Source organism: Gambusia affinis, linkage group LG14, assembly GCF_019740435.1.
Source record: "Gambusia affinis linkage group LG14, SWU_Gaff_1.0, whole genome shotgun sequence".
NCBI lineage: Eukaryota > Metazoa > Chordata > Actinopteri > Cyprinodontiformes > Poeciliidae > Gambusia > Gambusia affinis.
Window position 1 is genome coordinate 26,407,126 of NC_057881.1, and position 120,964 is coordinate 26,528,089.

General features: G+C 38.9%; 6 protein-coding genes across 10 annotated transcripts; 3 read left to right on the plus strand and 3 right to left on the minus strand.

Moving 5' to 3' along the window:
• Positions 1-3,884: 3,884 nt before the first annotated feature.
• On the plus strand, positions 3,885-8,318 carry ssr2 (signal sequence receptor, beta). Its single transcript, XM_044139134.1, has 6 exons — positions 3,885-3,995; positions 4,354-4,515; positions 6,437-6,535; positions 7,060-7,168; positions 7,256-7,333; positions 7,451-8,318. Exons 2-6 carry the CDS (start codon positions 4,355-4,357, stop codon positions 7,559-7,561), a joined length of 558 nt encoding a protein of 185 aa, XP_043995069.1. The 5' UTR covers positions 3,885-3,995; position 4,354; the 3' UTR covers positions 7,562-8,318.
• A 3,942-nt stretch (positions 8,319-12,260) lies between these two features.
• Positions 12,261-29,850, minus strand: si:dkey-240h12.4 (death-associated protein kinase 2). Of its 2 annotated transcripts, none has more exons than XM_044139135.1 (12): positions 29,223-29,850; positions 23,453-23,547; positions 20,983-21,204; positions 20,727-20,865; positions 20,516-20,645; positions 18,997-19,045; positions 18,794-18,820; positions 17,328-17,480; positions 16,400-16,445; positions 16,211-16,300; positions 15,164-15,250; positions 12,261-12,786 (listed from the first exon to the last, which is right to left on the minus strand). In XM_044139135.1, the coding sequence occupies exons 2-12, from the start codon at positions 23,512-23,514 to the stop codon at positions 12,706-12,708; spliced, it is 1,086 nt and encodes a 361-aa protein (XP_043995070.1). In that variant the 5' UTR covers positions 23,515-23,547; positions 29,223-29,850; the 3' UTR covers positions 12,261-12,705. The 2 variants fall into 2 exon arrangements, with proteins under 2 accessions (XP_043995070.1, XP_043995071.1); XM_044139136.1 differs by lacking the exon at positions 29,223-29,850 and adding an exon at positions 26,072-26,139.
• A 1,441-nt stretch (positions 29,851-31,291) lies between these two features.
• On the minus strand, positions 31,292-34,778 carry agr2 (anterior gradient 2). The gene is made up of 8 exons (XM_044139137.1): positions 34,712-34,778; positions 34,115-34,232; positions 33,945-34,008; positions 33,817-33,869; positions 33,649-33,725; positions 33,302-33,365; positions 31,638-31,721; positions 31,292-31,552 (listed from the first exon to the last, which is right to left on the minus strand). The coding sequence occupies exons 2-8, from the start codon at positions 34,221-34,223 to the stop codon at positions 31,503-31,505; spliced, it is 501 nt and encodes a 166-aa protein (XP_043995072.1). The 5' UTR covers positions 34,224-34,232; positions 34,712-34,778; the 3' UTR covers positions 31,292-31,502.
• Positions 34,779-38,019: 3,241 nt separating this feature from the next.
• ppp1r10 (protein phosphatase 1, regulatory subunit 10) lies at positions 38,020-48,176 on the minus strand. Its single transcript, XM_044139138.1, has 18 exons — positions 47,875-48,176; positions 44,317-44,425; positions 44,134-44,220; positions 43,768-43,903; positions 43,627-43,678; positions 43,463-43,552; positions 43,266-43,394; positions 43,066-43,171; positions 42,855-42,958; positions 42,630-42,760; positions 41,589-41,748; positions 41,210-41,353; positions 40,820-41,066; positions 40,652-40,727; positions 40,354-40,560; positions 40,026-40,149; positions 39,596-39,955; positions 38,020-39,456 (listed from the first exon to the last, which is right to left on the minus strand). Exons 2-18 carry the CDS (start codon positions 44,421-44,423, stop codon positions 39,299-39,301), a joined length of 2,418 nt encoding a protein of 805 aa, XP_043995073.1. The 5' UTR covers positions 44,424-44,425; positions 47,875-48,176; the 3' UTR covers positions 38,020-39,298.
• A 5,241-nt stretch (positions 48,177-53,417) lies between these two features.
• Positions 53,418-58,736, plus strand: mrps18b (mitochondrial ribosomal protein S18B). Its single transcript, XM_044139139.1, has 7 exons — positions 53,418-54,248; positions 54,321-54,483; positions 56,255-56,352; positions 56,431-56,499; positions 57,127-57,193; positions 57,269-57,328; positions 58,439-58,736. Exons 1-7 carry the CDS (start codon positions 54,168-54,170, stop codon positions 58,636-58,638), a joined length of 738 nt encoding a protein of 245 aa, XP_043995074.1. The 5' UTR covers positions 53,418-54,167; the 3' UTR covers positions 58,639-58,736.
• A 12,145-nt stretch (positions 58,737-70,881) lies between these two features.
• On the plus strand, positions 70,882-113,397 carry LOC122843971. 4 transcript variants are annotated; one of them, XM_044139140.1, is made up of 10 exons: positions 70,882-71,075; positions 76,324-76,445; positions 76,609-76,722; positions 76,876-76,932; positions 77,505-77,642; positions 81,109-81,156; positions 81,360-81,473; positions 92,616-92,714; positions 110,945-111,013; positions 112,429-113,397. In XM_044139140.1, exons 2-10 carry the CDS (start codon positions 76,359-76,361, stop codon positions 112,534-112,536), a joined length of 834 nt encoding a protein of 277 aa, XP_043995075.1. In that variant the 5' UTR covers positions 70,882-71,075; positions 76,324-76,358; the 3' UTR covers positions 112,537-113,397. The 4 variants fall into 4 exon arrangements, with proteins under 4 accessions (XP_043995075.1, XP_043995076.1, XP_043995077.1 ...); XM_044139141.1 differs by lacking the exon at positions 81,109-81,156 and having other exon boundaries at positions 70,885-71,075; XM_044139142.1 differs by lacking the exon at positions 110,945-111,013 and having other exon boundaries at positions 70,894-71,075; positions 112,429-113,396.
• Positions 113,398-120,964: the final 7,567 nt, after the last annotated feature.

Sequence of the window (120,964 nt, forward strand, 5' to 3'; positions counted from 1 at the left end):
AACTTTGTCATCCATCTTGTTTGGATCTGTCTTTGGCTCACCAGACTGCGACTGAGTTCTCCAGAAAATACAAGACAAAAAAAAAGTGTCTGAGCTCAAACAAGAAAAGATTTGTTTTGTGTGAGCAGTCACAGCACTGGTTTCAGAATACACTTCTTCCTGATTCTATGCTGTTTTCACACCAGTAGCATGTGCTTCTGGAGAAAGCAGTGGAAGAAAGATGTCTAGATGAAAAGATGAAAGTGATTTCACAAGAAAGATCCACAACCTTTAACGAAGGTCTTGTTTACCGTCCACAATAACTTGTGAGCTATTGCAGCACAACATCAATCAGAGGATCACATTTGTGCTTCTGATGGGCAAAGCTTCCATCTGTTTTTTGTTTTTTTTCTTTTTCAGCTCAATTCAGTGTAAAACGTCTAGTTAAGTAGTCTTAAAAGATTTCTACGGAAACCCAGAAGATTCTATCAAGTTATTGACTTGCAGCATTGGGTGAGCACATAGCAACAATTGCTTGCATTCTGTCATTGATTTTGCAGCAATTCCTCATACCGAGCATGTATGATGCAACAGTGGAGAGGAAAAACTTCCCCTTTAACAGAAAGAAACCTCTAGCAGAAGCAGAACCAGGCTCAGTACAAGAATCCATCTGCTATGACCGACGGGTTTGAGAAGACAGAGCAAATGCACAAGAAGAGACAAATGAAGTGATGCAGGATTACTTTGATGTTCATGAAAGTGAAAAGTTAACAGCAGGAGAGGGAGAACGATCAGATGATGGCAGCATTATCTCAGCCGTTGATATCCTCCAGGACGATATCACAGCCAAATGAAGTGCCAGACCAAGTGTAGCTTCTGTGGAGAGGAAGATAACTGAAAGAAAACAAAAAGTTAACAGGTGAAATAACAGCAAACAATGCAAACTGGAGAAGAGTAGAAGAAGAGAGTGAGAAAAAGTTTGGTTTAATCTATTAGAATTTGTTCTGTAATAGATTAAACCTATGGAAGCATAACCACATAGGATTACCTGAGCCAGTCTAACTACAAGCTTTATCAAAAAGGAACGTTTTAAGTCTGGTTATTGAAAGAAAATCTCCAGTGGAATACTGAGTGATGGAGAAACGGTACAAAGAACAGTACTTTTACAAAGAACTGTAAAAGTACAAATAAGCAGACAAAAATGTGATCTAGTGAAAGCAAAGGTACCACATCAACATTTTACTTGAGTAAAAGAAAGTAGGAACTTGCTTTTAAAAATACTGTTGAATGTATGCCATGGTCTAGAAATATGAATACGTGTGCCTGTATGTATATTTTTTAATAAATCAATAGTATGCAAATTTAATGAACAATGCTGCAAATAATTCGTTTTTATTGTGTTTACCTTCTGTGACACAGTTCACACTACTTGTGATTCTGTGCATCAGAATTTCAGGGATGACCTGCAATGTCGCTAAGCAAAATAAGAAAGAGTAATGATTATAGCTCTGGAAGTTTTTATTTACAAAACCAATATGTTACTTTAACTGCAGTGAGCACATTCAGGTAAATGTGGTCTGCCTGAGAAAGGGACGTTAGACACAACTAACCACAGAATAGGCATTGATCATTTCCACCAATATTTCAACTCCACTTTGTCACCAACTCCACAGATGGTCACACCCAATTGTAGAATGAAAAAAAGTTTGAAAAACATTTAAAGTTTCTGACACCATTTTTAAAACTGAGAGTTGTTTTTTCAAGCAGTTAACTCAAATAAGTCATTGATAACTTTCCAATTATTGAACACATAAAAAAGTCACAACTTGACATGAATGTGACATGTAGCGCAACACATTATATAAATGGAGTGAAGTAGAAATTGCAGCTATTTAATGTAAAATGTAGTGAAGTAAAAGGTGAAAGTACCCACAATTAAATCCACTGAAGTAAAGTAAAGATACATGAAAATTGTACGTAGGTATATTAACAGAGTACTTGTACTTTACTACATCCCACTACTGGGAATACACCATACTATGAGTAAGATTAAATATTACGTTCATCAACTTAATGATTTCACTTCATATCAGTTACAGCAAAAAACGTTTTACAGTTTAGCTGTTACATTTTACAGTAACATAGATTTTAAAAACCCAGGCAAACAAAACCCCACAGTTACCTTTTCAAATTACGAAAGTTTTTTTTCTTCTTCTCCCTCTTCACCTGGTCCCTTGCTGTGACATCAACATTAAATTGGAAGTTACAGATATAGGAAGTGGGGCACCCTGGAAGACAGGTGAGTAAGTTCACAACGAAGTAAAATGCACAAATTCCCACTTCTAAACAATAAATTGTTGACCTAGCAAAACTTGTCAGAGTTGATTCACACCATACAGTAATGTTGAGTAATGTGTAAAAGTGTAAAACGTAAACAAACCTGGACTGCAAAATGTTTGCAGTCTAAAGAATAAAGATGAGGTATGGCTATAGCATGAGCACAGAAACTGACTGAAAGACATCAAAGTTGGTCATTGTTAAGAAGCTACTGAACTGCTGAACCAGAACTCTTCAGTAGTTTGCTGATGAATGGAAGGTTGGTAATTGGTTTGTTTGATGGCACACTATAAGCTGTAACAACCTAAAGTGTTAAAAGGTTGTTACACTGGGACTGATCAAATAAGTATCAACACAGTGTGGAGAAGGTCAAAGTCATCACATAAAGAAGAAGATATGGAAAGTGTGCATGTGGGAAAAAAATATGCTTAATAAGACCTATGTGGGGGGAATTTCACATACTCACTGTATCTGCTGCCTAGAGTCCTACAAAAGAGGCTGTCTAAAGATCAACAGCGATTACAATATTTGATGTAATCTCATGATCCAGTGGTCTGAAATAAAATCCTTCACTCTTCTACTGAAGTCTTGGTTCCAGAGCCTTCTATCTGTACATCAGCATGTTGAACACATTCAGTAATCCTATACCACATTGGTCTGTAGTTTTCCAATAGCAACTTCTGCACATTATTCTCTTTCAGCCACTGTTTCTAAATTATGGCACAAGACATTGATAAGATGGATGAGTTCACTCTTTGAATCAGTGACCGGCAAAACTTCTTTCAGAAAAGTATTATGTAAGCAAATATTTATTTAGCCCTTCAACTCATACATTAATGAGAAGAGTTTGAAATAAACATTGCAAGTGGCCAACAGCTTGGTGCGTGGGAGCTCAGAGCAGAAAGCAGGTTGAAACAGAAAGGTATGTCTTTATTTCTTACTCTCTTCAACATGGAGCCTTTAAAATCACAAAATAAAATCTGAATATTTTTCTATAAAAACCCTGGTGTTTTGAGCGTTAAGCCTAAGATGTGATACTCCCAAGATATTCTACCTACCTGTAGGTTCTCAGACAAAACCTTTCTTTTAAACAAAAGTTTAAACTTAAGTTTCAATTTAAATAACACATCATTTGTATTGAGAGCCACTACAATGAATTAATGTTTATATGAAATTTTATTAAGTGGAGCTATTTAGAGCCTTAAATTTTTGTAAAAGTGTAGCAGAGATTAGGTCACTGGCACTGAATCAAACTCATAGGTAACATTTTAATTGCAGCTGAGTATATGGGTCTCAACAGTTTGCCTCCTGAGAAAAAAAGCATGTTTGATGTGCATTGCAACTAGTGATTTTTGGTCCTGCAGTTTGAAGACATTCTAAACTTTTTAAACCACATTTTACGTTACATTTTGCTGTAACTTTGCCGACCCCCCAAAATTGTTCTTAAGAAATTCCCCTGTTTATGGTCCCTCCCAATAATGAGATGGAGTTTACTTCCTTGGATTAGTTCAGGAAACATAATTGCAATTCCAATTCGCTTGCGCATTTCCACCGCCTGAACAGTAGAGGCGCTGCAGCCTACCCTGGTAACTTCCTTTATTAAGGAACACGTCATGTACTGAGCTCTCAGTCTGTGCCACGCACGCTACTTCGCTTCTGCTGGAAGGAAAACACTCACGGTAACAGTCTATCTTTAAGTTGTTTTGTAGATTGGGAACTAAAATGTTTATTAAACTAAATCTGTATTTGGCAATATAATTAGTTTATTTAAAGAATGGGGGTTTAATGCTTGTGGTTGTTACCACACTGGTTGGTACACGTAAGCGTTTCACTTTGATGTTTAAGACGTCTAACATAAGATATAGATTCTGCTGTTTTGTCTGAAAATATAGCAGCATCCATTTTTTTTATCAAATATTCCAGCTGCTCGTTTTCCATTTTTTCCTTGAGCAAACTGTTTAACAGTCATTCTAGTCTGTTGTTTTTAAGCTACCCTGATGTTTCAATAGAAACTGTATTGACTGTAACTTGCTCCAGGATGACCATGATGCTGCGTGTGTGTGTGCTGCTGGTGGTTCTCGCGCTGACTGCCGGAGAGGAGGGTGCACGACTTTTGGCATCCAAGTCCCTGCTAAACCGCTACGCTGTGGAGGGCCGAGACCTCACCCTGCAGTACAACATCTACAATGTGGGCTCCAGGTCAGTGCCTGGTTATTGCTAGACATAAAACCGCTCTGCGGTGAAGCCCCCAGCTTTGACTCTTCTCTCTTTATTAAGGTTAATTAAAATACCCAAGTAGGCCTCCAAAACAATCAGCTAGTCCTAGAACAAACCAGGGCTGAACAATGATTGAAGAACCACTGCTTGAAGAAAGTATCCTCTAAAAACTGTCCGTATGTTTGGGAGTTGATTTTGAGTCCATGTTCAGCATAAAAAGGTCCAACTAGCTCATCTTTGATAATACAGGCCCATAGCAGTACCCTGCCTCCACCTTGCAGTAGGTAGTCTGACCTACTAGACTACCTACTGTAAGGTAGGTAGTCTACCTTTTAGGCATTTTAAACAATGCCTAAATGGGCATTGTTTAAAAGCCCATTTAGGGACAAGTGCTGCGAATGTGAATTAGCTGTTTTAAGGACTATGGGACTGCTGTTCTGTTCAGTTTGTCTGTGTCTGTGTGTCTGTCCCTATCAAATAAACTTAAGTTAATAAATATCTTTGCAATTTCGATAGTGCTGCTTCGCTCTGAAAGTCTTTTTACAATTTTGGACTTTTCAGAGTCACTTAAATTTCTTTTTTGGGTAAGAAGCTGCCTAATAATTATTCACACATAGGCCCTCATTAAACAAATACACATCATCTGATATATTTATATTCAATAACTATTCAAGTTTATGCAGCTTGGAGTTGGAAAATACGAATGAAAATGATGATATGGTCAAAACTAAAACTTTCCTAATAATTGTGCTCAGTCTATATGAAGAAACCAGAAATGTTTTGATGTAGACGTGTCAGCAGAAACTATTGGTGAGAAACAAAGCTTTTCTAATGTAAAGCTTTCAGTAAATGGTTTTTAGACAACTTTAATATTTTAATATTAAATGTGCAAGAATTATTATTGATTTCTTATGTTTGAGTCGATATAAAATCAACACAAATGTGCATGTAGATTACCATTTATATGATGATTCCTAACGTTGATTCAATATAAAATAAAATAAAATGTGCATGTAGATCCAAATTTAGTATAATGGTTGAATCAAGAGTGATTCAACCAGTTATGGTTAAAAACCCAACATTGATTCAACATGCAAGTCACTGGACACTTTATGTATAATTTAAATGTCAGGTATGACGGCCTGCTTTACCACATTGCAGCGTTGATTCATTCATATTTTGCTATCTGGGAAAAGTCTAAAGTAAATAATCAGACAGGTAAGACAAACATGATGGTAAAGAAATAGCTTAGACAAATAAAATAACTGGACTGTGGAACTCTGGAAACCCAGAAGTAGGGGACAAAGAAGCACAGACATGCAGCCAAGGAACCAAGGACCGGAGACGAACTCGGGTCAGCCGTGTATTTTATTACGGAGAGTTACTCATTAAAACTTGTTTTTATTTAGAGCCTTACATATTTTGCAGGGTGTTAAAGCAGAGACACTGACCACAGGAACCTATGAACAAACCAAACTCGTATCTAAACATTAAAATTTTAGTTTAACTTCTACGGGGCTCAACAGTTTGTTTAATGAGGAAAATAACACACGTTTGTGTTTTATCACTTACTGGTCATTATTGGTCCTGCAGAGTGAACACTTTTATAAATCTTTCATATAAGAGATATGGAACTAACAAGGGATGTTATTGTAATCATATTACTATTGTGACTGTTAAATACATCTTAGCCATGACATTTCAAGGTCCTTATCAGCTCTGATAAGGTGCTAACTTCACATTTAACATGAAGTTAGCATGTAGCAGTAAAGGTTCACAGATTTCACTGAACCTTTACTGCCCCCAACCCCTAAAGATGCTCTTAAGAAATCTCCTGGTTTATTGTCCCCCAATAATGAAATGGGATTTCCTCCTTTGTGTGTCCTTCGTTCTGTCTCCTTAGTGCTGCCCTGGAGGTGGAACTTTCTGATGATTCTTTTCCTCCTGAAGACTTTGGAATTGTGTCGGGAATGTTGAATGTTAAATGGGACAGGATTGCACCGTATCCTTGAACTGAAATGCTGTTTGTTGCTGCAGTTTTCAAATTGTACAGATATTTATATTTAATCATAATCCTGTGATTTTATGCGTTTTAGAAACACTGGGACTTGTGGAATAGCAGTTTGATATTGTTTTTGGTGGTAATAATCTGATGTAATCACCCACATAAAACTTAGATGTTTGAAAAAGATGTTGAAATGCTTTGCTTGGTTTTACGGCATATGGAATGTGCTTTTACACCAGTGACATTTTGATGTGAGTTTAATGATTATGATTATCACCAGGTGTAACAGATACATTCAAGAAAAGGAAGCATGTCTTCCTTCAGAATACGTTTGTAACCGAGTGGTTTTCTGCCATTGATTCTTCACCATGAGTAAACTACAGAAGACAGCATTACCATGCAGAAAAAATGTTTGCTTTTTTTTTTTTATCTGTCCTTACAGGCGTCAGAGAGGTTTGTGGTGTAAATCACATGAATGTTCTCTTCATTATGTCAGTTTTCAATTTAACTACAGAAATCAGAGCTAGCAACGTGTCTCATACGGTGGTGTTACGCCCCCTAAAGGCAGGGTACTTTAACTTCACCTCAGCTTCTGTCAGCTACGTAGCCCAGGAAGGAGGACAAGTTGTGGTAAGATCAGATCTCTTTGTGGTGTTGTATGGTTAAAAAAGCTAATTTGAATATGAGTTTTATTTAGTTGGTTGTTTATTTTTGAAGGTGGGTTACACCAGTGCCCCTGGCCAGGGGGGCATCTTGGCCCAGAGGGAGTTTGACCGGCGTTTCTCTCCTCACTATGTAAGCTGAACTGGAATTCTTTCCTTGTTAGAAAATATACTAGTCATTTTACTTCTTTGCAATTTTATGCAACATATTTTGTTTGTATTTAACATGTTTGATTTGTGCTTCTGTTAGCTGGACTGGGCTGCCTTTGGTGTGATGACTCTGCCTTCTATTGGAATCCCTCTGCTTCTCTGGTACTCCAGTAAGAGGAAATATGACTCGCCAAAAGCCAAGAAGAACTGAGGACCAGTTCCTGGTTTTGAGGGATAGAGTGTCGGGACCCGGCCCATACCTAAACGAAAAGTGGAAATGGACAGTACCAAGGAAAATAACAGCAGAACATCAGAATAAGAAGCCTAGGAAGTAAAGGGGGGAGTGGAAATGAACAAATTTCCAAAAAACAGCACATCTGTGGTTGCTACTTTTCCAGCTATGTAAAATCGTGTATTGTCAATTTTTGTAATCTGAATTTAATGTAAAAATTCCAGAATGTTCAGTTACAGATATTTGTTTTTTCTTCTAATGGCGCCTGCTTGTTTCTGTTCATCAGCTTCAAAATAAGATTCAGTTCCAATCTGAAAATAAGATTCAGTTTGACCTTCATAATGTTCAGATGGCTGAGTTGTTGGCTTGCTTTGTCCAGGCTTACAGCAGTATAAAAAGTTCTTTATTGAGCAAAGGTTTTTTTATTTGGAATATTTTTAACCAGTATGGTGAGTTTGGTTTACTACACTGTCCACTATTGAGAGGATCTTCAAAAATGTCCCCAGGACAAGATGAGGTTTTCAGTTTTATCAGCATTCTGCTGTTATCTTCATTATGAACAATTCTAGGTAAATACAATCTGATGTGAAATTTCTTTTTCTAGTTTTGGAAAAGAAGTAAAACTGAATTGTCAACATTAAGATCTTCATGACGTTCCCACCATGCAAGGGAGGAAATGCTTTTGAACTATGAATACAGAAATACATTGACATGTTTATAGCATTCACAATTTTCACTTCTGCTGGTTATTCTCATAGTTTCATGATTTGGATCAAAATGAACTGAAGGGTTGTAAATAAACAAGCATGTAAAATAGTAGTTCTTGCAGTACAGGAACATAAAACATGAACATTGAACCAAAACTACAACTGTAAGTGTATGTGCAGGTTTTATGACATGAGTGAATTTGCCCTCCCTAAACACACACACACACACCTTCTTCAAATCTAACAATTCCTGTCAAACGTTTGCAGTCATCTTTTCAAATATATTAAAGTTTTCAGAGGTCATCAATATCTTCAGAGCAAAAGCAGCACAAGCAAAACTTTTGCTGCAGAAACATAGCTGAGGTGATTAACAACAAATTGTGTGTGGCTGGTTGAGCTTTCATGACCTCTGGAAACATTAATGTCTTTAAACCGATAGAACGAACAAGTTTATCCTCCACAAATGTTTGACTACAATTTTGTTAGATTAGAAGGAGGTGGAGAAACCAGCTGCACTGAGGGGTTTGTGTGGCAGTGATTGGGATGGACAGGTGGTAAATCACTCTTCACAACACGAGTTCAGACTCGCCAAGCAGAAGCTGCAGGTCCAGACACAGAAAGAAAGAGCCTAGATAATGTGTTCTAGTCTCTGTGCACTGTAGAATTGCAGTCTGTAAAATACCAGCAGCATTATTGGGCAGCTTTGGAGTGTACTGAAGCCTAATGAGGCTAAAGAACACAGGGCAATTCAGACTGGCAAAACACGTCTTGTTGTTTTGTTGTTCTTTTGTTGTTGCAGATTTTGTGAGGTTTTTAATGCTCCAACGCTTTAATGATCTCCGGGTAAGGGCCAGAGCATTGCACTGGGTTGGAGTGAATGAGCAGAAGATTGAATGTAGTTTTCTTTTTTAAGTTGCATTTATCTAGGAAAAAAAATTATTCACCTAAAACGCAACTGAATTCAGCTGCAGTTGTAAGTTTTGACTCTTGGAGGAGCCATTTCTTCTTTTTTTATTTTGCTCTTTCAGAAGATTGTTCTTTACAAATAATTTAGCACGATATTTGCATAAATACAGATAAGACTCACTTTGCGTTTGTTGCTATTTTTATCCCATTTCTATAAACTACTTACTGCTCACATCTTGTGTTCAGAAACACAAGATGTGAAGCAGTGTGGTGCGGTGTAACCCTCAGTGGTCGGGCCGGCTCCTGCTGCTGCTTGCTTCATTAATCCTTGATCAGGAGGAGGGATTGCTGCAAAGTCAATATACTGAGTCAATATGTTTGTTTATTAATATCCCCATTAGCATGAGCAGCATGCTGCAACAACTATTCTTCCCAGGGTCAGTTGAATTATAGATTACATTTTCCAAAAATCATAATACAAATGAAGCATTAAAATAACACATTCTATTTTCAATCAGTTTTAAAGAGAGACAGACTTTAAGATGAGATGTTTTAGATTCCTTTTACATTAAAAAATTCCTTCATTTAAAGTGTACTCTACATGTATGATACTTGTACATAAAGCATATGTGTGTTCAATAACATCTACTTTCATATGCAAACATGCATAAACATCTTTTAAAATAAATTATTTTAATAGTAGATTTTCTGCTGTATGTCCATCCATCCATCTTCTGCTTATCTGGAGTCAGGTCGCAGCATAAGTAAGGAGGCTCAGACTTCCCTCTTTCCAGCTGCTGTACTGCTTAACCCTCCTGAGATGCTGGATGGCAAACCATGCTGGAATTGAACCCACAACTACTTGATTACAGTATGACTGCTCCCCCCACCCATGCTGATGTGGGAGCATGACTGTCGAGGGATTTTATTGAAAAATGTAAACTGTCTAACATGTTGGGGCCTGAGCGACGCCTCCAGGCTCACCTAGTCCTCCTGCCTTTACAGGACACACACATTCATGTCTGCACATGCTGAATGCAAACAGTATACTGCTGTTTGCATTCAGCAAACACTGCTGTATGCTGAAAATCTTGCAGTAGGAGAATATAATTTGAATGTTTTATTCTTAATGTTCTTGACAATCAGAAAGTTGTGCATTTGATTTCAGCTTCCTCTGCTGCCGCATACTGCTGTGGTGTTAGGCAAGGCATTAATCACAAGTTGCCTACTGATTCCTGTATGAACTTGTGTGATTGGGTGAATGTTGCTTAATGTGCTTCGAGTAGTCAGTAGGACTAGAAATGAGTGATTTAGCAGGATTTACAATATTTGAAGATGTTAGTTGCCCTCTTTTGTAAGTTGTTTACTTTAGGCATTTAAAAGCTGCAGCACAGCAGCTCTCCAAAACTGGGCTGGATGCATGGCCTTTTGCAGACTTCATATTTGCATACTTCCTGACTGATTACGTTATATAAATAAACTATATGTATATATCTATATAATCTATATCTATATAAATAAACAGAGAAACAAATCTACATTTAATAATTAAATTTATATTAATAAAAAAATCTGTATTTTCCCAAAATAAAGTCACTACACTTACAACTTGCAAGTAAAGGGTCTGAGACATGCATATATTTTATTTCTTCTTGACATTGATGTCATTTCAGAATAATTATTTGTTAAAGCAGAGTCCCATTCCAAAGGCTCATAAAAATCTATCACTTATTGTTAATACCCATAATGTCTCATTTATGGTTATAAATGAAACATTATTTATAATGTCTTATTATAAAGCGTTCAAGATGCTACCTTATCCTTTTTGCTGACAGTGACAGATATTTAATCTCAACAGCAGTTTCGAAATAAAAGACTCAACACATTAATTTCTCGTCTTCCATAAACTCACTGATACTGCTGACATGTTTCAGCAGCTTTGGCATCATAAACCATAGACCTTCTTGTTATGGGCAGGGTTATGTCTTGTCATACTGCTTCGACTAATAATTAATCAGCAGCTGGTGCTTCACTCTATAACTGGATCAACATTCTAGACAAATACATTTAAAATAATGTCTGAAAAAGTTTAAGTTGTGTAGAGGGAGGTAAATAATAAAGCAACTACAGTAGTAGGAAGGAATTAGATGGAGTTCTTCATAATCCATATTTTCTGGTTATTGGTCACCAAAACCATGCAGTAGCTCTTCGAGATGTTCATGGAGATCATGAGATGCTCAGGCAGCCGAGGTGAGTCATCTCTGGGTCTGTGACAGTTCCAGTACCAGATGGCCTGTGTTGGCAGCTTGGTTGGCCATCATCGGTGTCTGTTGGATGCCTCCTCCTCCCATGTGTTTCTTTAGTACTTATCAGTCTATGCAAGTAACCACATACAAATTGAGTTCCCTATCAATTTTACCTGTTTGTTTCTACTCATTAAAGACAAAATTTAGACAGTAATCAGATTCTCTTACAAGTTGGTGGCCAGTGTTATGATTAAGCTTTCTACTCTCTGTGTTTTTGACAGACTGCAGTATTTCTGTGAAAATATTTCTCTGTTGCATTCATCTGCTGCTCTGGCAGCTCAACCATTTCTTTCTCTTCTTGAATTTTTTCAATCGTCGTTCCTTTTTAAAGGGAAGAAATCACTAATTTTGGCTTTTGATGTTCCCCCTGCACCTATTTATCTAGAGGATTATTCTACCTTGATGATACGACTTGTTGGCCTCAGTGAAAATCCCTTTAGGAATATAATATAGTGCAAACACATCCATTCAAGATGAAACCTCTCATACACAAGTAAAAAAACAATGTGGGGCGTGCTGTGGTGGCGTAGGGGATAGCGCGCCCCACGTTTGGAGGCCTTCAGTCCTCGACGCGGCGGTCGCGGCTTTGATTCCCGGACCCGGCCGACATTTGCCGCATGTCTTCCCCCCTTTTCTTCCCCCTTTCCTGTCAGCCTACTTTCGAATAAGGGACACTAGAGCCAACAAAAGACCCCTGGCAGGGGGGAAAAAAATGCAATTCAATAATTTTAAGAAATTCCTTGATTCATGAATAAACCATGAACTTAATTGTTTTTAATAAACAACGCACAGACAAGCAGATATTGGTGATGCTGTTCAGGCAGGTGAAAGTGGAGATCCAGATCACTTTGTGTTAAAGGCTGGGTACAACATTAAACTACAACATTAAAAAAACACCAAACATTAAAAACATTAAATCTTTCACAAACAGTAGTACAAAATGAGTTTGAGCTTCATTGAAGACATACTATAGTTAAAGATTTTTAAGGCACATTATATTGACACATATGTTGCAAATCCACTGAAATGCATTAAAACAAAGACAAAAAAGTGTTTCAGAAACAAAAAGGCTCCGGCTTGGATGCCATTAGAACCAGTGAGTCCAGTTCATTTGGGAGGCTCGATTTACTTGATCGGAGCAACAAAGTGTTTAACCTCAGGAATCCATTAGAGCAGGATGGACTCACAACACGTCTGAACAGTTCTATGAACTGCTGCTGAGTCTGCGGCGCAGCAGAGAGGCAGGCTTGCTCTCTGTTTCCTCTGTGTCACTTTCACATTGTCTCTGCAGAAAAATAACCATTTTATAATATTGTTAGGAACACTGACAGAAGACACACTTTACAAGCACACATGAAAATTTTTAGTCCAAATGATCTCCTTTGTTAAATTTTTTAGATCATTGCATTTTCTGGAATTTTTTGTTCAATGTCGGTTCCTGTCAACTAAAATAAACCCAAAGCCAGTGTAACAAGCAAAATTCCAGAGAAAACACATAATGGTACAGCTAAAAATCTATATGTATAGCCAGTGTTGGGTAAGTTACTTTAAAAATGTAATCCGTTACAGTTACAAGTTACCTTGTTTAAAATGTAATTGTAGTGTAACTTTTTTTATTACTTTTAAAAAGTAATGTAACTAATTACTTTTGATTAAAAAATATAAACAAAAACCTTTATGTAAATATGTAATGATATTTTTATTGTTTGAGCTTTTATCGCCGCTTCCGCCACGGAAATTGCTTGTCTCTATCACAGCCGCAATGCCACTCTGATGTTCCATCCTGTGCTGGTGGAAGACACCCTTTCAAAGTGGGGTGTCTGCAGGAGAGGAATCGGACACAGGGCTCTTCGTGGAGGGGAGACTTTAGCGCCTTTTATTTCATCCACAGGCAATAAACAGACTGTCAGGATTTAACAATTTTCCCTTTACAAAACAATCAAACCTCATCAAAACAAGATGCAATCTGCAGCCAACTGGCACACTGAACACCATACCAACGCAATGTATATTTTACAATTCCGAGATGTTGAGCTGCTGCTTACCTACAGGCAGTAAACACACTGTAAGGAACATCTCGAATTGTGATAATACCAGCAATTACATAAAACAATAGTACCTCTTCTGTAACATTTATGCACTGCTTTTGTTACATTTACATCTGTGAATATAAAAAATATTTGATGCATGACATCTATTCTTTCCCATGAGACATTGTATTTTCCCGGACATGTCCTACTTTTCAGACCTAAATGTCCGGGGAATTTAAAATCGTCTGGATTTTGGTCAACTGCTCCAGTTGAGAAGAGTCTGAGAAAATCTTACATGCCTGGTGCTGGCATCTCTTCTTGTGGACCTCCTGTGATTGCCTGTCAGCAATTTCCTCTCAGCTTAGTGCTCTTTTAAGGTTCCCACTCAGTTCTCAAAAATTAAATGTTGAACATGGGTCAATACTCATTAAAATCTCAAAGTAATCAAAAAGTAATCAAAAGTAATTAGTTACATTACTTTTTAAAAGTAATAAAAAAAGTTACACTACAATTACATTTTAAACAAGGTAACTTGTAACTGTAACGGATTACATTTTTAAAGTAACTTACCCAACACTGCATATTTCGCAAAGGTTTTTGTTTATATTTTAAAAAAAAATGTAACTAAACTTGTAATTCTTAATATTTTCGGAAGTAACTGTAACTGGATTACATATTTTCTCATTGTAACTGTAACGAATTACAGTTACTCTTATTTTGTAATTAAATTACGTAACGTCGTTACATGTAATCCGTTACTACCCAACACTGTGTATAGCACAGTGACCAGAAGGTAATCTAGCCCCAAGCAATACATGACCTTGACCAATGACCTAGTAAGGGAGCAGAACTGAGATAGAGCTGATGTTGGTGTTTCCTCAGCTGACGAAGCTTTAATGTGTTTATTCCTAAATAATTCTTATTTGACTTGTGTCACTAAAAGCCTGAAAGACCCAGTCAGATTTTCTCTCTAAAATAATCTTCATTATGATGCTGAGAGAAGATGATTTTACACTACATGGGCCACTCAAGTCACCCAGCCCAAGTCCTCCTAGCTCCACCTCAGGGCTTGACTTCGAGTCACACTCAATATTTCTTGTCATCCAAACATGAGTCAATAAAATGTCAGAGCTTGAATCACAGCTCTGTGTGTGTGGGCTGCATGGGAAAATAATCACACTGTGAAAGTCTGAATTCTGGTTGAAACTCTACTTTAACTCTACTTTAACATAAATGAAGTTTTATATCATACATTTTCTGGATTTTTTATGTTGAAAGTCGGTTCAATTAAAATTAAACTAGTATAAATGAGAAAAACCAGCTGAAGGATTGTATTGTAGTTTCTAATAAAATAAAGTGTTTTTTCTTTCTTTTGGACTGAATGCATTTACAATACCAAGAAGAGATTAAATAATTATTTCCTCTAACATTTTTGACACACCTTGAAATATTATAATAAAATGTTTTTACTGTATAACAAAAATAAAAAGGGACAAGAAAGGAAATAATCTGTAACAACTTGCTAATGTCACATCACTGGAATTTGATCAGTTTGTAGTTTAGAAATAGTCAACAAAGCTGTTAACAGACTGATTAGTGGAATCAAACTTTAGAATAGGTTTTAATTCCCACCTGCAGTGGATCTGGATTGGAGCTGCTTGTACGTGGTAGCCTCAGACTGACCAGCCGGTTACACATCAACACCATGCTGTAGGACATCTGAAGAACGGATACAACTTAGACTTAAAGCATGTTTGAAAATCATGTACAGCATATTGTATTAGTTGCATTGTATTATATAAAATATTCTTTTTTTTTTAATTGTTTGGTTTGCAAATCAGAAACTTATTCAGCATTAGGTAGGTGGTCCTAAAGATAATATTTTTCCATTATGCTATGCTTATTGGTCCCAATATGCCTGAACTATGTGAAAACAGCAACTCTGTAATTAGGTTGAACAGTTTTACCCAGGATTGTGTGGTTTGGTGTTCCTGCATTATTATTAAAAGGTTAATAATAACCTTTTGTTATTATGCATGTTTTCATTTTGTTAGTCTGTCATTGTGCCATACACCTCCTATAGTTTGAGTACTTAAAGTATGTCTGAAGGAGAGAAAAGTTGGCAAAGTTGCAGATCCAGAGATGAAATTAAGAAGCACAAAAGACAATGCTGCTCAGATATTTCCCACATGAAATTATAAGCATCAACCAGTGCTAAGACAACACCTTTCACCGTTCTCCTGAAACTTAGCTCAACTGAACGCTGTAAACCACACTGACCCATAACCACACTGCAGAAATGTAGTAGCTCAGCTCAGCCCCAGAAACAAATGCGCCCCGTTCCCTTCGTTGTTGGCCACACCTTTAAATAAATACCCTGAAAACTCTTAGTTTTGCTTCCCTCACATACTTTACAGTGTAGAAAATAAAAAAAAAAATTCAGTGTTCAAACTTCCAGTTTTGGTTCTGTGATTATTTCAAGAAAAGACTTCTTAGTGAGAACTGTAGCATTACAGTAATAAGATAGCAGGGACTGTTTATCTGTCATACTGACTGTTAAAAAGGCTCAGGAGCTAGGCCTAATCATGCTGTATTCTCTTTATTTTATTGTAGAAAACACTCGAGGGGAGAGGGGGGATCTTTAAAGATTAACATTTCACCGTAGATCTTCAAACACACCTTCCATTTCCTTTTGGCGTTAAATTTCTTAAAGCTCCTCATATTGATTGAGGATCGGTTCCTTTTGTCCACCTGTACGCGAGTGATGGGCTACAACAGATCAACAGATATGTCAATGACTGGGAACTCCCAAAGTCGTCATTTTAATACAGTAAATATGCCATCTGAGAAAGAAAGAGTTGCTGCAACCTTTATCCATGGATGTACAAGACATTCTTCAGCTGTCATTCTTTCACTGCAACATACAATAACATAAAATCATGATTAGATAGAGGGATGAAAGGTGTTTTCAACAATTGCCCTGATCTCCACTATATTAAAATGTGCTACAGCTCTTAAGTGCTGAAATTAATGTAGCAAGTAAATATTGTATATGCATTATACATACATTTTCCAAAACCACTGTATCTGGGTGTTGATGGCATTTAATTTGTCTTTTAATGATTAATGTGAGCCCTTCAGAGTGGACTAATAATATAACATTCAACTAATTGGAATGAAACACAATTTGGAGCTTCACGGAAAAACGTTTTATTTGAACTCTCTTCTTGGTGAAGACATGGTGTTTAAAAAAGGGATTAGGCTGGTGGTCAGTTTCTGTTTGAATGCAGTTAACTTGATTGATATTTTTCTGCCATTATTTATCTGATGAATAGAACAAAGGAGTTCAAACTGTACAATTTCTTTGTGCTTCTTTTTGACCTTCTTGTGTAGCAATACTATTTCCACTGCTTATCATGATCATAATAATCATTATTATTATTATTAATATAGCTTGTAAACTGGCTGCATGTGCAAGCCATCCATTGTTATCCTCAAATGCAGGTTTATGTATTACATTCATTAAAAAGTAAAAGTCAAAAACCAACTAAAAGCTGATAAGGAGTAATAATGAATGACAAAATTCAAACAAACTGTATGGTTGTACAAGAGGTCTAATTTAAAATATCATTCAAAACATGGAATCCATCAAACTAATGGGAACATTTAAATGAACCTTTGAATTTGATTTCTGTTAAGGATTTAAAACTAGAGTTCCAGATTATTTACATTGTTACTGCTGTTAAAGTTTAGTTTTATGCATGCACAAGATGGATACTGTACCTATGTTACATACTTGGGGTTTTTTATCAAAAGTTTCATGATGAAATCTTTGGCCATGGAGCTGGTCATGCTGAAGTAATGCTTATTAAACTGATAATTGGTAGCAATGACGTTCTTCAGAGTCTCTTCATCAGTCTCACCTTGGAATGGAGACAAACCACTCAATCTAAGGAGAGAAAGCACAGGATTAGAGAGACTACATTGTGTGCAGATCCCAGTTCATTCATTCAAAGTGTTTCTGCCTTTTCATTTAAGTGGATCTTCTTTGGTCACATGATGTAATTTACAAGGCTTGAATCTCAGAGTAAAGATTGGACCAATTTCTTTTTGAAGGAAAACGAGTCAATAACTTAAGATCAGAGTCAGTAAGGTTCATCATTTTGTCTATTGTCCAGTAAAGGATACCTGAGCTGGTGTGCATATACATAGTTTTATTGCATTTTACTAAGTTGTTTATTTTTGTGACTAATGGTGTTCCATACCCAGCTCATTGAGTTAGTTCTTGTGTTTCTTTATTAGTACACTGCTCTCCATTTTTATCCTAAGGTTATTCTCTTTTATGGTTGAGTATGGTTCTGTTCACAAAATAACTTATAGATTCATCAGATCCATTTGATTTGTTAAAACCAGATGGTGTGTGTTTATGAATCCCTTGTCCCTCAGGTCTAGTTTGGTCCTTCCCTAACAGTTATAAGCCAGTCAGTTTAATTTCCTCATCAGATCCTTCCATTGTCTACTTCCTGACCTCACTTCCTGTTGCCTCAGTTGCATATCATTATTGTTCTGTTTGCTTCATGTACCACTATTATAAGTTCTTCCTTACTAATCATGGGACAGCTGTTTTTATGTCTGCACTTGGGCCGACTGCACCTCAGAACATTTTACTCTTGTTGGTTCATTACTTGACCATTTTAAGGACTTGTTAACCTTAATTAACTCTGAGCTATAAATCATTGTGACACACCCAGCCTGACACATCTAAACTTAAGAGATAAATCTTTCATAATCATTGACCCATTTTGATGTCTTTTCCCTTTTTTACATGCTCCTATCTAGCAGTTTAAAGGAGAAACCCAAAAGATTTACTTTTACAACTGTAGCATTACAGTAATATGATAAAGTAATAAGATAAAGTTTTTGTAACCCACGACTTCTTTTAACTTCACACTTGTGGCCCTTGTTGAACTTGGACACCTCTGCTTTATGCATTTTCTCCTGTCCAGCTATTATTGACTAAAAGCCACTAGTGCCATTAAAACCTTTAAAAACATAAAGACCAGGCAATCCTATTTAAGCCATGAATTAAAGTTAAATCTAATGATATGGAGACATCAACAGACAACAGAATAATCTCTGATCAGATTGAAATAAGTTTTCACAGAGTGCCTTGTGCCATGAAACAAAGATGGAATACAAGTAGCAATGCATTGTACAGTATTCATGTCTTACAAGTGAGCCAATAGAATGATATCAACTCACAGTATATAGGTAATTACGCCAATGCTCCTGAAGAGAAGAGAAACACAAGATGCAGTCAATAGTTTGGCGTTCAGTTACTTCACAATAAGTAACTGAGCAGTATGGCTAAACCTTTTCACAACTGTATTTAAAATGTAAAAAACATCCAGGTTTACACAAGCAGAAGGACAATACTGAAAAGTCATTCAGTGTTGAATTCTCACCACATGTCTGCTGCTGTGCTGAGAGGCTCGTCGCCAATCATCTCAGGCGCTAAAACATAAAGAGAATCTCAGTTAAACTGGTGAATATTAAAGTCTGAAAACTAATTTTTATGCATCAAGAAGACTGAAAGACCTCATGTGTTCACTAAACCTTTTGTGGAGAGTTTTAATTATGATAGACTTATTTGATTCTTCTTTTTTGTGCTTGTTTCTTTTTTTTTTTTTGTAATATATGTAGTCTGGTGGTAAAATGAATGTTCCACTATGGTGTACAATAAACATCCATTCTTTATTTTCTCAATCTGTTAGTATGATAGTTATCTGGTTTTCCTGCTGCTCCAGTGCAGAGTGCTCTGTGCTCTCTTGCAAGTTGCTACTTGTACATTTTATACAAACATCTAAATGGGGGGGGTTTCTTCCTTTTTTCAATGTGTATGTTTAGAAATTATTTAGAAAGCAGCATGCAAAAAAGAAAAGAAACAAAAACTGATCCTGTGAAGCTCAGTCTGGGGCTAAAACAAACAGCAACTGGATTAATTTGAACTGTAATAAATTAGTCTTCAAATTGAGTTTTACTGTCTAAGTTGAGCTGAAGTAAAATGAGTTTATGTCATCAAATTAAGGGAATGAATGTGATTAAATGTAATTAATTGTTTCATGTGGCTGGATGTGAATTTTCTGTGCTTTTATTTAACTCAGTCACAATTTTTACAATTCTACATAATATCCCTGACTGATGTTATTAAACATAATGGAATAAATTAAAGTCTAAAACAATTAGTAGGAAACAAAATTAATTTCAGAAATCAAACACTGGGCCAAAAGCAATACTTCTAAAGTCTTCCATAAAAATTGCTTAACCAGTGATACTACTGGTGTGCTATTTGCAGTCTGGTAAATGACCTGTACTTGTATAGCACTTCATTTAGTCCAGAGATACTTCACAATGCATTTAGTCATCCATCCATTCACACGCTCATGATGACAAGCTACACTATAAGCACAACTGTTCTGGGGCCAAGCGCCACCACTAGGCCCTTTGACCAAATCCAGAGCAGAGTTTCCCCAGAGTATTATAAGCCTGGCGGGCTGTCCAGACTGCATACGTCTCTCTTGCGCTCAGCATTTCATCAGCAGAGCAGAATAATTCCTGACAGAAGGTTTAGAGTTGATGCATAGAACAGGTATGAAGTTGAGAGTGCACCAATCACACTGCTGATTGGCCGCCTAGCTCGCTGTCATGGCTACAGCCCTGAAGTTTGCTTCTCACTCAAACTGGACAACTTAGAAAGTGTACATACAGAAAAGAGGGCAGTCTGAAAGAGGAGAGGTTGCCATGCACCAGAGCTACCTGTTGGGGCCTCTGACCACCAACAGCAGCCAAGGTGGATAATGTGTCTTGCCAAAGGACACAATGCCAGAGGTGGTCAGAGTAGAAATTGAAAAGGGTCAAAGTCTTTCCACCATCACCACCATTCTGTAATCATCATTGCATAAAATCTTTTTTTATTGTCCTTACCAATGTACTGGGGAGTGCCACTTGTGCTTCTGTACTCCTCTCCTTGGCAAAAATGGTGAGCCAAGCCAAAGTCAATGAGCTTAATGTTGGGGTGCGGGGAACCTTTGTCTGACAGCATGATGTTTTCAGGCTAAATTTGGAGTAGAACAAATTTTTGTTATTTGACATTGTAGTGAAAAGTTGTTTATTCGAAAGGTCATATTGATGTTACCTTTAAGTCGAAATGGGCAATGTTATTCTTGTGCATGAACTTCAGTCCTTCCAGGATTTGCTTTAGAAACTCAATGGCCTCACATTCCAATAGGTTCTCCTTCTCAGCAATGAAGTCAAACAACTCTCCTCCACTAACACTAAAATGTTAAAATGTTAAACAGAAGACTCTGGCTATATATATACATATATATATATAGTAGTATTTATTTCTGTTTTAAATTAAACTTTTAAACAATTGACAGAAAAACACTTACAGCTCCAGGATGAGCACCACCTCTGATCGACTCTCAAAGACGTCTTTGAGGGCCACAATATTTGGGTGGTGTAATATTTGTAGTATCTCCACCTCTCGCTCCACGCTGGTCCTGTCCAGACCCAGACGGCTGCAGGCCGTTTTTCGAATCTTTAGGAACTTGCCAGCCCAGTGAGTCCTTGATGTCCTCTCACAGACTTTTCGAACCTGACCAAAATGCCCACTAAATGGGCCAAGAATACATTTAACAATCCAATCATAAAGACCCTATCTACAGGTTCTGGATTCAATGCAGCTTTGACAGTTCTGATACTAATCTATTGTGCTGTGAAAGAAAATCACTTAGCTCATATTACTATGTTGTATTGTATTTTTAAATGTACCTGCTAATGTTATACCTGCAGTGATCAACTGAGTATGAATGTGGCTGAACTGCAGCAGGATGCTAAAGCTCTCCCATACTTCACCCAAAACCCAACAACACATGGTCACCTGTTTGTGAGACTTTCATATAAGCACACACCTTTCACAAACAGCACAAACACCCCTCCCACTTCACTATACGTCAAGTCCCTGTTAGTGTTCCCAAAAGTGTTCATGTCACCTGGAGATACAAAAATCTGCAAAATATTAACATTGCTCCTTGAGTGCATTGGCAAAAAAAACACACCAACAATTTTCTGACCAATCCAATCCAGAGCTCTGAGCGAGATAGTTCCACCTGATCTGGTGTCAAGAAGGGGAGAAGAATGCCTCTCAATGAAAAAGATGATGCAAATTTCAACTATATCAATAAGAGTCGATTTTGATACTTCAGGTGATGTATTTTAAAGCCTCAGCGCACACAGGTATGCAAATCAGAAAGAAGGGTGACAATGGAAATTAAATTAAGTACAAAAATCTTATGCAAAAGATTTTAAAATCAATACAATGTTCAGTTGAACATTTCACAACTCAAGTCATTTTACACAGTCCAAATTGAGAGGGCTGTCATTGCCATTATTAGCTCTTTATAATTTCCTCATATTCTTTGGCTGGCACTATCCTGACCATTGCCTACCTGCTCAATTCAAATCTCGCTTCTCTGGGCTTTCTTCCTTTCACTTGGTTTCCTCTGGTAGAATTTCAACCAGACCAATCAGCAGACAGAAGGAAAAGTTGTGAACAATGAAGATGGTTTTCTGTGTTGTTTTAGAATTGTAGCCTATCAGTTTCAGCGATGCCAGTTTAGGAAGTGAACAAAGTCTTTCAGTCCATGTTGGCCACAATTCCAAATATTGAATTAACATGAAGAGCCGCGATCAGCTCATCTCTCTTCGCAGTGGAGGATGGTTGTTTACAGTGCTGGCAAATCCCAAATTTCATTAAACTGCCACATTACATACGTCACTGCCAAATGTTGGTGATTGAGTAAACTTTCAAACTTCAACAGTTTCCTTTCGTCCAGGAAGTAATCATTTCCCAATAGACAAGAGTCCAGACCTTCTATGTATAGTACAGTAGTACAGCAGGATAAAGATTGGTTTATAGGCTGACATAAACTATCTGTAATTGGACAATAATTTAAAGGACTGAGAATCAAAGAAAATTTCTGGTCTTCTGAAATATATGATGATGAAAATGGTTTACCTGGGAGTTATAAATGAATTAAGAGATTGGTGGTCTACTTGATAAATGAGCAGGATCCAGGAATTATGTAATAACAATTTTTCAGTATGATAAATTCATGTCTTTATAAAGGCCACAAAACCAGCTACTTTTTCCTGTTACCACATTATTTATGAGTTTAAGGTTCATTGACCTTTACCCAAACTTTCGGTATCTTAACAAAAGGGGAAATGTAACTGCAGGGCAGTTTGATCAGAATTAGATGGTAGGAAAAAACACAACTAAATCTGAACTCCAAGGTGTGACTTTCTGATCACACCACATGGCATTCAACTTAATGCCATTCTGGACTTTGTGGAAGAATATCAGTTTTGACTGAAAAACACAGAAAGACCAGACTTTTATAGACCAAAGATGAATGCTGACATGCTCCAGTTTCTAGGAGAATGTCCTTTGAGATCAAACTGAAGCTTTTAGGAAAATCGTAATGATCCAATGTATACAGAAGAAAAATGAGTTTAGCTCCAGGAAGCAATCATTTCCTGGAACAAAACAAAACAACAGTTTTAGAACTACAGACGTGAGATGTGAGTTTATTTTAGACTTTGTAACTGTAGTGCTTTCAAAGTCAAATCAAAATCAAGTTTACTCCTTTTTTCTGCATATTTATAATGAATTTCTGCTCAAACATTAAAAGAAATGCAGTTAATCACCAAGTTGCACAAGCTCGTTCATTTCACATAAATTAAACCAATCTCTAAAGGCCCAGATTGTTCCTAATACTTGATGCACATTGATGCATACTGACTGCTTGTCAGTAAATCTACCAAACATTAAAACACACACAGTGTGTGTAACATTACCTGCCCAAAACTTCCTCAATCTCATAGAAGTCTTCCACATTCTCAGGCTTGAACAGGGCCATGTTGATTTGCTTCACATGGATCTTCTTTGTCCACTGCAGAAAGTAAAACAGTCCATTTTAGGTTTGTAGTGATCCAAACCTAATACTGGTTTGGATCACTAACAAAAATATTATGTTGTTCACTAAATCATGCACTGTACAGTGTCAACTCCACAATTTACACCATGACCTATAAATCAGCCAGCCTCAGCCCCAATTTCATTCATTTTGGAAGATCGTTGATATTTGAAGCCGATCTTATAAAAGGAGTAAAAATCCTCTTCTGCTCTGCTGTGAGAGGTTTGAATGACAGACTGACCCACCAAGTCAAGTCAGGTTTATTTGTCCTGCACATTTCAGCAAGAAGGAAGTTCAAAGTGCTTTACACCATAAAAACACAAAAATACAAAGTCATAGAGCAGAGTCAACAACAGAAGGATCACAATTTGTCAAGTGCCATGGTTACACATCAGAATGTTTATTAATGTTTAATTTATTATGTTTCAAATGCAACTCTGAGCAGATGTGTTTTTAGTCGAGATTTAAAGGAACTCAGTGTTTCAGTTGTTTTCTAGAAGTTTGCTCCAAATTTGTGGTGCATAGAAGCTGAATCCTGCTTCTCCATGTTTGGTTCTGGTTCTGATGCAGAGCAGGCCAGTATGGGGGAAATTTTCTGCCATAATCCAAGAGCACACATTTTCAGTCTGAAAGCAAGATTTTATATCTTTTGCTCTCAAAATTTTTAATACTTTGGCTTACATTTTTTATTTTGAAAGCAGGACTTAATGTCTTTCTTCTCAAAACTTGTAATGATTGTACTCAAAACTTCTGCTCACATTCATATTTAGTCTCTGCTCGAACTCTCTGCTCACTTTTGGAAACACCTTTTGGCACAGTCGCCTGGCAGCCTATCAGCCAGTAGAATGAAAGTGTTGTACTGGGTGAGTTTGTTTCCTTCTAGCGGGTGTGCCTGTGTAAGTACTATCAATTGTTTGCAACCTGATTCACCCACTGGATGTAGGGAGAAACAACAACGTCAGCTTTCTGCTCCGTAGTAAACATCCGCCAGCAGTGTGCTACTGATTCCTAACAAATATCCATCTTAGGCAGGATTTTGTTCATTCAACCAACTCTCTACATGTCAACATGTTAGAGAGGTGCAGTTGAAGGCCAGGTAGTAATGGTGGATCAACAGTTGGGGGAGCAAAGTACAAAGACCGTATCAGAAACCCCAGAAGAGGTATATAATGAAGACACAGTAATGGAGGCTTTAGAAGAGGAGCAAGTTGGAGAGCCTGAGGAGGAAACCCCAGGAGAGGAGCTCAGCAAGGCTGCAGAACCAGGAAATAGAATGTCAGATGTGTGAACAAAGAAGAGCAGAAATACATGATCTGTTACAGGAGAAAAGGGAGCTTAGGTCAGAGCTGAATAAAAAAAAAGCTGGACAATTTTTTTTAAGGATGACACAAAAAGTCCAATATTAACACAAAAAGTCCAATATTAACACAAAAAGTCCAATATTATGCTGGACTTCCTTGTTTAGCCTCCTTGTTTGTTATTATTGTTTAACACTGTTAGGCCTTTTCTAACACAAAATCTTTTGCCATTTCAAATGGTTCCACTAACACTAATGTTTGTTGCCATGTTTTCAATGTGTCACATAAAACTCTAAAGAGGCATTGTTTACAAATAACAATGCCTCCTCAGTTTTTGGAAACATTTGGAAAGCATGTAGCAATTATTATTGATTGTTTCAAAATAGGCACAGAAAGACCCTCAAATATAAAAGCATGAACACAATCCTTCTCCCGGTGCAAAGGTAGACACACTATAAATTACCTTATTGGATATAACACCAAATGGGTTGATTTCTTTTGTTTCTAAGTGATGAGATGGAGGTGCATCAGACAAGCATATAACAGAAAACTGTGGCCTTCTCTCAAATGTATTACCTGGGGTCATTGTATTATTCACAAAGGCTTTGACAAAGCTTTAATATTAAAGATAATGTGGGAATGATGTTTGCTGAGGCTTTGAGACCTCTCTAAAGCAGGGGTCTCAAACTCCAAACTTCCAGTCGCTGTCCTGCAGTTTTTAGATGTGCCACAGGTACAAAACACTGGAATGAAATGGCTTAATGACCTCCTCCTTGTGTAGATCAGTTCTCCACATCCTTGCTAATGACCTAATTATTCTATTCAGGTGTGGTGCAGCAGAGGCACATCTAAAAGTTGCAAGACAGCGGCCTTGGAGGACTGGAGTTTGAGACCCCTGGTCTAAAGGGAGATGTCAAATTTATGCTGAAGATGTTGAAGCACACGAACTCTAGCACCCCTTAAAATTCATGTGGAAAGAGTGAGTGGTTGCATGAGAAACAAATACAAAATGCTACACAGAACTACTTTTGGTTTTTAGTTCTTCTTATTAATTCTAACTTATTTCTTGTCTCTTTTATGCTTTGTTATTTGTTTAATTATGTTTCTTAGATCTAGTTATTCTTTAGTATTAGATTTATTTTCCAGTCCTCTGTTTACTCTCCCTCACCACTGTGTCACTTTCTCTCTTCACACCTGCATACCTTTAGCTCATCAGCTCAGGTCTTTTGTTCCAGCATTCACCCTCACAGTATTTCTCCTGCTCACACCCATTGCTGGTTCCTCTTCTTCTTCTGTGTATGGAGTGACAAACTCAGAGGACATAAACTTCAGTGGAGGACTCTACAAGCCTCCAATAACAAAACGGACTGGCAGTCTTCAGTGGAGGATCTTTCACAGCGGCATTGCAACAAACTCGTTTTTATCAGTCATCAGTCTTGGGGTTTTGCTGTTCTCATTTTTGCAGTTTGAGAGTGTGCCTCATGGTTTTACAGATTGTGTACAGCTGACTGTTTTTTAAATTTTTTAAGGAAAATTTTTAGCTTTTTTGGCGTAGTTTTTACCAATTCTGTTTTTATCAACGGTGTACATTACAGTCAGGTGTGACTGTAATGTACAGTCATACATTACAGTGTGACTGTACTGTGTTTCAAATCCCAAATTTTGAATTTACTGACTGCAGAAGCAAAAATGGCTATTTATTTAATTTGAATGGACAAAATGGCTCTATGGAAGTGTAATATCAAGGCGAGGCTCAGGTTGGAGTTTTGCTTCCACAGAGCCACTGGGGATTTGGAGGATTTTTTTTACAACTGTGGGGCTTTATTAAGAGTGTTTTGTGCACCATTTCAAATCAGGGAGAGCTACAATATAACAAGTTGCTAATGTCAATATTTTTTTATTAAGAATGTCCTGATTATGTATTTAACAGTGTCTTATTAAATTATTGTACAAATAAATGTTAAAATAAAGAAAACCCCACTTCTTCTTCTTTAGATTTATTGATGGTTGGCAAAGAACGCAACACCACCGGTAAGGAGTGTGAAGCACATAAAAAAATACATATTGTCCTATTACACAACTTACACAGTTTCAATAAATCAAATATAGTCTGATACCTTCTGCTTCCTGAATCTTTTTGAAATAAATCAACAATGTCAAATTTCATTTTCACATCACTGAGGTTCATTGCTGGTTCCTTCTGCTAGAACCTGTTAAATCCCATTGCTTCCCTGGTTCCTGTAATTGTTTTGTTCTGCTTTTGCTCCCCGTGTTCTCTGTGTGGTCCTGGTGATTTTTGGAAGTTTTGTTCATCATTTTTATTAAACATTCATCATCAAGGAAAGACTGCTGCCACTCCTGCATTTGAGTCCTACTTTTAGACCACACATTATGACATTGTGAGTGTGAGGAGGTGACATTTCTGGGCAACATTGTGTATGTGTGTGTGCAATGTGTTTGCAGATGAAACCTGCATGTGTTCATATGAAACTCCAATGTTGTACTGATATGTAAAATGCAGATTGGGGAAACAATAATTTCTGCACTTCTTGTGTTGAAATGTTTGTAGAGTTGCTAGTACTGTAAATGTAGATGGTAAAAAAAATTGTATTTGTTGCACTCATTTTGAATTGAAATATTTGTGCAGTTGAATAGTAAGAAAGTGGCTTGGTGGTTGAATAATAACATGGAAATGGCTTTTTTCTCTCATTTAATAAATTCATGTAACATGCAAACATGTCATGAATTGGAGCCTATTTTTAAGTAAACCAAATTTTTTGTATTTATTTGCATTAAAAAAAATACAAAAATATTTCAACCTGTGATCCAGGAAATACGCTTCTGGGATTTAGGTTGAAGTCATGTTTCATATGACCTAATAACAATATCAGATTATTTAATATTTTAGTTTTAGTGGCAATGAAAGACTCTCTGATAAGACGTCCGTAGATATCCCCAGTGAACATCCAGGGTTTGGATTGTGGCGGAGCATCTCTACCTCAACAACAAACTGTTGTACAGGAAGTACAAAGTTTTTGTACTTCTGAGGAGACTCAGGTCTCAGTGTGTTCAAGAAACTGTTAAAAACATTTGACACTGTAGTGGCATCTCAAGTGTTTTATGCTGTGGTTTGCTGGGGGTGTGGTAACACCAAGAGGGACAGAAAGAGTGAGTGAGGGAAGCCAGCTCAGTCTCAGCTAACATATGCTCTGCACAAGAGCAGGGAAAAAGAAGCACCAGTGGTGCAAATTGCAATAAACTGTACAATTATGAGGCTGAGGAATGGCAGAATACCAACTAGGATTTAGTTTTGGCTTTTTTTGTTTAAATAACGGTCTTCTAATTGTTTCACGAACCAAGCGCCTGAAAATCCCTGCCTGTGTCCTCTATTGTGTTGTCTATAGCTTTTGAAAAATACAAAGAAAGTCATGCCAAAAACGGAATTGCAGTAAGAAATTACTTCCTCATTAGGTGAGTTAGGTCAGCAAACACTGAGCTATATTTCCCTTTCTACATGTAATGATCTGAGTGAGGTAAGGGATGTTTCACTCACACAGAATTTATGATAATTTATTATTGTCCTTTAAAGTTTGTACTTGAACAGTTGTGTTTTTGGTTACAAGTCAGGGGCCCAAAAATTATATTTGTTCTATAATTTGAAGTACAGGACAATATAAACACCTTCGTTATTTTTCAGCTGTACAAACAACTGTCCAGTAATGTGGAGTTTTTCCATTTTTGTCAATTTTCTGTTCTATAAAAAAGCCAGCTGCCCTTGTATCATGTGGAAGTTTTTTAAGGTGATATTTTTCTTTGAACAAAAACATTTATTCAATAAGAAATGAGAACAAGTCATATTCAGTAACTATGGCAAAACTTGCCATTGTCCCCTGGAACTTGGAGTCCCCCCAATAAACTCCAGCAGGTTGTAGGACAGTTGCAGCCCCACTGGACCCACTGGACCCACTGGACCGCGGTCCAAACAAATGGAAGTCAGAACTATTACTCTTTGATAGAGTAAATAATCTAATTGGTCAAAAAATTGATTGCTCAATAAAACACATACAACCTGGATGGCAACCAATTTACCCTTAAATAGGCTACTTATTAAAAGAGTAGTCATAATGTTTTTTGTTGGGGGTTTTTTTTAACTCTACGTGTTATGCGCTTCCGTCCCCAGTTCAAACCCTCTGAGTGTTTTCCCACCCCACCCGCAGTGGAATGTCAGAACAAAATTAATGTGAGAAATAGGAGCAGTTTTGTTCCTCCGTTTCAAACAGGCCGTGGGCAACATCGCAGGAACTAAATGTATAATAAATAAAGCAAAGGCATATTGATAATAATAGTACTCACAGTCTCAGCCCCCCGTTGTTCCTGCTCCAATGTTCCGCTGAAAGGACTACAATCCCATGTATGACGGGAAGCTCCCACCCAGCTGCGCGGCGGAGATCGGTGCTGGTCCCGAACCGGAGCGGAGCTGCGAGCTGACTGTAGTGTGCAGGAGGAATGCGGAAAACGCCACTCTTCTTTTCGGCTTTAGTGGCTCTTCATAAACGACGCACTGCTGCATTAGCTCCACCAGTTGGTAGTAAAGGGCTGTGGATCCAGAAAATCCTGTTAGAGAAACCCGTCTACATCAGTTTCCCGTAGTGACATGTTTATGTTGCCTTGAAATATCAATTCCTCGTTTCTTGCAGAAACAGAATCTCACACAGAGAATTCGAAAAAAAATCTACCCATCAATTCATTCAGTGGATAAAAATCCCATCTGAGCAAATAATTGCATTCAAGAAAATTCCCTATTGCTAAGAATCTGTCAATCCTCCCGGCGTCACAAGCTGCACCCCGCACCCCACAACCCCCACCCCGGAGGGACAACACTCTGTCTTTCTACGTTTCACAACACACTTGCAATCTATCTATCTATCTATCTATCTATCTATCTATCTATCTATCTATCTATCTATCTATCTATCTATCTATCTATCTATCTATCTATCTATCTATCTATCTATCTATCTATCTATCTATCTATCTATCTATCTATCTATCTATCTATCTATCTATCTATCTATCTATCTATCTATCTAACAAGAGAGAAAATTAAGTTAGTGGTTAGCATCAGTCCAGCAGCTTCTGCCCCTAAACAAAAATACAACTAAATCTAAACAAACTACAGAGCAACGGTTACCAATATGATATGACAGTTCAAAGAATTGTTAAGGTTTTTAAAATTAAACAAAGTTCAAATGCAGAACATTACAGTTTTTCTCAGTCGCTTTGCCTTGGTGCATTTCTCAAACCATTCTGCTAAACAGTGAGAGTGTTTTTCAAAACCATTCATACAAACAGCAAAATGCCTGCAAACACCAGTTCATCAAAATCCCACATAATTGTATCAGTGAACCTCAGAATGATAAGTTCTTGTTTCATTGTGTGTGGGTGAAGCAGACAAATTGACTAGTCATGTTTTCAATATAACAGTGTAATATTGGTGTAGCTTTGGAGGGATGATAAAACAATACTTGTCTTGTTAACAAGTATGATTTGTAATTGTGGGAGATCAATAGACTGGACAAGATTCACATTTCTGATTTCACTGAAAGTTGATGACAGACCATGTCAAAAATAAAAGATAACACTACAGAGCACAAGAAAAAAATTAAAATAGAAATGTGGACATGAGACAGTCCTCTGAACATTCAGTGCTGTCAGAATTACTATACTTTCCTTCTCCATGGTGAGAAAAATTCCTCAATAAGGTTGAAGAGCGAGGAACAGAATGAGAGGAAGTCCATCAGAATCCTGTTATGGGTCACAAACCAAATCTTGATGATGGACTGATGGAAACTGGCTGATGTCCTCAGCCTCTTCTGACTCTTTTGTTTTCCTCCCAACTATTTCTTCCTCAGCCTCACTCCTCTTCCTTTTTCTCTCTCTGGCTGTTGGCCTCATCTAAATCTTCGTCCTTCCATTGTAAGAAATGTAAAATTGTGTTGTGCTCTGGCTATATTGACCATTTGATTTCCAACTGATGGTTCATGAGATGCACCTTCAATCTATTTCAGAAAACTGATTGATCGATGGTTGATCTATCTATCTGTAATAGATATTCTAACATGAGAGGATATACAGGATCTAATGCTCATGTATAGGAGAAAGTCAGGATTCACATCAGAGCAATTTACCAATTCAGGTCAGATTTTAAAAAAAAAGTCTAATGGAAACATAGAAATATGCTTGATACATTATGACAACTTGTTCAATACTTGTGCATGTTAGGGCTAATATGACAAAATTATGTTTACATGTTTTAAAGGTTGAAACTATTTAAGGGAGACCCTCGTAATTCATGTAATCCCACTAGGGGGAGACCAAAGGGCTGCCTAAGGACACCATGAACACTGCTGAAGCACAGCAAATAAGACACATTTTTTTGTTTTAATGTGTTGTATTGACAAACATATTACAGTATATTTGATTCATGTCAACCTAAATCAAATATATGTCCAGACGATTAGCTTCACAAATTGTAAGAATCAGTACATTTTATTTAGGATGAAAATCATGAAGGTTAGTGGTAAACAGAGTTTTATCTGATGAGTGGTGACAGACTGGGTGGAGTCCAGGTCCTCACAGTTCACTCTTCAGGAGCTTCTTAGCTGTCTGCATGTTGCTTATCACTGAGGGAGAAACAAGAAGCAATGATTTTGTGCATTTCAGCTGAATACACACAGCCTGAAGGTCACACACATGTGCAGCACTTACAGAGGCTGATGTCACCCGTTTCATAGGCGTACATGCGGTTAGAGTAGCGTCCATTGATGTCAGCCCTCACGGTCATGGAGGGGTCTGTGGAGAGACGAATCCTGAACTTGTCAAGAACTGTGGTCATCTACTTTGAAGAGATGTCTACCCTTACAAAAACATCCCATGAAAATCACATGTGACTTTCACATGTGATCACATCTGGTTCACACAAATTTTTACATGTGAATTATGTGAATCACACATTTCCACATGTGATCACATGTGATTTTTGGTGGATTATGTGATCACGTGATTTTCATGGGATTTTTTTGTAAGGGTACTAAGCATCCTGGATTATGTGTAGGAATACAAAATTATTTGTCACTTATTCAAAAGGCAATTTGGTGACAAACTTTGTTTATCGCCTCTGCCTGTAAGTATATGGTGTAGGATTTGGAAAATTAACATCTTTCTGTGTACTAACAAAAAACAGAGTGGAAAAAAAAAACAATACTTTGCTGAATGTGAATTTTACAGTATAACTTTTACTTTGGTATTCATACAAATTCATATAAAGCAGAGTGTCTGCCTTTAAACCAGCTGGCTGCAGTTTTTATCCCTAGAACGTTAACAAACACTGAGAAGGTAAATGATGAGCTGTGTATGAGCGTGAGTGCTTCCACTATGGATAAATAAGTAAATACATAAATGTTTCATATATAGTATGCTTGTTTCTGATATTTGCAACTTAACTAGTTTGTATACTTGTACAGATTATTTTATCATTAGTGAATGATGGTAATGAGTTCACAGCAAAACAGATATCTTCTGCTTCTCTCCCTTAAACTTAAGTCTGTCCTGACAGATCAGAATTAAACTTTTGGCCTCATAATTCTACTAAGAAGGTAGCAAATTCAAATGTTTTAAACTTCTAAACCACTGCAACGCAGAGGGAACTGGACCAGTGAAAGGTTTCCACAGAGATTTCCAGTTTACTGATTGTGTGTGTTAGGATAATTTTATTATCATTGTTACATTAGTAGTGTTATTAGTTAATTTATTGGTTCATCTATAGGTTAATTGTGAACATGTGTGTGAGACAGAGCTAACCTTTCTTTAACCCTTAAAATGGTCTTCTGAGAGTTTCCTTAGTCGTAAACCTGTGTTTGATCTCTGTGTCCCCCTACGAAGTTTCCTTAGTCATAAAACTCTTTTGTTATGTTAGTTCCTGGGGGCTCCTAATCTTATCAGCACCAGCCCCGTTTGTTCTTGTTTTTGTGTTAATAAAAGGCAAGTTCTACTGCAGAGTTTCAGAACACATGGTGAACTGTTCGGAGAAGCAGTTCTCTGTCTTCTCCTTCTGCAGAAGCTTGTTTAAAACTCATAACGTTGTATGTAGTTCTTTTAAACAAAAATACCTAACAGTGTGTAAACTGGTTAAATGGTTTTTTCATTCTTCCACCTTTAACTTCTTTAAAGTTAAACTACAGTTTAGTCAACCAAAGGAAACACTGCGTATAATCATCCTTAAACAGTTCCCACATGGATTGGATTATTAAACCATATAAATCTTTAGAGAATTATACTGGCAACAAATACATAAAGTTTTAGCCTTCAGTCTACAGAATTAAACCTGTTAATTATGTAAAAAATAATAATAAATCCAAATGCAAAGCACTTACCAACAAAAAGGATCCGTGGAACATATTGTCCATCAGGGGACAGATGCTTGTCTGTGGTTTCATACTGGAAGGAAGAAATGGGGCATGTTTGAGTTTTTCCAGACTAAAACTGCTTGTCTGAACATCAGCATCTGTTCAGCTAAAACACTTCAATGTATGTATGTGATACTTCAAAAAACATAAATAAAAAATTGAGAAAGACAAACAAATGAAATCTGTCAGAAAACTGAATGATAACTGAATGGGTTGTAGTTGAAAACAACCCAAGTATGAAGAATGAGCCATTATGCAAATTTAAAACACACTGGTTTCCAGGGAAACCTGACTTGATAAATTGTGCAACTTACCATGAGATTGAGAACGATGAAATCCTCATCAAGAGTTTTCTGGATCTCATTGTTTTCAGAGAAAACCTTCTTCAGTGCTGCAGCAGGACATGGAACAGAAGCAGAGGCACAAGATGAAGGAACACATGACCGACATGCTTCCCAACCACTAAAAACCCAGAGCCTTACCTTGGCTGTGTGGACAGTCCTCAAGGTGAAATATGACCATCAGAGGCTTGTTCCTGAAAAGCAGCACATTTCATTTACTTCTCTCTTCAAGAAGCTCTGTGGTCATCTGCATTTCAACTGTTTCTTACCTTGACCTTGACCAGTAGAGAGCCTCCTCATATGTCTGAGCCCAGATCAGCTGGTCGCCCCATCCTGGAAATGTGCAACAATATTAAAAATTGTAACAATCTAGTTGGTCCCAGCATCTGTCACCATCCATATTCATTCAGTCATGCAGTGTCAGCTGGCTGTTACAGACCTCTCGACAGAGTCTGTGGGATCCTCTTGCCAGTCTTTGGGATGTATTTGGCAATGGTGGAGGAAACAACCGCCAACACCAAAACAGCAGAAAGCACAGCCTTCACCATCCTTGAGGACTATTTTAAAGATAAGAGTAAATAAAAAGAATACATGAAAATAAACCATAAATTTTGAAAAATCACAAACTAAAAAGAAAAACATTTGTAGATTTATATAACCATCACACTCCAACAACCTACCTCTGTTTCCATCCCCTGCTGGAACAGTTTTGTTCATTTTAAATAACATTTTTGCTATTTTTACACACCTCTTATTTGCACAGTTTATAAATTATAAACAGTTTATAAATCTTAATTTAATAAGATTAAATGTTATGCTCTTCAATCTTCTTTTTTGATGCACAAATGTGCATGCACATTTTGCACCTTTTTTAAGTTAGTCTTCGACAAAGGAAATTTGTTTTTTCCAACAGGTTCTTTTTATGTAAGAGAAACAATATTTTCTACATAAACTAAAACTGTCAGAGACTAGTGTGGAGGTAAAGTGTCTGTAGGTGTCTGTAGTTCCTTCAGGTGAATTCTCCATAAAGACTTACCTTTGTTGTTTGTGACTGGTCGGACTAAATCTCAGTGATCTTCTGCATGCTAAAGCTCACTTGTTCCCTTTTTAAGCACCTGTTCCCTGAGGATCCGCCCACTTCTTTCTCTCCACAGCTGGAATTCCCTGGAATGCCTCAAAAGTTTGCAAACTGAACTCTGTTGGAAAAGTTGTATCTGAAATTTCTGCGCATTTTCTTATAGAATAACTGATGTTAAAGTACGACTCTAAACATTGATTAGTTTTACAACTAGGTACAAAATGTAAATGATTTAAGCCAGTGTTTTTTCAGAACACCACAGATAGTTTCTGGAAAGGATTTTTCCACATATTGAACAGGATTGTTCTGTTATTTAATCTTATTATCTTGCTCCCATGTCATTCAGTGTATTGTTGGGTCACAGGAAGAGCTTGGCTCAAATCCAAGGACAGGTCAGCATCCTGAGCTGAATGATGAGGGATTTACTGCACATCATAACATAAAGTTAGAATGATCAGCCATCTTGTTGTAACTCAATGTGTAGTAACCACATTTAGTAACCACATTCATGAAAATATTTCCATCAGACATGAAAAATGCCACATTTCTTCAATGCTGATTCAGCTTAGTTAATCTTCTTCCAGGTCCATGACTGTTTTTGGGAAAGAGGAGGAGTTCAACACCATCCTAATGATGAGTCAGCACTGGAAGACTCAGTCACAACTGGTTTTATGTGATTTGCCCGATACACAAAGGTGCAACTCAGTACATATTTGCTGCAATACATAGACTGTTGATTTGTCAGGGAAGACGGATGCAGACACGTCAACCTAGACAAACAAGAATCTCAAAGTTTTAGGTTGACGCAATTCATTTTCTTGCCTACATGCAATATATCTACATCCACAATTTTATAAAAGTTTGAATTTCTTTATTTTTTCCATTGTGCCAGTTTCCTTCTGCCATCGCTATCAGGGGTGTCTTTACAAAGCCTGTAAAGAGGTAGCTCAATGCCTCCATTGTTCTGTCCTAGGCAGGAGTGAGTCTCTGGACATCCAATCCTCCTTTTACCCTCTCCATCAACTCTTTCCTTCTATTTCCAGTTTGCCAGTGACTGTTTCTACACTCAGTCTGAACCCCTGCTTCTCATTTTCTCTCCACCATAAATCATACCATGCCATAAAAGCACATCCTGCTCACTGTTTAGTTTAGCAATGAAGCTGTTTTGCTGTGCTGTTTCCAAACCAAGGTCAAATCCAGTAAAAAAATAAAAATAAATAAAAAGTTAGGCTGAGTATTGTAGATAGAGCTTTCCAAAAATAAAGGCTCAGTTCTAGATGTGTTGACTGAATTCACAAATTTACTGAAAGAAGGAAGAGTAAAGCTTTAAGAATGCCCAGTAAATTTTCTGTTATTTCAGTGAGTACTGCAAGAAATACGGTCACCCATAAGTGATAAGTATTCAGTTTATTCGTATCTAAATTGGTAGGAAAGAAAACAGATTGAAGCATTTTAAATTTTTGGTGAAACGTTAGCATAATGATTGTACCATGCCTCTTGCCCAGCTTGTCATCAAGTACATGAGCTTTGTATCTTCAAGGCCTTCTTTGTTCAAGAAAAACGAGCAAGTGTTCTGATGGACCTGTTCACCAACTGAGGACTAAAACAAACAAATTCTGTCAACAGTCACCTGTAACAGGATGCGGAAGCTGATTAGTGCTGAGGTGTCCTAACTCTTGCTTTCTGTCCGTTTTATTGTATGTTTTAGGAGTACAGTGGTCAATATTTGCTCTCATGGGCTTGGTTAAGATATCTCCCATTAACGTTTCATATTTATCAGCTACACTCAGCCCCGCCTTGTAAAGACGGATCTGATGTTGCTTGTGTATGTGTGTGTGTGTGTGTGAGCATGCACACACACACACACACACACACATAAAATACACACAGTAACTTGTTCCCAAAAATCTCAGGAGTCTCCAGGGTTTAAGAAGCAGAGTTCTTTCATTTTTTCTCACTATCTGAAGTTAAATCAGACCAAACATTTCTTAATTTAGGTGGGTTACAATTACCAAAATTATTTCTGTAATTACCAGAAAACTTAGTGAGAACATTTCTTATAGCTATTTTCTAAAGATTTTTGACAGTATTATAGTATTTATATTCTATTTTTTTATTCAGTCCAGAATATCAAGACTGAATAGAATTCATGTGTGTATGATCTATTATTGTGGCATAATATGAAGTAATTTGACTGAGTCTGGTGATTTTTGGATATATGGTGCTACTGTAGATATTTTTGTTTAACTTAGCAGTCAATAGTACAGTCTCCACAGATACAATCTTGTGAAAACATTTGGAATATATAGTTTCCATGCACTGTTTCAATCTGTCCACAATAAATTCTGGAGTCCTATATACTATATTGCCTAAAGTGTTTGCGTCCCCATTCAAATTATCAGAATCAGGTGTTCCAATCACTTTCATGGCCACAAATGTATAAAATGAAGCACCTAGGTATGCAGAGTTTTTACAAACATTTGTGAAAAATGGGTCACTGTGAGGAGCATGTGTGGAACTGTGCAACAAACCCACTTGTGAAATTTCCTCACTCCTAAATATTCCACAGTCAACTGTCAGCTGTGTTATAATAAAATGGAAGTGTTTGGGAAAGTCAGCAACTCAGCCATGAAGTGCTAGGCCATGTAAACAGACAGAGCAGGGTCAGTGGATGCTGAAGCGCATAGGTCATCAACTTTCTGCAGAGTCAATCACTACAGACCTCCAAACTTCATGTGGCCTTCAGATTAGCTCAAGAACAGTGCTTAGAGATCTTCATGGAATGGGTTTCCCTGGTGACCAACTGCATCCAAGCCAAACATCACCAAGTTACATACAAAGCATCGGATGCAGTGGTATAAAGTGGACTCTAAAACTGTGGAGCCGCGTTCTTTGGAATGGCGAATCATGCTTCTCCATCTGTCAACAGTCACTTGTAACAGGATGCGGAAGCTGATTAGTGCTGAGGTGATGGATGAGTCTGGGTTTGGCGGTTGCCATGAGAACGGTACTTGTCTGACTGCATTGTGCCAAGTGTAAAGTTTGGTGGAGGGGGGATCATGGTGTGGGGTTGTTTTTCGGGAGCTGGACTGGGCCCCTTAGTTCCAGTGAAAGGAACTCTGAATACTTCAACATTCCAAGACATTTTAAATAATTCCATGCTCCCAAATTTGTGGGAAAGTTTGGAAATTAAATATGGTAAGTTTTATCTTTGTAAAAGTTAAAACCCATAAATACAAACAAAAAGATGGACACCACCATGTTTCTAGTTTTAACAGTCTATAATCTGAGGTTAAATGTAAAAACAAATAATAAATCATTGGTCAGAGTTAGATATTACTTCATTTCACATTTCATGTCTGCAAAATAACTGAAAAAGAACACACGCACACATTTATATATATAAATATATAAATGTTACATGTATATATATAAATATATAAATGTTACATTTATATATATAAATATATAAATGTTACATTTATATATACATTTATATATATAAATGTGTGCTATATTTATACACACACACATACACACGCATATATATGTGTGTGTGTATGTATGTGTGTGTGGTGTGTGTTCTGTATTCATACAGAGATTTTGTTCTAACAATAGAAATGAAGACATTTCACACAGGTTCGAAGGCCAAGACTGTATCAAAAAATAAACAAAAAAGTTTGGAGGGAGCAACGTTTAACATTACATTCTCAAAGTCCCACAAGAGACAAAAAAAAAATCATTGTTTTCACAGAAAACACTTGTTATACGTGACCCACAGATGGATACATCATCTCTAACACTGACAACACAAACCCTTTCTGGGTTCACATGAGAGTACACAAGTTACAGGCAGTAGCTCAACAATAATGACCACAGTTATGCCAAGATTGTCACTTTAGACCCACAAATACAGGCGAGTCCATCATGCATGCAGAAAATGTCCATGTAGCACACTGCTCAGCTTTTTTAGCATCTGCTAGCATTTCATATTAGCGACAGAAAAAATAAAAATTGAAAAAAGCTGGACCTGCTTTGTTGAATTAGAAAAAAATGTATAGCTGCTCAGCTGAGCCCAGTACAAACAGACTGCGTTCTGTTTAACGAACCTTCATCAGTGAACATCCTTGGTCAAAACTACACTGGGGATGGTATTAACTGAAAAAATCTTACAGCAGCATAATATTTGGCACAAGCTCCAAAGCCAATTTAAGAGGGATGTTTTGTTCTAAAAGAAATTCTGAAAAAATATTTTGGTCAATGATATTCACACCATGAAGTACAGAGGAGAACGATTCTATAAATACCTGCAGTAACTCAAAGATTGTGGTCAGGTCTTGTCCCAGTGTCAAAGATCAAGAAAAACAATAAAACAAAATCACAACAAATACACTCGCGTCCCATCTCTGATCATGTTTCACAAATTCTGTTTGCTGTAGTCTCTCAAAGCGTCTGTCTGCAGAAGCAGATCTCATTGATTTATCAGCATAACTGCAGTCAGTCTGTCGCTGTGGTTGTAGAAGACATGGGAAGCGACGGTGTCCCCTAGTGGCCATGCTGTGGGTGCTGGTTGTGTTGGTTAGGAGGGTAGTTGGGTGGTAGAGGTGGGCCATTCACACCAGGGTGGTAGAAAGCACAGTTGCTTTCATATCTGCAACTTCCTTTCATCATGAAGTGACGACATACTGGCCTTTTGGACATATCTGTGACAAGGAAAGACCGTTACATAGTGACATAAGCTGGTTAAGCAATTCTGGATGGTTTAAAACTCTCCACTTCAATCTGTATATTGAATAGGAAGATATAATATCATCTCAGAATGTGTGATTTTAGCTCACGTACCATTCATGTTGTTGTGTCCTCCTCTGGGCCCTCCACGGCCCCTGCCTCTGAAACCCAGATCTCCACCACGACCCCGGCCTCCTCGGTGGAAATGTCCTCCTCTGTGTGGTCCTCCTCTCATGGAGTCCTCTCCCCAGTAGTTCCCGTTCTCTCCTCTGCCCTGTCCAGGCCGGGGCCCCATCATGCGAGGGCCTCCAGGGTTGTTGAAGGGCGGCCCATGGTTGTGAGGTGGAGGGGGATGGTTGAATCGAGGACCCCCAGGTGAGCTGTTGGGTGGGTAACCACCATTCATGGGCCCTTGCATGTGCATGTTGGTCATGTTGTTCATGCCTGGGCCGTGTCCCAGCAGCCCCAGGTTGACTGAGCAGGAAGAAGACATTAGTGTGTGTTCTGGAGGGAAGATGCAGGGTGGATCAGGACATGTGTTTACCTGGAGGTGGTCCTCCCTGCGTTTGGATCTGGTTCTGCTGCAGGGAACCCAGCAGCTGCTTGATCTTATCGGAGAAGTCTGGCTGCTTTATCAGCTCTTCAGTAGATTGACCACCAGAAGCTCCCTGATGACACAAAACAGGTATTAGCTTAGCTGAACAAGGTGTGTGTGTGTGTGTGTGTGTGTGTGTGTGTGTGTGTGTGTGTGTGTGTGTGTGTGTGTGTGTGTGTGTGTGTGTGTGTGTGTGTGTGTGTGTGTGTGTGTATTCTTTGAGAGCACTAGAAACCGTGCTTAAAAGGAGTATCTGTTGCTAAGATCCCATCAGTACCATGATGGATGAGAGCAGCTCCTGCACATTGACCACCGGAGCTGTAGGGTTGCTTGTGGTGCTGGAGGCCTGGGGGCTGCGGGCACTGCTGCTCAGGTTGACCATGAGGTTGGCCAGGACCGGTGGCAGCTTGGAGCTCTCACTCTGGGCCTGCTGGGAGGCGGCGTCTGCAGGCTCACCATAGTCCTCATCCATCATAGACGAATCCTGTAGGGTAGGGAACAACACATACACAGCTTTAGTAGACAGCATAAGACATTACAATAGTGACTGAGTGCTTGTGGGTCTGTGTACTAACTTCGTCCAGAGGAATGAGACAGGGGGGCATGGGTTCATACGGCTCTGGGTCTGGCTCATGAGGGCTGTCAGGTACACTGAGGAACACAACAAGTTAGGATGAAAACATTCAAAGCTGCTTCCAGTGTTACAAGTATAGTGCAGACTTCTGTTTAATATGCACACTTACCTCTCTTTACTGAGGAAGATTTCCTGTAGGATGCCCATCTCACGCTCTCTCTGGGTATGTTTCTCTGTGCTGTTAGCCCCAGGGGTCACCAAGCTGCCCGCCAGCGTCAGGGGCCTGGGTTGTGTCCAGGGGACTCTTTCTTCCATGGTGTCATGTGAAAGCCGACGAGCCATCTCAAACGTTTGCCTGTCCATCATAAGCTCCCGCTTGGCAGCCTCACCAAAATCTTTGATCTTGTTGACATTGACTGTAAATTAAATTTAAATAAACTATTTAATGGTACTAGAAGGGACAATAAATTCCTTCTTTTGCACTATATTTTATACAAAGCATACGTTTGTGACGCTAATCAGTTTCCTCAGCAAAAAGCATGTCTATTAGTTCACATACCTCTCTCTGTCTCATCCAAATCAAAATAGAAGTAGTGCTTGAGCTGATCTTCCTCGGCCCAGTGGACGGTTTTTTTCTTTTTGCCCTTCTTGGTCAGGCTCTCCTCATCTGCACGCGGTTCTGCCAAGGCGTTGGGCTTCTCAGCTGAAGCACACAGGAACAGACATTGGTTTACTGTGCAAAGTCATACTTATCTGTCAGTAGCATTTAGCCGGTTAGCCAGATAGACCATCTAGTCCTCCAGATACAATGTGTTTCACTAACAGGTTAGACTCAGACTGCAACACACTATTTAGGTTTGTGACAATAATTGTTTCAGATTAAAAAGCAGATTCTTGTACAATGTCGGTGAGATGTAGGACTGATTTTTGGACCGTACTGTTGTCAGCTGTGTCTGGATCCTCAGCAGGAATTGGGGTCAAAGGCTGCTCTGGCTCCTGATTTTCATCAGCAGCAATCGAGGAAGCTGAGGTTTCTGGGGATGCAGGTCTAGCTGAAGATGGAGAATAGCCAGCTGGTTTGCTGTCAAATGGGTTTGTCTGAGGACAGAAAAGAAAAAAAACAGCTGGTTGGAAGGACTGCAGTTTTATAGTTTAAAACATTCAAGTTGAGTCCACATAATGAGCTGGGGGGGGACTAGCTCTTGCTGTGGGAGACACCTAAGAGACTGCTGTGACTACATTACAAATCTGCATAAATCTTTGTTGATATTGTGCTAATTTCACAATTCTGGTGCTTCCATTAAATAAACATGACTTATGACATGAATGAGCTTGTTCATGTCATAAGTCTTTCAAGAGCAAAATTGCTTTGAAAAAAGAAGTTAGATTAAACCAATCTACCAGACTGAAATCTTTTGTCATCTGTCTTTGGTAGAAAGAGAAAGACAGGAGAAAAAACATCTATCATGCAAATGGAATTACTGAACTTGTGTCAATTTATCATGCAATTTATTGGGTTATTGTTCATTGCGGCAGGCATAGTAGCACCAGTGGTGTGGAATCTGTAGCATAGTGTAGCATCAGCAGTACAGCATAGCATCAGTAGTGCAGGATTAGACATGTAGTATCACTAGACTAATGATGCTATAGCATATTGTGCTATGCTAATGATGCCACACTACTAATGAATCACTAAACAAATAATAGTGTACTGATGTTACACTATCATCACTACTGGTTTAGCATTACTACACTATCATTAGTGTACAGATACATCACTGTAACACAGAATTACAACGATGTAACTGTATGTTACACACTACTGCCACATTACAGTAATCACTGTGGTGTGTCAGTTGTGTGGCGTGACTAGTATAGATTCAGTAGTGCAGCATCAGTAGAGTAGCGTACCATCACTAATGCAGTGTGACCACCTTAACAAAGACTCCTGTTACGAGTCCCATAGACTCAGTCAGTACCTTGGTTGAAGTTGGTGAGACAGCTTTGGTGTTAGCAGGAGTAGAAGCACCGGGCGGTTTCTTCTTTTTGATCTTAATCTCAGGCACTGGGGCCGAGTTCAGGGCGTCCACAAAGTCTGTAGCTTCCATTGCTGCAATGAGGGGAAAAAAATCAGCTCATATCAACACTGTTATTCCATTAACTAGAAACACAAAGCTGCTTTGTTTTTCTGTGATTAAGCTTACGTAGTGCTGGAATTATCTTCATTTTGATCTCTTTGGTTGCGTTTGGAGGCTGATTGAGAGGTTTGTATTTTTTCTCAAGAGGTGGAGCGTCTGAAGGACCAGAACTATTGGTAAAAACATTTAGTGTTCAATTTGGCCGACTGAATTAGATTCATTATCACATCACACGGTGGCACTGTTTTAAAAGATAAAGCTAAAAAGTTGGCCTTACCTCGGCCTCTTGAGTAATGGGGCCTTTATGATGTATTTCTCGCCCAGCTGTGGTGCAGAGGACATCTTTTTAGGAGGAGTTGGGTTAGAAGCCTCCATCTCCAGACCTATGCAGTACAGACATACAAGTATTACACATACACAAATATACAGTATATGCTGTATAACCCACAGGATCATTGTTACTAAAGTCAAGCATACCTATGGAGCGAATCTTTGTATGGCTAGGTGCATGAGCTTTGGATTTCTCCTTCTTCCTCCCCTCATCTCCACTCTTTTCCTTCACATCCCTCACTGGCATCTTGCTCTCTTCCTTCTTCTTTTTTTTATCTTAAAGGAAAACAGCAATGTGTTAAAATGGTAGACTGTAGAAGAGTGAAAGATAAGTAAGTCTGTACCAGCAGGGGAACTGCCGCTGCTCGAGACACTCTGAGAACGAATTGTTGCCATCCAACCATCTACCAAAACAGCTGCCAACTTTCTCAATTCTAAAAACAAAGAGTCCATGTTAGCACTGCAACACCAACCAACTTTTATTTAACTTAAAGTGAAGTAAACTGACCTTCTGTTTCTGCACTTTTGCTCAGCTGCTTCACAAGTTTTGCTGTGTTGTTCTGGGAAAACAATGAAAGCCAACAGGATTACTAAAAGTAGCTGGACATGTGACTACATGTGTACTCTGTTGGAAAAATAAAGGCATTACCTGTTTGAGATGGTCTACTTTAAGAGGCAGCTTCTGCAGTGTGAGCAGGATGAGCTGAAGCAGAGGGCTGTTGTTGGTGGTTTTTGAGTAGGTAAGCCAGGAATTGAGCAGCCTGTAGCCACCAACTCTGATGAACCTGTATGAAGGAACTGCTGATTTAATGAAGACTACAACAGAGTCAATCTCAGCTGTGGTTTACATCAGGATCCATTTGTACTAGCACATTTATACACCAACAGCCAACTGAACACATTTAGATCTTTTGAGTGTAAGGAAACCTATCTGTAGCTCAGGGACTAGGAGTTAAATGAAACACTATATGATGCAGGATTAATATTGGCAAGATATGGCATGTAGAAATCCCACCTGTTAAGAATGTCATGAGATTTCGTCTGCAGCAGCACGTTGAGGTACATACACCTACTGACCATTTTAGTAGAGCCTTTCATCAAGCTGCAAGGAAAAGAAAACAAGCAAAACTATGTTGGCACATTTATTAACAATGGAGGAGCAGGGGGCAAAGAGGTTCATCAGACTTGAACTTCTCACCTAAACACCTTTGGGACTCCCTCCAGACTGCGCAATTCACCATCCTTTCCCAGCAGGGTTTCAACGCCTTTTAGTATTTCCCTGGGGTCAACTGGTCCCTTCGCCATGTCTGAAACACACACACCGCTCTATGAATACACACTAACAAGTCAAAGGCAATAAATGTTACATTTTTCACACACGTGGTTCTGGGCTCCATTGTCTGCCTACCAAACAAAATCAAAGCTAAAACAGACTGTTTTCTAAGACAATGAATAGCAAATGCTTTGTGCTCTTCCACCACATGGACTTCAAGACAACTTCTACTAAAGTGAATTTGGACCAACAAGGTTAGAATAGAATGACATCTCTGCATCAATTAGAATGCAGAGCCTCTACAGGAGTATAAGCAACTGGTACTCTGGTAAAAGGCTGTCTGACTACACTAACTTGTCTGCATTGGTTCAAAGGTCAGACAATAACAGCAACATTAGTGGAGAAGTGCCCTACATCTTTCAGAACACTGAACATCTTAACTCATCATTTCTCTGGTTTAACAGGTTCCACGGGTTGAGACATTCACATACACAGACCTTATATTCCAGAAACTTACACTACTGCTCTGACAAGCACTGGTAGTTTTGCCTCATACTCAAGGCATGTAGTTGTCCCCTGCACTCAATTGAAATCAGTCCAACAGGAATACGAGTTCAAAGTACTGCACAATCTCTCCTCCCACAAATTTGCTCACAAGAATAAACATAATCCCATACAGTGCATATTGTGTGTGTGAGACAACATATTTATTCCAGTTTAGGTTAAAAGTACAAGTGAGAGACGGTGTTTATAAAATTGATCCATGAAGCACATCCAACAAAAATACATTTTATTGATTTTTTTTTTTTATTTTGGTTGAAGAAACAAAACTCTATTTTCACTCTATGTTACACAAAAACAAAAATTTGGACACACCTTCCAACTTATTTTCATAAATAAGTTCATTTTTCTTAGCTTCGTTTGTTGACGGAAATTATCAACAAATACTGCCTGCCCTCTAATTAACATTTTCTAAGCCCGAGGCTGAAATAAAACATCTTTCTCTGTTGACTACTGGTCTGACAGATACTCAGACCTGCAGGGAGCAGGATGGGCCATCAGTCCAACAGGAAAAGATTCTGATGACAAGAGAAATTGCGCTGAGTTACAATATTTTGATATGCTAGTATAAATTCTAAAGTGGTCGGAAAATGTAGAAATCTTATAAACTTACACCCTTCACTGTGTGATCAGGGGAATGTTTCATTAATACTACACAACAGTGGCTTCCAGTTAAATGTGTTAGAAATAGAGGAAAGGGTATTTGTCACTATCATCAGATAAGGTCCATACTATTCTTACCCCAGGCAGATTTCATTTTGCAGTTTGTTTCTTCTAGTCTGAAATAATAGTAACTTTTTGGAGTGGCGCAGCCAGTCCTGGCTTGAATCCCACTGACAATCTGTGACAGGAGTTTAGTATTAGGGTGACGACCAGGAGGCTTACAAGCCTCAGAGACCTGGGACTCTGAAGGTGTAAGTCATAACAATAGTAGGAAAAATGCAAAAAGCAGGTTAGCAATTTGTAAGAGGTTGATTGCTATGGCGTCAAAAAATGTTTTCCATTGATTGATGTTATAAATATTTCAGTTAAATTTACACAAAATGCAAATGACTTTTATGGAAAATTTAAACTCATTTTAAATTTTTTCCTTCACCTTTTGAGCAATACCCATCACATTTCCTATGAGAAACAAACTTCTTTGGTGAATAAAAATAACTCAAAATCTAAATTTGCCAGGGATATGAGCAGTTTTGGACACAAATGTACATTGTTACTTTTAGATTTTCTTTACCATTATTATATGTCGCCTTTACAAAAAGAAACACAGAAAGTAGCTATGTTTGCCTTATACTGTCACATTACGTGGCAAAGGCCTAAAAGGCACAAGGGAACGGTTGTATAACAAGTTTATGAATACATTTTCCATTATTTGACCTTGTTAAATCATTTTAATCATTATGTAGGTGATGCTTTAAAACAGGGGTGCCTAAAGTCGGTCCTCAAGGGACGGCAACCTGCATGTTTTAGTTCTCTCCCTGGTTTAACGCACCTGGATCCAAAGATACGCATGTTAGATGGCCTACGAAGAACATTTACATGATGAGAAGGTTATTACTACCACCAGGGAGAGAATTAAAACGTTCAGAATGCCGGTCCTCAAGGACCGACTTTGGGAACCCCTGCTTTAAAAGCATGCATTTATCTCTGATTATTAATAATCAAACTGTTTTGTGCCAGTGTCTATTCAAGTGCAGAAGCCGTAGTCCTGCAGGAAACAAGTTGAAATGATAATGTCAGATTCATCAGATCTTACCCGTGAAACAGTTGTAGTAGAAGTTTTATATTGTCTCACACCTCCACAACACTGCAAATACCTGACACCCTGTAAATGTCACAATAGTTACACAATTGCATAGTCATTAAAATAGAAAACATGACCCTAATTTAGGTAGGGGAAATGTTATGGGTCACATCATGGTGTTACTGCACATATTCAAATCATCTGAGTTGATTTAGAGAGCAAGACTGCCACAGAAGGTTTGCTAAAAAAAAATCAAGCTACCAAGGAAGAAAATGATTTTTTCTTCTTCAGCACAATAACTACACTAAGCAAATCCTATTTCACAAGCACCCTACCCTTTGAAAGGCTGTGCTGATTTGTCCCAGTGGAGGCAGCCCACAAGCCTGCATCACCACTTCTCAACTAGAGGGAGGGAACTGCAGTCTGACTTCAGCTAAGTCCCACCCCCACTTAACCACTTCCTAGGTACACCAGTCCCTCATACAAACAATGGGTGTTGCAAACATCGTGATGGCCGATATCAGACATATACACCAGCGTGACCAACGAACTAGATCGCAGACAGTCTATGCTCGTTCCGAAAACATTACAAAAAAAACATCAAAAATCTTCATCCGGAAAGATAGCGCAGAGTTGTCCGAGGACGGAAAGCAAATAAAGGCCAATCCACAATGTTTGTGCTTCGATGTACGGCTGGGCCACCATCCTGCAATCTTTATCCACAGATTGCCGTCTACATCACGCTCAGTGTCCATGTCCTATATTTATCGACAAAACAAATGGGCTTCATATTGTGTCCCTACCGCAATCTTTATGTGCAGATTGCGGTAGATTTGCGATCCTTGAAAGAACCTCTATGAAACGCATTTTTCCACATAAAATTTCCGAATTATGTATTTCCTTTCTATCTTTAGGGCAATCTTTATAAACAGATTGCTTATGAAAATGCTACCATTATCCTGTTTAACCTTTTTATTTTAACAATTTGTCCATCCTGTCTCACACACAAAGGAACGGGGCAATGCGCGCCCGTCCTCTTTAGCGTGTGAGCTCATACTAGAATATATTTGCCCAGAGCCAAACTATTATACGAGCTGTTAGCTCGCTACCGACAGCTAGCCGTAACCTACAACAATTTCATTGGAGTAATGTCGATTTAACTTCAAAAATGAACTTACTATTGATACTATAGATCCTCAGCGTCTCGGCTATATTATGATGTACTTTTTCAAGCACTTATAGCTCATAATTCATTTATATGTCGTCAACCTTCATGGTTTTAATTATCAGAAAGACTTCTTATGGACTGGGCTGTGCTAGCTAAACGCTAGCCTTTTCTTCTGGACCAACTGGAGGCAAAAATAGTAATCAAATGTCCATTACTTGAAGGGAAAAAAATAAATTGAGAAGAGCTGTTTGAAGTCCTCGACGGCTCAGTCTTCGGCAAGGCAATTTCAAAACTGCAGAAATACAGAAAAACCACAAATTCACATTCAACTCACTGTTAAACACCCCCGTCCTTGATAATATTAAGAGATTTTATTATCCTTAGAAGCATTTTTCGCATTTAAAAACCACTGGTGTCTTATCGCTCCCCAAATTTTACTGCCTTTACTTACCTTTGACCAAATCCGCGAATGAGCTCAGAAAGGAGGGACTTAGCTTTTATACTGCATGACGTTTTTGACGTCATAACCAATGGTTTTGCTCATTTTACCACAAACAAAATGGTGGAAAACCGACCTTGTTTCTTTGCTCAAGGACGTAATGGCGAATCTCACATGGAAGGGAAAAAATCCTCTAAAAGGCTCAAAAGTTAACATTAAAGTTGGTTTATCTTGAATCACTCGGTACATAATTAAACTACTATCACATTCTGATGATTAAATAAAGGTTGTAATCATTATTTTATACCAAAATTGTATTTCACATTCTTTTTAAAATGGCGACTGGTTTGGTGGTCACATTCATGTGTATTAGAGGTAAAAGCGTCGTACGTCAATGAAAGCTGCCATATTGGGGAGGCATTCATAGTCCTGATTTCCCCTGAGGATTTCAACACAGCACCTAGGTCCTAGGAGATTCTTCTGCAAGATAGTTATATCATAAGACGTTTTTATGTACAATTGAGAAAATATCACTAATTTGAATGTAATTTGAGCATAGCAATTACTAGTCTATTTTTACCCAATATTTTTTCATTTATCAAGTAATTATACTATATCTAAGCACTTTTTTAACAAGATCTAAACTATACATTTTCTTTAAACTCTACTGTGCTTGTAATACAATACTCTGTTGGCAAAATGGTATGTCATACCCAAATTAAAACAAAAGCTAAGAAAAAACCCCCAAAAAACTAAACAATTGGGGTCACCTGCAGTTTCTGATTCTACATTTATTTCAATAGAACCAAGATTTTTGGCAGACTTTTATGACCCCAAAGAGCTTCACATTACGTTCAGACATTTACCCATTCATGCGCAGATTATTTAACTTATAACATGGGAAATAATATGCCAGTGAAACTAGCTAGTTAGCCTAAGCTGCCTACTTGCTGGTTCCACTAGCAATTTATTTTAATTATAACTTGGGAAAAAGGTCTTGTTTTTAGTTAAATAATCTACCAGTGGAAATAGCAAGATGGCACGGTCTGCTAACTAGCTAGTTAGCATTAACTGTTTATTGTCTGTTTCCACTGGTAACTTCTTTTACTTCTAACATTGGAGAAAGGTCTTCCAGTGGTAAAGTATTTCACTTATAACATGGAAAAACGTTCCATATTTTCTCTTCTGCTTTTGCCTTTGCAGAATAAACTTTGTGGTGACAATTGCAGCTTTTTTATTAAACTGGGAACTGTCTTCCATCAGGAAAGGTCTTAGAGGCAGCTGGGGATTTTACAGTAGCTCTATACTTTCTGATTCAGATCCATGACTCATAAAATAGGTCATACAATGTCATTCTTCTCTTCTTTTAAAGGTTCCAGGTTTTAAAAATATGTTTCAAATTCCATCTAAATTAAAATGTTTAGCAGTACCCAGTGAAAATTTCTGAATATTTTGTCTGTTTCCAGGACCGATCCCTGCTCAACAGATTATGATAGATGAATGTTTACTGACACCGGCTGTTTAAGCATTAAGCTCAAAACCCCTCCTCTAAACAACATTCACAAAATATTCAGCATGACATGTTTTAAGGAGCTTTCTTTTATTTCACAACTGCTCTTTAAATCATTCCATTGTCACAGTGTTAGAGGGCAGAAGCCCATTTCCAATTCACTTCCAGCTTAAATTCTCCCACACTTAATCATCTTGTCTTCTAATGGTTTACGTTGTAATTGGTATAGATATAGAAACCCAACCACAAAAAGCAATAAATAATAGTTGAAAATGAGAATTAGCTTCAAGATTAGGAATCTGAAGCTAATTATGCACTAAATGGACAGACATCAAGAATACATATCCCAGAAAGCAAAGTATGAGTGAATCAATGTTGAAATATAGTCAGACAGAAACATTGAATCCACATTGAAGCCTGACATTGGAATGATTTGGAAAGTGGTCGGTAACTTGCATGTTGAATCAACGTTAGGGTTTCAACCACAACTAACACTATATCAATGTTGATTCAACCATCATCTGAATTTGGATCTGCATGCACGTTTGTGTTGATTTTGTATTGAATCAAAGTTAAAGAATCAATATTGATTCATGTACATTTTTTGTTCTGATAGGTTTACATCATAACGTACCATTAAAAGTTTCTTCACTGGTGTTAAACATACCATTGTGTTGGCAGACGATGGTATAATCTTGTTCAAAATTATCTTACATTACCATATTTCCAAAAAGGTGTGTACACAAACTTAGAACTTACAACATGGCATTAATATTGCAATTTATTTAGGAAAACAGGCAAGTAATGTAAACATATTTGACTCCTTCTTGGCTGACAGAACAAAATTCTGTTGTCCATGGAAGAACAGCATCCGTGAAGTTAAGCCTGGTACTCTATGAATCAGGGAAACACTATGAGTTGGGGTAATCCAAGTTTGACTCTGATTGGTGTCACTTTGGATACTTGATGCCTTCCTCCTGTTCTGGTGCATAACGAAGCCAGTTTTACTGTAGTCCTCATCAGTCAGCTTTGACTGACGAGCACAGAGCAGCAGAAAAACACTGGTGCACACAATAAGAGTGAGGAAGATGATGGTTTGGGCCAGTTAGAAAGATGAAAAAACATTTGAAAACCTTGGAAATATTAATCTACTTGTACATTCAGTTAAATTAATGAGGATAGGCCAATGAATATTCATGAATATTTATATCAATATTAGCTGACATACATAATCACACATTTGCCTATTAAGCTGCAGCACACACTGAAAAAAATACCTCTTTGGATGAACATTAAAAAAAATTATGGAAAGGTTTTCTATCTGATTACATTTGCATTGCAAATTAGTTGGACTGGCTCTTTTAAATTACATCAGGTCCAACTATAGTAAATGAGTTGAATCAACCTTAATAAATTATATTGAGCCAACACATTTGCTTTAAAGTGGAATAACCATAATATATTAAGTTCAGCCAAAACGTAATAGAATAACCGTAATAAAATAAGTTGAGCCAACTCATTTTATTTAAATTAGAATAACCATAATATATTAAGTTCAGCCAACACGTTTGATTTAGAATCAACCATAGAATAACCATAATAACATAAGTTGAGCCAACACAATTGCTTTACATTGGAATAACCTTAATAAATAAAGTTGACCTAACACATTTGTTTTAAAGAGGAGTAACAGAATTACATAGTGCTGAAATAAAGCAATCAAATGGAAAACCTTTCCATGATTTTTTATGTTCATCCAAAGAGGTATTTTTTCAGTGCAGTCAGTCTCTCGTCAACTATTCTGTCAGATTGTATCCATTCAACATCAAGACGATTACATCAAACATCCACATTAGCTGAGATTATTATTACAAAAGGGTGTTTATCTATGTATTTCTGGTAGTTCTGAAGATTTTTAAATGATTTTCTAACTTTTAATATTCTATGTTATTTAGTTGATTAAAAGACAGTACACAAATTAGCTAAAAAAAAACAAAAAACAATAAACCTAAATTTGAACTCAGTGTTGATGAAAACAAATATGTTTGGTTCAATAAAACCACAGCACTTGTGGCTGTATGTTATGTGTAGAGTTAAAGCAAACTTTGGGCCAATGAATTTAGTTCTCAGATGCATGATTAGCCAATGTTTGTTATACATATTATTGTGGTGAACATCCATCTTCATTTTAATATCTCAGAATATTGACTCAGATATCAATATTCCACTCACTGTTCAGTAATTTATTTTCAGGTTGTTCCTAAGAAACAACCTGAAACGAAGGTTGTTTCAGGTTGCACAACAAGCCAAGTCATGTTCCATGGTGGCATTCTCCCATTCTATCCACATGGTGGCAAATGCCTCTTCTTTTATTTTGTGGAGAGGAAAACGATGAGCGCTTTTCACATCTCTGACAGGATTGGATGAAGACGTAAAATAGTGCTATTTTCAGTTCAAAATAACCCCTTTACCACAACAAACTGTTAAATACTTTTGGGGCAACTGCTTAACTGTATTTTCTGCTTTAATACAAATTTAGTTTTAATTTAAAAAAATTACTGTTTCTTGAAAATAAGATTCACTGTGAGTGACTACGCCCTGCCCTAGTGGTGTATTAATATATTTTTGTCATCTGACAGAAATATATTGTCATGACATGTCAACAGAGGGATGATTTGGGATGCAACAATCATAGAGTTTGATGGTACAATTATAGTCTGGGGAAGGAAAAACAATTTCACAATTATTATTATGTGTCACTTATTTACCAAAATGGATGAATAATGTTTTTGTAATCTGAGGCTTTATTGTATGTCCCCTCTCAAACTTTCATAGTTAATGTTTTCAGACAGTTGTTGCCTTGTTATTGTCAACACACAAATGTAAAATATAAATTGAAAAAGGTATTTCTTTGGTTTTAAGCCTTTTTAAAATATAAGTGTTGTTGAGGTTCTATAGTGACAACAATAATAATAACAAGTTCTATCTGTCAGTGCTTTTAATAAAACTCAGCTACATCACGATAACATAGAAACGGCAACACATTTGTTTATCATACACTTAAATAATAACAAAAATTAAATAGTATCACCATTAATAATAATAATAATAAGTAAAAGTTGTCTGAGATGTCAGCTGTTGGGGTCAGTTTGAAAAGATGGATTTTAAGTTTGTTTTTAAGAGAGGTGTGAGTGAGTCTGATCTCAGAGGGTCAGGCTGCTGACTTCCATTTTCACTCTTCAGTCCAGTTTTCTCTTTTTTATCCTTCCACCTGGCTGCGCCTAATTTCCACGCACACGTAACACAAATGTTACTGTAAGTGAACGCTCTGATATTAAAATCCGTCTAGCTGACGTGAACCAGGTAGAACATCTAACACGTTAATATGTTACAGGCATTGAACACGAGGTCCTGGCAAGGCGCTGATGTGGTGACAGCGGAGACAGCCAATTACACGTTAGCAAGAAACTTAAGACCCAATCGATGAGCTTGTGGGCGGTCTCAAAATAAAAATATTCTGCTTCAGGAGGTGTTTTCCGCTTGGTCCTGGTGCTTGACCTGTTTGACCCATCCCGTCCCCAAAGTAAAATTCCAGTACCATGGCGGAGCATGACGCATCGCGTGAGAAGGGTTTGGACCCACTGGAGCTCTGCCACAAACAGCCAGCCGGCCGGGGGATTAGTTGGTCATAATTTTTTGGATTTTTGATGAAGTATCCTATTCTTTTCATTGTCTTCTCCAGAGGCTCCACTGTCGTCCTCCTAACAGAACAAGAACAGAACCAGCTTTCTTTGCCACGTTATTGAGCCTTTCCAGGTCTCTGGTTCTGATGCTGCTGCCCCAACAGATGAAGGCAGAAGAGATGAAACTCTCAACAACATACTTATACAAGGTCTGCAGCATCTTGCTGCAAACCTTGAAGGATCTTATTTCCTCAAGAAGTCCAGTCTGCTCTATAGACACAGAATAGAAATGTGAATAGAAACTTCCAGAGATCTCCTGTCAGCTAAATCACAGTGTGGAATTTTTCATTTTACTATTTTAATTTTATGTAAGACCCAAAGTAGAATGATATGTTTATATCAGTCACACCTTAGAAATGTTTTCCACTGCTTACTCCGGTGACGCGCCGTTCGCAAACCACGCATACCCGGCGCACCATCAGCCTCTCCGGCTAAAACATGGTGCGTACCCTCTGACTGAACCCGGAGACAGTTACAGATACTCCACGATTAGAATCAGAATAAATAACGTAGTGAATAAAAAAAAAAGTAATATAGTTGATTAATGTACGTTCTTTTTAAAAATATATTTTACATTTCACCTTTCACCCCACATCCCACGTGAAAACAAAATGGCCGCGTACGTGTTGAACATATCCAGGATATTTTCTCGTGATTTGTTTTCAGCGTCATTCCAGTTTCATCGATATCGGGTATGATAAGTTAGTATCCCGTCAACATGTCCACCATGGACGCGTTTCTAATGTGATTTCTGTCTGCTTCAGTCCTGCTTGCAGAGGTTGCCTGTGGTGAAGCCGCCCCCCGTCTTTGCACTCTTCACACGGCAGTTCGGGAGTTCAGCAGCATGTTGGCAGGAGGCTGAGATCCAGGCGGCACAGACTGCGGATCGGTACAAACAAAGACCCTGGGATTACCTGGACAGCGAAGGTACCGGTGTTGCCCCATATTATGTGACTACCGTATATTGTGACCGTAGGAGGCACTGTTGCATTTTAAGCAAGGGATGAGGGAGTGAATAAACCTATTATAGTAAAATAAAACTCTACTATTCAAGTATTTATTATGTTTTTCTAGTAGAACATTCTATAATAATCATAATAGAAAGTTAATTTCTGGGGGGGTTTTAGGCTTTTTTCTATATTTTCCCTTTTGCTATTTTTTCCACCCTCCCTCTGCAAAGCTTACGTACGTACGTAGGAGTCTAGCATGGTTTTTTCCAGTCTCGCCCCTGCCTGCATGTTTTAGATGTGCCTATGGCATAGCAGATACAGTCTGATTCAAATGATTGCATGACATCTTCTGCAGTTTAATTTAAGGTTATGAGTTTTCCATGAATATTAATCACGTTATAAATTCAATCAGGTGTGTGGTAATTTAAGGTTATGTAAGGTTTTTCCATGAATGTTAATATCTCGTTATGAAATATCTGAAGTTTTATATCTTTCTTTAGAATACAAATGCACCACAAACCTATGATATAAACAGAAACCTTCCATAAGTAGGAAAGAAATATAAATACTGTACATCCAAACTATATTTCTGAGTTATTATCGAGGCGTAATAAGTCATCTGACAGTTTTGATTGTGTCGCTGTTGTGTTGGTTAGCTAAATGGTTTAAAGAGCTGCTTTTATGTTCAGTTCCATCTCAACCTTAACAGACATAAATATGCAGTGAATGAATCGATTTTCAATCAGTTTTTTGCACCAAAGACTTAATAATAATAAACACGTTTTATTTTTAAAAACACGACAAACTAATTATGGTAAAGGGCCGTATTGGGTTAACTCGGGGAATCTCATCTGTCCGTGTATCAATTAGCTCCAAACCACTTCTTTGTTCTGTCACATTTATCGATTTATTCCATTTTGATTATTATGCTCCAAACTTTGCAAGGACTGACCAACCCGCTCACCGTTTCCTCATACACACAAACCAGCAGGCCAGTAACCTTCCCATTCATACTTGATGACGTCACTCCCACATCGGCACACCCACCACCTAAGTGTCAAAGTCGCGTGCTCCTATCATATCAATAATTACTTATTTCATTCATAAGTGAAAACATGTTTATTATTATTAAGTCTTTGGTGCAAAAAACTGATTAAAAATCGATTTATTTACTGCATGTTTATGTCTGTTAGGGTTGAGATGGAACTGAACATAAAAGCAGCTCTTTAAACCATTCAGGCAACCAACACAACAGCGACACAATCAAAACTGTCAGATGACTTATTACGCCGCGATAATAACTCAGAAATATAGTTTGGATGTACAGTATTTATATTTCTTTCCTACTTACGGAAGGTTTCTGTTTATATAACAGGTTTGTGGTGCCTTTGTATTCTAAAGAAAGATATAAAACTTCAGATATTTCACAACGAGATATTAACATTTATGGAAAAACCTTACATAACCTTATATTAAATCAGAAAGTACGGCGGCCACCGTAAGAAAGACTTACAGTATTCAATTATGCCGCATAACTGATCAGTACAGTTTTGTGAGGGAACGCAAAAGAAAAAAAAATTCCCCATGTCCGTACTTACGTTTTGGCGAAGCACAGCGTTAAAATGCAACAGCTCCTCCTACGGTCACAGTATACGGTGATCACAGAATGTGGTGCAACCAGCAGGGAACAGTAGATTCTTGGCCTTTGCTGCAGCTGTTGGCTGTACTGTGCTCCTTGTGTTTGGCAGAGTATGTTGAGCGGTACGGCAGCAGTGCGGTGTGGACAGGCTACAGGAGGAACCATAAGGGAGGCATCCCGCCCCAGAAGACACGCAAGACTTGCATTGTACCTTTTCTTCTCCACAGAACTGACTTCTTTATGCTCTGCTATTTAAGTAACCAGAACTCTGTTTTTGTTTTTCAGAGAGGAGACAAGATATGTGGGAACCCCTGTCCAATTTGTAGAGATCCAAACATTATCGTCCACCGTCAAGTAGGTGAAGGTTCAACTGCACACTTGATCAAAATGTCATGTTTTCCGTCTGTCCGCCCTTCTCCCCCTCACCCTTGTCCCCAGTGGGGTCAGAAGGGGTTTTCTAGAGTTGCACCAACTGGTAAATACGGAGCATCTGTGTGAAAGCAAATTTGCATGATTAAGTTTGAAATAATTTTTTTTTAAAATTCCTCTATTTCTATTTCAAAATCCATTTTGTTGTTTTATTTTTAGATTGTAATATGGAAATCCATTTTTATGTCCCAATGTCAAAGCTTCCAGCTGTTTTTAGACTGAATCAGTTGTGGATGCTGAACCGTCACTTTAGGCCAAGTTCTGTGAAATATTTCAGTGCAACATTCAGAGGCTGTTACCTTTAGAGATCAGTGAATGATTGTTATTCCATCACAGCTTGTATTCTGTTTTTTCTTTGCTGGATCACTTATGAAGGAGGAGTTCACAGTTTCAGATGTATTCATCTCAACTAATTCAAATGACATTCTCTGCATTCTTATTGGTTAAATATCTTTTTTTACAATGGAAATTTTCGTCCAGTATTGTTGAGGAAAATAACTTCTTTTGGAGCACAAACAGAAGCAGAATAACTCCCGTTATCTTCGCTTATAGAATGTGAAATTACTCCAGCAGTTTATCAGCCCACACACTGGAATGATGTATGATCCCACTCTGACTGGTAAGGCATCGTCTGACCTTTTAATGTAGAAAGTGTAGCAACCACTGATTGTTCTGGTGGATCTCCTTTCCTCAGGAGTGTGTATGAAACAACAGAAAAAGCTGAATGAAGCCATCAACAAAGCAAGAGATGATGGTAGGACATTCTTAGCTTTTCTGGAACTCTGCATTAAGTCGACCAGCCCAAATGAAACACTCGCTCACTTTTCCAAATGCATTGAATCGCCGGGAATTTAACATGTCATCTTATGTGTTACGTAGTGGAGATCAGGAGGGCTCCAATAATATTAGGAATGTTAAATTTTTTCAAGATCTGTTTCAGAAAACAGTAACTTAAAGCTGTTCAGTTTCAGGTTATTCTTCCACCCTTATCAGTGGTTAACTGTTTTCATCTGTTGAGCTTTACCAGAAATATGAGTTTAATAGAAAGCTTCAACTTCATAGATCCCCAACAATCCCTACCAACTTATTTAGTTTTCCCCTTTATCACTGCCGTCATTTTAGATAAAACTATCCTATCCTTTGTAAGCAATATGTAATCAAATCTTTCTTAAACATGTTCTCCATAAAGATGCCATAATAAATTACAGACCTTTATCTAATCTATTGTCGAACATGCCTGAAAAAATAGTGGTAAATCAAGTATGTAATTATCTACATACTTGATGATTACGCCAAGTAATCATTAAAAATGACATGGGATTACTCGATGAGCTCTCTGAGCTCTGAAAAGATTCAGAGCAACTGAAACTGCTCTGGTGAAGTCACTGGTTTTCTTACAGGCTCACATGATGGGATTGTGCTGTTAGACCCCACAGAACGCTTATAAATGTCAATATTTTGATATTTGGATCGACATGGCAATATTTTTCTGTTAATAAATTGGATCAGTTTTATGCCTTGCATAGTTCCCTTCAGACACCTTTTCTTGTGAAACAGCTTTATAAATAAACAGACTTAAATGAATGTTTTTCTTGGTTACAGATGGCAAAACTTCACATATATCAAGTTCAGCAGTTTGCAGATTACATGAAGTTGTAGCCTCAATCACAGAATAAAAGTCAAGTAGAAACAGTTTTCTATGCAGTTAGAGAAAATAATAGGGTTTGAATAAGCAACATCAGCTAACCTACTGTTATTAAGTTTCTACTGCAGTATCATTAGAAATTGAAAGTTACCAAAAATCAACTTAAACTCAAATGTGTGAAAACAACAGAAAAACTTAACCAAATATTTCTCCTTTCAGGTTTACTTCCTTTTCAGATTCCACATGTGAATTTTTCAGGAGAGGATTACTCCAACACTCATGATGCTGTTGGGCTCACATCACCTACACCTTTCCTCAGTCCTAGTGAACCCTGGTATAAATGGTACGGAGAAATATTGCCTGATGATAAGAAAGTGGATCAAGTGAAGAAGATATACAAGGCTTATTTAAAACACTAGAGTTGTGAAAAATGCTTAAAATCTACCATAGTCTTCAACATGCCTGAACATTCTACTGAAGTTCACAACTTTAAATAAATAAAATGACTAAAATGCAAGTGGAAGATTCTTTTATTAAGTTTTGACAGATCATAGTTAAAGATATTTAATCTTCCTGCTCAGATGAAGCAGGAGGAATGACTGATATTCCAAATGTTCTGATGTATATGATTGTAAACAATCCATAGTCGGGCTCTCCTCTGGAAGTGATCATGGATTGACCTTATTGACCATGGTTTCTCCAAGGGCCTCCAACACTTCCCTCTTGTAGTCGTCAAAGTCTCCCTCGATCTGGTTGACGGTGCAGTCCTCCACCACCCACAGCTGGCACTGAGTCTCCGTGATGAGTCGCGCGTCATGGCTCACAATGATCACAGCTGCTCACAGGATCAGAGTATAATTCAGATACGGTAATCTGAAAATAAATCAAGCTTCTCTGCCTTCCCCCTATGATCCTGCTGTCATCTGATCAATACTCTGCACCATCAGAAACAACCAAACAGAGCCAGTTGGAGGGTGTTGGTGCTGTCAAACAGACTCATGTACGCGCTGCTCCCACCCTCCCCCTTGCTTTCTGCTGCACTACAGCTGGTTCACCACAGCAGAGACTGCCATGAATGCTCAGGCTTGTTAGCATGGCCAATACAGCAGATAAACGGTTTTCCTGGAACAATAAATTGTTTTAATGCCACCAGCACATTTAGTACAATAGGTTGATCGACAGTGCTAAAACCACGAGGGGGTTTTAGCACTGTCAATGGCAATAGTGGATCAGGAAGCAAGAGCTTGATTTTTTTATTTTTTTTCCACAGATTATCTGTCTCATACTGTTATGACATGGTGACAGACTTAATATGTAAAAACATTTTTGTAAAAGTTGCACACTGCAGATTTTTAGCATGCTGTTTGTATTTTCCCTGGACTACAGGATATTAGAATAGTAAATTAAATGGACACAAAGCCATAAAAACATCAACAGGTACATCTCAGAAATATGTCACTCATTTCAGAAAGTGAAACTCAAACTCATCACTCAGAGTGAAATGTTTGAAGCTATTGTACCTTGTCATTTTGATGATTATGGCTTACACAGCATGTCAAAAAAGTTATTACATAAGTCAATTTAAAAAAGGCTGAACAGATAAGTTAGAAGTCTAAAAAATATGTTGACTTAAATGCACTCAGCCTGTTTGGGGTTCCTGCTGTATGAATTCTGCATTAATGCGGCGTAGCACAAGCTAACGGTGCTCTCATGCAGAGACTGCTTACTTTCCCAAGACCTCACCGCTTTTAAAATAAATAATTTTACTCACCTCCTTTGAGTGAGTAAAATTATGGCCTCATTGATGGCCTCTGACAAGGCGTCTATTGACTCAATGTCCAAATTATTAGTAGGTTCATCCTAAAAAAAATTCAAGTAATATTTGACTTCATTCAAAACTATAACCAAAAAAAAAGTCCTAAAGATGAATAAATTCAGGTGTGGACACCATCAGTTCAGGTGGCGAGGCTCAGGATGTCTTTGGGGCATCAAGTAAAAATGCAAAATGTCCTAAAATAAAGACAAGCTCCTCCCACTGACTACAGCCCCTTCCACATCATCCTAAGTGATTGGCTGAGGTTGGGGGTCACATGCAGGATTTCCCCCAGACAAGCTGCTGACGCTGTGGTAAGGCGCTCCACCAGCAACCAGAATGGCTCCTCTGGGGTTTTGTGTTAAAAGGTGGCAATAAATTGGAAATATGACAATTATTTATTTATTAGATGACATTTACAATATGTTAATTACAAAGTCTTAAAAATGCAAAGTAAACATGCAAATAAAATTAATATTTTTTGTACATCAGTTAATTAATTCTTCATTGCAAAATTCAAGTATTTGTTAAATTAAGTTCCAGTGTTTTCCTAAAAGCTGCCATTTTGTTTAGTAATGTCTACTAATTGGTGCAGTGTTTTGATTTTCTGGTTGTGATTGGCAAATATTGCATCCAAGTAAATGCAATATTTGCCAGTAATACTCTGACTGGATGAAAAGGACCTGTCTGAGATTAGTTGAAGGAGTGAGTCAAATGATCATACACTTTATGAAGTTACATAACAGACACAATAAATACACGATGGAGGGTGAGGGGGACAGGATTCCCAGGACTGAACTTTGTGTGGATTTTTTATCATGATATAATCCAGTTTTACAGGTTCAAGTCTTCCCCTGCTACATCTTATGCACCCTGACTGTATAAATATACTTATTAAGACTTTTGGAAGCAAAGTGAATTTGGCCCATAATATCGTCTGAGTGGAATTTCATCTAATAACTCAGAGTAGATTCACATGAGTCTCACTTTAAGTTCTCCTCTCATCACTGCTTGAACTAGGCCATGTGTTAATGGTAGATTTCAATAGGGCCATTGATACTTTGATGACTAGGCAGGAAGCAGCTCTTATTAAGATAAGCACATCTGGCTGACGACAAGCCAACTCTGAAAACACAACTCTGGCTTTCTGGCCGCCTGTTGGGAGAAAATGCAAAGGGGATTAAAAATGGCTTCTCTGAAACAAACAGGCATGTGGCAGATGTTTAGGTCCATACCAGAGAGTTTGGAGATCTGATTTTCAAGGCCAAAGTGTCCCAGGCACTTTCTGCTATCCTGGTAGGGCAGGTTGAAGTTTCTTATAAGATACTCTGTTGCCGTCTCCTCCATGTTCAGTTGATCAGCATACTGCTGATTAAAGAAGCCCACTTTCTGTTGGAGACAAAACCATGAAGGCATCAGGAGGTGGGACACAAGCAAGAAACACAAGGACATTAACACCAACAAAAACATTTATACTTCAGGACATTTAAAATATGATCAGAACAATACATCAAATGAATATTCTTCTATCTGCATCACTACACCAAGCTTTAACTGACTGTCGCACCTCCAGGGTTAACAGATATGTTAAAATTCAAGTTTAGGGATTTATTTTTATTGCAGCTTGCATATTGTTCACCAGAAATGTTCCCTTTTCTCAGACATAACTTGGTTCTTTCCACAGAGCAAAAACATATACGTTAACTCATAGTGGTCTGGTGTCTGGTGACAAGTGGCCTTTGACCTGTGAACAAGTTCCCTTCCTCAAGCCTACCAGCTTAAATCTGCGTAATGGCATAATCCCAATACTTACAGTGCATCCTACAACGATCTATGAATTATACCATACTCAATCAAAGTGTATATAAGCGTTTCAGTGTGCAGATTACAAGCATGAAAACATTTCAGAATTGAAACAGTACACCTCTGTGTTGCAACTTTGACATCCAGAATGGCAGGCTGGTCACAACTTAGGCATTTGTGCACAAAAAAAATTTAATTGATTTCATGTATGACGTTTTCCCTTGCCAGGCTGCACAGTAGCGCAGTTGGTAGAGCTGTTACCTTGTAGCAAGAAGGTCCTGGGTTCGATTCCCGGCCCGGGGTCTTTCTGCATGGAGTTTGCATGTTCTCCCTGTGCATGGTGGGTTCTCTCTGGGTTCTCCCACAGTCCAAAAACATGACTGTCAGGTTAATTGGTCTCTCTAAATTCTCCCTAGGTGTGAGTGTGAATGGTTGTTTGTCCTGTATGTCTCTGTGTTACGACTGGGGTCGTTTGACCTAATTATGTACCTGAGTGTGCAGGTGTTTTTTTTTGTTTTTGTTTTTTGTTTTATTATTTGATTGGTGCTTGGAGGACGACGGGGGACGTCCGATTGGTCGCTTCCTGGAGAGGACGGATAAAAGCTGGTGAGGCGGACTTCCAGGTGTTCCATCCTCGGCCCATCCCTATCGACCACACTGTTTGTAACGTTTCGGAGTTTGTAGGAGTGAGCTGCCGTTTCTGTTTTCTTGGTTTTCTCCTATTTTTTTTTTAGTTAGGAAGGTAAGTTTTTGTCATTTGGTTTGTTTGCTTTTGGTTAGGTAAGTTGGTTTATATTCAGATAGGTTTTTTTTTGTTTGTTGTTTTCGGCGATAGCTCACTCTGAGGTTATACGCTCAACTCCTTGTAAATTGAAAATACATCTCTTTACAATCAATATCATATAAAATGTTCAACTTTGTGTGTTGGTTGCTGGGGATCTGAAGAGGATGGATCCTTTATGTTGCGATCTGGCCTCGCCTAACATAAATTGGGGACTCGTTCTTTCGAACCCCTCCCAATTTTGAAATGGGGTTTTGTTCCGTGTCTTCTCTCGTTTTGTTTGGTAAGTGTTCATTGTTCTGATTGGCGGTTTTATTATTTGCACGGGGAATTATGGAGAAGGGATTTTCCCTCGATGATTTTGTAAATTCACCTTCTTGGCAAAAATTGGATAAATGTAGAAAAGCGGACTTGCTTATTGTGGCTGACCATTATGATGTTGAGGTGTCTTCCAGTGCTCGAAAATCGGAACTGAAGGAAACGCTGTGTGAAAAACTGGTGGAGAGAGGTGTGTTGCAAACGGCTGCAGTGACGGAAGACGGAGAAGCCGCCCTTGGAGCGGTTGTTGACGCAGCACTGGCTGATGTGCCTGCTGCATTGTTAGAGATCACACAAGGCTCTAAACCTCTTGAAGGTATGTCATGAGGATTTGCGTCTCGCACTCTATATCAGGGAGGTGGAGAACCGCAACATGGAGCTGGAAGTGGAAGCCATGCATCTTCAAATTAGAGCTCTTGAGCTCCAAAATAGTGCCCCTGCAGTTTCACCAAAACCACCAAGCACAGATTCTTCTGCTTCTGCTACTTTTGACATTAGTAAGCACATCACATTGGTTCCGCCATTTCGTGAGTCTGAGGTTGACACTTATTTTGGCGCATTTGAGCGCATAGCCATTGCTTTGAGCTGGCCAAAGAAATTCTGGTCCCTTTTGCTACAGTGTAAGTTTGTTGGAAAAGCCCAAGAAGTGTGTTCAAGCTTGTCTATTGAGGACAGTTTAGATTATGACACTCTTAAGAAAACTGTGTTGCAAGCTTACGAACTTGTCCCCGAAGCATATCGTCCAAAATTTTGAAATCTTAATAAAACTGCTAATCAGACATTCGTTGAGTTTGCACGAGAGAAGAACGTTTTATTTGATAAGTGGTGTTAGTCGTGTAAAGTTAAAACTATTAATGATCTAAAATCATTAATTTTGTTAGAGTTTAAAAAGTATCTGCCTGAACGGATTGTGATTTATTTAAATGAACAGAAAGCGTCATCATTGACAAATGCAGCACTGTTGGCTGATGAATTTATTTTGACTCATAAAAATGTGTTTTCTTCACAGAATTCGTTTTGGGAAAATTTATCCGACCGAGAAAATGCACATTTAAAGTCAGTGAGTAAAAATGTGCCATTAGTTGCGTCAAAAGCAAACAGCCGTGATTGCTTTTATTGTCATGCACCTGGACATTTAATTGCTGTGTGCCCAGTCTTGAAGAAAAAAGAAGCTCAAGACATCAAAACTCCTGCGGGTGTGGATTAATAAAGTCAGCTTTCCTAGCCAACACAAACTCAAAGTTGATGTTGATCCGCAGTTTTTGCCATTTATCTCGCGGGGTTTTGTTTCTTTGATGAGGGAAAAGATAAAGTTCCAACCACAATCCTTGGGTGTTTGTCACTCTTTTGTTAAAATCTGTGCTGCCCTTGTCTAATCAAATATATTGTGCTTTAGATATTTTTGTGTGGGGAATAAAAATGAGAGTAAACAAGCCTTTTGTGTATGGTGCACCTATGTTCACCATTAGTTTCGGGACGCATTAAAGTAGCCGTGCGTCTGTGGTTACCAATTGAAGGCGTGGCCTTCATTTATGGTAATGACTTGGCTGGTGGAAAAAGTGTTTCCTCAACCAAAATTTGTTGTTGTCCCAGTTTCATTTACCTTGGTTGTCGAATTAGTTGTTTCTGATGCGTTTCTTGCGTGTATTTATGCGCGCGCAAGCTCGTAAAATAGGTAAAATTCGTAGATTTGTCTGGGTCATTTAGGGCTACATTCGATTAAATTGGCTTTGTTCAGAATGACTGTAAAATGTCGGACTGTGGTGTCTCAAATTATTCCTTTAGCTATAACGGAGTGTGAATATTAGGTAGATGTTTGATTAAGGCGCAGCAGAATGATCAGTTACTGATTTCGGTTGCTGTGGCAGATGAGAGTGGATTTAAAGTCAAAATAAATTCATCAGCCAACAGTGCTGCATTTGTCAATGATGACGCTTTCTGTTCATTTAAATAAATCACAATCCGTTCAGGCAGATACTTTTTAAACTCTAACAAAATTAATGAAATGTGTTCTGATTAAGTCTTGGCACCTAGACTCGTGTGATTTGTATAGAAATTAAGAGAAGCTTTACGTCGATTTTGGGAAGGTGTGGTTGTTATCGCGGGTTTTGTAGAATTTTTTTTTAGCTGTAGTTAGTTCGCTGAAATCTTTATAACTTATTGGAATTAAAACACTTAGGAGTGTGTTTAATTCTTGTGAATGGGGGTGTTACGACTTGGGTCGTTTGACCTAATTATGGACCTGTGTGTGCAGGTGTTCCATCCTCGGCCCATCCCTATCGACCACACTGTTTGTAACGTTTCGGAGTTTGTAGGCGTGAGCTGCCGTTTCTGTTTTCTTGGTTTTCTCCTATTTTTTTTTTTTTTTTAGTTAGGAAGGTAAGTTTTTGTCATTTGGTTTGTTTGCTTTTGGTTAGGTAAGTTGGTTTATATTCAGATAGTTTTTTTTTGTTTTGTTTGTTTTCGGCAATAGCTCACTCTGAGGTTATACGCTCAACTCCTTGTAAATTGAAAATACATCTCTTTACAATAAATATCATATAAAATGTTCAACTTTGTGTGTTGGTTGCTGGGGATCTGAAGAGGATGGATCGTTTATTTTGCGATCTGGCCTCGCCTAGACGGGTCGTAACACTCTGTGTTGCCCTGCGACAGACTGGCGAATGCAACATTAATGTTTTTAGAAAGATTTTCCAAACTGGATCTTGTACAAGAGATCTATTCTGCTTTTAAGTTTTAATATGATAAAATTTGGTCTTCTCAGTTAAATTATGATATTAACAATTTAATCTGGTTGTTTGAAGCTGTAACCAAGTAAAAAAATTGAGTTTTAAGCTATTTTACTTTGGTACAGCATAGAAATGCTGAGAAGCAGTAGTTATGGTTGTTTGAAGCTGGAACCAAGTCAAAATTTTGAGTTTCATAAGTTTTGAATGTTAGATTTATCTCAGCAAGGGAAGTGAAAAACGGAGAAAACGTGAACTTTCAGCACTGCATGAAATTTTTTTATTTAACGTTATTTGCTTTGGTACAGCATAGAAATGCTGAGAGACTGGAACCAAGTGAAAATTTTGAGTTTCGTAAGTTTAGAATTTTAATGACCAAAAAAGCTTTATCTCAGTGGGAGAAGAAAAAAATGGTCAAAATTTGAATTTTCGGCACTATAAATTTTCTACTGATCTACTGCTTCTCAGCATTTCCACGTTGTATCAAAGCAAATTATGCTGAAAATTGAATGTGGTGCTGAAATTTCACATACTGTCCGTTTCTCACTTCTCTCACTGGGATAAAGCGTTTTTGGTCACTAACGGTAAAAAAGCTTAAAACTCAAAATTTCGAACTGGTTCCAGCTTCAAACAACCAGATTTACTGCTTCTCATCATTTCCAAGTTATACTAAAGCAAATTATGCTGAAATTTGTTTGTGGTGCTGAAATTTCACAAACTGTCCATTTTTGGCTTCTCTCGCTGAGATAAAGCGTTTTTGGTCACTAACGGTAAAAAAGCTAAAAACTCAAAATTTTGAACTGGCTCTAGCTTCAAACAACCAGATTTACTGCTTCTCAGTATTTCCAAGTTATACTAAAGCAAATTATGCTGAAATTTGATTGTGGTGCTGAAATTTCACGTAGGCTAATTTCCGTTTTTCAATTCTGTCGGTTAAATCCTCCTAAATGTCCCATATAAAATGCGTCCAAATGTCCCATTATAAATCCTCCTAAATGTCCTATAGGACATTTAGGAGGATTTATAATGTAATATGCGTCCAAATGTCCCATATAAAATGCGTCCAAATGTCCCATTGTAAATCCTCCTAAATGTCCCACATAAAATTCGCCCTGTTACGACCCGTCTAGGTGTGGCCAGATCATAACATAAAGAATCCTACCTCTTCAGATCCCAAGCAGCCTAAAACACGAAGTTGAACATTTTATAATTACATTTATTTAAAAGAGATTTATTTTTTCACTTGAAATGTTACAAGTGGAGCGTATGACTTCAGAATGAGATAATGCCGAAAACAACAAACAAAAGGAAACTATCTGAATATTAACCAACTTACCTAATTAAAAGTAAATAAACCAAATGACAAACACTTACCTCCCTAACTAAGAAAAACGTATTTTCACTTCTCTCGCTGAGATAAAGCGTTTTTAGTCACTAACAGTAAAAAAGCTTAAAACTCAAAATTTTGAACTCGTTCCAGCTTCAAACGACCAGATTTACTGCTTCTCAGCATTTCCAAGTTGTACTAAAGCAAATTATGCTGAAATTTGATTGTGGTGCTGAAATTTCACAAACTGTCCATTTTTGGCTTCTCTCGCTGAGATAAAGCGTTTTTGGTCACTGTTACGACCCGGCTCGACTGGTCGCAACAAAAAACTGGGGGGACACGGAAACAGGCAGTGCTTTAAGCCTAAAAGGCATTTATTTAAAAAAGTAATAGAATGTCTAGGCGTCGGAATCAAATGGCAGCTTAGATAGAGCGATCATGACTGGTTCCTTCACACCAGGAAGTCCGGACCCCAACCTGGTCTGGTCTGGTCTGGTCTGGATGGCGACGAGCTTGCGGAGGACGAGAGCCTGTCATGAATGGAACGGCGCTCCTTAAATACCACCCAGGTGGCCGGATGATGGAAGCACCTCCCACTTAGAGGACCTTAATTGATAGGTTAATTGACAGCATAGCACACGTTCCAACCGGACCGCACAGCAGGGCCGTCACAGTCACTAACAGTAAAAAAGCTTAAAACTCAAAATTTTGAACTGCTTCCAGCTTCAAACAACCAGATTTACTGTTTCTCAGCATTTCCAAGTTATACTAAAGCAAATTATGCTGAAATTTGATTGTGGTGCTGAAATTTCACAAACTGTCCATTTTTGGCTTCTCTCGATGAGATAAAGCGTTTTTGGTCACTAACAGTAAAAAAGCTTAAAACTCAAAATTTGGACTTGGTACCAGCTTCAACCAGATTTACTGCTTCTCAGCATTTCCAAGTTATACTAAAGCAAATTATGCTGAAATTTGATTGTGGTGCTGAAATTTTACATAGGCTAATTTCCGTTTTTCACTTCTGTCGGTGAAATCCTCCTAAATGTCCCATATAAAATGCGTCCAAATGTCCCATATAAATTTCGTCCAAATGTCCCATTATAAATCCTCCTAAATGTCCCATATAAAATGCGTCCAAATGTCCCATATAAAATGCGTCCAAATGTCCCATTATAATTCCTCCTAAATGTCTCACATAAAATGCGCCCTGTTACGACCCGTCTAGGTGTGGCCAGATCATAACATAAAGAATCCTACCTCTTCAGATCCCAAGCAGCCAAAAACACAAAGTTGAACATTTTATAATTACATTTATTTAAAAGAGATTTATTTTTTCACTTGAAATGTTACAACAAGTGGAGCGTATGACTTCAGAATGAGCTAATGCCGAAAACAACAAACAAAAGGAAACTATCTGAATATTAACCAACTTACCTAATTAAAAGTAAATAAACCAAATGACAAACACTTACCTCCCTAACTAAGAAAAACATATTTTCACTTCTCTCGCTGAGATAAAGCGTTTTTGGTCACTAACAGAAAAAAAGCTTCAAACTCAAAATTTTGACCTGGTTCCAGCTTCAAACAACCAGATTTACTGTTTCTCAGCATTTCCAAGTTATACTAAAGCAAATTATGCTGAAATTTGATTGTGGTGCTGAAATTTCACAAACTGTCCATTTTTGGCTTCTCTCGCTGAGATAAAGCGTTTTTGTTCACTAACAGTAAAAAAGCTTAAAACTATAGTTTGGTCTATAGTTTGCTTAATGGGATCACTGAACTTCTCTTTCATGTGGATTGCACCAGGACAAGGTTGAAGAATAGAACTGCAGCCATTGTTTAGCACATTTGTTTTGTACATGTTCACCTTTGTTTGTTTGTGTGCCCCTCTCAGGCACACCTCACCTACAATGACCCAGCCCAAATCTAGCTTCTGGGCATAAGTTGTGTTGTGTGGACCATTGTACTGTTACTTTGTGGACACTCAGGACACCTCTCCCCATTAAAAGAAGGATGGGCTTTCTGGCTCAATTGGAGGTATTTCACCTGCAATAGGAGCTAGGTGGGGAAAATGTTGCACGATGTCAGGCGTAGGAATTTCTGAGCGATCATCTGGCATAGTATTGTTAATGTGTTTAATTAATTCTTATTTTTCTAAAATAAATTGCAGATTGACTTTGTTTTTTGTGTCTTTCGCTTTTTGATATTCATATTATTTAAATGCAAACGTTTCTTCAATGATTTTTTTTTCTTCTTTTTGGGGGTCAATTCTAGACTTTTCCAAGATTGGGAATGCCCTCTCCCGATCCCCGGGGATTCACGCCTATGCCGATAACCGCACGCTCCTTTAAGTTTTGCTCAGAGCTTCAGGATGGTCAGTCTGAGCAATCTAAACGCTAATAAACCATCATCAACATTTCCAAACAGATCAATATGATCTCTGAACACTCTGAATTCTTCCATTGGCGATGTTCTTCATCAGAGCCAAAGCACTCCAAAATTACGCGGCACACCTTTGCGCAACTTATATACTTGTGATTGTATACTCACCTTGATCACCTTAAAAATAATCAGACCTGAACTGTTTGGAGTTAGTCTGCTGATCCAACCCTGTTTTCTTTTATTGAGAATGGAATTGTCTCATAGATGCATTCTATGCGCTTCAATTCGTAAAATCTTTATGAGACAAAAGCTGAGGAAAATTATTATTTACATTCGATTGAGGTGTTCACATCCTTTTATTTTTATTTTCTTTATTTTGTGTGCGTAGCCTATTAGGTTATTGTCTGTGGATAAACGCGGTTCAGTTTCATTGTTTAAGCTACGTCTAAGTGTTAAAATATCAAAATCATAAAAAAAAAAAAAAAACATCAGGTTTGATGCTTCTTGGTCTAGATGACCGAGAAGCATTTGTCAGATTTCAGCGTATTTAGGTGAATTTTGATCCTCTGTAGTTTGATATTTTTGACCGAAAAAGTTTGCGTGGCTGTAAAGTTCCTTTTTATACATGCCGACTTGTGCGTAAAATATGGCGCCGCATATTTTTTGCGAGTAAGCACACTTTATACATTAGGCCCCTGGAGAGGTACTTGCCCCCCTTTCCCTCCTAAAGTTTATATTATTAGATTGCTAAAGCAGTGTACTATTTTAATCGCTGATTGGAATGCATTTTTCAAAGGTCTTACAATTAGCCATCTAAAAGGGAACAAATGTAATATCAATTCAATATAATGGAGTGTGACCCCCTCTCTCCCGATGATCTTAATGAGACAAAAACTGGCACCAACCCAGCAGACCAGCTCACGACTCTACAAGGATAAGAATGTCATAATGTATTGATGGGTGGATGGAATAGCTTTTTTTCTGCCTCTAGTGACAAAATGAAGAAGTTCAGGGATAGTTTTCAGTTGGCCAACGTATTAAAAGAAACACGTATAGGACTAGTATAATGGAAAGCTTAAGTTTTTGTTATTCTGCGCGTTCGAGATAAAACATTTTTTGATGTTCTTCATGTTTAGTCATTTCTAAGTATAGCGAACATTACAGGCTTTGTGGTCTGTCGTTTTGTCAATGTCAATGTCAAATTTATTTATATAGCACTTTAAAACAGGCATAGAACTGCACCAAAGTGCTGTACAAGAGTGACAACGCCACAAATAAATAAAAACAAAGTATCAAACACTAGTTCAATTAAATGCCAACGAATAAAAATGAGTTTTAAGAAGCGATTTAAAATGATCCAGGCTGTGGGCAGATCTAATTTGGAGAGGTTGTTCCATAGAGAAGGAGCAACAGCAGAAAAAGCCCTCTTAAGTCATATTGTTAAGTTATATTGTTAGATTGCTAAAGCAGTGTACTATTTTAATCGCTGATTGGAATTTCTAGGTGGAAGCTGGCTAGACCCAGCTTGCGCAACAGCAGCTGTACCCCCTGTCTCCTGCAGTTGCACCGTCACTGCGTAGCAGTCCTGGACACGCCCTGCAGCATCCCGCAATGCAATTTCAAGGCTCTGACATAAACTCCTCCACGGGATTAAAATAATAATAAATGAACAATTAATAAGCTGCAGGACGAACAAAACATCCAAGGTAAGGTCATTTCTGAATTATATTAACAGTTTCCATTATGCAATCTCTGTGCCTGAGAGATATATCTTGGCCAATTAAAAACATTGAAAAATTTTAAAGATAGAGGTTAAATTCTGTGTGCTTTAATGGGAGTTGTTAAGGCCGGTGCTCCTGGAGCGGTTCTAACTGCAATCATCGCAGCATTCCTGTATCACATCACACTAACCAGACAGAACACATAGGGAGAATGGAATTAGCAAATTCTCATTGCTGAGACAAGAATGAGACGTCATGCCGCTTGCTTACTTTTCTATTTACTATATGCCTCTATATGCAGTGAGCAATGCGGCTTGATGCATACGTTTCCCAAGTGGTTCTATTTTAAGGAGAAGAGACTGAATGCGGCTTGCGCTAACCTTCCCGTTTCAGTCTGTGGGAAACCTTGTGGCGTTAAATTAAAAACAGAGCAACCACACTAAGTTCTGTCCATCCACTTGCAGAAGAACAGAAATGGCACTGTCAAGATAACAAATAGATAGCGACTACCATACTGAGCTTTAAGATGTTGGTAGTGGTTTTACATCTGGGCGGCGGCAACTGAGACATGCTGCTGTGCAGAGATTGGTGTGTGTTAGAATCATGGCACAGACTGTGCAAAGGCAAAGGCTTTGCACAGTCTCTCCAGCCCCCACCCCAGTGAGTTGAGTAATGACGTTTGGATGCAGATGATGTTAGGTAAAATATGACTAACATTAGCTAGTCATGTGTGTGAGATAAATGACTGTCATTAGCCAAAATATCTCACTAAGCTTTTCAACCGTATAGGCATGCAGAAGGTGAAGTAGGGTGAGGAGGTAGGAAGGGACTTGAGCTCTGCCCCTTTTATCCTCGATACCGCAAGGGACTTTTTGAGTTTAGTTATTTATTTATTTTACTTTCTTTTTCTTACATTTTTAAAACGTTTTTATCTATGGGTCAGAAGGTATGTTGTGCCCCTCAACAACATACTGCCCTCAAAGCCCCCGTAGCGCCTGCACACGGTTCGCTCTGCTACATTTTACCCTTACTACCAGGTGGGTTTGCAGCGCTGCGAACCGCTGTTACTGCAGAACCTCAACTGTTATTATTTATTAACAAACTATGTTGTTGTTTTTTCTGTGATTGGATGCTCTTCACTGACGTCATCTTTGTGTAACCCTATTTAACACATGACACTTGCACTTGATTAAATGATTGAGTGATTGTAATAAAGCTGATGCCACACATCAGCTGGAGATGTGTGGCATTGATCCGACTTTTCCATGCCATTAAGATGACCACACCAACAGGTTATGGGCCCAGGTTATGGGAGATGGGAAGTCGATGGCAAAGACTGTGCTTTGACAGAGACGAAAGAAATTATGAGTTGTGGGTCGTTTCAGACTGCAAGGCTTGAAGGACACGATTCTGCATAAATTCGAGCTTGATGCCGAGGAAGAAGATGACTTAGAGAAAAATGCCAAACTGATCCAGTTTCTATATGACAACTGTTTGTCTTTAGTCATGTGAGAGGCAGCAGATAATGGCGGAAGACGGTACAGATCCTGCACTATGCAGGCAAAGGGAAGCCGCGGGTAATTAGCCTCTACACCAGGGGTGGGCATTCCTGGTCCTCGAGGGCCGGTGTCCTGCAACTCTTAGATGTCTGCCTGGTCCAACACACCTGAATCCAGTAGCTGAATCACCTCCGAAGTGCAGTCAGGTTCTCCAGAGTCCTGCTAATGACCTCATTATTTGACTCAGGTGTGTTGAAGTAGAGATACATCTAAAAGTTGCAGGACACCAGCCCTCGAGGACCAAGAGTGCCCACCCCTGCTCTAGAAAGCTACCAATGATACTGTCACAGACTACATTATTCGAGCTAAAGCTGCAATCACAGCGCTAAGAAATGCTGGAGAGACGCTTAGCGACGGATTATTGATTGCAATCATACCCTTAAAAAAAATCCTATGAAAATCACGTGATTCACGTGTGATTCACGTGTGATTTTCACATGTAAAAATCATGTTTTCACATGTGATTTTCATGTGATCACATGTCGAAATGTGTGATTCACAAGTGAATCACATGTGATTTTACCACGAAACGTTCCAAAATCACAGGTATTCATGTGCTTTCACATGTGATTCACATGATTCACATGTAAAAGTTCTGTGAACCACATGTGATCACATGTGAAAGTCACGTGTGATCCACATGTGATCACGTGATTTTCATGGGATTTTTTTGTAAGGGTAGGCACAGGAACAAAGAGAGGAGGGAGTGTGGGGGGGGGCACTGGCCCCCTACTATACTGCCCTTCCCTGCCCGTTTGCTGGTCCCGCCAGACATTACACAGACTGCACACAACTCTGACAATCCGTGACTGACATCTCTCTGTGGTTTATATGCAGACAGAGGTACAGAAAAAAAAAATCTACAGCATTGAGATCTGGTCCATATCTAAGGCTCAAGATGGCATAACAGTCACCCAAAGGTTTAAGCACATGTGGCAGCTTCAGGTCGGGTTGGGATCATGAACCAGTCTGACATCTGAAAAAAGGCTTTGTCTCCAATCCGGTTCAGGTTTGAAAGAATTCTGCCTAAAAATTAAATGAGATTTCTGTATTTTATAGAACTGTGACGATATTTTCTTTCTAATGGCGTTGGAACGAAAAAAAGACATCAGGCGCATATCTGTTTACGGGTCCTGACCAAATGCTCACCCACACTTTGCCCAGAACAGATCATTTTTGCTAATGTCAAAAAATAACTGCGTGAATCTGTTTGGTTTTCTCTCTCTCTCTCTCTCTCTCTCTCTCTCTCTCTCTTTGTTCTTCTAAAAGGTAATCAACCATCAGTAGCCATAAATATTGATGATGACTAATAATGGTTTTCATCTGTTGGCTATTGAAATAAATTTTTGTCTGCTAAATAACAAGCATATTAAAGCTTATCCCTGGTGTTTTTCATTTTGTTTTTTTTCCCCTCCAAGGGGTCTTTTGTGGGCTCTAGTGTCTCTTATATGACAGTAGGCTGACAGGAAAGGGGGAAGAGGAGGGGGTAAGACATTCGGCAAATGTCGGTCGGGTCTGGGAATCAAACCCGCGACGGTCGCGTCGAGGACTCAAGGCCTCCAAGCGTGGGTCGTGCTATCCCCTACGCCACCACAGCACACCCTTCATTTTGTTTTTAATGTAAAAATATTGTCAGCAGTCTGGCTGGTTATCTGTCCCACTCAGAAATCTCTTTCCCGCACAATTTGTGGAACATGCAGCAAATATAATCTGTGCTGTTTTTGGTTTTAGACCCAGAGCATCCAGATAGCGCTGCTGCACCATAATGATGATATGCTGGAACCACTAGGTTGTCCTGCTGCTCTAAATTGGTATTGCTGGAGGATATTTAATATCAATTTTATTATTTTTTTTTAATGTTCCAAATATGTGGCCAGTCGTGATTTTTGTCATATCTAACCATCCTCGGTATAGTTCTATTGTGCGTATTTTGGACTAAGCACAGGGCACCCGCAGCTGTGTGTACCTTGAGATTTTCCTTTAAGTAAAACAAAAAAGAATAATTGTTGAATTTTTTTTAGTTTCTAACCCTCTTCACTATTGATAACATTTAGGAAAACAAAAGATCTATTGTGTCAAAGCATCTTGTAGGTAGGAGTCTGTGTGAGTTCTGAAGGTGCACATGTGACACTCACGATGTGTTTACAGCTAACAGAACAGACAATAAGACCAGTTCTAGGTTCGGCTATGGGAGTAGAGAAATGTGTAAGTGTATTAATGACCACAGACCAGAAAATAAGTTTAAACTGCCGGCTTATTATTTGTTGAAAAGAAAAGAAGCAACAGTATTACAAACAGTTGACGTACAATGACACAAAATTCAATGTTTCACCCACACCAGCTCATCCGTTACTTCCACAGTTTTGAACATAAAACAACATAAATGTGCTACTTTAGATTTCCACTTCAATTAAATAAAATTATCTTACAAAAAACATTCTTCACAGAAAATAAAATACACTTTTTAACTCACCAAGTCCAATTCTGCAACATATAACACTCCGAACGCAGTCAGTAAAAAATGCGGAAAGCTCCTCCTCCAAAAATGGAAAAGGTTTCCCGACAGCAGGTAGACTTTTTAATCGTCGATTTTCTCTTATTTCTCTCCCTTACACAGCACAACTCTTAGCTTCTTTGTACTCTCTGCTTCTTTGAGCGGATCCTACACATTGGGCTACACATCAATGTGATCCTTCAGAATAAGAGATTTTACTCAACTTGACCATTTTAGCTGCTGACTAAATAATACTCTGTTTTATACAGATTTTTAACCAAATAAAATGTTATAACATGAAAAAAAGCATTCTTAATGTTTTTAATTATTACTTTTTATATTTTTAACTATTTTAAGACCTATTTTTTCTCTATTTATTGATTTCCTATTTATGTACTTTATAGCTATTTTTATGGAAAGGTTTATATTTAGTGAGGGCTATTATAACCTGGGTTACAAGCACGCCAAAGCCTAAATGTTATTGGACAGTTTACTTTTGTAAATTTGGCGACTTGGGGCTTTTTTTTGTAAGCTTAAAATGAATGAGCGGAGTTTGAATCCTGCCTTAGTTCTAAGATCAGTCGTTTGGATCCTGCCAGAGCTTTTTACCATCTACCACCTCAAAAATGAATCATGCGCCGCTAATTGCAATGATTTTTGAAAGGTTTGCCTGAACCATAAACCATTTGTGTCCACATAACATAAAGCAGGATGACAAGCAGACTTTTGGCGAGCTCAAAGTTAAGCTGAGAAGTTATGAAAACACTGTGAAATTCAATGCATATTTGGATGAAGATAATGTGATGAAATCCAGTGGTTTCATGAGCAAAGTAATGCAGAAACAAAAAGGAAATTCAGAGTTAATCAATCAATCAAATTTTATTTGCATAGCACCTTTCAGCAACAAGGCATCTCAATTTGCTTTACATCATAAAAGCACAAGAAACGCAAAGTAGAACAAAGTGTGGTCAAAGTCAGAGAACAATCTATGAAAAACAGAGGAGTATGGGAGCAAATTGGTTCAAAACTAAGACTCAAATATTAGTGGAGGCATATTTAGTGTTTACCTTTCAGCATTTGTAGATTATAAAGAAAATCTACATTAAATTCAAGCCTGTCACCCTCAAAAAGGGTGGCAGGGTGGTAAACTTGTGTCCCTGTCTTTTTCTATTTTGTTTAGTCTTGTGACACCAACTGAGCTTCATTACCAGCAGAATGGCTAACAATGATAAAGGTCCAGCACCAAGTCTCTCTGCACGCCAGCTCCAGTCCCACCTCAAGATGGAGCCAAAGACTTTGGGGGTAAAAAGGCATTTGAATTTTGAAAGTTTAAAAGTGTTTAATGTTTATTGTTTTTTCATAGTATAGTATTTTTATTGAGTAATAAAATAGGGGAGTTACACTTCTCATTTTGTTTTATAAATCTGTGATGATTACTTCCTGTATCCTCTTGTATCCTTTCCAGGCAATCCAAATAGTTATTGGAGCTTTGATCCTATGTCTTAGTGCCTCTGTACTTCAGCTCCATGAAGTACACTTCACTGGGGATGTAGCCCTGTTCCTCATTGTTGTCATACAGGTAAGACAGCTAGAATTTTTAGTTAGCATATTTTTAACAGTAGCAAATTTGACTATATTTTACTGTGTGTTACTTATGTAAGACAAGATGTTGCTGTGATCTTTATTTTCTATTGGATCAGCAGCCTAACCAGATTTTCTTGAAATGCATCAGGTGACATTGTCTGGCTCAGTATTGGTCCATAGTGGCAGAAAACCAACAATGTTTTGGGTAAGTCTAAATAAAATCTTAACAATCCTGACTGTTTTAATATATATATATATATATATATATCTCTATATATATATATATATCTCTATCTATCTATCTATCTATCTATCTATCTATCTATCTATCTATCTATCTATCTATCTATCTATCTATCTATCTATCTATCTATCTATCTATCTATCTATCTATCTATCTATCTATCTATCTATCTATCTATCTATCTATCTATCTATCTATCTATCTATCTATCTATCTATCATGTGCAGTGAGGTACATGGCTGGTGAGGCACTGATTTAATCATAATCAGATTTACAAATGTAGACCCCCTGCCAATCCTTACAAGCAAATTATAAATGATGATTGCTTTTCCATTTTTCCTTTCATGCGCTAGAACAATTAACATGCCAACTGGCTCCTGAGGATTCTGTTTTCTTTTAGTAATGTACAGTCTGACTATGAGGGTAAATTTACTTGGGCATCCATTGTTGAACTAAAAATATTTCCTAAAATTATGTTGTTGGATGTCAACCAGAATAACTCTGTACATGACCAGTACTATTGTTATTTGCAGGTGAAATGTGTCCTGGTGCTACATCTGGTCAGTGTTGCATTTGCTACTGCTGCCCTGGGTCTCATGTCCAAACATCTCCCCTATCGCCAGGATTCTTACCACTGTGAACACTGCGAAAGACTAGAGCAACATGCTGTGGTATTGTGTTTAAAATATACAAAAATGATTTCTATATATTATATATTACCGTATATATTACATTTACATTTTATTAACAGAAAAAGCTCCGAATAAATAGACGCAGATGTTTCTAGCAGTAATGAGGCAGAAATCTACCAAATTTTCTGCATGAGGGAGCCAAGAGTTGTCTTCTAAGATGATGTTTTGTACTTAAAGTCTTGCCTGGTGCAAGACTGAAACAATGTTTGCGGGATAAAAAGATACCTTTTGTCTGATTAATATAACCCCTAATAGCATTTCATCAAACTATAAAATATGTACAGTTAGAACTTTAGATGAAGAGTTCAACTTCCCCATTCCAAATGCCTTACAGAGACTTATTTGTTGTCGAATAGCAAAGGTATTTGGATTCTCGAATTTATCTGAAGAGAGAAAATAACTTAAGAAGTTTTAAAATGTTGGAAGTTAGTTAGTTGAAAAACGTTTTTTCTGTATTTTCCTGTTTGAGGTAGTTGTTAGCACCACTGAATCACAGCACAAAGATTCTGGGTTGATCTGTACGATTTCTATTTATGTAGTCCACACGAATACGTAGGATTTCTCCATGTACTCACAATTTTCCCACATTAAAAAACCTTCATATTCATTTGGTGACATGGGAAGTCGTTGTCACATGCTTTTTTTTAAAAGCATGTGACAACGACTCGTTCAGTTCATGGGAACAAAATTATATGAAAAGTGAGTCAGTGACTAGCGGTTCATTGACTTGCAGTTGTCAGCTGCTTTGCAAACATGGACAAGTCACTCATTTTGATTTGTTAATCTAAGAATTAATATTGTTCAGTCATTTGCAGTTAGGCATGGAGTAAGTGGTAGCAAGAGACACTTAATTCAAGTGCTTTAAAAGCACAAATATAAGGTCCAAAATGTAAAATAAAACATCTTTTAAACCACACAACAATACAAACTGTAATAAAGTCCTTGTACACATTTTATAGGAGTTTGTCACAATATGTATTAATGAGGTAGCTCTTTTTAAAAAATTGTAATTCAATGATAAGTTCATTATGCAATAAATGTTCACAAACCAGTCTTTGTGTTTGTTCCAGTCAATATATATCTAATAACAATCAAGTTATAAATCCTACACGATTAAATCTTTGAATCATCTGTCAATAAATGTCACAATGTGGTCATTTAGTTGTCTTTTCAGACTCTGATTTCTCTTTATTAACCTACAGAATTATTTTTGCCCTAAAACTGTGACTGAGTGAACTTTTTGAATATAATACACACAAAGAATGCAATACAATGCAATACAAATATAAATACATTTCCAAGGAGACAGTGAGGCTCATATCACATGGAAAACCCTTTCCTGGGTTGATCCATTTGTTCTTTGTGTGGAAAACATGGTAAAAGTCCAATTTTCTCCAATGGGCAGATGTAGGGTCTGTGTATTTTCGGGCAGTTCATTTTTTCATTTGAAATGAAAAATAAAAAACCAAAATAGACTCGTTCTTTTGTTGTTGTTTTTTTATTAAACCAAAATCACAGAAACGGACCCCGAGGCGAGCCAGTATCTGATTTTGGTTTAATAAACAAAAAACAAATCTATTTTTTTGTATTATTATTATTTGTTTATTCATTTCAAACGAAAAAACAAACTGCCTGAAAATATACGGACCCACAACACCATAGTACCTTTATAGTACGTATCATGTTGGTATGTTTCCTTGTATTACCACACTACTAAAAGCCTAATCATGGACTGGTTCTGCAAACTGGCCTTTGTCCAAAAGGGCCTTGAGATAACTGTCCCTTTTAAATCCATCAGTTTTGTTTCATCGCTGCTAAAAAATCTAGATGACTAACAGTGTACTCTCTCTACTTCTGTAAACCTTAGTCTTTCACTCTTAAACCTGAAACATAGAATAAATTAGATGTTCCTAGACTATTTATTTTATACCAAAAATATATAGTCTAGGAAAAAACATTAACAAAAACAAAAAACAAAAACATTATACCCCTAAGTTACACAAAAACCCTCAAATATGACTTTGTTTCCCCAATACTTATTTCTTACACTTGTCCCCACCCTGCGGTTGCATCATCCTGATATCAAATCTCTCCGTATCCTCATAGTACACGTATTCTTTAATGTGGAAATTAATCATTTTAACACTCAATGATATTCTTTCTTTCTTAATCTGTAAAGAATGAAAGTTTCTGATTATTCATTGAGAAGGATAAGTAAATACTATTTAATTTTGAAACATGATAAGAATGTTTTCTTTAGAGCACATGCACACAACTACTTCCCCAAATTCTCTGCACTCTTCAGTTAGGAAACTCCAACTTTCAAAGTACCCCATGACTATGTAGACTCACTGCTCTGAGGTACCTGTAGTTCTCCTTTTTGTGATTTCGCAATCTCCTTCTCATATTCACTAAAGGTTCTCACACAACAAAGCACCTGAATACTTACTCATTAACTGCACAGAAATACTATCCTATTGTTAATTCATTTGATTAAGGGAGGGGGAGACTTGTCTGTGACCTCTGTCAGGTGACCAAGTACAGGGGCCACCGGCATCCTGGTTCTCCTTTTCAGATCCATTACCTATGCCATTGTTACATTGAGCTCCAGGTGGTTCTGCCCACAACATGTGACAAAATTGCCAACAGCAGCCCTGTACTCACCTCATCACCCTCATAGATACAACCAACCACAACTGAGTCATCCGAGAACTTCTATAAATGACAGGACTCAGTGAAGTTGGTTGTATGGTGAAGAGGAAGGGAGAGAAGATAGTTTCTTGTGGAGCCCTTGTGTTGTTGACAACACTGTCGGACATACAGTGTCCCAAGCGCACGAACTGTGGTCTGCTAGTCAGCTAGTCCACAATCCAGGACACAAGAGAGGTAACCACCTACACCCTAACCCTATCCCTTCTCACCCAGTAGAGCTGGGATGGCATTGAATGCACTGGAGAAGTCAAAATACCTAATTCTCACAGTGCTCACTGGCTGGTCCAGGTGAGTGTATACATATTATAAAGTAGGTTTTTTAAAATTACAATCTACATTTGAACTAAGTGGTTAAATTTGTTGGTAAGTAACTTCAATGTAAGACAACAAATGAAATTTTATGTTTGATTCTAAATTAAATACGGCCAAATGGTTGCAATAAAATAAAGGTATTTACGGTAATACATTACAACAAAATATACAGCAGGTGTAACAAAAATTGTCTCTACAAAAATAAATTGATATAAATGAAGTATATTTATATCAATACATTAGACACCCCTAACTGATATTTATAACAGATATATTATAATGTGAAGGACAGCTTAGGTCTCAAAGAGGGCTACCACTGATATGATTGTATTTTCAATTAATAATACCGTATAAAATAAAAATGGACTGTACAAGTTGTGAAGCAGACTTCCTATTTCTCTGTGTTTACTATCCACTGCAGCAACATTGTTTCAGAAAATGCACCGGGCTGGTCGAGCAAAAGTGTAAAGTAAGTCACTGACTATTGCTACAACTTTGGTCACACATATTTTTAGATTACAGGCTGGAGTCTAAAATAACTAAGTTAGAGAATATATATTTTTGTAGATACATTATGGAGAGGCTCAATAATACATTGTATTTTTTAGAATCTACTTGTCTGGAATATTCACACTAATTGTAACCATTTTAACTTTGAAATTCTCTGGGCAGCTATTTCTTGATGGGATTTTGGGAACTCTGGTGATCTTCCTAGTGCTTGAGCTGCTGATCTGCATCACCGTCATGTTGTTTGGACTAAGTGTTCTAGCTGCAGGAGGAAGCCAGGTAAGGGTTTCATTATCTAAGTAATTTTCAAACAAAGAAACAAAAAAACAAACAGTTGCACAGGAGTGTTCCTCATTAAACTGAATTTGCTGTACTTACTTTACTGTACTTACTTTACAGTAAATTTCTATTTTCTTAGTGTGTCACAACATGAAAACTGAAATGCAACCTGTTTGTGTTTACTGTCAAAAACAGCCACAAAGCTAAGCACCCAGAAAAACCAAGACCATTTGAATGTAATTTTATAGAGAGCAGCGATAAGTATTTACATGATTTGATTTGCAAGGAACTGATACATCTACCATCAGCACACACTTCTGACAATCCGTGATATCTGACATCTCTCTGTGTTTATATCAGGGGTGTCAAAGTCCAGTCCTCAAGGGCCGGTGTCCTGCAACTTTTAGATGTGCCTCTGCTGCACTACACCTGAATAGAATAGTTAGGTCATTAGCAAGGCTTTGGAGAACTGATCTACACAAAGAGGAGGTAATTCAGCCATTGAGGAGATTTTTGAGCTTTTATCACCAGGAAGGGGGAGGAAAATTGTTTGAGGAGCGGGCGGACTGAGATTGAAGCGGAACCTTAAGTTGACAGAGCAGAATTGACACATCGGCTGGCATAAAACTGGTTTGTGACTGGACTCTTATGGCGTCTCAGGTTGAGGATGATGGAGATGATAAGATGGATTTAGGTGACTGTACTCCAGTGTGTGGTAGTAGAGGATCGGGAAGAGAGTGAAAAGAAGATAACTTTAGATAAATGGAGTCTTGAAGGAAATAGTTTGGAAGAAAATAATGTAGTTTATAAGAGGATAGTTAGGGAGGAATTGAAACTAATCATAAAGTTTAGGAAGGTGGATGAAGGTATTCACCTCAGTCCGTTGGCTCTGTCGAGAGAATTAAACAAGAAGTTTGGAGAGCTGTCATTTGCTAAGATCCTTAGAGATGGGAATCTGTTGATTACAGTGAGAGATGAAGAACAGAAAAACAAAGTGATGAACACCCAGAGTATTTGTAAAAAAAATTATTACTCAGATAAATATTTTGGGAGAGGATAAGTAAGAGGGGTGATCACAGGTATTCCAGTGGGAGAAGATTCAGAAAAGTTCAGATGCAGTAAATATGGAGGTGAAGTAAGCAAAATTAAAAGCTTGATGAGAACAGTTAAAGGTGAAAGAGGGGAAAGTCTCTCGGTAATGTTGGAGTTTCAAACAAATCTTCTTCCTGAAAGGGCGAAAGTCGGGTGTATGTGCTTTCCTGTAAGGCCATATATCCCACCTCCTCTCAGGTGTTATACTGTAAATGCCAGAGATATGGACACATTGCACCAGCATGTAGGGGAAAAAAAACATGTCCAAAGTGTGAAGGAGAGCATAATTATGATGAATGTGAAAATGGGAAGGAAATTTGTTGTAATTGTGGAGGGGAGGGCAGCCCAGGCTGACTTATGGAGAATGAGAGGTCAGAAGAAAAGCAATGGAAAATGAACAACTTAATGTTACTAGTACTATAAGTTTTGCAGAAGCTGCTAAAAGAGTGAAGCCAAAAGATGTAATAAAGAAAGTTCAGCCAAATCCAACACCAGAACAAAGAGAGTGGTACTGAAACTGTTGACAGTTAAAAAGATTATTTTGTTCATTGCATATGCAATTAATTGTACATATCAAGTAACAGAAACATATCAAAACAGAAAAAATCTAAATAATTGTGAAAGAGGCAGAGAGGTATTTTGGTATAAAGGATACATCTTGGGAGCACATAAATAAGAGACAGAATGAAAGGCTGGAGGACAGGAAGACAAAAACTGATCATCTTACAATGGAACACTCTAAGCTTTATTGCAAATGGACAAGAGTTTAAAGGATTTGTAAGAGAATTTAAAGAAGATCTAGATATTATATGAATTCAGAAAACTTGGCTTATACCAAATCTTGATTTTGTTAAAAAAGGATATGAAAGCATTAGAAGAGACAGAGAGGGAGGATCTGGAGGAAGATGTATAATATTCATAAAACAGGGAATTCAATTTACATTATTGGCTAAAGGAAGAGAGTTAGACTATATTGTTATTGGAATTTGGACAGTAAATGGGCAATTTAACATAATTATTTTCTATAATCCATGTAAAAGACTTTCAGTAGATTTAATGGAGGAACTTGGAGTATATTTAGATGGTAAAGTTATATGGTGTGGGGACATTAATGGGCATAGCTCATTATGGAGTCATCATAATGATCAAAATGGGGATATCATAGAAGAAATAATGGATGTTAAAAATGTGGTATGTCTAAATGATGGAAGTGGAACCAGAACTAATTTTACAGATAATACAGAGTAAGAAATTGATTTAACATTAGTTTCAAATTCTATAGCAGGTGTTTGTTTATGGCATTTAATCAATAAAACAACTATAGGAAGTGACCTTTATCCTATTATGACTTAAATAAAGTTAGATATAGAAAGGTATTGCATAAAATGAATAAATAAATGGTGTTTTAGGTCTGCAGATTGGAAAACATTTAGGAACAGTAGTGAAATAAAAATGTTAAAAGTGTATATGAATAGTATTTATGATTTGAATATTTCTATATGTAATGCTATCTTAGAAGCAGCTAATCAGGCTATAAGGAAGAAAGGTGGGGGAAGGGAAAGAAGGTTGGTGCCCTGGTGGACATCCGAATGTACTGGGGTTATCAAGAAACAAAATAAAGCTTTCAAATTGTTAAAAAGAAATCACAACTTTCAGAATCTAATGAATAATTAACATAATGAATACAAGAAATTAAAAGTAAATGTAAGAAGAATTGTTAAAAATGCAGAAAGTGTCATATTGGGGTCTATATTTCTAGCCCACATGCAGAACACGACTCAGGAGAGCAATAAAATATATGAATGAGTTTATTATAACAACTCTAGAAAATGGAGCGGGAATGATGGGTCTTGTCCAGGGGGGAAGGGCTCTCGGAGTATCAGCACGCTACGAGGGACACAGCAAGATGATGGTGAGTTCACAGGGTGTGGGAAATCGAATTGCTGTCAGAGAATTGGAACAATCTTACTTGTGAGCAGGCGTTTGTTGTAGTTGGAGGATAACTGCAGGGTTCGGGGTCCTAGTTTCCTTGTGGTCCTGGAGGTACTGCGCTTAGCCACAGAAATCCAGACGGTAATGAAGGAGGGCGTCGGGGGGGCGGACAGGTAGGTTCAGGCCAAACGGAATCAGAGAAGCGGGTCGACTCCAGTGGGGAGATCCAGAAGGAACTTGCGATCAACAGAGGAGGTGAGTCGGGAGAGTCCAGGACTTCTCAGGTAAAACAACCTGGAGGCAGGAAACAACAAAGAAGATAACTACTAGTTCGGTCAACAAGAAGAAATAGAGACTAGCTCTAGGGGCTCAGAGGGAACGTTGCTGGCTAACACTCAGGCATCAGAGTGGTGGCAGTCAGCTCCTCTTGTACACCTTGCCTGACGAGCAGATTGATCTCAGGTGCGCAGGATGACGACACACCACTCCAGAGAGAGGTGAGTTTGGTGCTATCTGGTGGCAAGATGGTGAGTAGAAGAACCTAGACTCTCAAGGAAAACAAGGAACCCCGGAACACAACAGTACCCCCCCCTCAACGGTCGCCACCTGGCGGCCGAGACGAGCAAGATGGGAGCGACGAGTGATAATCTGTAATGAGGGAAGGATCTAAAATAAAAGAACCCGGGACCCAGGAGCGATCCTCCGGACCGTAGCCCTCCCAATCGACGAGGTACTGCCAACCACGACCTCGCCGACGGGAGTCCACGATCCGGCGGACGGAGTAGGCCGGATGGCCATCAACTTCTCCGAGGGCACGCTCTGCCCTCGAAAGGAGGGCAGAGCGTGCTGGTCTGGACGGGCTTTATCTGAGAAACGTGGAAAGTAGGGTGAACTTGGAGGGAGGCTGGCAGACGAAGGCGAATAGCGGAGGGATTAATAATGGCTTCAACCTCAAAGGGACCGATAAAACGGGGAGACAATTTCTTGGACATGGCTTTCAAAGGAATATCTCGGGATGATAACCACACCTTTTGGCCGGGAGTGTAGGTGGGAGCTGGAACCCTTTTACGATCTGCCTGTCGTTTGTTTTGTTCGGCTGTGCTGTTAAGGCTGTGAATTGTGGCTCTCCAAATGTTCTGGCAACGACGGATATGGTGGCGGACTGAGGTTACAGAGATGTCTTCCTCTTCGGACGAAAGTAACGGGGGTTGATAACCTAGGGAGGCTTCGAAAGGGGATAAACCAGTTGCTGCAGAGATGAGGCTGTTATGTGCGTATTCGACCCATGGGAGATACTGGCTTCAATCTGATGGATTGGAGGAGGTGAAGCAGCGGAGGGTAGTTTCTAAATCCTGATTACGTCTCTCGGTTTGGCCATTAGTCTGTGGGTGAAAACCAGAGGTGAGAGAAACCTTAGCATGAAGTGCAGTACAGAAATTTTTCCACACCTGGGAAATGAATTGTGGTCCACGGTCCGATAAGATCTCCAGTGGTATGCCATGCAAGCGGAAAACATGTTTAATAAGTAACTGGGCAGTTTGAAATGCTGTGGGTAGTTTACGGAGGGGAACAAAGTGGCAGGCCTTAGAAAAACGATCTACAATGGTTAAGATGGTGGTCATGCCTTTAGAGGGTGGCAATCCTGTGACAAAGTCTATGGAAATATGAGACCATGGGCGTTTGGGGATGGGTAGCGGCTGTAGGAGACCAGATGGAGGTTGGTGAGATGCCTTATTACGTGAGCAGATGGTGCAGGCTAAGACATACTCTTTAACATCTTTATGGATTGAAGACCACCAGAATTTACGGTTTACAAGTGCAATAGTATGGCTGATACCTGGGTGGCCCGAGAATTTGGAGGCGTGAATCCACTGTAAGAAACGGGCTCAGAGGTGGGCACGTAAATCTTATTAGGTGGGCATGAGTCGGGAGTGGGTTCAGAAAGTTGGGCTTGTCTAATAATATCTTCAATCTCCCAGGTAACTGCTGCAACGGTGCAGCTGGGGGGTAGGATAGTGGCTGGAATCTTTTCAGAATCCCCAGGTGAGTGGAGTCGGGAAAGAGCATCCGGCTTGATGTTGCGTGACCCTGGACGGTAGGAAATGGAGAGGTTAAATCTGGAGAAGAATAGTGACCAACGAGATTGACGGGGGTTAAGCCTCTTAGCTGATTGCAGGTATGAGAGGTTTTTATGATCGGTCCAGACCAGCACCGGATGCTCCGCTCACTCCAGCCAATGCCGCCACTCCTCCAGAGCCAACTTGATGGCCAACAGCTCCCGATCCCCTATATCATAGTTACGTTCAGGAGGGGATAACCTGCGGGAAAAGAAAGCACAAGGATGAGTCTTGTTGTCTTGGGAAGAGATCTGGGAAAGCACGGCTCCAACTCCTGTGTCTGAGGCATCAACCTCAACAATGAACTGTTTGGAAGGGTCTGGCTGAATGAGTATGGGGGCATTAGCAAAAAGGTTCTTGAGTTGAGTAAAGGCAGCTTCTGCCTCTGGGGTCCAACTGAAGGGAATCTTGGTAGAGGTGAGGGCAGTTAGCGGTAGGGCGGTTTGACTGTAATTACGAATGAATCGGCGGTAGAAGTTGGCAAAACCCAGGAAGCGCTGGAGCTGTTTACGGGTTTGGGGGGTCGGCCATTCCAATACCGCTCGAATCTTTTCCTCTGTGGGTCTTACCTGTCCACCCCCAAGTATGAATCCAAGAAATGACACTGATGATTGATGAAACTCACATTTCTCAGCTTTGACGTAAACTTTGTTCTCCAAAAGACGTTGTAGGACCTGGCGAACATGATGCTTGTGTTCTTCTAGTGTCTTGGAGTAAATCAAAATATCATCCAGATAAACAAATACAAACACATTTAGAAAATAACCTCAACACGTCGTTTACGAGGGCCTGGAAGAAGGCTGGTGCATTAGACAATCCAAACGGCATCACCAGGTATTCAAAGTGACCTATTGGTGTCTTAAATGCCGTCTTCCATTCATCTCCCTTTCTAATATGGAGTAAATGGTAAGCATTTCTCAAGTCAAGTTTTGAAAAAACTGTTGCACCATGAACAGGTTCAAAGGCAGAGGATAACAGAGGCAAGGGGTACTTATTCTTAACTGTTATGTTATTTAACCCTCTGTAATCGATGCAGGGTCTTAGTGAACCATCCTTTTTACCAACAAAAAAAAATCCTGCTCCCAGAGGAGAGGAGGATGGGCGAATTATGCCGACTGCCAGAGATTCCTTAATATATTTCTCCATGGTTTCTCTCTCTGGTCGAGAAATGTTATAAAGACGGCTTGTGGGTAGTGGCGCACCGGGTAGGAGATCTATGGCACAATCGTATGGTCGATGTGGAGGTAATGAAAGAGCCTTGGACTTATTGAATACTGGAGCTAGGTCATGATATTCAGGTGGGATGATCGATAGGTCGGGCGGATCTGCCTCCTGCAGTTCTGCCGATGGCGGACCTGGGGGAACGGCTGAGTGGAGACAAGACAAATGACAGGAGGTAGACCAGGATTCGACAAGTCTATCAGCCCAGTTGATGTGGGGATTATGTTCCTGGAGCCATTTAAAACCGAGGATGATGGGAGAGTTGGCCATGGGAAAAACAAAAAAAGAGGTGAGTTCACTATGATTTCCAGAAATGATTAGGTGTAATGGTCTGGTCTGATGAATTATTTGGGGTAAGGTGTTTCCATCAATGGCAGTGACTCGAAGAGGGATTGAGAGTGGCTCAGTCTCAATAGACATTTGCTGAACTAATGTACTATCTATCAAATTTTGCTCACAACCTGAGTCAACCAGAGCAGACAACGGGAATGACTGATTTTTACAGATCAAAGTAGCAGGTAGTGACAGGCGAGGAGAATCTTTTCTCTGTAGGTGGTCCGCCAGTTCCCTCACTTCTACTGGCGGACCCGGGAGTTTAAACGGACTGGGCATTGGGCGAGGAAATGTCCTGGGGAGCCACAATACAGACAGAGACGAGAGGAGATTCGTCTCTGACGCTCCTCAGGAGAGAGATGTGTCCGACCCACCTGCATGGGTTCAGGGTCCTGAGAAGCCTGTGGTGGAGAAATCGCTGGCATGCCTCCCTGAAACTGAACTGGTGGGTCTCTCTGTCTCCTCGCCCTATTACGAGACCGGATCCTATTATCAAGTCGGATAGTTAGGCTGATTAGTTCTTCCAAAGTCTCTGGTTCATCTAGTACAGCCAGTTCATCTTTTAAACCTTCGTTAAGAGCGTTGAAATAAACGCTCTTCAATGCGGCAGCATTCCAATTTGTTGCTGCCGCTCTTATTCTGAAGTCTATAGCAAAATCTGCTACTGTGCGTTGGCCCTGTTTAATCCCCATGAGCTGGCGTGAGTTGAAAGATTTATCAGCGTCTTGATTGAAAACTTGTTGGAACACTTTCAAAAACTCATCAAACGAGCAGTTGTAATTTGAGGGTGACGGAAATCGGGCCTGGGCCCAGTCTAAGGCCCGCCCGGATAACAGGGACAAAACATAAGCGATTTTAGATCCATCTTGAAGGAAACTCTGAGGGGAGTGGTTGAAAATTATAGAACATTGCATCAAAAAACCTTTACATTGGCTCTGGTCTCCAGAAAATCTCTCAGGCAGTGGTGGTCGAACCTCGGAAAACGTGGGCTGGGCCGGAGCCGGAACTGGAGCTGGGTCTGACGGAGCCTCCTGAGAAATGGAAGGTTTGAGATAATTAACAATTTCAGCTAACTGCTTGTTAGTCTCGGCTTGTCGGGCACTAAGCTCTCTTAAAGCTGCTTCGTGTGATTGGAGCAGGTTGTGCTGTTCGGATAACGTTCTCCTGATCGCGTCTGCTGGACTTGTTTGCTGGCCTGAGTGTTCTGTCATATTGGGGTCTATATTTCTAGCCCACATGCAGAACACGACTCAGGAGAGCAATAAAATATATGAATGAGTTTATTATAACAACTCTAGAAAATGGAGCGGGAATGATGGGTCTTGTCCAGGGGGGAAGGGCTCTCGGAGTATCAGCACGCTACGAGGGACACAGCAAGATGATGGTGAGTTCACAGGGTGTGGGAAATCGAATTGCTGTCAGAGAATTGGAACAATCTTACTTGTGAGCAGGCGTTTGTTGTAGTTGGAGGGTAACTGCAGGGTTCGGGGTCCTAGTTTCCTTGTGGTCCTGGAGGTACTGCGCTTAGCCACAGAAATCCAGACGGTAATGAAGGAGGGCGTCGGGGGGGCGGACAGGTTTGTTCAGGCCAAACGGAATCAGAGAAGCGGGTCGACTCCAGTGGGGAGATCCAGGAGGAACTTGCGATCAACAGAGGAGGTGAGTCGGGAGAGTCCAGGACTTCTCAGGTAAAACAACCTGGAGGCAGGAAACAACAAAGAAGATAACTACTAGTTCGGTCAACAAGAAGAAATAGAGACTAGCTCTAGGGGCTCAGAGGGAACGTTGCTGGCTAACACTCAGGCATCAGAGTGGTGGCAGTCAGCTCCTCTTGTACACCTTGCCTGACGAGCAGATTGATCTCAGGTGCGCAGGATGACGACACACCACTCCAGAGAGAGGTGAGTTTGGTGCTATCTGGTGGCAAGATGGTGAGTAGCAGAACCTAGACTCTCAAGGAAAACAAGGAACCCCGGAACACAACAGAAAGAGATTATTGGAGGAGTTTTTGTAATTCTGTAGGGAGAGAGAGATATTTCTAAGGTGTGGGCAACAATTAAAAGGAAAAAGAAAACAATATAAATGACATTTTAAAGAACAAATCTTACAAATAGATTAATAGTAAATAAATAAATATTGTGAGGAGAACATTAAAAACGCTTGTCAGGATTGTGTAGGAAGAATGTTGATATCTTTTATAAATAGTGTTTTGTGGTCAATATTATTTACCCATTTTATTAATGTGGGTTGCCAGTTTGGATAAAGAAGCTATCGTTCTTATAGCTTCCTATCAAGCTATAAGAACGATAGAAAACATGCTAATATAAAGCCTCAGACCTGCAGCATATAGGAGGTTCTAGACACAGGCTAACAGTGAGCCAAAGTGGCTCTCTGGCACCGGTGAGATGTTCACATCCACCTCAAAAATATATAGTTGCGCCCCTGGCTACAATATGGTGTAATCTTTGTGTTTGAATTGGGTTTATTCACAAATACATCACAGCAAATAACCTATAATCAGTGACTGATTTTAAACTTGGCCAATAAACCTGGTCTCCCTCTCACAGATTCACCTCATCAATATTTAAACGTTAGTGATGCTGAGGTTCTTAATAGGACGGGTTTGGGGGTGGGGAATTCTGTCTAAGGCCCCATATTACCTTGGGTCGGCCCTGCATGAACAGCCGCTGTGATGCACATCTCTGGAATCTACCTGGAATCCCCCGGTGGCCCCATCAGGCCCTGCACTGTGAAAAATGAACATAGAGGGTTATCACATTAACAAAAGAATATCATGTACTTTTAACTAAATAATTTCACGTTTCAAACAAAAACGTGATACAATCATGTTGGATAAACAAAAAATTCAACAACTTCACGTTTATGAAATTTAATCATGTTGAGATAACATGATTCATTATAGTCAGACTGAACATTATAGTCGGCTTCAGCACTATTGTGTTGAAGCCGACTATAACGTTGATATCCCGTGAGATCACGGGATATCAAGTGAGTTCACATGAGACAATCGTTTTTGTCTCAACTTGAATAACGTATTCAAGTTGAGATAACGTGATTCAATTTAGTCAGATTAATTTCCCTCCAAAGAGGATCTAGCGAGATCAGGGGATCACGAGAGATTATGAGACATAACTGTTTTGTGCCTGGGAAAACTTCAAAGCGGTTTTAGTTACACGTTAAACTATAGATATTTGTTTTTCTCTGCAGGGCACTATTGGCATTTAATAACTGCACTGAAACAGTTCTTAAATTTCTTTCAGCATTTAAGAACTGTAAAAATAAGTCTTATTTTAAAAAAACACTCTTTTACAGTTCTTAAATGCTGAAAGAAAGAACTGCACTGTTACAGTGCATTTAAGAACTGCAAAAAAAGTCAAAGTCAAAGACTTTTTTTAAGAACAGTCTTTGAATTAACGTAATTAAATCATGGAAAGGATTTTCACACGATTAAATAGCTTTCTTTCAACATGAAGCATGTTTGGTGAGTTAGCTTAATTTTTATGAGTTGGATCAACTTAATAAGTAGTGTGAACATATCACTGTAACATAAGTTGGTTTCTCCAGCGTGCTGTAGTGGTGCAGGGGTTTAGCACACTGCACGTTTGGAGGCCTTAGTCCTCGACGCAGATGTTGCTGTTCGACTTTCTGGTGACCTTTGCCGCATGTCCTCACCTTGTCTGCCTACTGTCTCAGAAAAATACGAGCCACCAGTGCCGCGAAAACTCTTTGGAGAAAAAAGCAAAGTTGGTTTCAATTAAATTTACATTAATCTTAGTAAAGTAAATTATTTGGTCCGAAGTGTTGCAAATTAGTTGGGCTGGCTCTTTTAAATTACATTGGGTCCAACTATAGTAAATGAGTTGAATCAACCTTAATAGATTAAATTGAGCCAACACATTTGCTTTAAATTGGAATAACCATAATATATTAAGTTCAGCCAACACTTAATAGAATAACCGTAATAAAATAAGTTGAAGCAACTAATTTTATTTAAATTAGAATAACCATAATGTATTAAGTTCAGCCAACACGTTTGATTTAGAATCAACCATAGAATAACCATAATAACATAAGTTGAGCCAACTCATTTTATTTAAATTAGAAATAACCATAATAACATAAGTTGAGCCAATACAACCCTGCAATTCTAACAAGATTAATCATTTTCTAACTAAGCTCCACATTCCCATGATTTCACCAGAACTTAAGAAGAGGTATAAAAGATATTATTTAAAGATGAGTATTAAACTATCTTGGATTCTAAGTTTATTTTTTGAAAAAAAAAAAATGCATATTTTTTACTTTGAAAATGTAAATTAAATCTTTGAGGAAGATTTAATAAATGTATGTAGTTTTCCTGTGTCACATAGAAATATGTGGTCTGTAAAAACCTATGCTTTACTTTGTGTATTTATCTCACCACTAGGATTCAAGTCACAGACCAGCCTATCCACAGACACGCCCCCCACCTGCTCCTGCAGTTCAGACTACTCAAGTTCCTCAATCTGCAGTTCAGCCCCCTCAGGTACTTTTTGTCTGTTTTTGGTTCTAATACAAAGTTTCAATTAAACACTTACCCTTCCCTTCTCTAAGCCTATTTATCTATGCAGTCTTGTGGGGTTCTTTTTGGAGAGGTTGCCGATTTATCACATAGCAAGATACATGATTGTTGAAGCATCCTTTATCAGTAACTGAAAAACTATATGGTAGGTCTATTACCTGACATTCTTGCTGGACAAAAATAAGAACACAGGGAGACGGTTACATTTTTTACAAATGACCGGAGAACTCTGCCCAGGGATAACTCCTTATCTTTGTCTCCAGACCAGTTCAAACGTGCTCCTTTGCAATTGCATATTTAGTACATTGAGGTGTGGTTTAAGTTACAAATCATTTGCATAGAAGGTGTGGCAAACAGAAAACACAGCTGTCAACACAGTTAGTCACAAGTATCTTCTTAAACAATGGTGTCGTCCTGCATTTCCAGTTCCTGAGATTCTCTGGGTCAGCTCCCGACCCCCTCTGGTTCACAAACTTCAGTTCTTGTGTCCCTGTAGTAGGTCATAAAACTTTGACCCTTAGTCTTTGATGTACTTTCCTGGTAGGTGTCAGCTCTAATCTCCAGGCCATCTGCTCCCCAACTTGGCACGCTTTCTGCTGCTAACATCACTTAAAAGCACACACACACACACACACACTCTAAGAGCAGACATAATTTCTTACAGTCCTGAGTATTTATATTTGTAATTAACATAAAAACCTATCACTATACCATTTTGAGTTGCAGAGTTTCTGATTCACCAACTCTCTGTTTACTTGGCAATAACATTGAAGTTGAAAATTTTTCAGAAGAAAACGTAGATTTACTTACTTTTTCTCTATTGCCAAGAAAACTGTCTCACACAATCACACACACACACACACACACACACCCGCACACGCACACACACCCACATCCCAGCACACACACACACACACACACCCACATCCCAACACACACGCACACAGTATTTTCAGTGAGTGATTCCTCTTGCGCTGAGTCAATGATAAATATTTATGTTCAATAAAAAAATAATAATAAAAAGTGGAGGAAGTTGTGAGCGATTTCAGTGAAGATTTGAACAATTTATTTGCAGTTTTGCAGGAAGAAGCTAGATCAAGTAATGAAGAAGAGGGACAATGACAGATCTAGAAAAATAAGATAGGCATGAATTTCCCAGGGTGGCAGCATATGCCAGAATTATATTTAAAATAATGTGCTGTTATTTTACAGCAATGAGAATCTAGTAACATTCTGCATGAGAATGTAGTAACATTCTCAAGGGCGAGTCAGTATTTGAAGCAAACTCTGTATAGCAAAACATTTCAGGTTAATTTTGAACAAAATTGTGGACAAAATACTATCATTTTCTATACATTTCATTATACCCAAAAATCTCTATTTTTTTTCATTCTGAAGCAAACATAGTTGGATGATGAATCTGAATATTTATTTGATGATATCAAACCAAAATTTTGTATTGTCTAGAATAAATTAGAAATGTAATTTATTGTCCTATAGAGAGAAACTTCAGGAAAAGGCAACTCAAAATTCAGTAATATTTCCATACTTTGTAGACCAACTGGACTGGATTTATTTGATGATGATGTCTCAGTCTCAAGGATTTAATGGATATCACCTTACACAGACCTAACATTTCGGTTTACATTTTGCAATACCTTGCTGGATGCAATATCCATCCATTTTCTTATACCCTTATCCCACTGGGGTCAGTAGGGTTGCTGGTGCCTGTCTCTAGCTGTCAACAGGTGAGAGGCAGGGTACATCCTGGACAGGGACCAGTCCATCGCAGACATATTGCAATATGTTTTTTTATTTTAAATCATCTCAACTTCACAACATCTATTACCACTGAGGATGAAATGTAATTTGTTAGTGTGGGATAGTTAATTAGATTTTCCTCTTTCGCACTGCTGCCCATCGATATATATTAATGGATTGGTGATGCGCCATTACCATGTATAGCCCCACTTTTCACTATTTGTATTGTGCTTTTCCTTGCTTTGTGCCGACTTTACTGTACACACACAGGCTCGTTGCCATGGCAACAGACAACAGGCAGAGGAATCAACAAACCATAAAAGCACAAAAGAGAACATTCAGCCAGTTAAAGTTTTATGTCTTTAGGTTTGCATGTTTTGTAATCAAGGGAGCGTGTGTTCAGAGATCATATTGATCTGCTGGCACATTATGACGGTTTATTGGTGCTTAGTGTTAAAAGTCTGTCATTTGGCACTGCATTACTTATGGTGCATATGTTCACTTGTGGTTCCAGTTTCACGTAGCTGAGCGCGGGTTGTTTTTGCACTGAATGATCATTCTGGAGCTCTGCGCAGAACTTTTAATAACAATAATACACCTGCTCTAAACGTATCGCATCTCTGACAGAACTGTTTACATTGTATCCTATAATATAGGATACATTTATTAGCTAACCGATTTATCGATCTGATGATTTATTGATCAGCTGGTTTATTGGCCAGACGATTTTCTTAAATTTCGGGGATTGTGATCGACTGATAATAACATGTGAAGCCGATCTTATCCCCTGACCTTATCTATCTCAGTAAACGGTTAAAAATCATCCACTGTCCTCTTCTGTTCTACAATGAAAGAGGTTTGACTGACAGGCCGGCCAACCAGGTCATGTATGCACATTTACAGTTAACAGTAGATATCTCACTGTTACCAACTTAGTGACTTTCTTGCTATATTTACCAACAGTTCAGACAAAAAATACTGGTATTGGTCAAAATCAGCATATCAGTATTTTTAAAGATCGGTGCGCTGCGATCGTCCAGAAAACTTACAATCAGTGCACCCCTACTTAAGATGTAATACATATATACATATTCATAACATTTTTGATTAAATTAATTTCTCTTAGGTGTAATTACAATAGCTAATTTTTTTATTTTTACCAGGTGAATTTCTCACCTGACAATGTGGACCAATACTGGACTGATTCTGTGCCTTTAAACTATTTTAATTGGAGAAGTTTCAAATAACTTAGAAGTTGATGTAATGATAGTGGTGTTTTTAGCCATATAAATTATCATGTTCAGTAGCCATGTAAGCGGATGTAAAAACATTAAGCTAAGCAATATCAAACACTGAGAAGTTTTAATTGTTGTTATCAAACGCTATCAAACATGCTGTTTTGAAGCCAACAAAAAACACCCATCAGAAACATCCTGGGAAAACCATAAGAATTAACTCATTTAAAGTTAAACTCAGTTTCACACAAATACAAACATTCTAGCATAAATGTTTGGTTGTTGAACTGGTCCATTCGAGGTTGCTATCAAACTAAGTTTCTATTAGTTTGATAGCAAAAGTTCCACAAATGTTTTTGATAAACATTATTTTACCGAGACACATGAAAACATATCTTTATCTTGTCTTTTTTCTATTCTTCCTCTTTCATTGTTTTCCTAATGTATCTTTCACTGCTGCTTTGGATGTTTGGATCCACATTGCATGACAGCTCATATAGTACCAGTGAAACATGACATACTGCGGCCACCAAGACCCACCAAGAGCAATTTCTTCTTTCTTTTTGTCCATAAAAAATTATTTTGATATACATTGTCAAATATATAGTATTGTAATAAAAAAGTCCAACTTTATAATGAAATTGTGTGTTTTTGTTAATATAATCACATAGAAATCATTGCTAAAAAAAATTAGAAAAAATAGAAAAATCTGTTCTACTTAGGGCGCCTCCTAATGGCTCCGTGGCCTGAAGCTGCCACTTAGTTTGCTTATTCCTTGGGCTGACCATATTGATAAGGATGGCTGTACTTGTGGGAGTAAGAGATGAATGGAGACAGTTGATGTTTCGCATTCGAAAATATGCAGATCGAGTGAGATTCAAAAGATAAGGTCCTATTGAGGATGACACCCAGATTCTTACCTGGGGAAAAAGGAGAAATTGTGGAATTATCAACTTTAATTATTAAACTATTACTTTTAGATAAAATAGACTTATTGTAGAATGGTGTTGACAGTTGAAAACAATGCTTTGGAGTTCCTGTTATGTGTGCTGATTAAATCAGCATAGTTGTGATATCCCCTTGGGGCGCCATGTAGGGGGGGAAAGTTAAGACAATTCTAAGGGCATCTGACCGACGGGGGCCCCTTCACAATTTATTTATTTATTTTTTTGTTCATAGAAATAAAAAAAAAACATGGGGCCCTGTTATTTACAAAATTAATCATATTGTGTTTTCTAAGATTGTTTTTAGCAGTAAAAATGCAATGTTCCCACTCCCAGAATAAAAAACACACATTCATATTTGCCTTGAACACCCCTGGATCTGCATGAAGTGGCTCATTCCTGCTTGGTGCACTTGAAGGTAAAGGTTGTTCAACAGCAGTCAGTTGAAGACAAGAATGACTGTGGTAGTTATGCTGCTAAGAAAAATTAGAAAATTAGGTTTTCAAAAAAAATAGAGGGAGAGAGAAAAAGGAAAGAGTGTCAATTTGTAATCCAGTTTTTCTCCGAGAGGTGGGTAGACTGTGTGAGATTATCAACCATTTACCATAGTTAGCTTAGCTATAAACTACTGTTTGCCTCTTTTCACTAATGAATTAAGGAAAGAAATTACCAAGCTTTTCATATATTTAACTTGTCCCTTGTACCTTTTACCACCTGTAATAACAGATGTCAGTCAGCAGCAGCTCTAACCCATGTCCCTCCTGACCAGCCTCTCCTGCGTGAAATTAAAGCTGCAGTATGTAACTTTTCTAAAAAGAAAAATTTACATTTTAAAAAATTTAAGGAACTTACTTGCATACTGTATGTGGACTGTTGGATGTAAAATTAATGAGCAATAAATATTGTGCTAGTATCAGTATTAAACCAAAGAAAGCAAGTTGCAAGCCTTTAAAATGATTATGCTTTTTATAGGTCAAACAGACTCAAAAAATTGTAACAACAGCTGCACTGGGGGGCCCAATCTAATTTTTTGTCCGGGAGCCCAAGATTCCTGGTGGCGCCCCTGTATCCACTTACCTGAGTGCTGTGAGTGTGTGTGTCTTACCTTTTCTCCTGTTGGAGTCAGGCAGGTGTAGCTCCAGCTGCAGGTCGTCGGACTAATCAGGACATGCCTTTTAACAGGAGCTGGATTCTTGTGGCAAAGGCCAGATGATTCTATCACATCTCGTGATTCCTCATTCCTGGTGCAATCTCTGTCGAACGGCTGGTTCCCCTGGTCTCATCCAGTCAGTTTCCATGCTGACATCAACATTCCATATCCCTCCTGGCCCCTCCTTCACTTCATGGCCACCATCCTCATTCCTGTGCTCTGGATCCTTGGTCACTTGCTCACCTGTCCACCCTCAAACAGTCTTTTGCTCTAACCCAGGGGGTAGGGAACTCCAGGCCTCGAGAGCCGGTCTCCTGCGACTTTTAGATGTATCTCAGCTTCAACACACCTGAGTCAAATAATGAGGTCATTAGCAGGACTCTGGAGAACCTGACTGCACTGAGGAGGTCATTCAGTTGTTGGACTCAGGTGTGTTGAAGCTGAGATACATCTAAAAGTTGCAGGAGACCGGTTCTCGAGGCCTGGAGTTCCCTACCCCTGCTCTAACCCTAATGTGTCTAATGTCTATCTCCCTTCCGTCCACATATTGATCTCCTTCTCAGTCCCCTCATTAATTACTCACATTTTTCTCCATCAGTGCAACCGTCTCCAAGATATACATCAGCAGCTGACTGCCTTAACTCAAACTACGCCCGAGATGTCATGTCAACTTCATGCAAATTTCTGGTGCTAATCCAGTGTCCCCCTATCTTGTTAACTCCTGTCACTGCTTCCGCTTCACCTGCCTTCCGGGAGGCTGTTTTCTGGAGAACTGAATAAGTGCAGAGGGTACCTCCTCCAATGCAGTTTTTGGCCGATTCCCTCTATCTTTCTGCGATGATTCCAGCAAAATATCTTATATTGGTCTTTTAAGAGATAAGGCCCTAAAATGTGTGGAGGCAGTCATTAATGGAACTAATCTCTACTATTATTAAATCTATGAGTTTATTGAGTCCTTAAAACAGACTTTCGATCTGGGATCCAGTAGTGAGGACATAAGCAAAAGGCTCTGGAATTTAAAGCAGGGCAATTGATCTGTTTCAGAGTTGGTCGTCCAATTCTGCACTTTAGTGGCTGAAACGGGGTGGAATAACGTCACACTTAAAGGAACCTTCCACAATGCTCTTTCATAGAAATTAAAAGACGAACTTGCTTACCGTGACGAGTCTGACACTCTAGAGAAGTTAATCATTTCAACAGTTTGTATTGACAACAGAATGATACAGAGGTCCAGACAAAGAACTGTTTCTTCCTCTGTCCCATTGAGAACCTGAAACACCAGATCTCCCTTCCGTTACTTCTGCCTGAGCCCAGGGAGATTGGTCGAGCCCATCTTACACCTGAGGAGCTGCAATGTAGATGAGACACTGATTGCTTCCTATATTGTGGGTCTCCCACTCACTTTATTGCAAACTGCCTGGTTCACTGAAAGCTGAGGCACATCAGTGAGTGTGGGGGTGCTGGCTGGAAAGCTCACTAATCTTCATTTTACTATCCCCTTTTTGCTCATTGTTCATCAAGAGACACACTACATACTGTCATTCATTGATTCAGGGTTGGAACAAAACCTAATCAATCCATAAATTGTTAAACAGTATGATGGTCCAATTTAAAATCTCCCTGCTCCTATTCCAGTCACAGGCTTGGATGGAGGTCCATTAAGTACCATACCAATCCACTTGCCTTGGTGGTCTCAGGAAATCATCACAAACAAATTTAATTTTTTGTTCTTCCTAAGAAGTCCAATCCCCTTGATCTCAGACCCAGAATTTCCAGATCTGTCCTCTGTTCCTACAGAATACCATGATCTAAAAAAAGCAAACTTGCTTGGGCTTTAAAGAGAGCCCAAGTAAGGGCTCTCTCTCTACCTTGCTTGCATAGAGAGCAAGGTAGAGAGGGAGCCTCTTTCTCTACCTCCGCATTGTCCCTGTGATTGCGCCATTGAACTGCTCAAATTAAATCACCATTAAAAACAAATACTCTCTTCTCCTGAATTTGTCAGCCTTTGAGACAGTTCAAAAGGCTACTATCTTCTCCAAACTCAACCTACGCAACTTAGTTCGTATGAGAGAAGGAGACAAATGGAAAGCTGCATTCAAAACTCACACTGGACATTTTGAATAACTGGTTATGCCTTTTGGACCCCAGCTATTTTACAGGCCCTTATTCATGATGTCCTCTGCGAATATACAGTATGAATCTCTTTATGTTTGTCCATTTCGATGATATTTTGATCTTCTCAAACGGTCTCGCTGAACACTAGATCCACATCAGAAAGATTCTTCAACACTTACTTGAGAACAAATTGTTTGTAAAAGCAGAAAAATTAGACTTTTGTGTGTCTTCCTTAACCTTTTTGGGCTATATGTTTGATGATGGACTGGTGAAAATGAAGATTTTTAGCGTTAAGGAATGGACAAACCCGACCTCCAGGAAGCAGCTGCAACGTTTACTTGGCTTCGCAAACTTCTCCAGACAACTCATCGGAGACTTCAACCTGATTGCAGCTCCCTTAACATTCCTTAAGAAGGAATCTTTCTCCTGGACTCAAGAAGGTGACCAAGCCTTCTCACACCTCAGGAAGATTTTTTTCAATGCTTTCATTCCTCTTCCAACAACAAACTTCACCCATTTGCATTCTTTTCGTTCAACGTTTCTCTTCACCATCATACTACCATCTAAAAAATAATGCTAAAATTATGTCCCCACAAGATTCTGAAAAATAAGTTCATGCTTTTGTTTTTAGTAGACTCGATTACTGCAATGCCATTTTTACTGGATTATCAAAAAAAGCAAAAAGACAGCTCCAGCTTCTCCAGAATGCCGCTGCAAGAGTCCTTACTAAAACTAAAAGAGATCTGCATATAATTAAAAGATCCCTGCACTGGGTTCCTGTTGCTCAAAGAATAGAATTTAAAATCTCCTTAATAGTTTACAAAGCACTTCATAATAGAAACCCAGACTGAATTTCTGATCTTCTTCAACCCTCTTTACCACTCAGACCTTTAAGATTATCCGAATCATACCTACACTGAAAAAAATGAATTTATGACATTAACAAAAGAATATCATGTACTTTTAACTAAATAATTTCATGTTTCAAACAAAAACGTGATACAATCATGTTGGATAAACAAGAAATTCAACAACTTCACGTTTATGAAATTTAATTATGTTTAGATAACATGATTCATTATAGTCAGACTGATATAGTGCTGAAGCCGAGTGAGATCACGGGATATCAAGTGAGTTAACGCAAGACAATCGTTTTTATCTCAACTTGAATAATGTATTCAAATTGAATACATTATTCATCAACTTGAATAATGTATTCAGGTTGAATACATTATTCATCAACTTGAATAATGTATTCAAGTTGAGATAACGTGATTCAATTTAGTCAGATTAATTTCCCTCCAAAGAGGATCTAGCGAGATCAGGGGATCACGAGAGATTATGAGACATAACTGTTTTGTGCCTGGGAAAACTTCAAAGCGGTTTTAGTTACACGTTAAACTATAGATATTTGTTTTTCTCTGCAGGTCACTATTGGCATTTAAGAACTGCACTGTTACTGTTCTTAAATTTCTTTCAGCATTTAAGAACTGTAAAAAAAAAAAAAAGTATTTTTAAAAAAAAAAACGTTTTTTTTAAGAACAGTCTTTGAATTAACGTAATTAAATCATGGAAAGAATTTTCACACGATTAAATAGCTTTCTTTCAGCATGAAGCATGTTTGGTGAGCCAACTTAATTTTCATGAGTTGGATCAACTTAATAAGTGGTGTGAACATATCACTGTAACATAAGTTGGTTTCTCGGGCGTACTGTGGTGGTGCAGGGGTTTAGCACACTGCACGTTTGGAGGCCTTAGTCCTCGACGCAGATGTTGCTGGTTCGACTCCTGGTCCTGGCAACCTTTGCCATGTCCTCACACTGTCTGCCTACTGTCTCAAAAAAATATGAGCCACTAGTGCGACAAAAACTCTTCGGAGAAAAAAAAGTTGGTTTCAGCTAAATTGTCATTAATCTTAGTGTTCTGACAAGCTGCCAGTTAGCCACTCCCCTCTGCCAAGCTCATTCACATGGACTTGGTTTGATTGTTTGAGAGTTTTAATATTATTGAAAAGAAAAGAAAAAAAAAAGACAATACACTTGGTGTTTATTGGTTGAAGTAGAAAGTGAGAAAAGATTTAAAGAAAAAAATGTTGGTTAAAATGTTTGACTATGAAATTAAATGTTGTTAAATATGCTAATTTATTTATAGATATTGAATTTTATTATAAAACATTTGCTATTTATCAAACTTTAGGTTTAAATGGTTTAAAGGGGTGGAAATTTATCTTGTTAATTTCACAATGTAATTGATGTGTTTCTGTTTCTTTTGAGGTTTTTCACCTAAGTGGTTGGCTAAGTGGTTGGACTACAAAAAATTATGAAAAATAAAGATGGACTAACTAAAATGAAGACTCTTTGAGTGAAATCCAGTCATGTTTCACAATAGAGACCTATCCCTTTCAAGTGGGGATCGCACAGTAAATAAAATCTAGCAGAACTTGACACTTAGTAAAGTAAATTATTTGGTCCAAAGCGTTGCAAATTAGTTGGGCTGGCTCTTTTAAATTACTTTGGGTCCAACTATAGTAAATTAGTTGAATCAACCTTAATAGATTAAATTGAGCCAACACATTTGCTTTAAATTGGAATAACCATAATATATTAAGTTGAACCAACACTTAATAGAATAACCATAATAACATAAGTTGAGCCAACACAATTGCTTTACATTGGAATAACCTTAATAAATTAAGTTGACCTAACACATTTGCTTTAAATAGGAGTAACAGAATTACATGGTGCTGAAATAAAGCAAAGTAATCAAGTGGAAAACCTTTCCATGATTTTCTTATGTTCATCCAAAGATGTATTTTTTTTCAGTGTATTTATTCATAATATTTAAAATTTTAAAATATTAAAAATATTTAAATCTAATCACCATTAAAAACAAATACTTAAAATATTTAATATTCATATTTAAAAATATTCAGGATACCATCTGAATCTTTATTGGATACCATTTGGTATCCAATAAAGCAGTGTTTCCCAACCCTGGTCCTCAAGGCACACTGTCCTACATGTTAGAGGTTTCCCTGCTTTAATGTGCCTGATTCAACCTGTTAATCAGTCATCAGTTGAAATCAGCTGCACTGAAGCAAGGAAATACCTAAAACATGCAGGGCAGTGTGCCTTGAGGACCAGGGTTGGGAAACACTGCAATAAAGGATACCATCAGAGATGGTATCCAGTAGAGGGCCTCTTTGTCCCTTTCAGGTCTGAAAAGAAGACGTTTGTTGACTTTAGTCGTGTCTTCCCTCTGGTTTTCATCCCCAAATCAATGGACAATTCGAGAAAATGAATCAAGAGCTAGAAAATGCCCTGCAGGCACGTGCGGGGGGGCAAGAGGGCTTGAGCCCCTGTCCTTTTTATCCTTGATGTCCTAGTGCCCTTTTTGAGTTTTTTGGGGGGGGTTCAAAAAAAGTGTTTTTTAATATTTTTCTTTTTAATCTGTATGTCAGAATGCCTGTTTGTGCCCCTCAACAATAATATTTAACTAAATAAAATAATTTAGTAAAAAAAATTTTAAAAAATAGTCTGACTGCCCTCAATCTAATAAAGACTCTCAGAGCCTCCATGTTGTTCAGACATCGAGTCCATGGTAAGGAGGAGGAGGGGACGGATCTGTGTCTTCTTTCAAATTATGGGCAAGAATATTTTTTTTCCATACACTGGTTTGTGAATAAAAACGTAGGTCTGATGTTGACGTTAGAAAAACTGTTTCTATTTATATTTTTAGAATTGTCCTTTCAATAGCAGGACAAAACGAGCCTCTCCCCTAAACACAGAAATGCTTCAGCTGCAGAGAAAACTTCTGACTTTAACTTAATCAGGCTGCTAAATGCCCGGTTCGCTACAGGCAGTCTGAGTCGGTTCCACTGACAGATATAAAGAATGTCTGTAACACACAGTACCGGCTGTCACCGCGAGTCGCAACGCAGCTCGAAGCCTGGTACCACCTATTGACTGTTCGCTCTGCTTCTCCCACCTGGTACCACCTATTGACTGTTCGCTCTGCTTCTCCTTAACGTTTCTACCAGGCGGGTTAAAGCCGCTGCTGATGGGATCTGGGCTGGAGGTTTGCGGCTGTAAATAGAAGTTACTGCAGAACCTCAAGTCTTAAAGGAAGATTCAGCCCAATTAGAGCATTTAGACTTCACAAAATAAACATCAGAGAAAATATTGTAGCAATAATTAGAACCGCAGCAAAAAGCCAAACACGCCACAATGAAATTAATCAAAATGTCTCCAAAGCATCGGCGGACTGACAGGGGCCACCGGGGGATTCCAGGTAGATTCCAGGTAGATTCCAGAGATGCGCAACGCAGCGGCTGTTCATGCAGGGCCAGCCCAAGGTAATATAGGGCCTTAGACAGAACTCCCCATCCCCGCAGAACCCGTCCTATTAAGAACCTCAGCATCACTAACATGTTTAAATATTGATAAGGTGAATCTGTGAGAGTTTATTGGTTTATTGGCCGAGTTTAAAATCAATCACTGATTATTAGTTATTTGCTGTGATGTATTTGTGAACAAAACCAATTCAAACACAAAGATTACACCATACTGTAGCCATGGTAACACAACAATCAAACTATCAAGATAATTCTTTAAACTTTTACAAAGTAAACTTCCTAATTAAATCTTAAATGTACTGTTTATTTTTCTTTCTATTTGTTCAAATAAGAATGTTCAATATACCTTTTTACACATGGCATGAGATTAATTGTATTAAGCACTCAAAATAATCATTTTTCCTCAACACTTGATATTCCAGTTTTATAATTGTAGTTCCCTTTCAGTTGATTCACTCGGTACAACACATAGAGTATGGGATATCACGCCCTGCGTGGCCTAACTGAAGACACCTTTAATCACGCCGTAAGGCAAATGACATGTGATGATGGGTGGCAGGCCCCGCCTGCATATAAATACACCCCCATCAGTCATTATTCAGTTCTTACGCTCTTCACCTCGCTGAGAACACCTAACTTCCAATCCGTGCTTTCTAGCTGCTGCTAGATAGCATCGCTCTTGTTTTCTTTTCCAAAACTAGCTTAACTGCTCCTGTTGGTGTTAACTACTGCTGCCTTCTGGTTAGCGTGTCTGCCCACTGAGCGCTAGTTGTATCTCCGATTTGTCTATTTTTTACTTTTTTTGGTTTCGTGGTTCGGGATGAGCACGAAGCAAAAAATGGCGAAGCAGAAGTCTTCCGTTCGCCCCTGTCCTCAGCAGTGCGGCTTCACGAAAAAGACCAGCACGAGGCATGCCCCGTCTGCCTTGGAATTGTCCACGCCAGAAGAGCGTTGTCGGAGCCGACCACTTGTGCTTTTTGTAGCTAGCTTCGGCGCTCCACGCTTGAACGGCGGGTCAAGTTTGTGCAGAAAGTGCTGGGAGAGGCTACCGTGTCACAACAAGACCCCTTGCTGTCCGAGTCTAGGAATCCGGTTTCGTCCGAGTCTGACGAGGACGAAGGGGCCAAAGCTTCCACTTCCAGCTGGACAGCCCCTGCTTCCAGCTGGGCAGACCATATGGAGTATGTGGACGGGTTAGCCGAAATGGTACAGGACGCAGCGCCATCTCATTATCACCTCGAGGCTCAGGGTGATGATGATGTGCTAGACATCGGCCTGGAAACTCACAGTCTTTCGGAAGATGATGATGACTTTTTCGCGGGTCAGTGTCCATCTGCTGCCACTGCATCCCCGGTGGGTCAGGACGACACATCGTTCCTTTCCCTTTGCCGTCGTGCAGTTGATAAGTTAGACGTCGAGTGGCCCACCCCTCCTCCTGCTCAGAAGGTGTCCCGGTTCACTGGATTCTACCTTCCGACGGAGCCAGCTGCGGTTAAAAACCACCTGCATATGCTTCCAGATTTTGTCTCGGAGCTAACGTCGTCCTGGAACAAACCGTTGTCCACGCGTGTTACAGTGCCTGGCTACGGGCAGTATGTGGACCTGGAGGATGCCGACAAAGCGGGTCTGGTTAATTTACCACCGATGGAGGCGTCCTTGGCAGCTTACCTAGCGCCATCATACAACCATGGTGTGGGCGGCTCTGCCACCTTGCCCTCAAAACAATGCAGGTTTTCCGCATCCCAGTTGGAGAAGACCTATCGCATTCAAGCAACCACTGCTCGCTCCCTGAGCTCGGCCACCATGCTTCAAACTTATCAAGCTATGTGCTTGTCCGAGCTAGGAGCTCAGATGCCTCCTGATAACCATCTGATCCCCCTCTTAAATGAGATCAGAATCACTGCTGATTATATTCTTCGCACATCCCGCTGTGCTGCGCTCTCACTGGGGCGGGGGATGGCTTCCACAGTGGTTGCTCAGAGACACTTATGACGCTTTCTGACGTTCCCGATAGGGACGGGGCCATATACCTGGATGAGCCGGTGTCAACAGATGGGCTTTTTGGGCAGTCCCTTGATGCAATCCAAGCGAAGTTCGAGCTTCATAAAAAGCAAACTGAAGCTCTTCGTTGCATCATTCCCAGACGTGACGCTAGGTCCAGGTCCAACATGAGCGCACGCAAGCCGGTGACGACACCGGCACCACCTAAGAGAGCAGCATCCCCCGCAGCTCTCAACACTACAATTTCACAGCCGTTGAAAAAGCATACTCCCCGCCAGTCGGCTTGGAGCAAAGGCCCTCCTCCGGGTTTTCAACGAGATTTGACGTCTCGGAAGAAGAAGCCTCAGTCATCCTAACGACGTGAGACGGCGTGACAACAGAGAGGCATCAGAAGCAGGGAGACCTGATTGCCACCACTCATTCGTTTATGCGCAAAAGGCATCTTGTTTGTTCTGTTCAGGGTTCCAGCCCCAAGAGGCGCTGCATTTTCGTAACACAGTCTCCCAAACACAACACCCCAACGCACATACAATTTGCACTCTCAGCCCCAGGTTTAAGTGGGCTAAGTGTTTCTCAAGAAACGAGAGAAAATGTTCGGAATGTTTGTGTAACTGTTCCACATGTTTCAATAAAGAGTGCAATTCCTTTGCCAAAAAATCAAAATCAAAGCACTGTGTGCCACAGCGTGCACAACAGTCAAACGGAGCTACTCCTCTCCATTCCAGCAGAGTGCAGCACGTCCCCAACAGTGCATCAGGTCAGCAGTCTGGCTACCTTTTTGGCACGCATGCGCACTTTCCCCATGGATAGAAAGGACCGTTGCTACGGGTTACCGGTTGCAGTTCCGGATAAGACCGCCCAGGTTCCAATCAGTTATAAACACAACTGTGGGGACAGAAGCAGCCAGAGTTCTGAGAGACGAAATAAACACATTGTTGGCAAAAGGAGCAGTGCGTGTGGTTCCCACTTCGGAAGCAAAAAGTGGTTTGTATAGCCGCTATTTTGTTGTTCCGAAGAAGGGAGGTGGGCTACGTCACATCCTGGATTTAAGAGTGTTGCGAAGCACCTTCGCAAGTTCAAATTCAAAATGTTGACACTGAGGCAACTTTTGAACGCATTCGGCCCAGGCGATTGGTTTGCAACAATCGATCTGACGGATGCTTACTTTCACGTAGCAATACACCCAGAACACAGACGTTTTCTGAGGTTTGCTTTCGAGGGAATACCGTACGAGTACCTGGTCTTACCCTTCGGTCTGTCTCTTGCCCCTCGCACATTTACGAAAATTGTGGAGACAGCGCTAGCCCCTCTCAGAGAAAAGGGAATTCGCATTCTAGCTTATCTGGACGACTGGGCTTTAATAGGCAGTTCCAGAGAGCAGGCTGCAGAACAGCTGCCACAGGTGCTGTCCCACATTCAAGCGCTGTGTTTCTCTGTAAACTTTCAAAAAAGTTCACTGAACCCGAGTCGACAGTTCTCATTCCTGGGGCTGGAAATATGCTCCCTGTCAGCTCGAGTTCATCTCTCAGAGCATCGTGTGACCGCGTTTCATCGATGCCTAGCTCAGTTTCAGTTGGGGTGCAAACTGCGCTTCCAGACTGTCTTGCAGCTGATGGGAATAATGGCCTCCATGATCGCAGTGGTGCCACTCGGACTGTTGAAAATGTGTCCAGTACAGCGGTGGACACGCTCACCGGCTGTGCACGTCACGGCACCTGCACAGAAGGCTGACGGTAACTGCTTCTTGCATGTCAGCCCTTCGCCCATGGAGAGAGCCCGGTCTGCTATACCGTGGGTCTTCAATCGGCAGGGTGTCCTTTCGCAAAGTGTTGTCCACAGATGCCTCTCTGAAGGGGTGGGGGGCAATATGCGATGGCATTGCGGTGAGGGGGTCTGGACATTATCCCAATCCAAGCTCCACATAAACTACCTGGAGTTGCGAGCTGTCCTGCTAGCTCTGAGGCATTTTTGCAGGGTTCTGATGAACCAGCATGTTCTGATAAGGACAGACAACACCACTGTGGTGTCCTACATAAACAGACAAGGGGGCACTCATTCACTTCCCTTGCTGAAATTATCTCACAAACTATTGCAGTGGTGCAGCATTCATTTTCTGTCTGTCAAAGCAACTCATATTCCAGGGCACCTGAATTTGGGGGCGGATCTGCTGTCCAGGGGAGGCCCACTGGTGAGGGAGTGGAGACTACATCCATCCATGGTTGTACAGATTTGGCAAAGGTTCGGCAAAGCTTCAGTGGATCTCTTTGCCACCAAAGCCAACACCCACTGTCCCCTATTATTTTCCATAACGGATCACAGCGCTCCACTGGGAGTGGGTACCATGGCCCAGTGTGCTTCTGTATGCATTTCCCCCAGTGGAAATGATTCTGCCAGTGCTAGAGAGAGTACGCAGATGGGGCCTGTCCTTGATTCTGGTGGCCCCTCGTTGGCCAGCAAAGTCATGGTATGCAAAAATAATCAGCTTGCTGGTAATGAAGCCCTGGAAACTCCCCGCCCGCAGGGATCTCCTCTCCCAGGCAGGGGGGGGGAGTATTTCATCCACACCCAGAATTGTGAATGCTACATGCCTACCTGCTGAGAGGTCCAGCTTGTTAGCTAGAGGCCTTCCTTTGGATGTGGTTGCAACCATTCAGAGCTCCAGAGCAGCTTCCACGAGGGGTTTATATGCCTATAAATGGCGTGTTTTTGAACAGTGGTGTCACAGCAAAAACATTTCTCCCTTCCAGTGCTCCATTGTGGATGTTTTGACATTCCTACAGGAGCTAGTGGATAAAGGTCTGTCTTTCTCCACAATTAAAGTTTACTTGGCTTCCATCCCGGCTTGTCATGTTGGTCTTGATGGAGGGACACCAGGTGCCCATCCCCTGGCTGTGTGTTTCTTAAAAGGGGTCCGTAGACTGAGACCAGGGATAAAATCTAATGTTCCTTCCTGGAATCTTACTGTGGTCTTGGATGCTCTTTGTAGCACTCCTTTTGAACCCCTTGAGTTGGTTGATTTGAAATTTCTATCATATAAGACAGCTCTGCTTCTTGCTTTGGCGACTACAAAACGGGTTGGGGACCTGCATGCACTTTTGGTGCACCCCTCTTGTGTTCAGTTTTCAGCTGATGGTTTAAGGGTCACCTTAAGACCAAACGCTGCATATCTCCCTAAGGTGATTCCTTTGGATTACAGCACAATGACCATTGAGCTTTCTAGTTTTTGTCCCCCTCCTTTTGCTTCTGAAGAGCAAAGAAGGCTGCATTTTCTGTGCCCAGTACGTGCACTGAGACTTTACATCAATCGTACTCAGAATGTGCGACTGTGTGATCAGCTGTTTGTGTGTTTTGCCAATCCAGCTAGAGGCAAGGCTCTCTCCAGACAGAGACTCTCTTATTGGGTCGTGGAGGCTATTTCTCTGGCTTACAACAGCAAGGGCTTCCCTTTACCTCATGGTGTGAGAGCACATTCAACAAGAGGTGTAGCGGCATCCTGGGCCCTTTTCAGAGGGGTCCCTGTGAGTGACATCTGTGTTGCAGCCAGCTGGTCTTCACCGCACACTTTTGTTCGGTTTTATCGTCTGGATGTGACAGCCCCTTCTGTGGCTCATTCTGTTCTTTCTGCTGGGTTGGATGTTTCAAACTAGCTCAGTGCTTTTGTCTTAGGTTTGATGGCTGCTCCGTGGGGCGTGTATATATGTCCCATACTCTGTGTTGTACCGAGTGAATCGACTGAAAGGGAACGTAATGTTATGCATATAACTACTGTTCCCTGAAGGAGAGGAACGAGGTACAACACCTTTTTCTGCCCCGCCAGTCAGCCTGACTCGGTGAAGAGTGGCCATCGAACTGAATAATGACTGTGATGGGGGTGTATTTATATGCAGGCGGGGCCTGCCACCCATCATCACACGTCATTTGCCTTACAGCATGATTAAAGGTGTCTTCAGTTAGGCCACGCAGGGCGTGATATCCCATACTCTATGTGTTGTAGCTCGTTCTTCTCCTTCAGGGAACAGTAGTTATATGCATAACATTACGATCTCAGAGGTGCTAACATCCATGGGCGTAGGTTTGGGTATGGACGGTCGTGACATGTCACGACCAATATTCAAGGGATATAAAATAGTCCCAACCAATTTTTGCCATATTAATTAAAAAAAACAAAAATATGTATTTTTTTAACAAAAACAAAATAAACGAAAATCTACATTGATTAGTTTAATATTTCAATATACTACGCAGTGGTAGCATTCATTTTAAAATTCGCTGTTATGAACTATGATGACCCATGCCGCTATTGGCTCAAAGAACGTGGATCTACGTTCTTTGATTAGCTGCAACAGGCGGCGGCCAGCTGGACACACGCGGAACGGAAGCTTGGTCCATGGTGCTGAAAGTGAACGCGTCTCCTTCTGAGTTTGACATTTATTATGAGTCTCTGAGACCAAAAAAGAAAAGGACGACAGACATTAGAAGTTATTTTGCTACCTCGGCTGTAAGTACAGTGAGTGGACCTATAAGTTAGATATCTATCATGCAACGCATTTGTTGTAAAGTCCGGTGTTTAGTAAGGTAAGCACTGAATGTGAGGTAGAATAGGTCTGTTAATTATGTAATATTTTTTCACATAGGATGCTCAGACAGCAGAGCAAGGGGCAGAGCAGAACGATGGAGAGGTGGCTGGAGCTTCAGGGCTCCAGGTGAGGTGTTAGTTCTCAGATATGTAAAATACTGTGAAATTATCTCAGTAAATATGGCATTTGAAGTGTTAGTCTTAAATTAAGTTAAGCTAGTGTGAATACAAACCAGGTTACCACTGGTCAGTAAGTTGTAAGGTCCCACCAAAACTTAGACCAAACCTATGCCCTTGCTAATAGAGTTAACCCCTTTGAGCTTTTTGGATCTATAAATCACTCTGCATGCTTGGGTTTCTAGAGGTTAAATAGATCTCATTGGGGCTTAATTAGTAAAATGGCAGCACTTTTGCTTATTTCATAACTTCATAACCAGAGATCTTCTCTCCTCTGATCTGTCTAACAGCTAGTTTCAAATCAACTCAGCCCTCCAGGACTGTCAGCAGCAGAAACAGAAACATTATACCTGTTAGGGAAATTTTAGATTATATTTACTTTGGATTTCCCCATGTGATGGCAATGATGTAGTAGGATCATTGCCATCAACAACCCATATTATTGATTAATATGGGTTGTTGCTATGTTGTACAGTGTTTTTGTACAATTATAATGAGGACTGAATTCCACCCTACTTCTTAATGTTGCTATGGCATCAAAAATGGCATTGAGTATTTTTCCTAGTATCCGTAGTTTAAAAATTAGTACCGTTAACTCCAGCATTTTAACAGTGTTATGGTAAAAGTACATTTCAGTTCAATTAAAGGAATACTAAGATAATATATTATGACAATTAAATATAAGTATTCAAATAAATAATTAGAAAAGTATCAATAAATTGAATTCAAAATCATTGTTATATATTTTCCAACTCCATTGAAATTTTTTCCAAGATTTTGTCAGCACCTTCAGACGTAAAAAGAATGTAAAAGCATCAGGCATTATTGGGGGGCAACAGAACTTCTGAGGACCCCATGACCTCTTCCTTTCTCTTCCTTTGCTAAGAGGGCTAGACAGCTCTGGTTAGCTTACGTTATTCTTTAGTTGTTTTATTCCTACGTTGCTTGTCACAACCATAATGTGTCAACATCATAACTGACAATTTACAAAACTTGGATGAAATTTTGTGAACTTCTTTTTAGCATATTTACATTTACAAAACATTATTTGTCATATTTGTATACATAAGCTTGAATAATAATAATAATAAAAAAAACATTTGGGAAAATTTAAACCCATTTTGTCCAACTTCTCAAGAATCACTGAATTACTATAATTTGGGATATTTATGGGAAAATAGTAATAGTAATGGAGCACAGCAGGAAAGAGGGTTAGAATACAGTACGGTAGTCTCCTGGCTAAAATGGGAGACTTGACAGATATGGATCATCTGAAGCAAGAGTATTTTAAAAGACCATATGTCGTAATAGTTCATCCTTTCTGCAAACTATATTGACCTCTGACTGTTCTCTTTGTTTCTTTAGGTGGCAGTAGTTGTGATAGAACCTGACTCAGAGCAAATAGAAGACATTTCTACACCACCAACTGAACCTCAGGTGGAACCTATTGAAGACATTGCCACGGAATCCTGAACTGAGCTTTCACTGCTAAGAATAGAAAATCTGATCGTCAGTAATGAAAATTTTGTTTTAGGTTAAAGAAAATAGCCCCAGCAATTTTTTAACCCTTTCCAATCCATTGCCCTATGCTGAATTACAATACAAGTTTATGGGGAAATTTGGACTGAAGTTAATTCAGTTAAAGTCAATTAAGTTAATTTTATTAAAGGCAATTAAACTTGGGAAGCAGACATGCAGTAACTGTAGATTGAACTTAAAGCTGAGACTGTGAGATAGGTAAATCTTAAGAAGTTCAGGAAGCGGGATGTACTATACTCTGTGCATAGATGTGTCCACACTATAATTCCATCTTCACAATTTGTGTTGTCTGCTAAAATCCGTTTTTAAATAGCACTTTCCTTGTCCGGTTGTTCATTCAACTTGCTTTTCACGAACAGTACTGTTCATCTGTACAGTTTTAACAGATATTGACATACACCTACTCATCAGCAAACTTAATCATACCACACACCTAATTAGCACACAGCATCTATGATCCCTAATCTGTAAGTCTTAGCTGCACTTTAATTATTAGTTAGAAATGTGAGAAATTATGCAAAGAAATGCCTAATAAATGCTTATTTATTTTCTATTTCAAAGTTTTAACCACTAAGTAATCACGGGTTCCTCGAAATGTAAGGGGCCATTACTTCACTTGTAATTATAGAATAGAATTTAATTTAATTCTGCTTATAATTCAACACACCTCGCTAAGCATATGTATACTACGCACTGCTGTCACGTTTAGTCTATCTTCATATGAGTGTATAAACATTGCAATCACAGTGAAAATAAAGTTAATGATTTGAAAACTCAAACAGTATTCATGATTGATTACCCTGAATTTCATGATAATGTTGTAGTGTTTTCCTTAATGTTGTAGTGTTTTGCACCTCAGGGCCACCATATAATAACAATGACACAATTTGACTCAGCGCACCCTTTTTAATAATACGCCACGGTGTCTGGAGTGCTGTAGGTCATCGTGATGCTGCAACTCTATTCAGGTACCGGAGGCATAGCTGATGACAACTCACAGAGAGTCGCTTCTGCTGGTCCATGTGCAACCTTCAGCATCCTATGACTTCACAAAGCCTGCAGAGAGAAAGAAAATCGCACTGAGCCACTGATGCCATCACAGTATCCAGACAGACATGACAAAAACTTGCCACTGATCTGTTTACTTTGCAAGGGAAAAATTATATTCTGGTTGTGGATTATGCATCAAAATTTGTGGAAATTGCTCAACTAAGTCCCACAAGATCACCAGATGTGATGATTCCTCACCTGAAATCTGTGTTTGCATGTCATGGCATTCCAGAAGTAATGATCACAGATAATGGTCCTCAGTTTTCCTGTACTGCTTTTGCTACATTTGCAAAGTTAAATGAATTTTGCCATATTGCAAGTAGCCAAAGATATTTCCAGAAAACTGTAAAACATCCATGCATTTATCTTCAGTCACATTGATTATTGCAACAGCGTCTTCACAGGTCTGTCCAACAAATCAATCAAATAGCTGCAGCTGATTCAAAATGCTGCTGCTCGTGTTCTCACTAAAACTAGAAAGATAGAGCACATAACACCAGTTTTAAAGTCCCTACACTGGCTCCCTGTAGCTCAAAGAATAGACTTTAAAATACTGGTGTTAGTTTACTAATCACTGAAGTGTTTAGCACCACAATACATTAAAGATCTGCTGCTGTTGTATCAACCTTCCAGAACTCTCAGGTCTTCTGCTTCTGGTCTGCTCTGCATCCCCAGAACCAGAACCAAATGAGGAGAAGCAACATTCAGCATCTATGCACCACAAATCTGGAACAAACTTCCAGAAAACTGTAAAACAGCTGAAACACTGACTTCCTTTAAATCTCAACTAAAAATCCACTTGTTTAGGATTGTATTTGAAATGTAATCAATTACAAATTTAATGATGGAACTCTACTTAATGTCATGTTCTGATTGTTGATTCTATGTTGCATTGTGTTTCTGTGTTTGATGTAAAGCACTTTGAAATGCTTTGCTGCTGAAATGTGCTTTTGACAGATATTTTGTTTGCCTAAATACAAAGAAAGAACCACAGACGACGTTTATGAGTTTTCAACCAAGCTTCTGCAGAAGGAGAAGACACAGAGAACTGCTCCTCAGAACAAGTCACCATGTGTTCTGAAACTCTGCAGTAGAACTTGCCTTTTATGAACACAAAACAAAACCAAGGGGGCTGGTGCTGATAAGATTAGGAGCCCCCAGGAACTAACACATAGCATAAACAGTTTTACGACTAAGGAATCTCTATGTAGGGGGGCATAGAGTAGAAACAGAGTTTTACGACTGAGGAAACTCTCAGAAGACCATCTTCAAAGAACACATTTTAAGGGTTAAAGGAAGGTTAGTTCTGTCTCACATTTTAACAAATTTCTCGTCTCTGGTGTGTGAATACTAAACCTATGAATGAAAAGCAAACTGGTAACTACTTATGTAAGAATGATAACAAAACATATTTATTCTAATAGCTATACAAATAAAATTTGATTTGATTTTAAGGTATTTTTGCTTTCCTAAGTCATCATTGGAGGTATTTGTTGGAGATATGTGTTTTTTTTATGACTTGTTGAATACAGAAAATTCTATGTAATCACACATGTTCAATGAAACAAAAACTACTTCAATACTTTACTTTTGAAAACTGATTTTATTCTATTTTTGCGACAGAGCTTGCTCAATAAACTTGGCCATATTTCCAAGATGCCAAAAAATACACATTAAAATGTACTAATATGAATTTAACAGTCTGCCATTTGACTATAGAGACATGTTTTTTTACTCATATAACCATCTCTTTTATGCAACTAAAAGTTAGTTTGGTATTAAGTGGAGCTAATGTGCTAACAAAGATCAGGTTAAGGATAAACATATGGCATATATAAAAACATTTTTTAAATGCCTGATGCTACATTTGGAAAAATAAGATTAATGTAACTAAAATGTTGTTTTTAAAAGAAACTATGAAAGTTGTGCTCCTGTTGGAAACATCTGTCACCACCAGTAAGTCCCTTCCGTCTCTTACTAGATGCCCTCAGGGAGCAGGTTTACAGCTGAGCCGCTTGGAGGTTCTTCCGCACACCTGCGATTCATCTTCCTTCATTAGGTGGGGTATAAAAAGAGCCAGTGGTGCTGACATTAGAGCGTTTGCCTATATGGTAACTCCAGCCTGTCTGAGTATCAGCTCTTTGTCTGAAACCTTTTGAGTTCAGAGTAGTGATGGCCAAATGAAGCCTCATGAAGCAATGAAGCTTCCCAGCCCAATGCTTTGCCCATAGGTTCATTACTCAGTGGTTCATTCATTTCTCACTTGTGACATCTGCTGTTGAAAATGTGGCAGCCTTGTCACTCAGATAGACATACTTAAAAAAAATTGTAAATGCAATATTGTCACAAAGTCACTGTCAGTGGCTGCTTCCTTTTGTCATTGACTGATTTGACAATAGACATTTGTTTTAGTGTATTCGGAGTGTGGTGCTTGTTGGGGAAGATAGTATTCTTTGAGATTTGATTTGTCTCCTGAAAAAATAAAATTCTTCAAAAATTCTCTTTTTCTTGGATTTCTATTGGTTCTTTGACTACTGCTCTATCGCCGTTCGACCCGAGCCCAACTGTCGCCCTTCCCAGGCGTCGCCCTGCCCACACGATTAAGTGCCACCAGCATCTTTGTCCCCAGTGTTCTGAGCCAGCCTTCCAGTGTGGGTGTGTTCCTGTCCTGGACTCCCTCATCATTATGTGACCAGCAGGGGGAGATCTTTTTAAAAGTTATGTACAAGATGCACCGGAGCATCTTGTACATAAGATGCTTTTGTGTACTATTCAGTAGTAGCCTACACAAAATATTGTGTACTGTATAGTACACAATATTTTATTAAATATAAATCCTTAAATCATTTCTCTTTTTAAAAACATGGCTTCAGGCCTACTACTCAATCCCTGGAAAGAAAAGGTGAAAGGTGAGGTAAGGATAATTTCAATTGTTCCAAAAAACAAAACATGCAATGCATAAGAAAGCAAATTAGTAAATCAAAATAAAAGAAAGCAAACACATTAGTAATTTTAATAATGAACAAATACAAACTGTAAAAGAAAACACAAACACTTCAAGTAATGGGACCAATTGTCGTTGTCCAATTTCAACAGGGCCAGAGGAGTCATGCCCCGTCCACCAGCAGAGCGTCCAAAGCGCTGCAGCTCCAAAACAATCAAGCACCTAAAACAGAAAACTCATTAACTGTGGATTCAGGTACAGTAAATTAAAATCTAAATAGCAGGTAGCTTACCCAGGAGTGGAAACAAAGCCTACCCAGGGAGGGAGTGGATCAGCAGGTGAGGACTAGATGGAAGCTGCACGCTGCAACAACCTCCAGCCACAGCTGCTAACGCCAGCAGAGCAAACCTGCAGAAATGCACGGCAGGTATAGCATCCAAAACCCAACCACAATCACAGCCACAGATGATACAAATGGCACTTATGATCTCAGATGAGCTGATCAAGCACACAAGCCACTCAGGCAGCCGACATGTAGCAGGGGAAATAAAGACACACACACCTTGCAGCAGCCCGCTCAACTAAAAAAAACATCTGCCTCATCCACCAATCAGCAGTGCGCTTCTGGCTGCATGTGGTGCGCAGAGTGGGGAGGGTGGAACGCCATCCCACCACAATTACACTGTCAACTTCTTGTAAATAAACCTCAATGAACTGTTCTAATCTCCTGATGGTGTTTCTGAATGTGGGTTAAACACATTCCCAAAAACGTGACACTTCCTATCTAACCTGAGAAGAAAAGATTGTTTAAAAATCATTTTGATATCTTTAAAGAAAATAATAACTAAATAGCTTCCTATTGCACTCCCACGAGGAACCTAAGATATTAATTTTATAATTAAGCATAAAGTTTTCCCTATAATAACTTTCTGCAAAAGAAATTCAAAATAAAATTCAATTCCTGTGCGTTTTGTGACTGAAATTTTTAAACAATGCACCTTTTTTTAATTGCGACTTCATCATTCAATCAAATCTTATTTGCATATCACATTTCAACAGCAAGGCATTTCAAAGTGCTTTACATTAAATCAAACACAGAAACACAATGCCACATAGAATCAATAATTAAAACACGACAATGAGTCAAATTCCATCAGTAAATTTGTAATTGATTACGTTTCAAATACAATCCTAAACAGGTTGGTTTTTAGTGGAGTTTGGATCCATAAAAGGTTTACCTGTTACACTCCTACTGTGTTATATGGAACAAAATACCTATTGCTATTTTTATTCCCACTCACGCTCACAATCACACAGTTTAAAACCATATAAACAGCCTTTCAAAGGGCTTCCGGCACCAGGCTCTGTACACCTCTTTCACTGAATTTCGAGCAGGGACTCCGCTGTCCCTCACAGATTTTTGTGCAATTGCAACATAGAATCAACAATCAGAACATGACATTAAGTCAAGTTCCATCATTGAATTAGTAATTGACTACATTTCAAATACAATCCTAAACAGGTGGGTTTTTAGTCGAGATTTACTGTAAAGGAAGTCAGTGTTTCAGCTGTTTTACAATTTTCTTGAAGTTTGTTCCAAATTTGTGGTGCATATGTAACCGGTGTATTCTACTAGTGTTCTTCACTGATAACCTAGTCTTTTACAGTCGGTTAACCTTGATGTGTTCTGCGTTGTGTTCAGATGAAGAAGAGAGTCAGACCACAGGAGTTGCTGGTTGTTCTTTAATGCAGGTTGCTGGCAGAGGCCTACACAAATAGAAATAAAAATGCCCTTTAACATGCAGCTCTTCCATTCACAAGAGTCGGAATTCCCCTCTTCTCAGGCAGCCTAGCACCAACTGAAGCTAGTACAGTGCTATTGTGCTTGTAAATAAATCCACAATAAAAAAAGGTAGATTTCTTGTAAAATAAAAATAAAAAACCTCTGAATCAGATGTTTTGTGCCCTAAATACAACCAACTTAAACATTGTAGAACAACAGAACCAAATACACATACCTGCACAAATAGAAATAAAAATGCCCTTTAACATGCAGCTCTTCCATTCACAGGAGTCCAAATTCCCCTAGCAGACAAGCACATGGAGAAACCCTGTGACTAACTAATAACAATATCTTCTCTAACATTTAAGAAAAAATTTCTTAACTTGTCAAAAAGAATACTCCTTTGTATGTATTAAAATAAATCACAGCTGCATGTACTTACAATTATTTTATATACTTCATAAAATGCGAGCATAACCAAAAGCAAAGAGAATTTCATACCTCTTCTCAGGCAGCCTAGCGCCACCTGAAGGTAGTACAGTGCTGATGTCATACGACGCTCTCTTAAAGTGACAGTACAGGTACTAGTGCTGATCAAAATAAGTAAAATAATAAAATTCTTAAAATATAACAAAGAAATAGGATTCTTCATTGTTAATCAGGATTTGGTTAAATTTCAAACATTATAATAATCAAAAATAAAGCACATTTTCTAAAGTTGTTACACATAGATGCTGATTGCTGCTTCTCCTTGTTTGGTTCTGGTTCTGGGGATGCAGAGCAGACCAGAAGCAGAAGACCTGAGAGGTCTGGAAGGTTGATACAACAATAGCAGATCTTTAATGTATTGTGGTGCTAAACCGTTCAGCGATTTATAAACTAACACCAGTATTTTAAAGTCTATTCTTTGAGCTACAGGGAGCCAATGAAGGGACTTTAAAACTGGTGTTATGTACTCTATCTTCCTGGTTTTAGTCAGAACTCCAGCAGCAGCATTCTGGATCAGCTGCAGCTGTTTGATTGATTTGTTGGACAGACCTGTGAAGACGGCGTTACAATAATCAATGCGACTGAAGATAAACGCATGGATGCGTTTCTTCAGATCTGGCTGAGACATTAGTCCTTTAATCCTGGAAATGTTCTTCAGGTGATAGAAAGCTGGCTTTGTAACTGTCTTTATGTGGCTCTGGAGTTTCAGGTCAGAGTCCATCACTACTCCTAAGTTTTGGGCCTGGTCACTGGTTTTTAGTTGTAATAACTGAATCTGTGCATTGACTCCAGACTGACCTTGATGAGAAGTTTCCAATTGAAACAAAGAAATCCCTGTTCTTTATGTAAGATTCAAACCAGTTAAGCACTGGACCGGAGAGTCCAACCCAACTCTCCAGTCCATTCATGGTCAACAGTGTCAAAAGCTGCACTGAGGTCCAACAGAACCAGCACTGTGGTTCTCCCACAGTCCGTATTTATATGGATATCATTGAACACTTTGACTAGGCCAGTTTCTGTGCTGTGGTGAGACCAGAAACCAGACTGGAAGGAGTCAAAGCAGTTGGTTATCGTTAGGAAGCTATTTAACTGTTTACACACAACTTTTTCAATAACTTTGCTGATGAATGGGAGGTCAGAGGTCAGAGATCGGCCTGTAATTCTGCAGTAGTGATTTGTCTAGATTGTTTTTTTATCAGTGGTTTGATTACTGCTGTTCTCTAAGCCTGGGGGAAAACGCCTGATGAGAGTGATGAATTTACTATTTGGATCAGATCAGTAGCAACAACAGGCAGAACTTTCTTAAAGAAATGTGAGGGTAGAACATCCAGACAGCAGGAACTGGAGCTGAGTTGACTCATAATTTCCTCTAGGGTTTTATAATTAAGTAGTTGAAATTGGGTCATTTATCCTGTATTTGTTTTGTTTGGGCACAGCGTTGGTACTGATTTTATAGTGGATGTGCAGATTAATCCTCTGATTTTTTTAATTTTCTCTGAAAAGAAGGTGGAAAATTGGTTTCTGTGCTACCCTTGAATCCAGAGGCAGAGGCACTGAGAATCATTCAGTTATTATTAGACTGAGGGCAGCCAGACAAATTCATTTTGCTAAATTATTGCATAGATAAAAACATTTAAAAAAATGTAAGAAAAATAAGTAAAAAATAAATAAATAATATAAACTTAATAAAGGGCACTTGGGGCAGAGGCTCAAGCTTTACTTATTGCTAATCAGCCATTAAGTGAAGTTGAAGGCTTACGACATCACCCATCCTCGTTTGGATAACAAAGCAGAAATGCATACTTCATGTTAAAAGAGGAGACAGAAAAATCAAAAAGAACAAATGAAAATAAATGACATGTGGGAAGAAAACTAAATAAAATGGAAAAAAGATAGGATTATAAACGTTTCTAAGGAAAAATCAAAATATTTTTAAAACATTTTTTTTATTTATAGTATGTGTTTAAGTATATAATTTATTTGAACTAAATTGAATAAATATGGTCAGCTAAAGTGCATAACACATATGGTAAAGTCCTCCTTTTTAAAATTAATTGGTGCATTTTATGCATATTGATTTATTTATTGGACAATTT

Coding starts and splice junctions, on each gene's coding strand:
- ppp1r10 (XM_044139138.1), bottom strand. CDS start 44,423: ATGGCGAAGGGACCAGTTGACCCCAGGGAAATACTAAAAGGCGTTGAA. Junction 42,761..42,854: donor GAAGATAATTCCAGCACTAC/GTAAGCTTAATC, acceptor CCCTCATTGCAG/CAATGGAAGCTACAGACTTT. Junction 41,354..41,588: donor TCCAGACACAGCTGACAACA/GTACGGTCCAAA, acceptor TGTGTGCTTCAG/CTGAGAAGCCCAACGCCTTG.
- ssr2 (XM_044139134.1), top strand. CDS start 4,355: ATGACCATGATGCTGCGTGTGTGTGTGCTGCTGGTGGTTCTCGCGCTG. Junction 4,516..6,436: donor ATCTACAATGTGGGCTCCAG/GTCAGTGCCTGG, acceptor CTGTCTCCTTAG/TGCTGCCCTGGAGGTGGAAC. Junction 6,536..7,059: donor AAATGGGACAGGATTGCACC/GTATCCTTGAAC, acceptor TACAGAAATCAG/AGCTAGCAACGTGTCTCATA.
- si:dkey-240h12.4 (XM_044139135.1), bottom strand. CDS start 23,514: ATGGCCCTGTTCAAGCCTGAGAATGTGGAAGACTTCTATGAGATTGAG. Junction 20,646..20,726: donor TTGCCCATTTCGACTTAAAG/GTAACATCAATA, acceptor CTCCAAATTTAG/CCTGAAAACATCATGCTGTC. Junction 18,821..18,996: donor AGCACAGCAGCAGACATGTG/GTGAGAATTCAA, acceptor TCTTCTCTTCAG/GAGCATTGGCGTAATTACCT.
- LOC122843971 (XM_044139140.1), top strand. CDS start 76,359: ATGGCTAACAATGATAAAGGTCCAGCACCAAGTCTCTCTGCACGCCAG. Junction 76,933..77,504: donor GAAAACCAACAATGTTTTGG/GTAAGTCTAAAT, acceptor TGTTATTTGCAG/GTGAAATGTGTCCTGGTGCT. Junction 92,715..110,944: donor CTGCAGTTCAGCCCCCTCAG/GTACTTTTTGTC, acceptor TTTTTCACATAG/GATGCTCAGACAGCAGAGCA.
- mrps18b (XM_044139139.1), top strand. CDS start 54,168: ATGGCCGCGTACGTGTTGAACATATCCAGGATATTTTCTCGTGATTTG. Junction 54,249..54,320: donor TCCAGTTTCATCGATATCGG/GTATGATAAGTT, acceptor TGTCTGCTTCAG/TCCTGCTTGCAGAGGTTGCC. Junction 57,194..57,268: donor GTATGATCCCACTCTGACTG/GTAAGGCATCGT, acceptor TCCTTTCCTCAG/GAGTGTGTATGAAACAACAG.
- agr2 (XM_044139137.1), bottom strand. CDS start 34,223: ATGGTGAAGGCTGTGCTTTCTGCTGTTTTGGTGTTGGCGGTTGTTTCC. Junction 33,870..33,944: donor CTCTACTGGTCAAGGTCAAG/GTAAGAAACAGT, acceptor GCTGCTTTTCAG/GAACAAGCCTCTGATGGTCA. Junction 33,726..33,816: donor GGACTGTCCACACAGCCAAG/GTAAGGCTCTGG, acceptor GTCCTGCTGCAG/CACTGAAGAAGGTTTTCTCT.